The following is a 122307-nucleotide window of genomic DNA, read 5'->3' on the forward strand; positions in this document are numbered from 1 at the left end:
CAAATATAGCCTAATTAGGACTCACATTATTCAAATTGACCAAAATCATATTTTGAAAAAATTACAATTTTGCCCTTAAACTTTGTCAAAATTACATTTTTCCCCTAGGCTCGTAAATTAAACTTATTCCTATTTTCTTATGTTTTATGACATGCTGATCATTTTTTCCTTCTATCGAAACATCAAATTCTCACTCTAACATGTACTTATGAATATTAGGTATTTTTACTGATTATATCGTTTTACTCGTTTTCACGTAAAATCGCTTAGTAAAAGTTGTTTAACACAATTTCAAGCTTCATATTCTACCATAAAACATCAAAATAAACATATTTCACCTATGGGTATTTTTCCAAATATAAACCCTGGGTTAAATTATTGCTAGAATAAGTTTAACCAAGTTACCGAGATTTCAAAAATACATAGAACATTAAAAACGGAGCTCAAAATCACTTACTATTAAGCTTGGAAGCTTGACCAAACCCTAACCATGGCTGCTCTTGGTACATTCTACTGTAGCAAGAAGAAAGGGACACATTTGGAGTTTAAAATTTGTCTTTTAATTCATTTTACCCTTAAATGACCAAAATGCCCTTTTTACTATTCTTTTAAAATTAACCCAATCAAGGCCATTTTTGTCCAAAAAGTTATACAATGGTTTAATTATCATTTAAGGACCTCCCATTTAAAAGTTCATAACAATTTGATACCTCTAACATGTAGAACTCAACTTTTGCACTTTTTACAATTTAGTCTTTTTTACTAAATTGAGTGCCCAAACGTCGAAATTTTCGAACGAAATATTCACAAAATCATTTCGTGAAATCGTAGACCATAAAAATATAATAAAAATAAAATTTTCCTCATCAGATTTGTGGTCCGAACCACTGTTCCGACTAAGCCCAAAATCAGGATGTTACAGTATATTACTCACACTCACATTACAAATTTACTTCATTACGATACCAAAATATATTCCTAAGTTGATTATGTAAAAAAAACACCATTAATAACATCTATACAAGCCCACTTTGATATAATCTACATCAAACCCTATACATGCCATATAAACCATAATGTACATTGCAAAAATTACTATAACAAGTTGGATAGTGTGGCTTGATGTGTTGATCTGATCTTCCGACCTCACATTAATTTACAAGAACATTAAACAACACAAGTAAACTTAATGAAGCTTAGTAAGTTCGATAAATGCATTCAATGTAAATTCCCTGCCAACCACAACTTCAATAGACGAATATGCTTATTTCAGACCAACACTAATAATAACAATAAGTCTCCCAATTTCAATTTCATAAGTCACTTTCTAAGGAAAAGGAAATAATCAGCCAATTTAGGGTTCCCTGCCTCCACCATGATATCACAAACTGTTTTTTTGAATTCTCGAGCAATAGATGAATTTGGATAAACCAAATCCATTGAAAAGACAGCTTTGGACAACAAATTAACGGTAGCATCAAAAGCAGCTTGGCCTATGTTGATGGCTTCACCTTTAAGGAAACTTTCGCCAACATTAGCAATGTAATACCCCCTACCCATATTCATTGCCAGAATAGGGTACGAGGTATTACCGGAGTTTACGATTTTTTATTATTATTCAATATAGCCCCTTTATAAATATCTAACCTTCCCTACAATATTAAATCGAGACCAATCCACATCAGCCAAACCAATTCAACATATTTTCAAGATAAATTCATGTATATTTATAAGATAACGTCATCACATACCCAAAACCAGGTTTTTTTAACCATACTAATGGCTAACTTTACATTCATTTCACGTTAACATTTACTTTATTAGCTTATACATGCCATTGATTTCCAAAATAAAGTTTCTTTATATACCGAAATCCTGAGGTTGATAGTGTGATGTGTCTCCCACCAAATCCGACCTCCGAGCTCTTAACACTACAAAAGCAGGGAAAAAAAAGCAGGTAAGCACTTTGTGCTTAGTAAGCTCATGTAACAAGAATTATACTTACCTAATATTTTCAATACAATACAATAAACATTCATATATCCATTCAATGCATTATTACCCTAACATGCACAAACTCAACATTCAAGTTAGTACAATAATTTCCATGTACCAATAATATATACTTTAATTGATGAGCTCATCAATACCATGATTTCCATTTCCTTATTTTTTTTTTTTCATATTTATCCCGTTGAATTTCTTTGAATTTTCGATGGATTTTCAGAGGTACACTTTTAGTGTACATTTCCGGGTCCGTCAATTCATATTCATGTGCGTACATTTCCATTTCAGAGAGCACACTCCATGAACCTCATCCTTACAATGGATTACCATCGAGCTAAATCCTCAAATATAAACTCATAAAGTATTATCGGGATTACCAACCCAGGCTAAATCCCCTGCAACGACAATTACTTTAATGAGCTTGGATCTGGATTACCAGTCCAGGCTAAATTCAGACTCTAATTTGGATTACCCATCCGGGCTAAATCCATTTTCCACATATTCTTCGGGAGGGCTATATCAGGATAGGATCACCCGTCCGGGCTAGATCCTTTTTACCGTTAATTCCTTTTCAGAGATCCATCGAAATTTCCTTTCATTCAACCAGGATTTCTTCCCACTTTTTATCAAATATATCAATGTTTCATCAATTTTCATACAATGAACATTCAAATCATATTCACATAAATAACATACATTTCAAGCATTTAAGAATATAATTCAAGTTACATGAACTTACCTTGATACTTGTTCGTGTACAAAAATCTACTAATCCTGAACTTTTTCCTTTCCTCGATCTAGCTTCGTATTTGAATCTTCTGGATTTGGTGCAAAAATTATGGACCAACTTAGAGAACCCTCCTATGACGTTTTTAGCTGCTGGAATTGAAGAGAAATCTAGATATTTCCTATTTAGTCCTAGCTTTATTTAGTTAATTTTGCAATATTCCAATTTTGCCCATTTTCCTGCTGATTTCATGCCCTTGCCGTCCAGCCCAAATAAATTTTGGGTCTAATTGCCTTTTAAATCCTCTCTCATTAGACACTTAAGCTATTTAATCATCCCATCCACTTTTTTTTACAATTCAGTCCTTTTCATTTAATTAACTATCCAAACATTAAAATTTCCTAACAAAATTTTAATACCACATTACTAACATTTCATAAATATTTATAAAATTATTTTCGACTCGGTCTTATGAGATAGAGGTCCCGACACCTTATTTTACCCAATTTCTTCAATAATTTCTTTTTCTAACTAACCACTAAATCGGTAAAAAAATTTTATCAATATTTTCATACGATTTTCCTATCATATCAATTTTAATGCAAAAATATTGAAATAAATTTCTCTTTAAATCAGATTTGTGGTTACGAAACTACTATTTCGATAACCTTGAATTTAGGCCATTACAAGCAATCAGTTCCTAAATCTTGCGCTGACGTAGGTATTGAGTGGCATCGAGTCTCATACTAGCGTTAATATGGGTATTACAAACTTTGCGAAGAGTTATCCAAAGTAGGGACATAGGTATCCATGTCAGCCCAACATCATTATGCTGGCTGGCTCTAACAGCGTCCACAATGAAAACTAAATAAAAGTGGTCGAGTGAAATTAATCGAATCTGCCTATTATGTCTAAATTGTCCCCCTTTTTTCTCACATGAAAACTCAATCTCATTAAAGTCTCCAAAAATGAACTAGGACAGAGGTTTATATTGGCCTAAATGCCAAAGCAAATCCCACGATGCAAACCTGGCACTTTTCTCGGGGGCACTATAGAGATTACTGAGGCGCCAATTGTACCCTATCACTTCATCCAGAATGTCCACATTAATATGAAAAATAGAATAACTGCGAAGACGAATAGAATAATCTTGTTTCCATCCTAAAGACAACCCTCCACAAGAGCCCATAGCAAACACATCAAACTCGAACACTGAGCCACACCTTTGACGAATTCGCTCTATTCACCGATCATTAATCTTTGTTTCAATAAGAAAAAAACTTTGGGATTATGAGTTTCAATATATGTTGAAGTCCATAAACAGCCCGTGAATTTCTCAATTTATAGACGTTCCAGCTTAAAAGAGTCATAACTATCGATAAAGTCACTGCATCATTATTTAGAGTCTGTACCAAATATTAGTCAGTAGAAATAATAGATTGACATGCCTTTTTATTCCTATCAACCAATTCAAGAGATCGCTCCTCATGCATCAAACCCATTTGGTCCATAGCATCCCGGGGATCCCCACATCCACAATATCCTTCTCATTCAAATTTTGTAGTTAGATTTTTGTGTTTAATTTTTGTAAGTTTAAAATATGAGAAAATATTGTGAATTTATTAAATTTATATAGATCTTTATGGAAGCATAGGTCATTTTTTTCTCAACTAATAATTGCGTGAAAATAGAGTCTGTGACTGCTCAAAGTCCAAGAGTGTGATCTTTGTGTATATTATTTCATTGCACGTTTTATTTAAATAAAAATTTCAGACAGTGGAAGTTACTAAGATGAAAGAAAATGAAAATTTGTTAAAATGGGGATAAAGGTGACGTGAATAGATAATGATGGAAGTGTATTCTCCATCTTTATGACAAATATCTATTTAATTTATATTTAAAATATTAAAAATATTTAATTAAAAAATCTAAATATCAAGTTATATATATTGTGGCTCACAATTATTTTTAATCTCATCCGCAATTCATAACATTCTTAGTTAAATTATATTTCTAGTCCTTCATTTTTTCTCATTAATTTAATTTAATTTTTATACTTTTAATTATCATTCTTTTGCCCCAACACTTTTTGCACTATCGCAATTTAGCTAATATCTTAAATTAATTTCTCTCAATTCAAAAATCTTTTTAATTCCCTACATATCCAACTATCTTCTTTACTAAAATTCATGATTCTTATTTTGTTTATTTTAAAAATTCTAGCACGTGCAAGTTCCGAAATAAAACTATTGTCATCTCAGGAAGTGTTAGGGATGTTACAAAAATAAAATCAAACTTATAATCGTGGATGAATAACAAGAAATAATCCAAAATAAATCCCACACATTGTACTAGCACTACACCAAAACAGGTTTTTAGCGGCGTTTTTAGCGACGTTTGAATGAAAAACGCCACTAAAGAACAAGCATTAGCGACGCTTTTTTAAAAAGAGCCACTAAAGAACGAGCATTAGCGGCGCTTTTTTATAGGTTCACCTTTAGCGGCACTTTTAGAAAAAGGCCACTAATGCTCGATCTTTAGCGGCGTTTTTTAAAAAGTGCCGCAAAAAATTTAACACAACGCCGTAGTTTTGTATTGAGCCTTTAGTGGCTTTAGCGGCGCTTTTTAAAAACGCCTCTAAAGATCGAGTATTAGCGGCACTTTTTAAAAAACGCCGTTATATGTACACCTTTTGTAACAGTCTGGTTTTGACCCTAGTCGGAATAGTGATTTTAGTACCACAAATCCGAGTCTAAAAAATATTTTAATATTTTTTCTGTGTCTATGATATGAGAATTTGCATCTGTGAAATTTCTGTGATTTAATTTATCTATTTCTGTGCTTAATTATGAAAAAAAATTAAATCGCGTAAAGTGTAAAAGTTGAGTGCTAGATGTTAAAGCACCTATTTGACTTGGCTTTTAAAATATGGGTCCTTGCATGTCAAATTTACCACTTATGTTAATGGTGGACAATTATGGACATGTTAGGTAAGTTTTAATGATTTATTACTAAAAGGCATTATGGTCATTAGCCAATTAAACATATGTTAAATAATTATAACATAAAATGGTATTCATTTTTAGCATTATCTTGGCCGAATGAAGCAAGAAAAAGAGTCAAATTGGGGTTTTGATGTTCGGCTAGCTTAATCCTTGATTAAGGTATGAATTTTCGTCTGTTTTTGATAATTTCTACGTTTCTGTGATCGTTGCTTCGTGTTCTTCAAAGCCCATGTCTGAATTTCTGTTTCTGTTAAAGATTTCATGAAATGCCATTGTTGATATCATGAGTTTTTTGATGTTTTTGGATGAATTATGAAGGCTTGTTAGATGAGTTATATGTTTTGTTCTTGAATTTTTGATGAAATGAGCTATTTGAGCTAATTTGTGAAAATGAGGTTTTGAAGGGCCAAAATGCAAAGTGTTCTAAATATATGTTCATGGATTATTTTTGAATGAAATAGATGATTGAATGGTTGAATTTGGATTTAATTAGATCAAGAACAAAGAAAATAGGATTTAGATCGAGGGAAGTCCAAAGTAGTCGAATAGTCGACTCATTTTCGTCCGAAATCCGAACGAGGTAAGTCAAACTACACTTATATGTTAAGTTGATTAAATTCTGTGTTTATAAACTGTTATTTGTATTGGACGGCCTTGAAAGCCTGATAAAAGAACGTTGGTATTGATCTGAATTATCGTGTAAAAACCTGTCTGGGACACAGGCATCGATTTGAAATTTAAGTGTAAGACCATGTCTGGGCATCCTATATGTTTTGGTATAAGACCCTGTCTGGGACAGAGGCATCGATACTGAATTACATGTAAGACCACGTCAGGGACGTCGGCATTGTACTTGTCTGTGAATATTTATTCCGTTTCTGGATTGTCCGATGATAAAGTATGAGATATGAAATGTATAATTCATACAGGTATGTTTGTATCATACTAGATTTCTGAATAGAAAAGACTATGTTTCTGTGAAATAAGTAAATTTTCTATGAGACGGTTGCGAAATCTGGCTATTTACTATTATTTTTATGTTATAATAGTTGGGAATTTGTATTTGACTTACTAAGCTCTTCGTAGCTTACTCTGTGTGATTTCTGTCTGTTTTACAGTTATCGTAGCTACTGAAGGCTCGGGATAGTCGAGGATTGTCTCCACACTATCAAGCTCTTTTGGTACCTTTGAAAGTGTTAATATTGCTAAGTATGGCATGTATAGGCTAAAATGTCTATGTATTAAGTTTTGAATTGTATATATATTATGCCATGTCAATTGGTTAGAAAATGTTAAGTTTTGTGCATAGTTTTGATGCATGTTTGAAATGTGCTATATTCTAATGTGTTTTCGTTATTTTTGAGCATTGAATTGGTTGGAAATGTTGGTATACTTGTTGCATATTAATGTTTGTAAGATTGGAACCATAATGGGTGGCAAATTGGTTTAAACCAAGCCTGCATTGTGCCACACAGCCAGGGAACATGGGCCTGCCTTGTGGCCGTGTGTGAAAGTCAGTAGCTAGCTAAATTTTACACGGTTATGGCACACGACCGTGTCTGTTGGTCATGTTAAAAAGTCAGTATAAGACCTCTTTTTGGCACGATTGGACCACATGGGCGTGTCTTGTGCCCGTGAGAGTCACACAGCCTAGTCACACGGGCGTATGGCTTGGTCAGTTTTGAAAATATTGATTAAGTTCTGAAATTTCTGAATGGGTTCGTTTTAGTTCCGACCTTCCCTAAATGTACGTTTTAGGTCTCGTAAACCTTCTTAATGGATGAATTGTGGATGGATATTTTTGTATTGATATTATATGATATCTGTGAATCTGTGTTACTCTGAAATGCTCTGTCTGTCCGGCCCTTTCCTATTCTGGCAACGGTTACGGAATAGGGGTGTTAAATCTTTAGCGGCGTTTTTTAAGAAAACGTCGCTAATGCTTGATCTTTAAAATACTATTATTTAAAATATTTTAAATATTTTGGTATATGACTTATTTTTTTAATTTATATGTTAAATATTTTCTTATATAATTATAAAAGAGATAGTATTAATTTTAAAATTGAATTAATTATCATTATAGTTTAGGGTGTAATGACCCAAAATTCACGGGCATCGGAAAAGTACATTAACAGGCCTCCGTCTTAGTAAATCGAGTTCGAAATAATTACTAGAAATATTTATGAGTTTAGCGATGTGTTTAATTAGGTTTAAATTTGGTGAATTTAGTTTAATTTAGAGTAATTAGTAAAAATGACTAAATTGAATAAGGAGTAAAAGTTTAATTATAAATTAGTAGGAAATAATAAGGACCAAATAGGGAATTATGCCTATTTGGGAAGATGAGGCGGCAAAAGGAGTAAAAATCTAAGATTTTTACTCAGTTATATAGTATAATTTTGACAAGTGGATGGTAAAAAAATAAAAAATAAATAAATAAATAAATTATTATTATATATTATTAGTAACAAAAGTAAATAAAAGAAACAGAGTAAAGAAAGGAAACAAAAAGAATAGAGAAAAGAAAACAGAAAGCATTCGAGCAGGGGAAAGAAAGAAGAAAATAAAAGAGAGAAAAAGGAAATAGGGTTTTGAAGCTTGGAGTTTAATTGGTAAGTTCAATCATGTCCTTCTCTTAATTTTGATGTTCTAAAAGTATTAAAATAAGGTTTTGATAGAATTAAGTTAGTAGTTTAGAAGTTTTAAGTTTTTAAACAAAGTTCATGATGAACAAAATGATGGAATTAGGGTTTATTTGATAGAAATTTTGATTAGAATTGAATAAAGGATTGAATCGTAAACTAAGTTATAAGTTTTGAGTTTTAGGGATTAAATGGAAATAAATTGAAATCATGAAAATATGCTGGAAATTTAATAGTTAAGTATGAGTTTGGACAAAATTTGAATAGAAATAAAGTATGAATTAAGATAGAAAAGTAAGTGAATTTAGTTAGGATTAAATTGAAATTAAAGTAAATCAACATTTTGTACTAAGACTATTTTGGACAGCAGCAGTAGTCTAAGTTTGAAAAATCATCAAAAATTGTAGAAATTGAATTAGAGGATGAATAAAATATGGAATTAAATCTTATTGAGTTTAGTTTCTTATAGAAGAAACGATATAAGAATTTGAATTGTAAATTATGAGATATAGTGAGTTTTGTGAGACAAGGTCAGAATAAATTCGGATTCCCCTGTTCTGAGTTTGGAAAATCACCAAAAATTAAAGAAAAATAATTATAGGCTTAAAGTTATATGTTTAGAATCCTTAATAAGTCTATCTTCAGGAGAAATCAACGGGAATATTATCTGAGTTCTGTACTGTGATATAATTAATTTTTAGTGAAGAATGGTCGGAACTATTTGACAGCAGAACAGGGGCAACTTTAAAGAATAAACTGTACTTATTGGCTTAACCAAAAATTCTAAAAATTTTATGGTAAGAAGATATGTGAGTCTAGTTTTAGGGAAAATTAGTGGATCTTAATATGGAATTTCCTAGCTCAAGATATAAATGATTTAGTAACAATGACTCAAGTAGACAGCTTTGAATGAACATATAAGTAAATAGTGGAATTATGTGTATAAAATGGTTAAATTTGCATGTTTAGACTCATGGATTAAATTGAATTGTGTTATATTGATGATTATAAATTATTATTATTTTCTTAGTTAACAAAGAAGCCAAGACATCGGCGCACAAAGGAAAGGAGAAAGCTATCGAGGATTAAAACGAGAAATTCACGGTTTGTATTACTATAATTCAAATTACTTGTTATTAAATGCTTTATATCAATTCTATATTTAATAAGTGAATTATAAGGTAAGTATTGATATTTGAGTTGAATGAGAATTGAATTGAATGGTGAATGTGTATGTATAATTGAATTGTAAATTGATTTGAATGTGAAAATTTTAATTGAAAAGTAATCTTGGAATGGAAATGAAAGTGAATTGAGAATTGAAATACCCTATTAACTAGTCGGGCTAAGTCGGATATAATTGGCATGCCATAGGATATGGACGATATCGGATTTGCCGCTTTATCGATCGAGCACTTTATGTGTCGTATTTCGAGCACCTCGTGTGTCGTATCAGCACCTCGTGTGTCGTTTTAGGCACTTTATGTGTCGATATCGATCGGTACTATGTACTGCTTTTAGGCACAATGTGCCGTAATGGTGTGTTGGGTTGGAATCCGTGTATCCGTCAAAGTCCGAATTTGTTAATAGGGTGAACATCTAAAATGAGAAATTTAAAATAAATTGATTGATTATATTATTGAAATATTGAAAGAAACGAAAAAGTTGAATAATGAATTGAAATTGAGATTGAAAATGAAAGGCATGAACTTAATGTTCATGTAGTGATTGAAATTGTTACATGTAATATGTGATGGAAATTGAAGAATAGTTAAAAATTGTATTGTTATTATTAATTAATAAAAGTTTAAGAATGAATTGATATTTGTGAAATTAGATAGTTACATGTTTGGTAATTAAAATTCTTTATTGCTATTATAACTTGAATTATGGTAATACCACGAGTACGGAATACTCAAATGCGGTTGTTTCCGTGCGTGAGTTAATAGAGTTCGATATCCCGTCAACATCTGAACGATCCCGACTCGATAAATTTTGGGTGATGTTTTCTTTCTTAATTGAAAGTGGCATGTACTAGGTGTTGTATAAGTTATAAAGATATACTTGTAAAGTTGGTTATAAGAATGGTATACCATATTTTGTTATTCGTTTGATAAAATGGTAAATATTATATTATATAATTTGGTATAAGTTGGATTGAAAAATGAATGAAGTATTAGTTAATTTGGATTAATATTATGAATGTTTAGTTATTAAATGACTATGTTAATGAATTGGTTATGATTTAGATATATTTAGGTTTAAATTGTTTTTGATTGTGCCATTGGTTTTGGATTAGTTGGTTTTTGGTTTGAATTTGCAGGGGGTTTTATGTAAAAATTATGAAGAAATGCTGTCGAAATTTTTGTAAAAAAAAAAAAATCTCTGAATACTCGAACAAGTCCCGTTCCATTCCACTTTAATACTTGTGTTGGGCTTCGAAAGTCCATTATAGGGACATAATTCTTCAATTATACTATGAATGTTATAATAATTGTAAAATATCCATAAGTTGTTTGATATATCTGGTAATGCCTCGTAGCCCTGTTCCGGCGACGGTTTGGGGTTAGGGGGTGTTACATTTGTTGGTATCAGAGCTATCAGGTTTAGCTGATTCTCGGGCTATATCGAGCTCGAAATTGAGTCTAGAAGTACATGCCACTTTTGAGTCGAAATTGAGTCGTGATTTTTGGATGCTGATCTATTTATTTGTTTTGTTTTATAGATTAAAGATGTCAGATGAAAGAATAAATGATACTGATGAAGAAATGCATACTGGGGAAGAAGAATCTTACGGGTTAGATGAAACTGAATCGGTAACACCTAGTATTAACCCGATGAGAAACCAACCTCCTAGAGCAGAAAGAAGAAATGATAGAGATGATTCTGATACAAATAGAAAAATTGCTGATGCACTACAAAGAATAGTAGAAATTGTTCCTGCTATGACTTCAGTTCCAATTCAAAGACGGGCCCCGATAAAGGAATTGAGAAAGTATGGTGCCAATGAATTTATGGGTCTGAAAGGAGTCGATCCATCTGTAGCTGAAAATTGGATAGAGTCGACTAAAAGAATTTTACGACAATTAGATTGTACCCCCCGAGAGTGTTTGATTTGTGCTGTATCGTTGTTACAAGAAGAAGCTTACTTATGGTGGGAATCAGTGGTTTGACATTTACCAGAGAATCTGATAACTTGGGATCTATTTTAGAAAGAGTTTCAAAAGAAATATATCGGAGAAATGTACATCGAAGACAAGAAACAAGAGTTTTTGACGTTACAACAGGGTGACATGTCAGTAATAGACTATGAGAGGGAATTCTCGAGACTCAGTAAATATACCTCAGAGTTTATTCCAACTGAAGCTGATAGTTGTAAGAGATTTTTACGGGGTCTATGAGATGAGATCAAATTACAGTTGGTATCTCAACGTATTACTGAAATGGTAAACTTGATTGAGCGAGCTAAAATGGTAGAACATGTGTTGGGCTTTAATAAAAAGACTCAAAGTGTTAGACCAGCTGGGAAGCGTACGGGAACTACTAGTTGGAACCCTCAGCCGAAAAGATCAAAAGAATCTCGGGGTGGTTGGAGATTCGGTTTAGATCGAGCGAGAGGTGGAAGAAGCCGGGAAAAAGCAGACGACGGTATCTACTGGTAGTATACGAGGTCCACCTCGAGATGTGGACATTCTAGAATGTGGACATTGTGGAAAGAGACATTTGGGTGAATGTTGGAAAGTGACCGGAGGTTGTTTCCGTTGTGGGTCGACGGAGCATTTTGTTAAAGACTGTCCGAAGAATAAAAATGATACCCCTGTCACATCACAGAAATCAGTATCTACTGCTCAAGGCAAAGGTCTAGGTAGAGGTAGTTCGGTTGCCAGAGGAGGAGCTGGTAGAAGGAGCAGTGATATTATTACTCGTGATCTGAAGCGAATACCACTAGAGCTTATGTGGTCAAAACTCGGGAAGAAGGCGATGCCCATGATGTGGTAACAGGTATATTTTTATTGTATTCTGAGCCTGTTTATGCGTTAATTGATCCTGGATCTTCACATTCTTACATTAATTCGAATTTAGTTGAGTTGAGAAAATTAAAATCCGAAATGTCTAGAGTGTCTATTGAGGTGTCGAGTCCGTTGGGGCAAACAGTGTTAGTGAATCAGGTCTATCTAAGATACCCGTTGATTATACAGAATAAAACTTTTCTGGTTAACTTGTTAATTATGCCATTTGGGGACTTTGATATAATTTTGGGCATGGATTGGTTATCCGAATATGGGGTGATTTTGGATTGTTACAAAAAGAGGTTCAGTATTCAGACAGAGGATGGGGACAGAGTTGAAGTAAGTGGCATCCGTACCAGTGGTCCGACACGCATCATTTTGGTAATAAAAGCTAATAAATTGCTTCAGGAGGATTGTTCAGCATATTTGGCATATGTTATTAATTCTGATTTAGTTGGAAGTCAGTGTAGTCAGATCAGGACCGTATGTGAGTTTTCAGATGTATTTCCTGAAGAATTGCTGGGCTTACCACCTAACAGAGAGGTTAAATTTGCTATTGAAGTGTATCCGGGTACAGCACCAATCTCTATACCTCCATATCGAATGTCGCCCACTAAGTTGAAAGAGTTGAAGGTGCAGTTACAGGATTTACTAGATCGTGGATTTATTAGACCAAGCATTTCACCCTGGGGAGCTCCAGTGTTGTTTGTTAAAAAGAAAGATGGTTTTATGCGGTTATGCATTGATTATCGACAGTTGAATAAAGTGACGATCAAGAATCGGTATCCGTTGCCTCGTATAGATGATTTGTTTGATTAACTTAAGGGAGCTTCAGTATTTTCAAAAATTGATTTGAGATCCGGGTATTATCAACTAAAGGTAAAGGAAAGTGATGTGCCTAAGACTGCCTTTCGTACTCGTTATGGCCATTATGAATTTTTAGTGATGCCGTTTGGGTTGACCAATGCCCCAGCTGCTTTCATGGATTTGATGAACCGCATTTTTCAATAGTTTTAGATCGGTTTGTGGTGATTTTATTGATGATATATTGGTATATTCAAGACGTAAGAACATGATTAGCATCTTCGAATAGTTCTACAGATTTTACGAGAGAAACAGTTGTATGGAAAGCTCAGTAAATGTGAATTCTGGTTATCAGAGGTTGTATTTCTGGGACATGTAGTATCTGCAGACGGAATTCGGGTTGATCCAAAGAAAATTGAAGCGATTGTCCAATGGAAACCACCCAAGAATGTATCAGAGGTACGCAGTTTTCTCAGTTTAGCTGGGTATTACAAGAGGTTTGCAAATGGATTCTCAAATATCGTACTACCAATGACTAAACTACTGCAAAAGAATGTTCCTTTTATCTGGGATGACCAGTGCCAGAAGAGTTTTGAGACTTTGAAGCAAATGTTGACAGAGGCACCGGTATTAACATTACCAGAGTCGGGAAAAGATTTTGTCGTGTATAGTGATGCTTCTCTAAGCGGTCTGGGCTGTGTATTGATGCAAGATGGGAAAGTCGTAGCTTATGCATCTCGACAATTAAAACCACACGAACGTAATTACCCGACGCACGACTTGGAGCTAGCTGCAGTAATTTTTGCTTTAAAGATTTGGAGGCATTACCTATATGGTGAAAAATGCTACATTTACACGGATCACAAAAGTCTTAAATATCTTCTGTCGCAGAAGGAGTTGAATTTAAGACAGAGACGGTGGATCGAACTTCTGAAAGATTATGATTGTATTATAGATTACCACCCGGGAAAGGCAAATGTGGTAGCTGATGCATTAAGTAGAAAAGCAGTGGGGGAATTAAGGGCAATATTTGCTCGACTTAGTATTAATGATGATGGAAGCTTGCTAGCTGAATTAAGGGTTAAGCCGATGATGTTTTATCAGATTAGAGCAGCTCAGATGAAAGATGATAGATTATTGAAGAAAAGAGAAATGGTTCAAAATGGTACAACCAAGAGTTTTAGTATTGACGGGTATGATTGTTTGAGGTTTCAAAATCGAGTTTGTGTTCTAGCTAATTCTGAACTAAAAGAGTTAATTCTTCGAGAAGCACATGATAGTGCTTTTGCTTTGCACCCTGGTGGAACGAAGATGTATTGTGATTTACAAGAATTATATTGGTGGCCTGGAATGAAAAGGGACATAGTTGAATATGTTAGTAAATGTTTGACATGTCAGCGAGTAAAAGCAGAACATCAAGTTCCTACTGGATTACTTCAGCCTATTAGCATTCCTGAGTGGAAATGGGATCGTATTACAATGGATTTTGTTACAGGATTACCATTGTCAGCAAGTAAAAAGAATGCTATCTGGGTAATTGTTGATCGGCTTACAAAATCAGCTCACTTTATAGCTGTTAGAACAGATTGGTCATTGCAGAAGCTTGCAGAAGTGTATATTCGAGAAATTGTTAGATTACACGGTATTCCGGTGTCAATAATCTCAGATCGAGATCCTCGGTTCACATCGAGATTTTGGAGACAGCTACATGAATCATTGGGTACTCGACTTAACTTTAGTACGGCTTTTCATCCGCAAACAGATGGACAGTCCGAACAGGTAATACAGATATTAGAAGATATGCTTCGGGCTTGTATCATTGATTTTGAATCAGGTTGGGAACGTTATTTGCCATTAGCTGAATTTGTCTATAACAATAGGTTCCAATCTAGTATTCAAATGGCTCCGTATGAAGCATTATATGGTCGAAGGTGTCGATCACCGGTATGTTGGACAGAATTGAATGAAAGAAAAATGATTGGGCCAGAATTGATTCAAGAAACAGAAGAAACAGTTAAGAAGATTAAAGATAGATTGAAAGCAGCTTTTGATAGGTAGAAATCATATGCAGACTTGAAACGGTGAGACATTGAATATTCTGTTGGTGATAAAGTATTCCTCAAAGTATCACCTTGGAAGAAAGTTTTGAGATTTGGCCGAAAGGGTAAGTTAAGTCCACGTTTTATTGGGCCGTATGAGGTTGTGGAAAGAATTGGGTCTGTTGCCTACCGACTAGTTTTACCTCCAGAATTACAGAAAATTCATGATGTTTTTCATGTTTCGATGCTCCGGAGATATAGATCGGATCCTTCCCACATTATTCCTACTGAAAATATTGAAATTCGGTCTGATTTGACTTATGAAGAAGAGCTGGTTCAGATATTAGCTCGAGAAGTAAAAGAGCTGAGAAATAAACGGGTCCCTCTAGTAAAAGTGTTATGGAGGAGTCATAATATGGAAGAAGCGACTTGGGAACCGGAAGAAACGATGAGAGCACAATATCCTCATCTATTCTCAGGTAAATTTTGAAGACGAAATTTATTAAGGGGGGGAGAAATGTAATGACCCAAAATTCACGGGCATCGGAAAAGTACATTAACAGGCCTCCGTCTTAGTAAATCGAGTTCGAAATAATTACTAGAAATATTTATGAGTTTAGCGATGTGTTTAATTAGGTTTAAATTAGGTGAATTTAGTTTAATTTAGAGTAATTAGTAAAAATGACTAAATTGAATAAGGAGTAAAAGTTTAATTATAAATTAGTAGGAAATAATAAGGACCAAATAGGAAATTATTCCTATTTGGGAAGATGAGGCGGCTAAAGGAGTAAAAATCTAAGATTTTTACTCGGTTATATAGTATAATTTTGACAAGTGGATGGTAAAAAAAAAAATAATAAATAAATAAATAAATAAATTATTATTATATATTATTAGTAACAAAAGTAAATAAAAGAAACAGAGTAAAGAAAAGAAACAAAAGAATAGAGAAAGAGAACAGAAAGCATTGAAAGAGGAAAGAAAGAAGAAAATAAAAGAGAGAAAAGGGGAAATAGGGTTTTTGAAGCTTGGAGTTTAATTGGTAAGTTCAATCATGTCATTCTCTTAATTTTGATGTTCTAAAAGTATTAAAATAAGGTTTTGATAGAATTAAGTTAGTAGTTTAGAAGTTTTTAAGTTTTTAAACAAAGTTCATGATGAACAAAATGATGGAATTAGGGGTTTATTTGATAGAAATTTTGATTAGAATTGAATAAAGGATTGAATCGTAAACTAAGTTATAAGTTTTGAGTTTTAGGGATTAAATGGAAATAAATTCGAAATCATGAAAATATGCTGAAAATTTAATAGTTAAGTATGAGTTTGGACAAAATTTGGATAGAAATAAAGTATGAATTAAGATAGAAAAGTAAGTGAATTTAGTTAGGATTAAATTGAAATTAAAGTAAATCAACATTTTGTACTAAAACTATTTTGGACAGCAGCAGTAGTCTAAGTTTGAAAAATCATCAAAAATTGTAGAAATTGAATTAGAGGATGAATAAAATATGGAATTAAAGCTTATTGAGTCTAGTTTCTTATAGAAGAAACGATATAAGCATTTGAATTGTAAATTATGAGATATAATGAGTTTTGTGAGACAAGGTCAGAATAAATTCGAATTCCCCTGTTCTGAGTTTGGAAAATCACCAAAAATTGAAGAAAAATAATTATAGGCTTAAAGTTATATGTTTAGAATCCTTAATGAGTCTATCTTCAGGAGAAATCAACAAGAATATTATCCGAGTTCTGTACTGTGATATAATTAATTTTTAGTGAAGAATGGTCGGAACTATTTGACAGCAGAATAGGGGCAACTTTAAAGAATAAACTGTACTTATTGGCTTAACAGAAAATTCTAAAAATTTTATGGTAAGAAGATATGTGAGTCTAGTTTTAGGAAAAATTAGTGGATCTTAATATGGAGTTTCCTAGCTCAAGATATAAATGATTTAGTAACAATGACTCAAGTAGACAGCTTTGAATGAACATATAAGTAAATAGTGGAATTATGTGTATAAAAATGGTTAAATTTGCATGTTTAGACTCATGGATTAAATTGAATTGTGTTATATTGATGATTATAAATTATTATTATTTTCGTAGTTAACAAAGAAGCCAAGACATCGGCGCACAAAGGAAAGGAGAAAGCTATCGAGGATTAAAACGAGAAATTCACGGTTTGTATTACTATAATTCAAATTACTTGTTATTAAATGCTTTATATCAATTCTATATTTAATAAGTGAATTATAAGGTAAGTATTGATATTTGAGTTGAATGAGAATTGAATTGAATGGTGAATGTGTATGTATAATTGAATTGTAAATTGATTTGAATGTGAAAATTTTAATTGAAAAGTAATCTTGGAATGGAAATGAAAGTGAATTGAGAATTGAAATACCCTATTAACTAGTCGGGCTAAGTCGGATATAATTGGCATGCCATAGGATATGGAAGTATACGGGATTTGTCGGCTTTATCGATCAGGCACTTTATGTGTCGTATTTCAGGCACCTCGTGTGTCGTATCAGGCACCTCGTGTGTCGTTTTAGGCACTTTATGTGTCGTACACTGATCAGGCACTATGTACCGTTTTAGGCACAATGTGCCGTAATGGTGTGTTGGGTTGGAATCCGTGTATCCGTCAAAGTCCGGATTTGTTAATAGGGTGAACATCTATAATGAGAAATTTAAAATAAATTGATTGATTATATTATTGAAATATTGAAAGAAACGAAAAAGTTGAATAATGAATTGAAATTGAGATTGAAAATGAAAGGCATGAACTTAATGTTCATGTAGTGATTGAAATTGTTACATGTAATATGTGATGGAAATTGAAGAATAGTTAAAAATTGTATTGTTATTATTAATTAAGAAAAGTTTAAGAATGAATTGATATTTGTGAAATTAGATAGTTACATGTTTGGTAATTAAAATTCTTTATTGCTATTATAACTTGAATTATGGTAATACCACTGAGTACGGAATACTCAGCGTGCGGTTGTTTCCGTGCATAGGTTAATAGGAGTCTGATATCCCGGTCAGCATCTGAACGATCCCCACTCCAGCAAATTTTGGGTGATGTTTTCTTTCTTAATTGAAAGTGGCATGTACTAGGTGTTGTATAAGTTATAAAGATATACTTGTAAAGTTGGTTATAAGAATGGTATACCATATTTTGTTATTCGTTTGATAAAATGGTAAATATTATATTATATAATTTGGTATAAGTTGGAATGAAAAATGAATGAAGTATTAGTTAATTTGGATTAATATTATGAATGTTTAGTTATTAAATGACTATGTTAATGAATTGGTTATGATTTAGATATATTTAGGTTTAAATTGTTTTTGATTGTGCCATTGGTTTTGGATTAGTTGGTTTTTGGTTTGAATTTGCAGGGGGTTTTATGTAAAAATTATGAAGAAATGCTGTCGAAATTTTTGTAAAAAAAAAAAATCTCTGAATACTCGAACAAGTCCCGTTCCATTCCACTTTAATACTTGTGTTGGGCTTCGAAAGTCCATTATAGGGACATAATTCTTCAATTATACTATGAATGTTATAATAATTGTAAAATATCCATAAGTTGTTTGATATATCTGGTAATGCCTCGTAGCCCTGTTCCGGCGACGGTTTGGGGTTAGGGGGTGTTACATAGGGTTTACGGTATATGGTTAAGGGTTTAATGTTTATGAGTTATGGGTTTAGGGATTATGGTTTAAGAGTGGTGTAAGGGTTGTGATTTAAGGTTTAAGTGTTAAGGGTTAAGGGTTAGGGGTTTATGGTTTATATTTTAGAATTTATTGTTTAGGGTTTAGAGATTATGAGTTTAGGGTTTAGATTAATTAGTGTTTTTAATTTATATGATAAATATTTTCTTATATAATTATAAAATAAATAGTATTAATTTTAAAATATTGAATTAATTATCATTATAGTTTAGGGTTTATGATTTAGGGTATATGATTTAGAGTTTCAAGTGTATGAGTTACTATTTTAAGGTTTATGGATTTGGGTTTAAAGATTATGATTTAAGGGTTGAGATTTAAGGCTTAGGGTTAGGGGTTAAGTGTTAGGTTTACTTAAGGATTAGACTTTATATATATTAAATGGTTTACGATTTAGGCTTTATATATATTAAATGGTTTAGGATTTAAAGTTTACTTAAGATTTGTTAAATGATGAAATTTTATACAATTAATTAATACTTTTATATTTAAAAATATTTAATCTAAACCATTTGATATATTTAAATATTAGAATTAAAAAACATTGATAAATAAATAAAAAAAGTAATGATTGATATAGATAGATAACTATCTATTTTGGATAGGACCAAATTATAACAAATAAAACTGAAATACAAAAACTAAAATTATTCCACACGAACATCTAGCAAAATAGTTATATTTTAGTTAGGAAGAAATATCTCTAATGAAATGGAGATTAGATCGGAAAAGAATAACATAAAATCATGATTAGCGTCTCAATCTTTAATAGAAATTTGATATGTGAGAGATTGATTGCTTATATTGGATAATTCTAACTTAATAATTAATTACACCATTCAATTATTTATTTTCTTATTAAAATATACGATATTTATTTTCGAATACTTAATTTTTATTTATAAAACCAATTTATAAAAAATAGTAATAATAAATATTTTATAAAATCACTTAACTAATAATTTTTAATAGACAAAATAAAATTTTTTAGCATAACAAAAGCAGAGTCGTTTTATTTAAAATGAAATGATTTTTTGTCACGTTATATTTATAAAAATGCCACAAAAAATCATTCCACGCGCGGTTTTATCCCTAATTTTTTCCCTTTTGAAACGCCTAAATTTTCCCCCTAAAATTGGTATCCTCAAAACACCCCTCAATCTCACCCTTTCGTTGCTCTTTTCAATCAAGAAATTGAGATGGCAGTTTTGGCATCAAATTACTTCAGTCTTGATTTGGTTTCCAGTTAGACTCTGAGATAGAAGAGATGGCAGTGAACCAGATGGCGGCGTTGAAGGTGGGGTTGTGTCTATTAGGCTTCTGCTATTCGGCTACATAGTGGGTCCACCTTTGTATTGGCATTTCATGGAAGGATTTAGCCTTCAGCCACGCTTCCAACACTTGCCCACCTTGCCTTTGCGATTGCTCTTCTCAGCCTCTTCTCACAATCCCTGAAGGTATTCCCAGATCTGGCTCGATCTCATCTCCTTCTTTCTTGTTTCCATTTCATAATATTGGATTTGATCAGTTTCATAAACCTCAAAATCATGTTGTAGTAGTAAACTATAATCTGAAATGAGTGCTTTATGCGCTTCCTGCCCAATTTATTTACACTTGGAGAATGGCGATCCTATGATTTCCCCTCTTTTTTTGTTCATCGAATTTTCAGTTAGTTACTGCCTAATTTTAATTTACAATAGATGACCTTTGCAATATTATGATAACCCATTACTCATTTGTTAATTCTAGGAAGCATTTATTCTTCGTGCGAATTTTCCCCCAAAGGCATACTATTTTTATTTAGCATTTTTATCAATGTTGTTTCTGTTGTCAATTAATAAAACGCCATATCCTTGGCTATGGGGTTTTGCTTGGTAGTTATGCAGCTCAAAACATTGTGACTTCTGATTGTTAATTAAGATCTGTTGAGCATTGGCCTGTAATGCAACATGTGACCAGAAGTTCACCAAGCTGACTTGCATTAGAGCAGAACCGAGAGCAGCACCAACTTGGTCCATTTTGATTTATTTTGTTCAAATGTAACTTGTCCTAGTTGAATTGTAACTTGTAATCAAAGTTAGTAAGATTTTTGATGTAATGGATGTAATAGCTGATCATATCAGCTTACTTGTGTATGTGGTTCACATTTTGAAATTGTTAAGCATTAGTGGGAGTAGTTAAGTTATTAGGTAATTGTTTATTGACTTTGTAATTCATATAAGCTACTTTTTCAATGAAATGAAAATATATTATTCAGTCATTCTTGAGCTCAAATCCTCCTTGTTTTTGCTTGTTTTCAATTTTTTCAATTCTCTTAAGTTTGTATGAGAGTGTTGTTGCTGCCAATGTTCTAACAAATGGTATTCAGAGCCTAAGTCTTTGAGTGCCTCTGTTTTGTTGGTTTCTTTGTTGAAAAAATATAAGCTTGAGAAGGGAGAAATCGAGGTCATTAAGTTTGCTTTAACAAGATGAGCTTTACAAAGACCTCCACCTCCAAAGATTTATGGTGAGAACTACCACATTTGGGTAGTTAAAATGAAGACTTATCTTCAAGCTCAAGACTTGTGGAGTGTAGTAGAAAACGACATCGAACCACCTCCATTGAGGGCTAATCCCACAATTGCTCGAGATAAGGCAAGATATCTTTGAGGAGAGCACCAAGAAGCACAAAGCTTTAGCTTGTCTGCAGAATGGAGTGTCGATGTAATCTTCACTGGATCATGGCTGCAAAGACACCTAAGGAAGCATGGGAAAGGTGAAGGAGGAGTTCATGGGGTCGGATAAAACTAGGCAAAGAACAAGTCATCAACTTGAGGAGGACTTTGAAAACTGAAGATGAAAGAGTCTCGAGAGTATTAAGCAATACTCGAGACGAATCATGGCCACTGCTATTATGACATAAGGTCGCTTGGTGAGGATTTCAGTGACAGCAGAGTGGTTGAGAAGGTTATCACCACACTTCCTGAGAGATTCGAGTCTAAAATCTCATCACTCGAGGACTCAAGGGACTTGACAACCATCTCTTTGTCTGAGTTGGTGAACTCCCTTTATGCATTGGAGCAGAGAAGGGCCAACAGACAGGAAGACCATCCTGAAGGAGCCTTCCAAGCAAAGGCTAAAGAGAGCTCCAGCTCAAGCCAGAAAGGAAGAAAGCCTTGGTTTGACAAGAGGGATAAGCTAAAAAGAGACTCAGGAAAGAGGAAGTTTCCACCATGTGTCCACTGCAAGAAGGCCACACATTCTGAAAGGTTTTGCTGGTTCAGGCCAGACATCCAATGTAGAAGCTGCAAGCAGCTTGGACATGTTGAGAAAGTTTGTAAAAACAAACCAAAGACACCAGCTCAGCATCAGTCTCAAGCTCAAGCTACTGAAGAGCTTCAAGCTCAGGAGGAGCATGTGTTCACAGCCTCTTGTTTTTCATTTTCAAACAAGGTCAGAAGTAATTGGTTGGTGGATAGTGGCTGCTCACACCACATGGCAAGTGATGAAAGTCTGTTCAAAGATCTAGACAGAAGCCATGTCTCTAAAATCAGAATTGGCAATGGTGAACTTATTGAAGCCAAAGGCAAGGGCAGTGTTTTAGTCAGCACTTGTTCAGGTAACAAAGTCATTTCAGATGTGCTCCTTGTGCCTGATATTGATCAAAATCTGTTGAGTGTTGGTCAGTTGGTTGAAAAAGGGTATTCCCTAGTTTTCAAGAATGATTCATGTGTTATTAAGGACTGTCATGGTCAAGAAATAATTACAGTAGGCATGGTAGATAAATGTTTCATGCTTGATGTTAATCAGCTTAAAAACAAAGCTTATGCAAGCTTGGCTGATAATGCTGGTTTATGGCATAGAAGATTAGGCCATGCTAACTTTAGATCACTTGATTTGTTACAAAAACAGAATTTGGTAGAGGATATGTCGAAAGTAGAAGCAAATGATAGTGTTTGTGATGTTTGTCAGTTTGGTAAACAAGCCAGATTGCCATTCCCAGTTAACCAAGCCTGGAGAGCTCGAGAAAGGCTTGAACTGGTGCATTCTGATATTTGTGGACCAATGAAGTCCCCTTCTTTGAATGATAGCAAGTATTTTGTGCTGTTTATTGATGATTTGACCAGATTTTGCTGGGTTTACTTCATGAAACACAAATCTGAAGTGTTTGAGGCCTTTAGCAAATTCAAGGCACTAGTAGAGAACCAATCAAGTTGCAAAATCAAGGCTTTAAGAACTGACAATGGAACTGAGTACTTGTCTGAGAGGTTTCAGAAGCTTTGTGAGCATGCAGGGATTCATTATCAGCTCACCACTGTTTATACTCCACAGCAAAATGGAGTTTGTGAAAGGAAAAATAGAACAGTGATGAATATGGCCAGATGTCTGTTGTTTCAAAGCAAGCTTCCAAGCAAATTTTGGGCAGAAGCAGTCAACACCTCAGTTTACCTATTGAATAAGCTACCAACAAGAGCTGTGAAGGACAAAACACCCTTTGAGGCATGGTATGGGCTCAAACCATCTGTTTCCCATCTGAAGGTGTTTGGATGCATGTGCTATGCACTCATTCCAGCTGAAAAAAGAACAAAACTGGAGAGAAGGTCTGCCCCTGGGATATTTGTTGGCTACAGCAGTACCAAAAAGGGCTATAGGGTGTATGATCCTTCAACAAAGAAGATTTTGGTAAGCAGGGACATCAGATTTGATGAAGAGAAGTTTTGGAGTTGGGATGATTTAGAAACAAGTCAGTTTGATGAAGATCAACTCGATATCAGCCTAGAGCCAACTGAAAATGAACCAGAAAGTGGTGACATTGATGATCCACCTGTGAGAGGAACCAGAACCATTGCTGACATTTACCATAGATGCAATGTAGCAATAATTGAGCCTTCAAACTATGAAGAAGCTGCAAGGGACAGAAGCTGGAAGAAAGCAATGGAAGTTGAACTTGAGATGATCAGGAAGAATAAAACTTGGGACTTGGTTGATAGACCAGATCAGAAGAAGGTCATAGGTGTCAAGTGGGTTTTTAGAGCCAAATTTAACTCTGATGGCTCTTTAAACAAACACAAGGCAAGGCTGGTAGTAAAGGGCTATAGTCAAGAGTATGGTACTGACTTTATGGAGACATTTGCTCCAGTGGCTAGGCTTGACACAATCAAGCTTCTTTTGCCTTGGTCTGCACGTAAACAAAGGGAAGATTCACCAATTGGATGTCAAGTCAGCTTTTCTGAATGGTTTTCTAAAAGAAGAAATCTACATAGAACAACCAGATGGATTTAAAGTTCCAGGAGAAGAGAACAAGGTTTACAGACTGAAGAAGGCCTTATATGGCCTGAAACAGGCACCTAGAGCCTGGTATGACAGAATTGATGAATATCTGTCAAGGCTTGAGTTCGAGAAAAGCCTGAGTGAACCAACACTTTATGTAAAGAAAGCTGAAGATGAAACTTTGCTAATTGTTTCAGTTTATGTGGATGATCTACTGGTGACTGGAAGCAGAACTGAGCTAATCAATGACTTCAAGATTCAAATGAAGGAAATGTTTGATATGACTGACTTAGGAGCCATGACATACTTCCTTGGTATGGAAGTGAACCAGTCTAATCGAGGAATTTTTATCAGCCAGCAAGCATTTGCCCTAAAGATCCTAGACAAGTTCTGCATGTCTAATTGCAAATCAGTGAACACACCAATGGCTCAAGGAGAGAAGCTGACCAGCTTTGGAAACCAAGTAAGAGTTGATGAGAAGGAGTACAGAAGTTTAGTTGGCTGTTTACTCTATTTGACAGCTACTAGACCTGATCTTATGCATGCTGTTAGCTTGTTGTCTAGGTTCATGCACTGCTGTGACACATCACATTTTAAGGCAGCAAAAAGGGTACTTAGATACCTTAAGGGAACCTTGAAACTTGGAGTCATGTTTAAGAAAGAAAATGAGCTTAAACTTATGGGATATTCAGACGGTGATCAAGGTGCTCGCAGATGACATGAGAAGCACCTCGGGTTATTTTTTCACACTTGGCTCAGGAGTATTTTGTTGGAGTTCAAAGAAGCAACAAACTGTTGCTCAATCCACAGCTGAAGCAGAGTATATTGCAGCAGCAGCAGTTGTGAATCAAGCCATTTGACTCAGGAAGTTATTGTCTAATTTGAATGAAGAACAAAGTGAAGCTACTGAAATCATGGTTGACAACCAATCAGCAGTTGCTATAGCTAAAAATCCAGTCTTCCATGGCAAGACTAAACACTTTAAAATTAAGTTCCATTTTGTTAGAGAGGCTGAGCAGACAGGAGAAATCAGTCTTGTTTATTGCAGTTCACAAGATCAATTAGCTGACATTCTAACCAAGCCACTCGGTACATCCAGATTTGAAGCTTTAAAGGAGATGATCGGTATTTGTTGCATACAGTCCAAGGAGGAGTGTTGAGCATTGGCCTGTAATGCAACATGTGACCAGAAGTTCACCAAGTTGACTTGCATTAGAGCAGAACCGAGAGCAGCACCAACTTGGTCCATTTTGATTTATTTTGTTCAAACGTAACTTGTCCTAGTTGAATTGTAACTTGTAATCAAAGTTAGTAAGATTTTTGATGTAATGGATGTAATAGCTGATCATATCAGCTTACTTGTGTATGTGGTTCACATTTTGAAATTGTTAAGCATTAGTGGGAGTAGTTAAGTTATTAGGTAATTGTTCATTGACTTTGTAATTCATATAAGCTACTTTTTCAATGAAATGAAATGAAAATATATTATTCAGTCATTCTTGAGCTCAAATCCTCCTTGTTTTTGCTTGTTTTCAATTTTTTCAATTCTCTTAAGTTTGTATGAGAGTGTTGTTGCTGCCAATGTTCCAACAAGATCTCAAAATGGAGCACCTCTTACTGGTACTGGTTTGCTTGTGACATCAGAGAACATGAATGGAAATAGGGCTATTTGTGAATTTTGCCAGTCCTCTAAAATCTCTGAGGTAAGGTCCTGTTGAGCATTTACTTGATTCTCCCTTTTATTAAAATTTATCTTTAAGATAATATTTTGAAATTTTTGACTTTCCTCATATAAGGAAGTTACGAGCTCAGATTCTTATAAATTTCCTGTGCCATTTGGAATGATGTTACATTATATCAATGGAAAACCAGTAATAGGAGATTGATCATTTGGCTCAAATGTTATACATGTTCACAACTCGTGTATTGAATGGTATTTTATTGGAAACTTTGAATTGTATAATGTTTAAGTGAAAGGGAAATTATGGGTTTTTGTTGGGGAAGATGGTATTTTCAGTGTAACTTGTTTATATATTATGGTAATGTTTTATTTTGACACAGTTAGCCTTTTCTTTTTGTTGTAGCTTTCTTGCTGCTAGAAATACACTTATATTGTCTTCAAATGCAGGGCACCTCAAATGTATTTTGTTGGTGACAATGTTAAGAACCTTAAACCAAAACTGGCAAAGGGTGCAAAGTCAAGTGCAGCAGATGTGGACTAAAGGGTGCTGCACTTGGCTGTTATGTGAAGTGTTGCCGCAGAAGCTATCATTTCCCTTGTGCAAAAGAGATTCCAAAATGTCGATGGGACTATGTAATTCTTTAGTCAAGTTTCCAAATGAAAAGTCTAGAAAGGCCCATTCTGCAGCCAAGTTCCCAAATAAGAAGCCTGGAAACTGTCTATCTGCTGATGATAAAGTGCCAACTGAAAGGTAATTAATCAATTAAGATATCTTAGACATCTTACGCAGGTGTATAACTCCATTGCATGCTTTTTGAGGGACTTAACTACTTTATTTTTCATTTACTTTCTCTTAAGAAGAAAGAAATGGCAAAAAAGCCAAATTATTTGAAGTTTTCAGTTATGGAATCTTAAACCGGTTATTGAATTGTCCGGAGAGTAAACCGATTGTGGTTACGCATGCAAAGGCGGTGAAATCCAACACTTTTGAGGCCAACCGAGAATAAAAAGATTGGGTTTTCAGAGATCTGCTTTGTCTCCTGAGGAAAATGTTAGATTAGATGAAACCCATTTTTCTGGTGAGTAGTTATCTTTTTTAATAATTATATCTTTGACTTGCGTATGTGTTTTATTGTGTTGAAAGGTAAACTCGTATACTGATGATATTTTTGCAAGTACTGAAATTTCTCGTTAATTGATTCTTTTTGCAAGTACTGAAGCTATCATTTCCCTTGTGCAAAAGAGATTCCAAAATGTCGATGGGACTATGTAATTCTTCAGTCAAGTTTCCAAACGAGAAGTCTAGAAAGGCCCATTCTGCAGCCAAGTTCCCAAATAAGAAGCCTGGAAACTTTGTATCTACTGATGATAAAGTGCCAACTGAAAGGTAATTAATCAATTAAGATATCTTAGACGTCTTACGCAGGTGTATAACTCCATTGCATGCTTTTTGAGGGACTTAACTACTTTATTTTTCATTTACTTTCTCTTAAGAAGAAAGAAATGGCAAAAAAAGCCAAATTATTTGAAGTTTTCAGTTATGGAATCTTAAACTGGTTATTGAATTGTCCGGAGAGTAAACCGATTGTGGTTCGCATGCAAAGGCGGTGAAATCCAACACTTTTGGGGCCACCAGAGAATAAAAAGATTGGGTTTTCTATGGATCTCGCTTTGTCTCCCGAGGAAAAGGTTAGATTAGATGAAACCCATTTTTCTCGTTGAGTAGTTATCTTTTTAATAATTATATCTTTGACTTGCGTAAGTGTTTTATTGTGTTGAAAGGTAAACTCAGATCTCGATGATATTTTTGCAAGTATTGAAATTTCTCGTTAATTGATTCTTTTTGGTGTTAAAAGTTTCATGATTGATTAAATTAGTCTTGACAACCATGGGTGTTGTGATGGTCCTAAACCCGCGGACTCGTGGTATTGGATAATGTGAGTCTTACTCTTTTAAGCTCAAGTGTGCTAGTTTTTCAAGTTGGTAATGTTACTTTTGCAAATAATTAACTTCTTTCTCTTGCAGCACCAAAACTCTTTGATTATTTGGCGAGGGTTAGTGAAGCACGGGATATAGCCACAAAATTAGGTGGACAAGTCATTGGTCACACGGCTTTTAGAATCAATTGCGCATGTAAGTTGCAGCCTTTTGTCAACTAACTAAATAATGATGATTGAATTTTTTTAGCTAAAGAATGACCAATAACTTAATAGACTAGTCCTGTTTTAGAAGGTAAAACTTGCTCTTTCTCTATATATCTGTATTGTAATAGTCATATGAGCTCTTTTGAGTTTGGCAACAACTAATTGAACTTGGATGGGGCATTTTCATCATTACATAAGCAAAGTTATTTTTGACTTGTACAATACCATTATAACAACCATGAACTGGAATTACATGTGATATTAGTAACTTGTACCAGCCCTTAAGGCTTCGACTTTACTTAAAACAGAATTACATGTGATCTTTGGCAATTTTGCCCAAGAGAATTAAGCTAATTTTATGGTTCTATCTTTAATTAATGCAGATCGAGCAATGCTTCCTTTATAGGTCGGGCTTCTGTTTCTTTGTCATGGATGGATGTATTTATTGGAATATGGGACCGAGTAACTTAATACAAAGAAATTTTACATTTGTTTTTCTATGCCTTTTAGATCACCTCTAATTTTAGCATGACAACAGCCCTCTCTGCTGGGTTTTTTCACCATTGTTGCTGCTATCGCTTTCATTTAGGTGTCAACTTTATTTTAACAGATGTTATGCCTTATATCATTTAGGTGTCAACTTTATTTTAACAGATGTTATGCCTTATATGATGCTATATGAGACAAATATATTCCTATCCTTCTGTTTTTGTGCCGTTATACTCTCTAATCACATGATTTCCCTAAGCCAACCCCGTCAATAATGATTGATTGCTGATGTAACAATGTTTGATTGTTAATCACATGATTTTCACTTTTGTTTTCTCTTCAAAGTCTGCAGTTAAGTTTACGGTGAGCTAGTTGACTGCATTTCTTTTTTCATTTTTTACAACTTTTTCTGACCAACAATTTATTTGTTACATATATGTTTTATTTTATTTTAATTGTTAGTTGTATGTCACTAATGCTTAATTGTTATAATTTTTTACATAAATTTTTTTTTACTTGAGGCTAAGAAGTTAGCATCACAATATCAAAAGGAAGCAGACAAATGCAATTCGGGTATGGAGACGTACGAAGAAGTAAGGGAGAAAGCTGAAGAAGCACTGTCGGCTCAAATGAAATTGACAGCAATGTGGGAAATAAGAGCTCGTCAGAAAGGGTGGAGAGAAAAGGTTACCAAATCTAATGCGCAGACACAAGGTAACCTCCAGTTTGTCTAAACCATCCACCATGGTCTGATAAGAAGAAAATTAGTAGAAAACGTATTTCTTTCCTTCTTTCTTTTCCACTGCTCAAGACTTCTACGACATGTTCATGGGCCTGGACCGAAGTGAAATTTTATAGTCATCATGAATTTTAGAGTTAATATTATAGACAGTCTAATTTAACATTGTAGTAAACATTATATTTGATAATTTTGGATACGATATATAAGAAAAACAATTAAAATACAACATGATATGAACATCTCAAACAATAATTTGTATGGCGAAAATGGTAAAATTTCCATATTAAGAAGATATGATGGAATTCATATGGCTAAACGGTAAAATCCATTTATAAACCAATAATTTGTATGGGAAAATGGTTGAAACAGATGGTCCAGCATTTAGTTGGCGTAATATCTTATAAATGTTAACTATTAATAATGGAGGAAAAGATAGAAAGCTCCATGTCTAGTAGTGTAATCTTTTATTTTCTTTGACATGTTGAAAATGTAGGAGGATGGGTTGCTTCACACCGCTTATGGACTCCAAATTATGTTGTTCAAGGTTTTCACTCATGAACTCGTAAAATAATTAGTTGTATTGCTGCAACTCTTTTTTTTTTTTTTTGCCTTTTCATTCTGGTATCTGATATTTTTATTTTCAGGTGCTCAAAGATAAAGGTTATGATGGTACATCATCTAATATTTAGTCTTGCGAAGTTATTCTCTTTGTTCTCATGGTTGGTTATTTGCCTTTTGATGAGCCAAGCCTTATAGGCTTGTATAAGAAAGTAAGTACCCTCCAGATTTGGCCTGTCTTTTTAGATAAGAACTTGATAAATTTCAAATCTGGGAGCCTTCTTTCAGCTGTCCATCATGTTTTTCATCTGGTGCTAGGAATTTGATTAAGCGTATTCTTGATCCAAACCCTCTTACCGTAAGTTTCAAATTCAATTCATCCTATGAAAATTTGTGATTACATGCAATCTTTGATCACAAGATAAGATTTAGCGTGCATTTTGATTGAAATTCTACATGTTCTTTTTGGCGCAGATAACTATTCCCGAAATTCTACAAGATGAATGGTTCAAGAAAGGGTACAAGCCACCAAAATTTGAGCAAGATGAGGATGTAAATCTTGATGATAATATCTTATATTTTACATGGTTATGATTTAAGTCCTTATTTCATTAATATCTTTATATTTAATCTAATTTTTATTATTTATTTTAGTTTTGATTTAAAATTTTATTTTTATTTTAATATTTTTAGTTAAAATTTTAATAGAAAATTTAATTTGATAACTAATTTTAATAGGAAATTTTATATTTATATCATGGATATTATTCTTCTAAATATTTTGATAATGAATTTTAAATTTTTATATTTTTCATGACTTTTATAATATTTTATTTATTTTAAAATTTCATTATCTTTAGTGGCGTTTTTGGGTAAAGCGTCGCTAAAGGTCATGACCTTTAGCTGCGTTTGTGGAAAAAGCGTCGTTAAAGGTCATGACCTTTAGCGGCGTTTGTGGGAAAAGCGCCGCTAAAGGTCATGATCTTTAGCGGCGTTTTTTTAAATAAACACCACAAACTTTAGTGGCGTTATCTATAACGGCGTTTTTTGCAGCGCTTGTAAAAACGCCGCTACAAGTCAATTTTTCGTGTAGTAACTAATTAATAATGAATGTGAAAATCAATAATTTCTTACTTTCCTACTTGTTAAAACCTTATATCTCATACAAACATATAATCTCTTTAATATATGTTTGTATATTAGGTCCAAATTATAATTAACAATGAGGTAGGATAAATATGATTATTTAAAAGATAGATATATACATATAATTCTACAGTACAAGTAGCTCTCACAAATTAATGGAAACTTAAATAAATTAGGCAAAGTTGAAGAAAATATTAATGCAATATGGAATAATAAAAAAATGCTGCCATGCTCCATAACCAATGTTCTTTACAGCAAAGGAGATTACTATAATCAATGTTGTTTACAATATCATAGCCAACAAATAGTAGTAACATGCAATCAGAAGAAAAAAAGCCCAAAATTCACAACATAATCTATATTGACGAGAAAACGCTGAAAAAGTAATGAAAGTTAAACAAACAAAGCAATTCTAACTATTTGATCTTTGGTTTTTAGAAATAGACAAGTTTTCAACTATTTGTCTAATAATTAACAATATTGTCTAAAGATCAGCAAAAACATTATAAACGAAGAACCTTTTCACTTTGATTTTTAAACAGTATTCTTAAACAAGAAGAGGGATTGCACGCAAAGTTGTTGCCATGTGAACTGCAATCCCATACTTCTCTTCCATGTTCATCTCATTCGGGGAATTTTCACCTTCAAGTTTCCAATCAAAACAGTTTATAAGAGATCCTAACATCAAATGCAACATCCGGTTCGCCAAAGGCAATCCTGGACATATCCGTCGTCCAGCTCCGAATGGAATTAGTCCAAAATCCCTACCTTTGACATCAATTTCAGACCCCAAGAATCTATCCGGGATGAAACTATTTGGGTTATCCCAAATGCTTGGATCTCTTCCGATGGCCCATACGTTAATCAACACTTGAGAACCCTTAGGAATTTTGAAACCGCAAAGGTTAGCATCAGAGTCGGCTCGGCGAGGGAGTAACAATGGGACAGCCGGATGCATTCGGAAAGTTTCTTTGATAATTGCTTGCAAATATGGTAAACGGTTAATGTCAGATTCCTCGACTGGATTTCCTTTGCCGATTGCTTCATCTAATTCTTTCTTGGCTTTAAGTAAAGCTTGCGGATTTCGAAGTAGTTCTGGCATTGCCCACTCTAATGTGCTTGATGTTGTATCGGTTCCAGCGACAAAAAAATCCTGTCATTTAACATGGTTAAATAATATAATGCAGCTAAAACATCTTGAAACCCAACTAAGTAAGTCTCTGATCATGTCAAGATGTCTCCTCCACATCCTCAACATATCGATGCATAAGACAAAAGAAACTATAACAGAGGAAGATAAAAAAGATTACCAAAAGATTAGAGGAAGATAAGAATATTACCAAAAGCAAATGTTGGATATGAGTTTTATTAAGCTCCTCGCCTTCAATAATATCGAGAAAAATATCCAAGACATCATTTGATGTAGTTAAATCCCGAGATTTTCTTGATTTCAATCTTTCATCGATCATACTGCCGAAAAGGTTAAGCAACTTGTCGGAATGAACAGTCATCCGACGCTGTACACCTTGTGGATCAAACTTTTGGAGCAAAGGGAAATAATCAGCCAAATTAGGCCTCCTTGCCTCCATCATGATATCACAAACTGTTTCCTTGAATTCTCGAGCAATAGATGAATTTGGGTCAACCAAATCCATTGAGAAAATAGTCTTGGACAACAAATTAATGGTAGCATCAAAGGCAGCTTGGCCTATGTTGACGGCTTCACCTTTAAGGCTACTTTCACCAACATTAACAATCAGTTCCTGAATCTTGTTCCGACGCAGGTATTGACTAGCATCGAGTTTCCTAATAGCGAAAATATGGGTATTACGTACTTTGCGAAGAGTTCTCCAAAGTGGGGACACAGGTATCTAGGCATTCCAAATTCATAGTGTTGGCAGGCTCGAATGGCATCCATAATGGTTCGACTAGAGAATATAAGGTCTTGTTTTGAAAGGATCTCTTTGGCAGTTGTTTCCGATGAAAGGACGACAGTGATTAAGCTGCCAAGTTTGAGACTCATAACGGGCCATGAATCTGGGCAAGCTTAGCCAATGATCTGTGGGGTTTATCCCCAAGATCAAAGAGATTGCCGATGATTGGCTTGGGCCATGGACCAGGTGGGAGCTTGTGTTGGCTTGATTTACATCCATATCTAAATGAATTGAAAGCCTGAATCAGGAGCCAAGTGAAGAGCAGACACAGCAAGGAGCCTGTTAACAAATCCATCTCCTCTCACTCTCCCTCTTCCCACTAGTAGATGGTTTAAAATAGGGAGAACTTTTCATTTTTAGACAAAAAGACAAAATTAGGTGGATTTCGGAGGATTTTGGATGATACTTGGACTAAAGTACTCAAAAAATACCAAAAAAAAAATCACCTCAATGGTCCCATTTTCAGAAAAATTACGTGAATAGGTATTTTTACGAAAATGCGATAGCACTAAAAGTGAAAATATTTTTCTTTTTTATGGTATGCAGCCATTTTTATGGTAAGAGACTATGATCTAACTACTTGATACAACGATCTATTAGATTGTGTCCTTAGGCCTCGTGATGCAATCATATCACATCTCAACTAGGTATGTATATTTCTAGGCCTTCACAGTTTTGGTTTGTATATTCATAATGATACCATGAGCGCTTTAGGGCGTCCACAAGATATGTTTTCAGATACCACTATACAATTACAACCTGTCTTTGCTCAATGGATACAAAACACCCATACTTTAGCACCCGGTGCAACAGCTCCTGGTGCAACAGCGAGCACCAGTTTGACCTGGGGAGGCAGTGCGTACATGTGGAAATAAAATTTATAAAATAAATTTTTATACTTAAAGTTTTATTTCTCTTATTTTCTTAAGTGACGTGGAAAATGAGATATGAGTAAATATAGATTCATAATTCATTTGTAGCTTGTTTAAGACTCAGGACCATGAATCTGAGCAAGCTTAGCCAGTGATCTGTGGGGTTTATCCCCAAGATCGAAGAGATTGCCAATGATTGGCTTCGGCCAAGGACCAGGTGGGAGCTTGCGTTGGCTTGATTTACGTCCATTTCTAAAAGAGTTGAAAGCCTGAAGCAGGAGCCAAGTAAAGAGCAGACATAGCAAGGAGCTTGTCAACAAATCCATCTCTCCCTTATCCGTATCAAAGAACGGTTTCAGTTTTAAAGGGATGTGAATGTTAGTGAACATTAGTCAAAACACATGCGGGACTTCGTACATGAAAACCAATCTATAGTGTTCCACACGTTAACAATGTTGAATTCAAATCCTATATATTATATATATATATATATCTCCAAAGTAGAATATGTCTCGTCCAGCATTGCTTGAGTGCTAAGGGAAGGCATGCATGAATAGCGGAAAGTTGAATTTAGTAACTTTTTCTCTTTTGATCTTTAAATTCTATTTATACACTTTAATTTTGAAACTTAGGATATTTTATCCACATCCAACCCATGAGAAATTAACACTAACATGTATCAGCTAAGTAGAAAAAATCTTTTAATTATTTTGTTTATAATTTTATATTCTTTTTAGGTTTATTTTTTACACTATACAAATTGTCACTTAATTATTTCTACATTTCTGTTTTAGTCATCTAATTTTTTTTAAATTTAGGTACTAAACTTTGTATTCATTTCTATTTTGATCACCGGTCGTTAAATTGATAACGTAAATAATAGCATGAGATTTTTCTAACTGGTATAAGAACACATTTAGTCATCAATACTTACGCATTCTATCAATTTGAAGCTTGTTGTTTGTGATTTTGATGAGAGTGACAAAAATGACCGAACTATATAATGTAGGTGCTTAAATTATAAACTTTTCATTGAGACCCAAATGTTAAATGCAATATACGATTCATTAAAAGTAATTCTGAGCATATTTGACGCACAACTCTAAATAAAATTAACCTAAAGATAATTAGGTGATGTGGGATAAACGTGATTATTTAATATATATTTATATATAATTCTACAACATAGGTAGCTCTCACAAATTAATGGAAACTTAAATAAATTAGGCAAAGTTGAAGAAAATATCAATGCAATTATGGAATAAAAAAATGCAGTCATGATCTATAATCAATTTTCTTTACAGCAAAGAAGATTACTATAATCCATGTTGTTTACAATATCATAGCCAATAAAATGCATGAGAATGGGGTGCAAGCAAACCCAAGTTGAAAAAGGGGAAAGACACTCGTACTTGACACCAATCGATAGTTAAAGGTAACGTGCAATCACTGAAACCCAGCAGAAAGAAAGCCCAAAATTCAACCAAATAACTTATCTTAACATCAACCATAATCTATATTGACGAGAAAACACTGAAAAATTAATGAAAGCTAAACAAACAAAGTAATTCTAACTATTTCATCATTGGTTTTTTGATTAATTATTTATAAAGAAAACGAAAATTTAGTATTTTAACTTTTAGAAACAAACAAGTTTTCGATCATTTGTATAAAAATTAACAATATTGTCCTAAAATCAATACATACATTACAAACGAAGAGTGTTTACACTTTGATTTTTAAACAGTATTCTTAAACAAGAAGAGGGATTGCACGCAAAGGTGTTGCCATGTGAACTGCAATCCCATACTTCTCTTCCATATTCATCTCATTTGGGGAAATTTTAGCTTCAAGCTTCCAATCAAAACAGTTTATAAGTGATCCTAACATCAAATGCAGCATTCGGTTTGCCAGAGGCAATCCAGGGCATATCCGACGTCCAGCTCCGAATGGAATTAGTGTAAAATCCCTACTTTTGACATCAATTTTGGATATGAGGAAGATAAGAATATTACCAAAAGATTAGAGGAAGATAAGAATATTACCAAAAGCAAATGTTGGATATGAGTTTTATTAAGCTCTTCGCCTTCAATAATATCAAGAAGAATATCCAAGACATCATTTGATGTAGTTAAATCCCGAGATTTTCTTGATTGCAATCTTTCATCGATCATACTGCCGAAAAGGTTAAGCAACTTGTCGGAATGAACAATCATCCGACGCCGTACACCTTGTGGATCAAACTTTCGAAGCAAAGGAAATAATCAGCCAAATTAGGCCTCCCTGCCTCCACCATGGCATCACAAACTATTTTCTTGAATTCTTGAGCATTTGATGAATTTGGGTCAACCAAATCCACTGAAAAAATAGTGTTGGACAGCAAATTAATGGTAGTATCAAAAGCATCTTGGCCTATGTTGATGGCTTCACCTTTAAGACAATTTTCGCCAACTTTAGCAATCAGTTCCTGAATCTTGTGCCGACGCAGGTATTCATTGGCATCGAGTTTCATACTAGTGAAAAGATGGATATTACAGACTTTGCGAAGAGTTCTCCAAAGTGGCGACACGGGTATCCATGGCAGTCCATATTCATGATGTTGGCTGGCTCAGACAGCATCCACAATGGTTCGGTTAGAAAATAAGAGATCCTGTTTTTGCGGGATTTCTTTGGCCATTGTTTCCGAAGAAACGACGATGGTGATTAAGCTGCCGAGTTCAAGACTCATAACAGGACCATGAATCTGAGCAAGCGTAGCCAAGGATCTGTGGGGTTTATCCCCAAGATCAAAAAGATTGCCGAAGATTGGCTTCAGCCATGGACCAGGTGGGAGCTTGCTTTTACTTGATTTACGTTCATTTCTAATTGAGTTCAAAGCTTGAAACAGGAACCAAGTCAACAGCAAACATAGGAAGAAAATTGTTATGGAATCCATCACTCACTCTCCCTGACACAGATTAAACTACGGTCTCAGTGTTAAAGCCATGTAATACATTTTTTCTTTTTTTGATTGCGACCATGCTTGTGAATTGTGATACATATGGTATATACAGTACAAAAATAATTAAGGGATTCATGTACCATTAGGCCCCTATCTAATATACAGTTATCCTTTAATGAGAAAGAGAAACTCAACCCCTCACGCCTAACATTGAAAGCAATTTATAGCCAAAGAAGATATCTTGGTATTATTGTGAAAGCTTGATAACTTTAATGGTATTGACAATTGACATTGTACTTTATAGGTAACTTTAATTGTATTAGCCGGGCCGATTTGTTCACATTTTTAAAATTTGTTTAACCCTAGCCATTATTGCTTTCCATCACCAATATTCTTTTACATTACTGCTTGTAAAATAAAAATAAAAAATAAAATTATTTTTAAAATAAATACACAATAAATTTAAATAAATGGTTATTAATGCTCATTTAAATTGGACATTCATTAGTATAGATTCATTCTAGAATTATAAAAAATCATTAAATTTTAAAATAAATGTTAGAAATCAATTAAAAATCATAAAAATTTAGAAAAATAATTTATGAAAAATATTAGAGATTTATGAAATCTTTCATCCAACATATTGCCGAAAAGGTTAAGCAACTTGTCGAAATGAACAGTCATCTGCCGCCGTACACCTTGAGGATCAATCTTTCTAAGCAAAGGGAAATAATCATCCAATTTAGGCTTCCCTGCCTCCACCATGATATCACAAACTGTTTTCTTGAATTCTCGAGCAATAGATGAATTTGGATCAACCAAATCCATTGAAAAGACAGTGTTGGACAACAAATTAATGGTAGTATCAAAAGCAGCTTGGCCTATGTTGATGGCTTCACCTTTAAGGCAACTTTCGCCAACATTAGCAATCAGTTCCTAAATCTTGTGTCGACGTAGGTATTGAGTGGCATCGAGTCTCATACTAGCGAAAATATAGGTATTACAGACTTTGCGAAGAGCTCTCCAGAGTAGGGACACAGGTATCCATGTCAGCCCAACGTCATCATGCTAGCTGGCTCAACAGCGTCCACAATGAAAACTCAATAAAATTATTGAAATTAATTGAATCTGTCTATTACGTCTAAATCGGCCCCCTTTTTTCTCACATGAAAACTCAATCTCATTAAAGTTTCCAACAATGAACCAAGACAGAGGTTGATATTGGCCTAAATGCCGAAGCAAATCCCACGATGCAAACCTGGCACTTTCCTCGGGGGCAGCATAGAAATAGTGAGGCGCCAATTGTACCCTATCACTTCATCCAGAACGTCCACATCAATATGAAAACTAGAATAAGTGCGAAGACGAATAGAACAATCTTGTTTCCATCCTAAAGACAACCCTCCACGAGAGCCCATAGCAAACACATCAAACTCGAACACTAAGCCACACCTTCGACGAATTCGCTCTATTCGCCAATCATTAATCTTTGTTTCAATAAGAAAAACAACTTTGGGATTATGAGTTTCAATATATGTTGAAGTCCACAAACAGCCCATGAATTCCTCAGTTTATGGACGTTCCAGCTTAAAAGAGCCATAACTATTGATAAAGTCGCTTCATCATTATTTAGAATCTGTACCAAATCTAAGTCAGTAGAAATAATAGAATGACTTGCCCTTTTATGCCCATCAACCAATTCAAGGGATCGCTCATGCCATCATGCGTCAAACTCATTTGGTCCATAGCATCCTGGGGATCCTCACATCCGCAATATCCTTCTTATTCAAATTTTGTAGTTCGATTTTTGTGTTTAATTTTTGCAAGTTTAAAATATGAGAAAATATTGTGGATTTATTAAATTTTTATAGATCTTTATGGGTAAGGGCGAAGCTAGAAAATTTTTTTAGTGGAGGCGGATGAAATTTTAATTTTTATAGTTTATATTTTTATAATTTTTAAAGGATTAAATTGAATTTTTATAATTTTAGGGGGGAAAAGTACAATTTTACCTTTACTAATTTAAAATTTTTAAAAAATTTTAAGAGCCTAAAATGAAATTTTCCATTTTAGGGGGGCCGGGGCCCATGCTAGCCCCCTGGCTACGCCCCTGTTTATGAGAGCATAGGTTGTAACAGCCTAATTTTCAGTGGTATCGGGAATAGAGATTTGAGATCACTAAATCCAACGGGTGAGTTGAAAATTTAATAAATTAATGCCTATGAGTCAAATCTAAATATAAAAGCATTTTTGAATTAGTGAATTTGGTGATTTAAAAGAATTAATTAGGTAAATTGGGTCGAGAATGAGGTATCGAGACCTCGACTTCATAAATCGAGCCATAAATATTTTTAGAAATATTTATGGAGTGTTGGTGAGCTAGTAGTAAAATTTAGTCAGAAAATTTTGACGTTTGGTTGGTTAATTAAATAAAAAAAGACTAAATTGAAATGGGTGTAAAAGTTGCTAAAAGGATTAAATAGCTCAATTGTCAAATGAGGAAGGACCTAAAGTGAAAATAAGCCCAAAGGAGATATTTTGGGCGGCAATAGCTGAGACAAATCAGGAAATGGGTGAAATAAGGGCAAAATTGGAAAATTGCCAAAATTGGCTACATAAAAATGGGACTAAATTGGAATATCTAGAATTCTCTTCATTTCTCGTCATATTCATCAGCTGAAAAACAGCGATGGAGGAGGGTTCAAGCTGGTTTTCATACTCTAGCTTCATGTAAGTTTAATTCTTGTTTTCTCCTTGAAATTTTTATGTTTTTGGACTTTTACAATTGGGTCCAACTTACTATTTCATTAGTTTTTGATTCTATGTCTAATTTTTGAAGTTGTTATGGATGAGTGCTGGAAGTATATGATGATTTTGCATGGAATTAGAGTTTTAAATTGTTTATATTCTGATTTTATTGAAAGAATTGAATAGAAAGTGAATGTTTGGGACCTAATTGTAAAAGAGTTTGAAGTTAGAGTTTTATGTGAAAATTATGAATTTCAATAGTTATGAAATAACTTATAATGTCTAGAAAAAGTATTAATTGAGAAAATTATCTTAATTGAGGGGTTAATTGAGTAAGGACTGAATTGTATGAATTGTGAAATTTGGGGTAAAATGGAAATCAACATTTTGCACTAAAACTGTTTTGGGCAGCAGCAGTAGTTTAACTTTGTAAAATCACCAAAAATTTTAGAAATCAAATTAGAGGATGAATAAAATATGAAATTAAAGCTTATTGAGTCTAGTTTCTTATAAAAGAAATTATATAAGTAATGGAATTGTAAATCATGAGATACAATAACTTTTGTGAGACAAGGTCAGAATGATTTCGGGTTCCCCTGTTCTGAATTTAGAAAATCATAAAAAATTGGATAAAAATAATTATAGGCTTAAGTTTATATGTTTAGAATCCTGAATGAGTCTATTTTCAATAGAAACAAACAAGGACATCATTCGAATCTTGTACGAGAAGATAATTAATTTTTAGTGAAGAAGGGTCGGAACTGCCAGACAGCAGAACAGGGGAGAATTCAATGAATAAATTGTATTAATTGGCCCATCCAAAAATTATGAAATTTTTATGGTAATAAGACATATGAGTCTAGTTTCTGGGAAAATTTATGTACCTTAATTTGGAGTTCTGTAGCTCAAGATAAAAATAATTTAGTGACTATGACACAGATGGACATCTTGAATATTCACATAAGTAGATAGTGAAAATTATGGATAATGTTACCTACAAGTGTGTTGTTTATACTAAGGATGTGGATGGAGAGGAGGAGGAGGAAAATATACGAAAATATATGAATGACTCGTGTATAAATTAATCACATGCCCGATTATAATCGATAAGTGTTGGATTAGAAATGATATAATGTTTTATTTGGAATATTTATTATGAAATTATGATTATCGTTATAATACAAAAATTGAACTTGTGAGTTTATATGCCTAAATTTTAGTGATTATTTGTTAATTTTATGAATTTCATGATGTGTTATTTCATATGTATTGATGATAAAATCGTGAATAATGTAAAAGCACGAAAATTGAATAAATGATCAAATTGAGCATTTCAGTTCAGTGACAAGATGAATTGAAGGAAAAGACCATGGTTGGACCATGGCAACAAGTGATAAGAGATAGCTTCGGCTACACTTATCTGATCAAGGACAAATGAAAGTGATAAGTAATAGCTTCGGCTACACTTATCTGATCAAGGACAAATGAAAGTGATAAGTAAATAGCTTCGGCTACACTTATCTGATCAAGGATAAGTGAAAGTGATAAGTGATAGCTTCGGCTACACTTATATGATCAATGACAAATGACAAGTGAAAAGTGGTAGCTTTTGTTACCTGATCAGTGAAAAGTGGTAGCTCCGGCTACCTGATTAGTGAAAAGTGGTAGCTCCGGCTACCTGATTAGTGAAAAATGGGAGCTCTGGCTACCTGATCAGTGAATAGTGGTAGCCTCGGCTACAAGTGACAAGTGACAAGTGACAAGTAATTTCTGTATAAGACCATATCTGGGATATGGCATCGGTGTGATATATGCTACTGTATAAGACCATATTTGGGATATGGCATCAGTGAGATATGTGATTCGTGTAAGACCATAGCTGGGCTATGGCATCGATATATGAATATGTGTAAGACCATAGCTGGGCTATGGCATTATTATGTGAATATGTGTAAGACCATAGCTAGGCTATGGCATCATTATGTGAAGATGTGTAAGACCATAGTTGAACTATGGCATCGAGAAAACGAAGTACTCAATTCCGTAAGGCGTTCACTAATTTGACAAAGTTTGGTAAGTGTTACATGGAATTATGTGATACAAGGAAGTACGAGTTGATCAGATAGAAGTATAGAACTTGGTTGATAAATGAATTCATTTGTGATTATATAAATGTTCATCTTGAATGTACTGCCAATATGTATTAATAATTCAAATGTTTTAATGAATAAAATTTCGATATGGAATAAATTGAACACGAGACAAATAATTATGAAATTGAATTCGGAATTCATGAAAATGATGGTTATTGATATATGGAGACACGAGACATTGATTTATGAATAAGGAAAATGTTTGATAAATGTGTTTATTCATAATTATAGAATTATATACCTCATGTGTACTATTTGCATAAAGATGATATTTCAAATACTTTGGTTATTTAAGCTTAAATATGAAATAGTATGAAATCAAGATAAGTTGTTATGAAAATATATTTAGATTACAGAGATATGGCTGATATATGTTGTACGATTACATAACGTGAAATTGTGTATATATATGAGAAATTTAATGAGAATTAAGCCCATACACGTTTCTTGTTATTTATATGAAGTGTACGACTAACAAGGGTGATGAAGTTATAAACAAAGAGTTACACGGGTTGAAAACACGAGCGTGTGACTCTCCAAAGTGTGAAAATTTTCTAAGTGTTGCAAAAGTTTCATATGTTTACGGTTTGGTCACGAACCACCCTGAATGTATGTTTTGGGCCCCGTAGACCCATATAAGGGACGTTAAACATATGTATGAAAGTTTTTAATTTAGAAGAAATTTTATGGCTGATGTTTTTACATGATTGATCATATTAAATTCGGTAATGCCTCGTACCCTATTCTAGGCTCTAGAGGGTGTTACATAGGTCATTTTTTTCATGGACTAATAATTGCTTGAAAATAAAGTCTGTGATTGCTCAAAGTCCAAGGGTGTGATCTTTGTGTATATTATTTCATTACACGTTTTATTTAAACAAAAATTTCAGACAGTGGAAGTTACTAAGATGAAAGAAAATGAAAATTTGTTAAAATGGAGATAAAGGTGACGTGAATAGATGAAGTGTATTCTACATCTTTATGACAAATATCTATTTAATTTAGTATTTAAAATATTAAAATATTTAATTAAAAATCTAAATATCAAGTTATATATATTGTTGCTCACAATTATTTTTAATCTCATAACATTCTTAATTAAATTATATTTCTAGTCCTTCATTTTTTTCTCATTAATCTAATTTAATTTTTATATTTTTAATTTTCATTCTTTTGCCTCAACCCTTTTTGCACTGTCGCAATTTAGCTAATATCTTAAATTAATTTCTCTCAATTCAAAAATCTTTTAATTCCTATGTATCCAACTATCTTCTTTACTAATATTCATGATTCTTATTTTATTTATTTTAAAAATTTTAACACGTTCAAGTTCAAATAAAACTATTATCATCTCAGGAAATATTAGGGATGTTACAAAAATAAAATCAAACTTATAATCGTGGATGAACAACTGAAAATAATCCAAAATAAATCCCACACATTGTACTAGTAAATAATTAATAATGAATGTGAAAATCAATAATTTCTTACTTTCCTACTTGTTAAAACCTTATATCTCATACAAACATATAATCTCTTTAATATACGTATATTAATTAGGTCCAGAATTGTAATTAACAGTTAGGTAGGATAAATGTGATTATTTAAAAGATAGATATATACATATAATTCTACAGTACAGGTAGCTCTCACAAATTAATGGAAACTTAAATAAATTAGGCAAAGTTGAAGAAAATATTAATGCAATATGGAATAATAAAAAAATGCTGCCATGCTTCATAATCAATGTTCCTTACAGCAAAGGAGATTACTATAATCAGTGTTGTTTACAATATCATAGCCAACAAATAGTAGTAACATGCAATCAGCAGAAAAAAAGCCCAAAATTCACAACATAATCTATATTGACGAGAAAACGCTGAAAAAGTAATGAAAGTTAAACAAACAAAGCAATTCTAACTATTTGATCTTTGGTTTTTAGAAATAGACAAGTTTTCAACTATTTGTCTAATAATTAACAATATTGTCTAAAGATCAGCAAAAACATTATAAACGAAGAACCTTTTCACTTTGATTTTTAAACAGTATTCTTAAACAAGAAGAGGGATTGCACGTAAAGGTGTTGCCATGTGAACTGCAATCCTATACTTCTCTTCCATATTCATCTCATTCGGGGAAATTTCACCTTCAAGTTTCCAATCAAAATAGTTTATAAGAGATCCTAACATCAAATGCAACATTCGGTTTGCCAAAGGTAATCCTGGACATATCCGTCGTCCAGCTCCGAATGGAATTAGTCCAAAATCCCTACCTTTGACATCAATTTCAGACCCCAGGAATCTATCCGGGATGAAACTATTTGGGTTATCCCAAATGCTTGGATCTCTTCCGATGGCCCATACGTTAATCAACACTTGAGAACCCTTAGGAATTTTGAAACCGCAAAGGTTAGCATCAGAGTCAGCTCGGCGAGGGAGTAACAATGGGACTGCCGGATGCATTCGGAAGGTTTCTTTGATAATTGCTTGCAAATATGGTAAACGGTTAACGTCAGATTCCTCGACTGGATTTCCTTTGCCGATTGCTTCATCTAATTCTTTCTTGGCTTTAAGTAAAGCTTGCGGATTTCGAAGTAGTTCTGCCATTGCCCACTCTAATGTGCTTGATGTTGTATCGGTTCCAGCGACAAATAAATCCTGTCATTTAACATGGTTAAATAATATAATGCAGCTAAAACATCTTGAAACCCAACTAAGTTAATAAGTCTCTGATCATGTCAAGATGTCTCCTCCACATCCTCAACATATCGATGTATTAGACAAAAGAAACTATAACAGAAGAAGATAAAAAAGATTGCCAATAGATTAGAGGAAGATAAGAAGATTACCAAAAGCAAGTTTGTGACATGAGTTTTATTAAGCTCCTCGATACCGTCTTCAACAATATTAATAAGGGTATCCATGACATCATTTGATGAAGTAGAATCCTGGGATTTTCTTTATTGCCATCTTTCATCGAACATATGGCCGAAAAGTTTAAGCAACTTGTTGAAATGAAGGGTCATCCGACGCCGTATACCTTGTGGATCCAACTTTGTAAGCAAAGGGAAATAATCAGCCAAATTAGGCTTCCCTATCTCCACCATGATATCACAAACTGTTTCCTTGAATTCTCGAGCAATAGATGAATTTGGGTCAACCAAATCCATTGAGAAAATAGTGTTGGACAACAAATTAATGGTAGTATCAAAGGCAGCTTGGCCTATGTTGACGGCTTCACCTTTAACGCTACTTTCGCCAACATTAGCAATCAGTTCCTGAATCTTGTTCCGACGCAGGTATTGACTAGCATCGAGTTTCCTACTAGCGAAAATATGGGTATTACGTACTTTGCGAAGAGTTCTCCAAAGTGGGGACACAGGTATCCATGGCATTCCAAATTCATAGTGTGGCAGGCTCGAATGCCAACCACAGTGGTTCGACTAGAGAATATAAGGTCTTGTTTTGAAAGGATCTCTTTGGCTGTTGTTTCCGATGAAAGGACGACGGTGATTAAGCTGCCAAGTTTAAGACTCATAACGGGGCCATGAATCTGAGCAAGCTTAGCCAATGATCTGTGGGGTTTATCCCCAAGATCGAAGAGATTGCTGATGATTGGCTTGGGCCATGGACCAGGTGGGAGCTTGTGTTGGCTTGATTTACATCCATATCTAAATGAATTGAAAGCCTGAAGCAGGAGCCAAGTGAAGAGCAGACACAGCAAGGAGCTTGTTAACAAATCCATCTCTCTCACTCTCCCTCTTCCCACTAGTAGATGGTTTAAAATAGGGAGAACTTTTCATTTTTAGACAAAAAGACAAAATTAGGTGGATTTCGGATGATACTTGACTAAAGAACTCAAAAAATACAAAAAAAAAAAAAAATCACCTCAATAGACCCCTTTTTAGAAAAATTACGTGAATAGGTATTTTTACGAAAATGCGATAGCACTAAAAGTGACAATATTTTTTTTTTATGGTCGTACACGTGGAAATAAAATTTATAAAATAAATTTTTATACTTAAAGTTTTATTTCATGTAGAAAATGACATATGAGTATATATAGATCCATAATTCATTTGTAGCTTGTTTCTAGATAATGTGAGATTACTCTCTTATACCAAAATTTTTCTCATATTTGGTGTTGTGAAGGTGTGTGTGAGATATTATTAAATAATAATTCAATTTGATTTAATTGTTTTAATATTATTTAAAATGTCATGCATCAACTCTTAATTAGTTGAAAGAATTTTCTAACAAATATAATAGTATAGGCCATAATAGTTATGAAATTATAGTTTAGATCGTTTTGACCAAAAATAAATTTAAATATCTAACCAAAAATATATAATTTAAAGGTTGTTTATTTCAACTTTTATTTTATACAACAATAGCATAAAAATATAATTCCAAATATAATAATACTAATAATAATAAAATCCAAAAACATGACTATTAGTTAAAATTATGGGAACATATAATGTTATTTCATTAGTATTTACACAAATACTAAAACTTTAAAGTTGGTTATGAATTAAGTAAAATGAACTCAACAAAAATAAATAAAATTTCAATATAAAAACAAAAATACAACACTCGTATCTTTTTATTTTCAATTTAATATATATTCTAGAATTTTCTTTATATTTCTATAGATAAAACAAATTTATGTAGCCTTAAATTTTATATTGTTATTTGTCAAAAAGATAATAAAAAAATTGCAAGTGAAAATAATATTTATAAATATAATTTAATATTTGATTATAAAACGAAAAATAACACAAATACAAGATTTAACTTATAAAATTTTCATGATATAAAAATGAAATGAAATAAAATATATATATATATATATATATATATATATATAAAAACATAGTGGAGCCTAATCTTATATGTTAGTTAAAAGAGTAAGCAATCTCAGATTGTCTAGAAGTAAGCTGCAAATGGATTATGAGTCCATATATCCTCATATCCCACATCACTTAAGAAAACAATCGAAATGAGACTTTGGATCTATATAGAGACTTGTTTTGTAAGTTTTATTTTCACATTAATAGATGGCACCAAAACATAAAAGAAATTATTGATGTTGTCACTTTTAATGCTGATGTAGTAGAAAATGTTTTCTGTTAGAAATGTTTTTCTGTCAATATGTTGAAAACACGTTCAACTTGAAGTGTTTTTCTAGAATTATTTTTCTGCATTTCACTTGAAAACGTTTCTAATTGGAGGTGTTTTCGTATAAACGACCTATTCACATAATTTTTCCAAAAAATGACCTATTCACATTTTTTTTAAAATTTTTTGACATTTTAATTTGAATACTTTAGTTTGATAATTTAGTTACTCATTTAAACTCAACTATTGTAGTTTCCATTTGAGTGAGTTGAGATTGGTTTACTATAAAATTATGATATTAAAATCAGTATTTTATATTTGTTTAGATACAAACACATTGACGGTGAAAAGATATTGATATTGATTTACTATACTAAAAATAATGAAAGTTGAATATTAAAAACACATTATTAATACAACTTAAAATTAACATAAAAGGTACTAAAAAATTAACTTTTGCTCCACAATTTTATTAAGAAATGAAAACCCTTGAACCCCATGTGATGGCTTCATGGTTAAGAGTGTTCATTGTCTCAAGTGTAATCTAATTTCAAGTTACGTTTGTTGTGTTAGTTAATCGAGCTTTGTCTAATATTATAATTAAAAATAAAAATAAAAACACTTGTGCCCTCTTGAAAGGGAACTTTAGAAAAAGGAGGAAAATTCTTTTCCAATTATTTTTTTCAAGAAGAGAGCATAAAATAACTTAAAATGGAAGCAGGTTCAAGAGGTGCTTAATTATAGACAACAAAATAGTTTGTAGATTGATAGAGTATCACTGATAGAGTAGTTGTATATTGGTAGTTGTGGTTTGTTATCCAAGTGGTTAGTCTGTTACTCAGAGCAGTTACTAAGCTCTCTTCTATAAATAATAATCTTGATGTACAGAATAGGTAAGAATGAATTTACAAAAGCAATTCAAGGTTAGTTCATTCATAAAGTGTTTAGTCTAGTTTACCTTCTATCATGGTATCAGTCGCCTAAGATCTTGGTGGTCGTTTCCGCTCCGTGTTCATGGATCCGTTGGTTGATCAGCCTGCTGGTGCTTCGCTTCCTACTTCTACTTCGCACTCTCGCCTAGTCTATAGCTTCCCTCGTCATGAGATTGCTAAGCTGGATGAGTCTAATTTCGTCCAGTGGCAGCATCAAGTCTGACTTATTGTTGATGGCTACGGTCTTCAAGGGTTCTTGGATGGCTCAGTCACCGAACTGCCGAAGGTGGTGACCACAGACGATGGTTGTCTTGCTCCAAATCCAGATGTGGTTTGGTTCACGCAGCAGGATAAGCTGCTTGCCTCGTGGCTTCGGTCCACGGTGAGCTCGTCTCTTCTCTCTTATTTCATTTCGACTAAATCTGCTTATGATATTTGGAGTGCAGTAAGTCACCTCTTCGCCGCAACATCGGTTGAGAAAGTTTCTCAGATTCGTCATGATTTACATGCGGTTCGGAAGGGCGGATCTACCGTCAAAGAATACATGTCCAAAATCAACACTCTTTGTGCCTTGCTTGCGGCGTCGGGATCGGCCGTTTCAGAGGCGGAGAATGTGGAAGTTTTTCTCGAAGGCTTCACCTCTGATTTTGATTCGGTCTTTATGGTGGTTTCGGCCTCGTCGGAGCCCTTGACCTTTTCGAAATTGGTGGACATTCTCATGGCCTTTGAGCGTGCCAGTCCCGGGCAGTGCGTGATATGCCGTTGGTTGTACATATGGCTCAGGTTCCTAGTGCAGTGCCTGATTATGATTCGCATGGTGCTCGTGGTAGTCGGATGCAGACTGGGTCGCGTAGTGGTCGAGCTTTTCATTTGCGGGTGCAGTGTCAAATCTGCAATCGGTTTGGGCATGTTGCCCAGCGGTGCTATTATCGCTTTGATCGCGACTATGGTGGACCATCAGAGGCCAGTGCTACTAGTGGTGGTGAACCCGTCCGTCTGCGTCCTTCTACACAATGACTTGAAGGAGGGCAGTGGGTTTGGCAACAGAACCCGATTGCTGGTGATAATGGTCAGCCCAATTGGGTTTCTTCCTCTATTGGACCGACTAGTGGGTTTTATGCGCCTGGGCCGTCTGTGTATGACCATGTTAGCAGGCCACCCGTAGCAAAAAGGATGCATCCGGATTTGGGCTTGCATCAAGGGCATGATTTTTTTTATGGACATGGGCCGACTGGTGCAGGCCGAATATTTAGGCTAGCTGGGCCCAGTGGTCCGTCTTCAGCTCTTCGGGCTCCCTATATGTCTCAACAGTCCCCTGGGTCTCTGGTTGTGCACTGTGTTGATGTTAATGGCTTCGTTTCGAATGCTCCTTTTGAGGCTCCGTGGCGTACAAAACCTCGTGCTCGAGTTTTTAATGTTGATAATTCTCAGGGTATTGGCTTGCCTCGAATACCGGACTTTCATGCTTTTGATTTTTTCGATCCATCTCGATACGATTCTAGCTATGGCAGTGTTGAACTGTATGGTACTACGCCTACTGGAACTGCTTCGTGGTACCCAGATTCTGGAGTGTCCAATCATGTTTGTCAGAGTACTGCAGACTTGAATGCTTCAACACTGTATTCAGGTACATCTGACCTTTTAATGGGTAATGGGGCTCCTACCAAAATTTTATCTATTGGGGACACGGTTATTTCTGCTAATGACAAATTATTACGGTTGTCTAATGTGTTGTGTGTTCCGAGCATTCGCAAGAATCTTTTATCTGTCTCGCAATTCGCTCGGGATAACAATGTGTTTTTTGAGTTTCACCCTTCCTATTGTGTCGTTAAGAACATCCAGACGGGGGAAACTTTATTGCGGGGCCAAGTTCGTGATGGGCTTTATCAGTTTTCAATTGACTCATCTCTTTCCTCACCACCGGTGTCTGCAGTTCACAATGTTGATTTTCCAACCAGTTTGCCATGTGATGATAAGTTTACTTTGTGGCATAATAGACTTGGTCACCCATCATCCTTAGTTGTTAATGATGTTTTGACTAAATGTGGTATTGTTACCAATAAAAAGTCTCTTTCTGATATGTGTATTGCTTGTAAAAAAGGGAAATCTCATAAACTCCCGTTTTCTCCGTCAACTACTGAATATAAGGAGTTATTTAAGTTAGTTGTTTCTGATCTGTGGGGCTCGGCCTTTGTTGCTTGTGACGGACATTTGTACTAAGTTTCGTTTGTCGACATGTACAGTCGGTTCACCTGGGTTTATTTGATTAAACGTAAATCACAGGCTGTTAAGTGTTTTTCTCAATTTCAAAAAATGGTCGTCACTCAGTTTGGGAAGCCTATTAAGATCTTCCAGAGTGATTAGAGAGGTGAGTTTCGGGAGTTTGCCTCTATCCTTGCTGATCACGGTATTCTTCATCGGCTTTCTTGCCCTCACACTTCTGAACAAAATGGGGTTGCTGAACGTAAGCATCGGCATATCGTGGAAACTGGTCTCACCTTGTTAGCTCAGGCTAATCTACCTATGCAACACTAGGGTTATGATTTTCGCAGTGCTGTTCATCTTATCAACAGGCTTCCTACCCTGGTTCTTCAGGGACAGTCTCCATATTAGAAACTTTATGAGCGTGCCCCGACGTATGATCATCTTCGGGTTTTTGGCTGCTGTTATTTTTCGTATCTTCGCCCTTTTCAGCGTCATAAGCTTGATTTTCACTCTCAACCCTGTACTTTTTTAGGGTATAGCTCTCAACACAAAGGATATTATTGTCTCACTCTAGCAGAATTAGTGATCCTTTCCTGTCATGTGGTGTTTGATGAAAATCGATTCTTGTTCTCCTCTCCTACGGTGCCTGATGCGGCTACTCCATCAACCAGTGTTACATATGTTCCGCTTGTCCGTCCACCCTCCGTTCGTCGTGATTCTTGTTCTATGTCTGAACCCAGTCGCGAGGTTATCACTCAGGAGGTGGTTCGTGCTGAGTCTCTTTCTCCGTCTGATACTGAGTCTACCCCTTGTTGTTTACCACCAGATGTTCCTGCTGCTTTTCTACTGGTAGTAGGTCCTCCTCTGCTCCCAAGTCCTCTGTAGTCTTGTAACGCCCCCTTTACCCGAGACCGTCGCCGGAGTCGAGCACGAGGCATTACTAAACTTATTTGAGCACTTAAACAAATTCAAAGAATTTATATCACACTTTCCAGACAAGCTGTCCAACTGTGTCATAGTTGCTAAATAATTCTTATCTCGAGTTATAAAACTCGAAATCCAAATCCGTAAATTTTATATGAATTTATACTCATATATCTACTTACCAATTTTTTTCTAGAATTTTTGGTCAAGCCAATTAGTACAGTTTATTATTTAAAATCTCCCCTGTTTCAGGGTTTGACTACTCTAACCTTTGTGTATTACAAATCAGATATCTCTCTGTACAGAGCTTCAATGACTATGTCGTTTGTCTCTAATAAAACTAGACTCAATAAGGAATCTGTACATATAAAGTATGACTTCTAATTATCTTTGTAAAATTTATGGTGAATTTCCAAAGTCAGAACAGGGGATCCAGAAATTGCTCTGGCCCTGTTTCACAAAAATTTAAACATCTCATAAAATATAGCTCATATACCTATTTTGCTTCTTCCATATGAGAATATACTCATCGAGATTCGATTCCATAATTTATTCATTATTTAATTCCATTTCTACTATTTTTAGTGATTTTTCAAAGTCAAAATACTGCTACTTACCGAAAACTATTTTAGTACAAATATTGTTAACTAGTTTATAACATCTTTACTTCAATTCATTCAAACTCTATACATGCCATATAAATCTTCAAACATAAAACAAAAGCTACCGAATTGATCTGATAGTGTGCTTTGTTGTGTTGATCCGATCTACCCACTTCACTTCAAGTCAATCTACATAAAAATATTAAACACACACAAGTAAGCTTATTGAAGCTTAGTAAGTTCATAGGTTAAAAGTAATGCTTACCAAACATAATATTTCCAAACAATACCAAAACATTTACTAAAGTTTCCTGCGATTCACAACCATTGTTATAATAATTCACATAGTTGAGCTCAACAAGAATAACTACTCAATCTCTTCCATTTGGATCACTTCTCTTTATTTCTTATAATCAAATTAGGAAACGGCTTACGAAATTGAGTACGTCGTTGCTCAATGCCACGATTCACAACTCAGTATGGTTTTCCTCATTGAAATACCATACCTACATTTTTTAACTCGGTATGGGAAATGCCATACCTACATTTCTTAACTCAAGATGGATTTGATAATACCATACCTACATTTCACATTTCAAGATGGATAATACCATACCTACATTTCACAACTCAAGATGGATGATACCATACCTACGTTTCACACTTTGCCATGGAACAACCATGGTCTTATCCGTCAATTCATCACACGTCACGATACGAACGTACTCAATCCTGCGTTTTTCCTAATTTGCATTTCCACATTTATTCTTTCATTAACAAAATCTACACAATCCCACAACAAATTCGTATATAATAACACATTATATACTTCAATCATTCACAAATAAACATCTAATTTCAACCATATGAACTTACCCGGCTAATTTGTAGAAGATATTGAAATTTTGGGACAATTCGCAACTTTTTCTTTTCCTCGTTCTTCTTTGGATTCTTGATCTATAATATAAAATATTTCTACTCATTAGCATTTATTTGATTTCTATTTCACTTCACAATTTATGCTGTTCAAATTTCGAAATTGCACTTTTACCCCAAAATTTGATTTTCACAATTTAGTCCCTACTCAATTCACCCATCAATTGAACTAATTTTTCTCAATTAACACTTTATTTTATCATTATAAACTATTTCAAAACCTTTTATATTCTGAATTTCAACAGCAACCTTCAATTCACAACTTTTTCACAATTAGGTCCTAAATATCATTTCCTATCAAAATCACTTAATAAAACCACCTTAATATGAAATTAGAACTTAAATTTCATAATAATTCATCATAAAATTCCCTTATCCATCCAGGTTAACTTCCAATTTCACCCATAAAATCAAAAACTAATGAATTCTACAAGTGGACCTAATTGTAAAAGTCATAAAAACATAAAAATTATCAAGAAAAAGAAAGAATTAGACTCACATGATGTAAAAATATGAAAAACAAGCTTTCTCCAGACCTTCTATGGCGTTTTGGCTGAGAAATTATGAAGAAAATGTCTAGATTTTTCAATTACATCATTATTTAACTATTAACTTTTATCTATTTCCAATTTTGCCCTTGTTCACATTGTTTTCTTGCTTATTTCATACCCAAACCGTCCAGCCATTAACCTTTGGGTCTAATTGCTCTTTAAATCCATCTTTTAAATACTTAAGCTATTTACTCACAATTTAACAAATTTTGTGCTATTTTCAATTTAATCCTTTTCAATTAATTAGCCATCCAAACGTTAAAATTTTCTAACTAAACTTTAATACTAACTCAATGACACTCCATAAATATTTATAAAATATTTATAGCTCGATTTTCAACTTTGAGGTCTCGATACCTCATTTTTGACCCGTTGACCTAATAAATTCTTTTAATTCACTAATTTCACCATTTCACAAATTCTTCTAAATACTTACTTGACTCATAAATATTAAATTACTATCTTGTTCAATCTTATTTGTCGAATTTAGTGATCTCAAATCACCATTTCCGACACCACTGAAAATTAGGCCGTTACAAGTCTCGTTACCAGGTCCTTGTGGGAATACGCATGCTATGGTTACCCGGTCCAAGGCTGGCATTTTTAAGCCCAAAGTATTGGCGGTCCAAGGCTGGCAATTGCTCATCCAGAGTGGAAATTAGCTATTCAAGCAGAGTATGATGCGCTCCTGGCTAATTCTATCGGGGAGCTCGTGTCGCTACCTCCTGGACGGAAAGCAATAGGGTGCAAATGGTTGTTCAAGATTAAGAGAAAGCCTGATGGATCTGTTGATCGACGAAAGGCTCGGTTGGTTGCTAAGGGTTGTGCTCAGGTACCGGGGTGCGATTTTAAGGAAACTTTTAGTCCAGTGGTTAAATTGGCCACTATTCGAGTCATCTTGTCCCTTGCAGTATCGAGAGGATGGCCACTTTGTCAAGTTGATGTCAATAATGCGTTCTTAAATGGCAATTTGGATACTGAGGTTTTTATGCACCAACCTCCGGGATTTGTTCGGTTTGGGGCAGATGGAAAACCTCTTGTCTGTCGATTGCAAAAGGCTCTGTATGGTCTTCGACAAGCACCTCGAGCGTGGTTTGACAAATTAAAGCAGTTTTTATTGTCTGTGGGCTTCACTGTGTCTCGGTCTGATGCGTCGTTATTTGTTCGGTTTGCTTCAGGTACTATGCTATATGTTCTAGTTTATGTCGATGATATCATCATTACTGGTAATGCGTCGATAGCTATTACTAGTTTCGTTGACCAGTTATATGCTATGTTCTCACTTAAAGATATGGGGGATCTGCATTACTTTTTTGGGGTTGAGGTTACACGATCTTCCTCCGGTAGTGTTCATTTGTGTCAGAGGAAATATATTCGGGATTTGCTTGCTCGAAGCTCGCTTCTTCATGCAAAGCCCGTCCACACTCCTATGATTAGCTCAACTCAGTTGTCTAAAGATAATGGTGACTGCTTGAGTGATCCTACTGAGTACCGGAGTTTGGCTGGTGCTTTACAATATGTGGTACTTACACGTCCTGACATTTCGTATACTGTGAATCGTATATGTCAGTTCATGCATAGTCTAACAACTACACATCTGGTTGCTTTAAAAAGGATCTTGCGGTATCTATGTGGGACACTTAACTATGGTATTGTTATTCGCTCTTCTTCACGTTTGTCTCTTGTGGGATATGCAAATGCGAATTAGGGGCTCGATTTTGATGATCGTCGCTCTACTTCCGGTTTCTCTGTCTATTTTGGTGATGCTCCAGTCGCTTGGTGTTCCAAGAAACAGCCAGTGGTGTCTCGTTCTATGGCTACTAGTGATGTAACCTGGCTCGTTTCCCTTCTTCGTGAGCTTCAGGTTCCGTCCTCTGATCCACCTACCATCTGGTGTGATAGTTTTAGTGCTGTTGTCATTGCTGCTAACCCTGTTCTTCATTCTAAATTCAAGCATGTAGAGCTTGACTTATTTCTTGTTTGAGAACAGGTCGCCAGGGGTGATCTTCTGGTTGGCGAAGTTCCTGTTTGTGATCATGTAACGTCCCCTAACCTTATACCGTCACCGGAACAGGGTTACGAGACATTACCAGTCAATACAGTCTAATTTCGGTCATTAATTAAAATAAATATTCACACACATCCTAGTTTTAAGATGTCGTCCCTTTAATGGGCCCTGCGGTCCAATATGAACAGTAAATTCAATTCGGGACTAATTTAGAATCACTACGAATTTTTAGTAAATTTCAAAATTCATACTACATACCATTGCCAACCATAATTTACTCATTTCATCAATACTTTGACAACATAAATGACTCTCATTAAACATCCTGGGTACATGCCATTATCAATACTCAACATACTTTACCTTAATGAATTCGGGATCGTCTTGGATGCTGATTCAACGTACTATCTTTACTTAACTCACAAGACGGAAACAAACCGTCACAATGAGTATGATATACTCAGTGGTATTTCTATAATCCGAACAATTAATAATATAACAAATACTTAAGATCATAATAACAATTACAATTATTCAATTATTTATTCATAGATAAACTTTAACTACTTACCATATAAATTTTATACAAATCATATAATAAACACAATACCATAATTGTTCAATTCTTAACTAAATCCATTATTATTTACTCCATTCTTTCACTTACTACTCGGTATAGCTTTCCTTAATTTACTCACAATTCAATATCATTAAACTATATTCAACTATACACTTATCAATCATATTCCATTTTAATTCATTTCAATAACAGTCAATTTCATTTATATCATATCAACTTACTATCCCTGATAGCTTTCAGTATATACATACGATTCATATATCTCAAATCACATTTCAATTCATCAAGTGGCATCATATATCATCAATTCGAACTCCAATCATTTCATGAACCTTTGATTCATATTTTCAATTTCATATCTAAATTTTTAATTCTCAATTCAATTTCTCATTTCATTTCAATAGCTTGATCAATCAAATTTATTCGATTTATCTTTCACTTATTTACCCCTATTAACAAACCCGGACTTTGACGGATACACGGATTCCAACCCAAACACACCAGTACGGCACATTGTGCCTAAAACGGTACATAGTACCTGATCAGTATACGACACATAAAGTGCCTAAAACGACACACGAGGTGCCTGATACGACACACGAGGTGCCTGAAATACGACACATAAAGTGCCTGATGGATAAAGCCATCAAATCCCGTACACTTCCAGATCCTATAGCATGCCAATTATATCCGACTCAGCCCGACTAGTTAATAGGGTATTTCATTCACTTTCTCAATTTAATAATTCTTTCATCAATATACCATTCTGATAATCACATATATTCACCCATTTTCACAATTCATACAATTTCATTCAATTCAACAATATATTTCAATTATTCACATTAATTCATAATTCAATACAATTCAATTCACTTTTCAATATCAAATATTCAAATATCACAATCTCATATATTCATATCAATTTCCTCATATTTCTAATCAATATATTTTTCAATATAATATTCATTCAATATTCAAATTTCTACATAAATCATATATATTATATAATTCAATCAATATAAATTCAATCAAAATAATTTCAATCAATATAAATTCAATAAATTCATCGCATACCAAAATCAATCTATTCCAATTGTAAAACATCATAATTCTAACACTAACAATTGCCACATGTATATAAATATAACAAATAATAACTAAGTTCGGATTATAGAAATACAAACCGTAATTTTCGAGCTAACTCCAGTTGACTTTGTCTTGTCCTTTATTAGCCGAGATTTCCAGTACCATATTGACTACAAAATTAATACAATTCATAATCATTAATACATTACTAATTCATATCTTGAGTTACAGAATTCTAAATTAAGATCCGCTAATTTTTCCTGAAACTAGACTCACAAATATTCTTACAATAAAATTTTCAGAATTTTTAGTTTAGCCATTAAGTACAGTTTATTCTTTAAATTCACCCCTATTTTGCTGTCTAACAGTTTCGTCCCTTCTTCACTAAAAATTAATTATCTCACAGTACAGAACTCGGATAATATTCCCATTGATTTTTCCTGAAAATAGACTCATTAGGGATTCTAAACATATAACTTTAAGCCTATAATTATTTTTCTTCAATTTTTGGTGATTTTCCAAAGTCAGAACAGGGGAACCCGAATTCATTCTGCCTTGTCTCACAAAATTCATTATATCTCATAATTTACAATTCAATTGCTTATATCGTTTCTTCTATAAGAAACTAGAGTCAATAATATTTAATTCTATATTTTATTTATCCTCTAATTCAATTTTTACAATTGTTGATGATTTTTCAAACTTAGACTACTACTGTTGTCCAAAATAGTCTTAGTACAAAATGTTGATTTACTTTAATTTCAATTTAATTCTAACTAAATTCACTTACTTTCTTAATTCATACTTTATTTCTACTCAATTTTTAACCAAACTTAGACATAATTATCTATTTTTCATCATAAAACCATAATTTCGAAATTCTTTCAATTTAGTCCTTAAAGCATAAAACTTATGAATCACTTTACAATTCAATCCTTGTATCATTTTTAACTTGAATTTCTATCAATTTAGCCCTTAATTCATCATTTTATTTACCATGGACAACATCTAGAAATCTAATAACTATCAAAATATCAACTTAATTTCATCAAAACTTTGTTCTAAAACTTCTAAAACATCAAAATTAAGTAAAAGGGCTTGATTGACTTACCTATTAAAGTTTAAAGCTTCAAACCTTCAATTTTCCTTTTCTCCTCTTCTTTCTTTCTTTTCTCCCTGCTCTGCTTCGTTTCATTCTGCTTTCTATTTCCTTTCATTTGCTTCTTTAGTTTATATATATAATATAATATAATATAATTAAAACATAAAGTATCTTTATTATATAATAATATAATAATATAATAATATACTAAACATAAAAAAATCTTAGATTTTCTTCACGATAAACCGCCTCAATTTATACTTTTTGTATAATTGCCCTTTTAGTCCTTTTTATTTTCTTTTAATCTATAATTCAACTTTCACACTTTATTCAATTTACTCTTAATTAAATTAAATTCACTTAATTAAACTCTAATTAACCACTCATTTTACTTCGTAAATATTTTTAATAAATATTTACGAATCCATTTTTCAGAAACAGAAACCCGAAAATACACTTTTTCGGTAACGGTAAAATTCGGGTCATTACAGATCAGGTTGCCGATGTTTTTACCAAGCCTCTCTCTGTTACCTGTTTTACTCGTTTTCGAACTTCTCTTCGGGTCTTGCCGATGGAGAAGATGGATGCATGATAGAGTATCACTGATAGAGTAGTTGTATATTGGTAGTTGTAGTTTGTTATCCAAGTGGTTAGTCTGTTACTTAGAGCAGTTACTAAGCTCTCTTCTATAAATAACAATCTTGATGTACAGAATAGGTAGGAATGAATTTACAAAAGCAATTCAAGGTTAGTTCGTTCATAAAGTGTTTAGTCTAGTTTACCTTCTATCATAGATCAACTAGAGTTCGAAGTAGACAAATTACTTCCTTTGCGAGCCATTGCATCAGCTCCGCCATTGGTTTCTCTAAACATATGCTTTAATGTCCAATTCTGGAAAGAGTGTAGGAGAGTCCCGCAATCATTGATCAAAGTTTGCAACAAATGATAAATAATGCAACAGTTCCTAATAAAACTAACAACAGTAGTTGCATCCACTTCTATCTTAATTTTGAGTAAGTTATTTGATAAAGCAAGACTAAGGGTGGTTTTGGGGCGGCGGTGCAGTGCGTTTAGCTTACTCTTTGTCTCACGCTACAGTATCGTTACAATATCCAATCTTACCGACACTGCTGTTTTTACACTAACCACAGGTAAATGCACCACTCATCCAAACTCACCCTAAGGCCATCTCGTAGAGCTCATAGCTCTGCTTCAATGCTTGAGGCTTTCGGTATGTGCCTGAATGATCTGACCACCCATTCTCCATTGTGATCCCTGATGACCGTTCCTGCCCCAGCACGCCCCGAGTTTTGTAAAGCTGAGCCATCAGTATTAATTTTAACAAAGCCAGCCCTGGTTTGTCCCATCTGACGGGAAATACACAAAGAATCCTCTACTCTCTTGATGTTGACCGCCATTGCAAAGTATTCAGCAGCTTTCTCCAAAGCCATGGGAATAACCTATATTGACGAGAAGACGCTGAACAAATGATAAAAGCTAAACAAACATGGCAATGTAACTTGAAACATCCAAAAAAAAAGAGTGAAATTGAGGAGACAAAAAACCAACCTTATCCATGAAAAATGGGCCAGCCCATTTGAGGAAAACAGCAGCTAACAATCTTAATAATAAAGTTCCCAATTGAGCCAATACTAAATAGATCTTCTTCATATAGAATAACGGGCTGGCTCCCTCTACTTCATATTCATCAAATAATCTCAGCCTCAAGTTTACAGTTTTACCATTAACATCACCATTGTCACTCTCAACTTTCAGTTACAGCTGTGTCACCTGCACTACTCCATCATTATTACCATTACCATCATCGTAAAAAGTCATTGAATTTCAGAAGAACCTTAATTTCCCGAGAAAATTAAGTAAAATATGTAAGAAAAGGGTGGTAGATGAGAATGTGAATGAGACAAGAACATGAATCTAATGCTGGTGAAATTGGCCAAACTATATTACTGTGATATTTTTGGTTGAAGTGCATGCAGCTTGTAAACATGCTGCAGCACATATGCTTGTTGTAACAGCAAGATTTTTGTTTAGTTACATTGTAATTAAACTTAATTTAAAATAAACAAGCTGATGACAGCTTGATATGTTTAGGTGTTGAATTACTAGTTTCAGGTGGCTTATTTATGTGTACAAGCAATGTTTATCAAGTTACTAGGCTACTTAGCAGTAGCCGGTAGTAGGTAGTATTCAGTGATGCATTTGGCTATAAATGTATTATTTTTCTTATTGAAAAAAATAAGCAAAATGAGCTATCAGCCATAAGCTTACTTGCTGCACATTTGTGAGTAAGAAAAAATATTTCTTGTATCTTACTTCCTTGTCTTGTGTCTTGTTTTTCTTCCTTTGCTCCAGCAAAAACTTCAACAATTGGTATAAGAGCTTTTATGATCTTTGAAGGGTTATTTTCTTGGAAAGGCCAGGCTCTACAAACTATATGTTTTTTTTTATTAATTTCTGCTTTATCTGCTTGATAAAAAGAAAGAAGTTGCCAGAGGATGTCATTAAGCACTGCTCATAGAGAAGGCAGCAACAGTTCAACCCTACAAGATTCTCTGTAACAACCTGATAGTCATGGGTAATCGAAAAATATATTTTCGAGTCTCCGCTTTTGTAAAATGAAAATATTTACGAAGTTAGTTGTGTAGTTAATTAGGACAAGGGTTAAGGGTGTTAGATTCCTAAACAAGATTAGGATAAGCTGAAGGAGGAGGAGTTTCAAGGAAAGTATGCAAGCTGTCCAAAGTGTAAGTGGCGAGCTTGAAAGCAAGATGTGTGAGCTCAGCAAGATGTGCGAGCTCAGCAAAAGGTGTGAGCCCTATAAAGTTGCAAGTCTGTTGAAGACAGTAAGCCAAAAGTGCGAGCCAGTCAAAGTGCAAGCCTATCGAAGAGTTCAGCAGAATACGAGCAAGTCTAAATGCAAGCCCGAATGGGTGCAAGCCGAAGTGGCAAACGGTCTAAATGCAAGCCCAAGTGGATGCAAGTCGAAGTGACGGACAGTCTAAATGCAAGCCGAGTGGGTGCAAGCCAAAATGACAAACTGAAGGCAATCAAACTTTACTCACGAACTGTATGTGCAAGAAGAAACATGACTATAATAAATAAGGGAACAAGGCAAGATGTGTTTGAAGGCAAGTTGTCTATCAAGGCTGTAAAGGAGGAGAACACTCCATTTGATGAACAAATCTTTGGCACAAAAGACTGAGATAGTCAAGTATTTGAGTCAGATTTGGTTGAGAATGAGGCCAAGGTTGAACATGAAGTGCTTAAGCAGGGTCAGCTTGAAACAAAGCATTTTATGACTGCCAAGCTTAAAAGTTGTTGCAAGATTGGTATTCGTAGCATGGAGTCTAAGAAGGAGTGTTGAAAATTGGCCAACCATGATGCTGTGATATTTTTGGTTGAAGTGCATGCAGTTTGTAAACATGCTGCAACACGTATGCTTGTTGTAGCAACAATGTTTTTATTTAGTTACATTGTAATTAAACTTAGTTGAAAATGAACAAGTTGATGACAGCTTGATATGTTTAGGTATTAAATGACTAGTTTTAAGTGGTTTGTTTATGTGTACAAGTAATGTTTATCAAGTTATTAGGCTACATAGTGGTAGTAGGAAGTATTTAATGATGCTTTTGGCTATAAATGTATTGTTTTTCTGATTGAAAAAAGAAGCAAAATAAGCTATCATGTAATAGCCTAAATTTTCAGTGGTATCGAAACAGTGATTCGAGATCACTAAATCCGAAAAATGAATAGAAAATATTAATAATTTAGTAAATATAAGTTAAGTGTGAAGTTAGGAAAATTTTTAAAATAGCGAATAGTGTACTAGAAATAAAAATTAAATTAGAATCGAAAACGAGATATCAAGAGTTTAAAAATTTCTAAAACGAGCCATAAATATTTTTATAAATATTTATGGAGTGTTAATAAGTTAGTATTAAAGTTTCATCAAGAAATTTTAAAGTTTCGATAGTTAATTGAATAAAAAGGATTAAATTGTAACAAATGTAAAATTATGGGAAATGATTAAATAGCTTAAATGATAAAAGAAAGAGGGTTTAAAAGGCAAATAGACCCAAGGTCTATTTGGGCTGGACGGCAAGAGGCATGAAATCAGCAGGAAAATTGATGAATTAAGGGCAAAATTGGAATATTGTAAAATTTACTTAATAAACCTAGGACTAAAGTGGAATTATCTAGATTTCTCATTATTTTTCTGCATTCTCATCAGCAAAAACACCATAGAAGGGTTTTCTTAAGCTGGTTTTTCATATTTTTACTGCAAGTAAGTTCAATTCTTGATTATTTCTTGAAATTTTTGTGTTTTTATAACTTTTACAACTAGGTCCACTTGTTGAATTCATTAGTTTTTGATTCTATGAAAGAAATTGGAAGTTTCTATGAATATGTGTTGGAAGTATATGATGATTTAGCATGGAATTAGAGTTTTAAATTGTTTATATGCTGATTTTATTGAAAGAATTGAATAGAAAGTGAATGTTTGGGACATAATGGTGAAAGAGTTTGAAGTTAGGGTTTTATGTGGAAATTATGAATTTAAATAATTGTGAAATAACTTATAATGTCTAGGTAAAGCATTAATTGGGAAAAAATTAGCTTCGTTGAGGGATTAATTGAACAAGAACTGAATTGTATGTACTGTGAAATTTGGGGCAAAAACCGATATCAACATTTGCACTAAAACAGTTTTGGACAGCAGCAGTAGTTTAACTTTGAAAAAACACCATAAACTTTATAAATATAATTAGAAGATGAAAAAAATATGAAATTAAATATTATTTAGTCTAGTTTCTCATAGAAGAAACGATGTAAGCAACGGAATTGTAGATCATGAGATATAATAGATTTTATGAGACAATGTCAGAATGATTTTGGGTTCCCCTGTTCTGACTTTGGAAAATCATCAAAAATTGGATAAACATAATTAGGGGTTTAAATTTATATTTTTAAAATCCTTAATGAGTCTATTTTCAATATTAACAAACATAGACATCATTCAAATTCTGTATGAAGAGATAATTAAATTTTAGAGAAGAAGGGTCGGAATTGTCAGACAGCAGAATAGGGGTGATTTTAAAGAATAAACTGTACTTATTGGCTAAACAAAAAATTCTAAAAATTTTATGATAAGAAGATATATGAGTCTAGTTTTAGGGAAAATTAGAGGATCCTAATTTGGAGTTTTGTAGCTAAAGATAAAAATAATTTAGTGACTATGGCACCGATGGGCAGCATTGGAATATACATAAGTAAACAATTAAATTATAGATAATATTACTTATAAGCGGGTTGAAGAAGAAGTCAATACTGATAAGTGAATGATTTTACAATGATAGATCGAGAACTCGAAGCAAGTCGAGGAAAAGAAAAAGTAGCTGATTAGTCCCTGAACTTTCACAAATTTTACAAATCGACCTAGGTAAGTTCATATGGTTGAAGTTTAATGATTATATGTAAATTTTATGAATTATATAATGTATAATGAAATATATTTATTGATGAATAGAGAATAAAATAACGACCCGAAAATTAAATAAATGATCAAATTGAGCGGAACGTCGGATTTGAATACTTCTGATCAGTGACAAGTGATAAGTGGTAGCCTCAGCTACACTTATCTGATCAGTGATAAGTGACAAGTGATAAGTGGTAGCTTTAGCTACACTTATCTGATCCGTGATAAGTGATAAGTGGTAGCTTTAGCTATACTTATCTGATCAGTGACAAGTGATAAATGTGATCAGTGTAAGACCGTGGCAGGACTATGACTTCAAAAAGTGATAAGTGATCATACGCAAAACCATAGTTATACTATGGCAAAGTGAAAGTGAAGTACTCAATTTTCCGTAACCGTTCCCTAATTTGGTTGAAGAATGATATGTGACAAACGGGCCCAAAAGAATTAAAGGAAATGGATGAGTGGTAGTAAGTTTAGACAAGGGAACTCACCAATGACTGTGGTTGACAGGTGAACTTAATAGTTGTGTATATTGTATAAGTGTATAAATATTTGGTAAGATTTATGTCTTATGCCTATGAACTTACTAAGCTTCTATAAGCTTACTTGAATGTATTCAATGTCTCTTGTAGATTGACGTGGAAAAATACGGAGGATCGGATCAACACAGAGGATCACACTATCCAGATTATCTCCGGTAGCTTTTGTAAATTTCCTTTTTGATTTATATGGCATGTATAAGGTTTGATAATTATATAAATACTAAGACTTGTTTAATGAATATACATTAAAGTAAAGAATGATGAATATGTTAAATAGTATAATTATAATAGTAATATAATTTGGTATCAAATTGATTGAAATGAATTAGTTGGTTGGATTGGTCTCGGTTTTAAAATTTGCAGAGAAGGTTAGATATTTCTAAAGGGATTATATTGAGCAAAAAAAAAACTTTGGGATTTTGCAAAAAATTCCCTATGGTTCGATTTAATTCTGGTTTGGTCTCGAAGTATATTTTGGGCTTTGGAGGCCATCTAAAGGACGCCATGACATGTTTTAGTAAATAAATAGTATTTAACTCGTATTAATGGAAAATTAATTCGATAAACTCCGGTAATGCCTCCTACCCTATTCTGGCGACGAATACGGGTAAGGGGTCTTACATTTAGTGGTATCAGAGCCCGATTTAGTCGGTTCTTGGAATATGTGTTACGTGTAGAGTGTTTAAAAATACATGCCATATAAATCTGTGATAGTGTGATGTATAATACCGACCTAATCTTTGTCATTTTTATAGATACTCTCCGATTATAAAAATGTCAGATAGACCTGAACGCACTGAACAGGAGGAAGCTAACAGTAGAGTGCAGACTTCTGAACAAGGAACTAGTAGTGATATTCCAATTTCTATGATGCGAGAACGAGAACTTAAAAATATGATTTATGGAGTTATGAATCAGTGGTATAAGGAGATGGTACGAGAAAGAAGTCAGGCTCAACCACCTCCTCCCCCTACTGCACCACTTGTGGTACCTCCGGTTGCTCTTCCACCTCCTTCAATAATTGAAACTAGTAAACGTTCTCCGATTGAAAAGCTTAAGAAGTTTGGAGCTGAGGAATTTCGAGAGAGATCAGATGATGACCCTGTAAAAGCTGAGTATTGGCTACAGAGTTTGGTAAGAATTTTTAAACAGATGGCTTGTTCTCTAGAAGATTATCTACGATGTGCTGTCTCATTGTTAAAAGAAGAAGCATATAACTGGTGGGAAACTGTGGAAGCTGTAGTACCTGCAGAGAACTGTGGAAGCTGTAGTACCTGCAGAGAAGCTTACTTGGGAATTTTTCCAGAACGAGTTTAAAAAGAAATATGTGGGGAAAAGATATCTAGACAAGAAAAAGAGAGAATTTCTTGATTTACGGTAGGGAAATAAGTCAGTGGCTGAATACAAAAGAGAATTTTTCTATCTCAGCAAATATGCTCGAGACATTGTACCTACTAAAGAAGAAATGTATATCAGATTTGAAGAAGGGTTAAATGATGAGATTAGAATGATGATTGGGGTTAATAAAATACGAGAGTTCGTTGTTCTGTCAGACCGTGCTCAAAAGCTCTAAGAAGTATATAACAGAAAAATACAGCGAGATTGGAAAAATAAAGAGTCATTTAAAAGAGGTGCTTCTAAGGCATTTTTAGATTTGCCGATGAAGAAATCTAGAGAAGAAATTAGTTGAACTACATCAATGCCGGGAAGATTGGGTAGAGGTGGATCAAGACAATCTGATTTCAGGGTATTTGATAGACCTGCAGCAAGTGTGAGCAGTGTTCAGAATACTCCACGGCCTAAGTGTCAATATTATGGAAGACATCATTTCGGTGAATGCAGTACTAAGATAGGGGCTTGTTATAAATGTAGGGCTATTGATCATCTTATTCGAGATTGTCTCCAGCTGCAAAAAGATAAAGTGGATCAGAAAGAGATATAGAGAACCACTCCCCAAAGAAGTAGACGTTCAGGCCAGAGCAGTGCTACAGGGGCTACCCGTTCGGGTATGAGAGAACCAGTTAGTCAATCAGAGAATAGAGCACCAGCACGTACCTATGCCATTCGAGCAAGGGAAGAGGCTAGGCTCCTGATGTAATTGCTGGTATTTTCTATCTTTATGATGTTACTGTTTATGCATTAATAGACCTTGGGTCTACTCATTCATATATTTGCACTATGCTAGCATCTGAAAAGAAATTATCTGTTGAGTCCACTAATTATGATATACAAGTCACTAATCCATTAGGTCAAAGTGTGATGGTTAATTTAATATGTCGTAATTGTCCACTGAAAGTGAAAGGCTGTAAATTCCCTGCTGATTTGATGTTGTTACCCTTTCAGGAATTTGATATTATTCTGGGATGGATTGATTAACAAAACATGACGCTGTAATGAACTGTCGGGAGAAACGGATTGATTTGAAAAATCAGACAGGAGAAATGATTTCGGTTAAGTTTGGAAATATGAAAGATAATGTCTGAATTATTTCAGCCTTTTCAGCTCAGAAGCTAATACAGAAGGGTAATGAAGCATATTTAGCTTATATTCTTGATACTCGGGATTCTGAATCAAAGTTGAAACAGTTGCCAGTTGTTAATGAATTTGCTGATGTGTTTCTTGAGGAATTGTCGGGTTTACCGCTAGATCGTAAAGTTGAGTTTGTGATTGATGTGATCCCGGGAACAACTCTAATATCCATAACACCATATAGAATGGCACCGACGAAATTAAAAGAGTTGAAGACTCAGTTGCAAGAATTGTTAGATAAATGGTTTATTACACCGAGTACATCTCCTTGGGGTGCACCTATTTTGTTTGTGAAAAAGAAAGATGGTTCGTTGAGATTGTGTATAGATTACAGACAGTTAAATAAGGTTACAATCAAGAACAAATATCCTTTACCCCGTATTGATGATTTGTTCGATCAATTGAAAGGTGCTGTTGTGTTTTCAAAAATAGATCTTCGATCTGGGTATTATCAGCTGAAAGTTAAAGAATGTGACGTGCCAAAAACTGCCTTCAAAACTCGATATAATCATTACGAGTTTCTGGTAATGCCATTTGGTTTAACTAATGCTCCTGCTGCATTTATGGACTTGATGAATCGAATTTTTCAACCTTATTTGGATAGATTCGTGGTTGTATTTATTGATGATATACTGATCTATTCGAAGACCGAGCTTGATCATGCACAACACTTGAGAAGTGTGTTACAGACCTTGAGAGAGAAGTAGTTGTATGCAAAGTTCAGCAAGTGTGAATTTTGGCTACATGAGGTTGGATTTCTGGGTCATATTATTTCAGCTAAAGAAATTCGAGTAGATCCAAGTAAAGTGTCAGCAGTGGTGAATTGGAAAACTCCAAAGAATGTAACAGAAGTGCGGAGTTTCCTAGGATTAGCGGGATACTACCACCGATTTGTTAAAAATTTTTCAATGATTGCCTTGCTGATAACTCGACTACTTCAGAAGAATGTTGAATTTGTATGGTCTGAAGAGTGCCAACAAAGTTTTAACTAGTTGAAGAAGATGTTGACAGAAGCTCCAATGTTAACTCAGCCAGAATCAGGTATACCATATGTTGTGTATAGTGATGCATCTTTAAATGGTTTGGGTTGTGTTTTAATGCAATCAGGGAAAGTAGTGGCATATGCTTCTCGACAATTAAAACCGCACGAAAAAAATTACCCTACCCATGATTTGGAGTTGGCAGCGATTGTGTTTGCTTTAAAAATCTAGAGACATTATTTATATGGGGAAAAATGTTATGTGTATACCGATCACAAAAGTCTAAAATATTTGATGACACAGAAAGAGCTGAACTTGAGACAGAGACGATGGCTCGAACTATTGAAAGATTATGATCTTGTTATTGATTATCACCCGGGGAAAGCTAATGTGGTCGCTGATGCACTTAGCCGAAAATCATCATTGTTTGCACTTCGAGTAATGAATGTTCATTTGTCTGTTAATGAAGATGGTTCAGTATTAGCAGAATTGAAAGCAAAAGCTACATTCCTTCAACGGATCCGTAAATTACAGAGTGATGATCCGAAACTAGTACTGAAACGACAAACGGTTCAGGATAATTTGAGTTCAGAATATAGCGTTGATGATGGTGGTATGTTGCGTTATCGTAATAGAATTTGTGTTCCGAATAATTCAGAATTGAAAAATGATATTCTTGATGAAGCTCATAATAGTAAGTATTCTATTCGTCCGAGTACTACAAAAATGTATTGCGATTTAAAAAGAATGTACTAGTGGCCTGGTATGAAACGAGAGATTTGTGAATTTGTTGCAAAATTTCTAATCTGTCAGCAAGTGAAAGCAGAGCATCAAGTACCAACGAGTTTATTACAACCTATTATGATTCCTGAATGGAAGTGGGAACACATTACGATGGATTTTGTATCAGGATTGCCTGTGACTCCAAAAAAGAAAGATTCAATATGGGTTATCGTTGATAGATTGACAAAGTCGGCACATTTTATTCCAGTCAGATCAAATTTTTCATTAGAGAAGTTAGCGAAATTGTATATTTCTGAGATTGTGAGATTACATGGAGTTCCAGTATCTATTATTTCGGATCGGGATCCGAGATTTACTTCGAGATTTTGGAGTAAATTACAGGAGGCTTTAGGCACTAAATTAAATTTCAACACAGCTTTTCATCCTCACAGACGGGCAGTCAGAGCGAGTGATTCAGATTTTAGAAGATATGTTAAGGTGTTGTGTATTTGAGTTTGGCGGCAGCTGGGAAAGGTATTTACCTTTAGTCGAATTTGCTTATAATAATAGTTATCAAACTAGTATTAAAATGGCACCATTTGAAGCTCTGTATGGAAGAAAGTGTAGAACTCCATTATATTGGTCTGAATTAAGTGAATGGAAACTAATGGGAGTGGACTTGATTCGGGAAACCGAAGAAAAAGTTCGTATTATTCGAGATTGTTTAAAAGCTGCCTCCAATCGGCAAAAATCATATGCAGATTTAAAGAGAAGAGATATAGAGTTTAATGTGGGTGATCGTGTATTCTTGAAAGTGTCACCGTGGAAGAAAGTTTTGAGGTTCGGTAGAAAAGGAAAACTCAGCCCACGATTTATCGGGCCGTATGAAATCATTGAAAGAATCGGTCCTGTAGCTTATAGATTGGCTTTGGCTCCGGAGCTTGAAAGGATTCATAACGTGTTTCATGTGTCTCTGTTGAGACGGTACAGATCAGATCCATCACATGTAATTTCTCATACAGAAATAGAGCTCCAACCCGACATGACTTATTCAGAAGAACCGGTGAAAATTCTAGCTTGGGAAATTAAAGAGTTAAGGAACAAACGGGTATCGTTAGTAGAAGTGTTGTAGCATCGACATGGTGTGGAGGAGGCAACCTAGGAAACAGAGGAATCAATGAAATCACAATATCCGAATCTATTTTCAGGTAACAAATTTCGAGGACGAAATTTCTTAAGAGGGGGAGAATTGTAATAGCCTAAATTTTTAGTGGTGTCGGAACAGTGATTTGAGATCACTAAATCCGAAAAATGAGTAGAAAATATTAATAATTTAGTGAATATAAGTTAAGTGTGAAGTTAGGAAAATTTTTAAAATAGCGAATAGTGTACTAGAAATAAAAATTAAATTAGAATCGGAAACGAGATATCAAGAGTTTGAAAATTTTTAAAACGAGCCATAAATATTTTTATAAATATTTATGGAGTGTTAATAAGTTAGTATTAAAGTTTCATCAAGAAATTTTAAAGTTTCGATAGTTAATTGAATAAAAAGGATTAAATTGTAACAAATGTAAAATTATGGAAAATGATTAAATAGCTTAAATGATAAAAGAAAGAGGGTTTAAAAGGTAAATAGACCCAAGGTCTATTTGGGCTGGACGGCAAGAGGCATGAAATCAGCAGGAAAATTGATGAATTAAGGGCAAAATTGGAATATTGCAAAATTTACTTAATAAACCTAGGACTAAAGTGGAATTATCTAGATTTCTCATTATTTTTCTGCATTCTCATCAGCAAAAACACCATAGAAGGGTTTTCTTAAGCTGGTTTTTCATATTTTTACTGCAAGTAAGTTCAATTCTTGATTATTTCTTGAAATTTTTGTGTTTTTATGACTTTTACAACTAGGTCCACTTGTTGAATTCATTAGTTTTTGATTCTATGAAAGAAATTGGAAGTTGTTATGAATATGTGTTGGGAGTATATGATGATTCAGCATGGAATTAGAGTTTTAAATTGTTTATATACTGATTTTATTGAAAGAATTGAATAGAAAGTGAATGTTTGGGACATAATGGTGAAAGAGTTTGAAGTTAGGGTTTTATGTGAAAATTATGAATTTAAATAATTGTGAAATAACTTATAATGTCTAGGTAAAGCATTAATTGGGAAAAAATTAGCTTCATTGAGGGATTAATTGAACAAGGACTGAATTGTATGAACTGTGAAATTTGAGGCAAAAACCGAAATCAACATTTGCACTAAAACAGTTTTGGACAGCAGCAGTAGTCTAACTTTGAAAAATCACCATAAATTTTAGAAATCGAATTAGAAGATGAACAAAATATGAAATTAAAGCTTATTGAGTCTAGTTTCTCATAGAAGAAACGGTGTAAGCAACGGAATTGTAGATCATGAGATATAATAGATTTTTTGAGACAATGTCAGAATGATTTTGGGTTCCCCTGTTCTGACTTTGGAAAATTATCAAAAATTGGAGAAACATAATTAGGGGCTTAAATTTATATTTTTAAAATCATTAATGAGTCTATTTTCAATAGAAATAAACATGGACATCATCCAAATTCTATATGAAGAGATAATTAATTTTTAGTGAAGAAGGGTCGGAATTTTCAAACAGCAGAAAATGGGTGACTTTAAAGAATAAACTGTACTTATTGGATAAACCAAAAATTCTAAAAATTTTATGATAAGAAGATATATGAGTCTAGTTTCAGGGAAAATAATTTAGTGACTATGACACCGATGGACAGTATTGGAATATACATAAGTAAACAATTAAATTATAGATAATATTACTTATAAGCGGGTTGAAGATGAAGTCAATACTGATAAGTGAATAATTTTACAATGATAGATTGAGAACTCGAAGCAAGTCGAGGAAAAGAAAAAGTAGCTGATTAGTCCCTGAACTTTCACAAATTTTACAAATCGACCCTGGTAAGTTCATATGGTTGAAGTTTAATGATTATATGTAAATTTTATGAATTATATAATGTATGATGAATATATTTATTGATGAATAGAGAATAAAATAACAACCCGAAAATCAAATAAATGATCAAATTGAGGGGAACGTCGGATTTGAGTACTTCTGATCAGTGACAAGTGATAAGTGGTAGCCTCAGCTACACTTATCTGATCAGTGATAAGTGACAAGTGATAAGTGGTAGCTTTAGCTACACTTATCTGATCAGTGACAAGTGATAAGTGATAAGTGGTAGCTTTAGCTACACTTATCTGATCAGTGACAAGTGATAAATATGATTAGTGTAAGACCGTGGCAGGACTATGACTTCAAAAAGTGATAAGTGATCATACGCAAGACCATAGTTATACTATGGCAAAGTGAAAGTGAAGTACTCAATTTTCCGTAACCGTTCCTTAATTTGGTTGAAGAATGATATGTGACAAACGGGCCCAAAAGAATTAAAGGAAATGGATGAGTGGTAGTAAGTTTATACAAGGGAACTCACCAATGACTGTGGTTGACAGGTGAACTTAATAGTTGTGTATATTGTATAAGTGTATAAATATTTGGTAAGATTTATATTTTATGCCTATGAACTTACTAAGCTTCTATAAGCTTACTTGAATGTATTCAATGTCTCTTGTAGATTGACGTGGAAAAATACGGAGGATCGGATCAACACAGAGGATCACACTATCCAGATTATCTCTGGTAGCTTTTGTAAATTTCCTTTTTGATTTAAATGGCATGTATAAGGTTTGATAATTATATAAATACTAAGACTTGTTTAATGAATATACATTAAAGTAAAGAATAATGAATATGTTAAATAGTATAATTATAATAGTAATATAATTTGGTATCAAATTGATTGAAATGAATTGGTTGGTTGGATTGGTCTCGGTTTTAAAATTTGCAGGGAATGTTAGATATTTATAAAGGGGTTATATTGAGCAAAAAAAAAAACTTTGGGATTTTGCAAAAAATTCTCTATGGTTCGATTTAATTCTGGTTTGGTCTCGAAGTATGTTTTGGGCTTTGGAGGCCATCTAAAGGACGCCATGACATGTTTTAGTAAATGAATAGTATTTAACTCGTATTAATGGAAAATTAATTCGATAAACTTCGGTAATGTCTCCTACCCTATTCCGGCGACGAATACGGGTAAGGGGTCTTACATATCAACCATAAGCTCCCTTGCTGCATATTTGTAAGCAAGTAAAAATATTTCTTGCATCTTAATGCCTTGTCCTGTTTTTCTTCCTTTGCTCCAACAAAAACTCCAACAAAAGCAAATAAGAGAATAGAACAATTCTAACTATTTGATCTTTGATTTTTGATTAATTATTTAAAAAAATGTAATTAAGTTTTAAAAATAGACAAGTTTTTTGATCATTTATCTAAATATTAATAATATTGTCTTAAGATCAGCAAATGCAATTACAATCAAGGAATGTCTTCAGTTTGATATTTTAAACAATATTCTCACACAAGAGTAAGGACTGCCGGCAAAGGTTCCACCATTTGAACCGCAATCCCATACTTCTCTTTCATATTCATCTCATTTGGTGGGATTCCACCTTCAAGGTTCCAATCAAAACAGTTTATAAGATACCCTAATATTAAATGCAACATTCGATTTGCTAAAGGCAATCCTGGCCATATCCGTCGTCCAGCTCCAAATGGAATTAACCCAAAATCCCTACCTTTGACATCGATTTCAAACCCCAAGGATCTCTCCGGCATGAAACTGTTTGGGTTATTCCAAATGCTTCGATCTTTTCCAATGGCCCATACGTTAACCAACACTTGTGAACCTCAAGAACTTTGAAACCGCAAAGGTTAGCATTAGAGCCTGCTGGCAAGGGAGTAACTGTGGGACAATTGGGGCCAGGCTTAGTTGAAAGGGAGCAAGGCTTTTCTCAACATGCTGGCATTGATTTTTGCGACACATTTAGCCTAGTGGTTCGAGCAGCAACTATCCGAATTGTGCTTGCTATTGCTGTTATGAAAGGATGGTCTTTGCGACAGGTTGATGTCAATAACGCCTTCCTCAATGGCGATCTAACAGAAGCCAACTATTACTCTAACACTGTCATTGCCCCCTCTAATGTGCTTGATTTTGTATCAGTTCCAGCAACAAATAAAACATGTCCTCTAACATGATATTCTTATCCTAATAATCGATCTCAAGACTTCTCTAACAATGCCAATATGTCGCTTCCGCATAAAACATGGAAATAAATACTATAACATGATTGTTTATAAAGAGAAAAACTAAAAGAAGATGAAAAAAAAATTACCAAAAGCAAGTTTGTGACAATAGTTTTATTACAGCCTTCAATAATGTCGAGAAGAGTATCCAAAACATCATTTGATGCAGTATAATCTTGGGATTGTCTTGATTGCCGCCTTTCATCGAACACATTGCTGAAAAGGCTAAGCAACTTGTCGAAATGAACAGTCATCCGGTGCCGTACACCTTTTGGGCCAATCTTCTTAAGCAAAGGGAAATAATCAGCCAAATTAGGCTTCCCTGCCTCTACCATGATATCACAAACTATTTTTCTGAATTCTTGAGCACTTGATGAATTTAGGTCAACCAAATCCACTCAAAAAATAGTGTTGGACAGCAAATTGATGGTAGTATCAAAAGCGGCTTGCCCTATGTTGATAGCTTCACCTTTAGGGCAACTTTCGCCAACATTAGCAATCAGTTCCTGAATCTTGTTCCGACGCAGGTATAGAGTGGTATCGACTTTCATACTAGCGAAAATACGGGTATTACAGACTTTGCGAAGAGTTCTCCAAAGCGGCGAGACGGGTATCCACGTCAACCAAACTTCATGGTGTTGACAGGCTCGGATAGCATCGATCATGGTTAGGTTAGAGAAAACAATATCCTGTTTCTGCAGGATTTCTTTGGCCATTGTTTCCGATGAAACGACGACGGTGATTAAGCTGCCAAGTTTGAGACTCATAACGGGGCCATGAATCTGAGCAAGCTTAGTGAAGGATCTGTGGGGTTTATCCCCAAGATCGATGAGATTGCCGATTATTGGCATCCGCTGCGGACCAGGTGGAAGCTTTTGTTGACTTGATTTACGTCCATTTATAATCGAGTTGAAAGCTTGAAGCAGGAGCCAAATCAACAGTGGACATAGCAAGGAACTTGTTAACAAATCTATCTCTCCCTAACACAGATTAAACTACGGTCTCAGTTGCATTAGCCGCCATGGATTAGAGTTGACGTCATTATTTTCTTGATTAATGCAGAAAAAACAACAAAATATTTCCGATTAGGTTTAAAGTTTTTCTTTTTTATATATTTAATCATAAACTGATGGAGGTAAATTATAAAAAAAATGTGCATTTTTACACCTTTTGAACTTCCTCTGAATATTTCATAATTTTCAACAAGCAAGTAAATAATGAAAGATAAACAAGGCAATATAATTTGCAAGTATCAAAGAAACATCCAACAAGAGGCATGAAATTGGAGGGGAAAAAGAACCGACCTTATCAATGAAAAGAGGGCCAACCCATTTGAGGAAAACAGCAGCTAATAACCCCAAATGGTAAATAATAAGGTTCTCAATTTGATCCAATACCAAATATACCTTTTCTACATAGAAGAACAAGCTGGCTCCTTTAACAACAAATCCCTCTCTTCTGATTCACATTCTTCAAATAATGTCAGCCTCAAATTTACAGTGTTGCCATTAACATCATCATCACCATTATCACCCTGGACTCCTTGCTTTAGTTCTCACACCACCTCACTCCCTCATCATTATTATCATTATCATCATCATAAAAGGTTATTGAGTTTCAGAAGAACCCTAATTTTCCTGTTTGTTTCCTGAGAAAATTAGAGAAGAAGAACGTGTGAGAGATGAGGTTAAAAATGAAAAGAGAAAGTGAAGGAAAGAACGAGTGATGAATCTAAAGCAAAGAAGAGCATCAAGCAACTCTAGATATTGGATATTTGGTTTTTCAATTAATTACTTCAAAAGGAAAAGAAAATTTATTGTTTTAAGTGCACGTGGCACACCATTATTGCTCAGAATTTGGGAATTTTTGCAGCCGCAAAAGGGAATAGCTGCTACCATAATTGCAGGCAATGGTGCCGTATTACTATTGTTTTAAGTGCACGTGGCACACATTATTGCTCAGAATTGCAGGTGTCTCTATTTGAAAACTACACATCATTCATGGTTGAGTTCAATTGAAAGAGAATATATTATTTTTGTATGGATTCTTTTCACCGCATGATTTTTTTTTTTTTTGTTGTTTTTGTTGTTGTTGTTTGCCATGTTTTTCTTTTTGAGACATCTGATATAAAAAAAGTTAACTGAAGGCTTTGCTTTTGTTCTTATCGGTCTTGTTGCTTGAATGACAAGTGTGTTCTTTGTGTAAGAAACCTGAGTTGCTGAAGAATCTAAAAGCTGGTTTGTAAGACAAATTATTGTGAGATTCGGGTTGTTTGGTTGTGGGAATCTAACGGTGGATAGTTAAGAGTGGCTAACATGGACGGCTAAGGATGTTTCTAACTTTCAATGGAATGATATTTTTCTTGTTCTCATTTGTTTGGTGGAACCAATCACTCTGGTAGGGAAAATACCATGAAAGGGACTCTTTCAACAGAATCATATGAAAGGGAAAAAAGATGAAGCGATTATTAATATTACACGGATGGATCCATGGGTTCACCCGTATCTGGTCGTCCGTCTCTCGAGTATATGATGAGAAACTAAGAATTTGTCGTTTGACGGACTCTGTGTTTTTCCACCACTATGGTGAAGCCCTCTGCTTCTTATGGTGTTTAATGTCGGCACCTCTCCAGGGTCTCACTAGATATGTACCTCGACAGCCTCTCTCCCTCTCCTTCCTAAGCGTAGCAGTGCAGTGAGGTTGCTAAGGTTTTGGGGACTGATTTTCGTTGGGCTTAGCCTATATGCTTTATTTAGTTGTATTTTTTGGGCTTTGACTAGGCCTTTTTATTATCATTAGAATAAAAAATATATATTAGCTGCGCTAATTAATATGGGTAATGTATATTGGTTTCACTTTTGGTTTGTCCTTACTGTCATAAGGTTAAGGAAATGTACTCCATCGTTTTGTGGTTGTTTGGTTCGATAAATTTGAAACCAGTTGAATCTTATCAAATGGGTTTCTGCTAGATGACTCAATAAGTGAAACTATCATTGCCATCTTATGGGCTATTTGGTTTTTTTATATTCACGAATACATTGAAACTACAACAGAAGTAGTGTTGAGTTTTGTGCAATCGTACCTCCAAAAGATCCAAAATGTGTGTGGGCCTTTTCCGCTTATGCAGTATTATCATGTGCAGTGGTGGTTGAACCCACAAATAGGTTTATCAACTCAATATCCCAGAAAAAACCAACTTAATAAACTTTATTAAATCGGCTTTTTCATGATAAAGTCGGTTAAAAAAAAACAGGCAAATTGACCGTTTAAATCCTTCGCTCTCCCCTAATTTTAGGTGCAATACTATCACATACCAAGTATCCAAATATTCAATAAATTATTAATATATATATTTATCAATTTTTAAATTTATTATTATTTTTAATATATATTTGAAGACCCCAAGTTGTGACCTTGGATGTTTATTTTCGTTTAAAATTCAAATCACAATTATACTTAAAACAAATACTTCATTTTAATAATTATAGAATTGAAAATATTAATGGACTTTTAATTTTCACAAAACAACATTTCACTTTAAAGAATAAATAATTTTCACTCAAAAATCAAATTCTACTAAAATATAATTTTTTAATGAATCAAAATTACATCATCCTAAGTTACATAAACAGTAAAATAAAATATATGGGCTAAGAAAAATACAAAAATATAAACAAAGAATGTGATGTATAAATCATATAGCAAATTTCGACGTCACATCTAACTCTTTATTGACTAACATTAAGATGTTGCATTCAGCACATCCTGCAAGTCGTGTCTTGGATGCTTCAACTTTTATTCAATACATCTTCTAACTTTACCTACAACAATCCATTATCTCATCCATCAAACAATAAAAATATTTTTACATAATAATAAATATAATTTTCACATCTTTTCTAAACTTAATTATTATTATTATTTAACTAAATTTAATCATTAATTTTTTAAAAACAGTCAAATAATTTTTAAATGAAAATGTTAATTTCTTAATTTTTTAATAATATCAGTATGGTATGGTTGTCCACATATATTTTATATTAACATAAAATATTTATCTTATGTGTCATAAAAATTTTTAAAATTTATGAAAATATTTAAAAACATAATTAAAAATTTACTTAAATTCAACTCTTTTTAAAAGATTAATTGTTAAATTTAATTAAAAATAAAATATCAAATTAAAAATTATAAGTATTAAGAGTTAAATTTATTATTATATTTATAAATTTTTGAAGGAATAATTTTCTTATTAAGAAAGAATGAATAAAGGTTCTCCTAAAATACAAATTCAATCAAAATCTTATTAATAATGTAAAGACCAAGGTACCCTTTCCCGGTTGGTATGGGCTATAAAGTTTCAAGAACGTGTAGGTAGAGGCTATATTCGTCAATATAAAATTAAAATCAAATCAGAAAATTAATAAAAAAATCTATATATTTTGATTGCGAAGCTTGCTAATTCAACTTTGACTGTTTCAGATTTTCCGTGAAAATCAAGAAGGAAAAAAAACCCTTAAAATCAAAACCCTAATCCGATTTTTTTTTCCTTTTTGATTGTAGAAAACAAAGCAAGCCCTCAACTGGACAACATGGGGTCTGAACAGAATCAAGGAACCAGCTTTCCCCCGTCGGAGCCGAAGCTTTGCGCTAACGGTTGCGGGTTTTTCGGAACGGCGGCGAACATGAACCTCTGCTCCAAGTGTTACCGGGACCTCCGTGCTGGGGAGGAGCAAGCGGCGAAGGCGAAAGCTGCCATGGAGAAATCCCTTAGCGTCAAACCGAAAGAAGATGTTGTTGTGGAGACGTTTAAGCCCGTTGAGAAGCTGCCTCATGCGGGTTCATCATCAGCGGCGGTTGAGCAACCGGCGGTGGCTCTCTCCGGCGATGAACAGCCCGAGCCAAAATTGTCGAGCAGGTGCTTTATCTGCAGAAAGAAGATTGGATTGACTGGGTTTAAGTGCCGATGCGGGAGTACGTTCTGTGGGGAGCACCGGTACCCAGAAAAACACGAGTGCTCCTTCGATTTCAAGGGTACTGGACGCGATGCGATTGCCAGTGCAAATCCCGTCATCAAAGCTGACAAATTGGAGAGGTTTTGAAAGGTGGGGAGCTTGGAGTCAGTTTGCCTGAATCGTGTTCTTCAATGGGTTTGCCTTCTTTTTTGCCCTCTCAACTTTTTGAGAGTTATATTAGGTTTTAAGGTCAGTGGGTCAATGGAAAATTGGGTGTTTCTAAATGTTGTGGCTAGTGTTTTATGGTAATTGAAGATGATTGGGACAGTATTGGGGTGTGGCTTAGGTTGATTCATAATAAAAATGGATCAATGAATGTTTCTGGTTTGATCTTCATTATATCCATATTTGTTAAGTATATATATTTATTTAAGATTAAAGCTATCTACCTTATATGCTTGTTGGATTAAAATCTTATCAAATTTCCTATTACTTGATTAATATAAGGTTGTAATTCTCATGAAACAGCTGTCCTGATTGCTCCCTATTTATGTATATCTGTTGTCTACAACTCTACATGCATAGAAGTTATACATAATGGAAAAACTTGGGGAAATCCTTGTTAAGACGGCTTTCTTGCATGGTGAGTTGGAAGAGGAGATCTATATAACTTTACCTACGTCCTCGGGCACTAACAATCCTTGCATTAATGAACCTTGATTCATTTCCTTTGAGATCTTTGATTTCTCTATGCTCATGTTTATGTATTGGACCTGCATTTTGATGTGCTGTGCCTCTTTCTAATCTCTTGATTCATGAAAGCTTCTGATATTTCTACTCTGTATAACTTTACTGGAATGGAGTTGGAGACCCCAACATTGTTTACAAGAATTACCTGTTGTTGCAATGAGACTGTTGTTTTAAGAAGCTCGAGTCTGAAGCTCAAGCTCAATGCGGTATTCGATATTCGAAGATCAACTTGAATCTTTTTGAGTTTGAATTTTAAAACTCGAGATAAAATTGAACTATTCTCATGCCTGATTTTAATATGAAATTGTTTTTTGAGTTAAGCGTTTTCCATATCCGTTTTACAATGATTCCATCTAAAAAGATGGGAGTATATAGTTGGAAGATTAAAATAAAAATGGTTGGAAGTTGGAAGACCAATAGTGTAGTTTGCAGTGCATGCGAGACACAACCCTACTCCCAGCCCCTTTCTAGGCCTGAATCAGAAATAGATTTTAACCCAACTGGACCGCTCGGAACATGCGCCTGCAACTCACGTCACACCATGTGCACCCTGCACACAAATCATAAAAGTTGCTCAATTTGATTGCACTCAGAAATTTTAAGGTCAGATATGGAGGTAGCATTGTTATTCAGATATTGCATGTATAGTGGAGTATAAATACCTTAAAAAGAAATGAGTCCGAGCATGATAGCTGAGATAGGTGATTCCAGTGTTTCCTTTTGAATATATACGAGGAATGAAATGTATGATGGGCATTTTCTAAATTAGTGTAACTTTGTTGGGACAAGGGCGGTGGGTTTTGTTTTTAAATGGGTATTTCTTTTCATGATAGTATTCGTATCATTTGCTGGTAATCTTGTCTGTGACTTTTCTGCTACTAAACACTGCAACATATCATGTGGCAGGTATAACTGAATTTAAATTATAATCTTATAAATTATGAAATTATGATTTAAGTGTTATAAAATAAAATAATCTAATGAGGCAAGCTTTGACAGTGTTGAATAAGGTTGAAGTCTTCAAACTTTGAGTGTCACAATGCATATTTACTTATGTATGAGTTATTAGTTCATATTTTATTTTGGATTTAAGTATTGTTCAAATATATTTCAAGTATCAGTCTATCTATTTTTACCTTGTAATAGTTTAATTTTAATTACAATTATGCAAATTTGTTAATAATTATAAAAAGAAATTTATTAAAGCATTATTATATATATACAAATTTGGACATCATTATTTTTACCATCCCAGCCTCATCTTAATGAGAAAGAGGGTGGAGACATTATACTGACCATCAAATGGAAAGCCGTAATTTTACCTTACGAAAGAAAAAGAGACGACGGATTTGTTTTCTTGGGTTGAAGAGGTAACCAAAGGTAATACCATGGCTAAGCTGTGGGACAACCTTGTGTTAGGTTAGGTTTCCGTTTGGACATCGATGGGAGAAGCTCATGCCAATTTTCGGTGGAGATTTCAGTATCATCCTTGTTCATGGTTGTTCTCGAATCCACCGATGCTAGCTTCTCGTTTTCACGAATGGTTGTCGAAGCATGGGATAGGCGACTTCTTTCTTCACCATTGACAATTCCATCGTAATGGAGGCCCAGAAAAAAGAAAAATCAGTTGGAAAAATTAGGTAAATTATTTGTCACTAACTTTAAAATTAAATCCTTCTTATTTCGATGATTTAAGTTTTTTATTAATTTAATCATTATTATTAATTAAATTGACCAAATTAATTAAATCTCCTCTTCCCCATTAAATTTAATTTTTTATTTTCTCCTTATTTTTCTCTATCCTCTACTTTTCTTCATTATTTCCATCGACAATTATATTCAACGATCCACTACCTAGCCACCATCATCACCCCCAACTTCAAGTCACCATTTTGCTACCTAGCTTTGATGGAGGAAGTTAGAAATTCCTTTTAAGAGAACCGAAATTAAATTGCTGGAATATTATTTCAGTCACCTTATCTTGCCATATATTTATATGATAATCTATTTAGTAACCTTTTATTTTTGTTAAATCATTATTTATCATTTATTTTAATATTTTTCATATTTTTATATTTTATAACTACTTAATCTTTTAATACAGTTTATACTTTTCAGTAATTATTTTCTTAATCTTTATATATTTAAAATTTTAAAAATATTAATAATTCTTTAAAAAGATTTGAATTTTTCTGAGTAAAATTGTTACGTCAGTATAATAACAATTCAGTCTACTGCCGTTAATTACCACATTGATGTAAATTTCTAGTCTAAAGACTACATTGATGCAACTTTGTAAAGAGATGATTAAGCCTAATTTCTTTTTGCAGGTACTGAAACTTGATGGACATGTCATTTGGGTGTTTGCATCAAATAATAATTCATCAGCTTAGATGTTCATGTTGAATGCAGAGCATCTAATTTCGTGTTTTACCCCCTTTTTGAGGGCATTTCAGGACCACCATTTGTGAGCTTTTCATTGAAGAGTCTAAATCAGGGCAAAGGTGATTGAAGGCCTGCCGTGGGTGATGGTGGTGGATCAGGCCACCACCGTAAGGCCTGAAGTGGTGGAGCAGACCAGAACCCTTTGCCCCATTGTCTCTTTCTTTCAGTGAAATTAACCTACACTTGGTAGGTTCCATGAGTTATAAATGGCATTCAATAGCCTATCAACGCGGAGGGATTCCTTGCTTTTACTGCTATTTTAGCTTTGAGATAAACATCATTTCACTTTTCGTAATTTCGTTGGAATTATGAAAGATTATTCCACTGACACAATTTGTGTTCTTAGAGGGCCCTGCCTACTTCCTTGGACCAATTTTTGATAAGAAAACCCAACTTTCCTCCACTGTTATGCATCTTCATCATTAATTGCTATGAATTTTATGTATACTTACGCAAAATAAAATTCCAAACCCCATTCTTATAATTGAGATAACATCTAATGAAATCCCAACAAACATACTTAACCAATCATTCTCCATTGGATTGGAAAGGTGATTTTGGGTTGAAATCTTGATGATCAGCCACAAGTTCAAGACTGTACAATTGAGGCTCCTTCACCCACAATCTGAAAACAACTTTAGATATAAATTGGCATATATATAGAGATGGTAAGGATCAAACTAAGAGTTTAGGAATCATGAATTGGAAGCATTATTCAAGGAAAAGTTAAAAACAAATTAAGGGGAAAAAAACCTTAGCCATTGGACTGAATAAAAAGGAATAAAATAATTGAAAGCAGCCTACTTTTATATCTTTTGGTGGGTTAGGGTTTACGGAAGACTAAAGGCAACTAGACTTCCTTTCCTATCCCTTTTCCCCCACCACCACCATTTGAAAGTCAAATAGACTTCACCATCACCATCTCCCTCAAACACTCGTTCACATGAAAGGCTAAGGGTGGGTTTGGGACGGCGGTACGGTACGTTTAGCTTATTTTTTGTCTCACACTACAGTATCGTTATAGTATCTAATTTTACCGTCACCGTTATTTTTACACTAACTACACGTAAACGTACTGCCTATCCAAACTCACACTAATAATCAATTAAATCTAATCTACCAAATGAAAGCCTTCAAAATTTTCTAATATACTGTCTTGTAGAATATAATCTCTACATTTAAATGATTTTTTATCGAGAATAAAATTTTTTATTTATCTCATATTAATTTAATTAATTAAAAATAATTTAATATTTTATTAAATATCACTTAATTAATTTAAATTAGCTAGAGTAAATAATAATAATGCTATAATAAATTATAGTATTATAAATAACTTGAAAGGAGGGTGCTTTTTTTGCGTTCTTTTGGCACTTTGAAATTTAAATGTAAGATCTGAAACGGTCCATCATCTTCAAACTTTTGCTTTCTTTTAAATACAAAAGCTTCCATTGTCTCCATCTCTTTTTTCGCACATAATTTTACCAAGCAGCCTTTCTTTTCGAATTATGGTCTTTCTCTTTTTTCTTTTTGTTTTTTTTTTTAAATTTAATTTTGGTTCAAACTTCAACTAAAATCGAATTAGTTAGTCGAACCGATCTAATTCAATTAATTAATTGGTGGTTAAACTTAGTTCTGTCAGAGGTCAGTTAATAATTTTTTTTAAATTTTAATTATTGATTAATTCGATTCGAGATCAGATAATTAATCGAATTAATTGAACTTAATAATTAATATTATGTATTAATTTCAAGACTTATGTAGTGCTTCAAGACATACAATTTCGGTTAATTCGGTTAACTTTCAAGACAAAAAATATATATTTCGTTAATTCTAATGTATCTTTTATATGATTTATACTTGTTTTAATCAAAAGACAAAATATATAAATTTCAGTTAATCGATTGAATTAACCGAAATATTTCAGTTCAGTTAATTTTTTTTAGAAAAATTTAATTCGATTAATAATTAAAAAATTATATAATTCAATTAATACTAATTTGATTTCGTTAATAACCCAACCGAGTATGTGAAAGAACTTTAGTAACATGAACTCCTTGCTGCCCTTTGTAATGCATCTTTAAGGCTCCAATCCAGGACAGCCAGCTTTTGGCACTACTGGTTTAATGTCGTGCTTGACATTTTATTAATGCAACAACTTGTCTCGTTTCATTAAAGATTTGTTATCCTTATGTCAAAACATATTGGCTTAATTCCACCAAACGTATTTAAAATATCATCTAGATTTTAATTTGGTCCAAAACTTAAAAAAATTAAACTTTCAATATTGTATCAATCAAGTTCTTTCATTAATCCAACCACTAGCTCAAATATAACTTTGAGCATATTTAAAGTACGTGAGTCAAATAATTTGATAAACGTATTTTACATAACATTTAATGTTTAAAATCAAAATTTGATTTTACGAGATACATTTATTATAGATGCTAAAAATAGTATATTATCAATTTATCTATATTCTTTTTTACACACAATAATTAGAATTACTCATAATTCCTCCCCAACCTATAAATAGGAGGATAATGTGCTTCAGCACAAGTAAACCGACGTCCTCTTACATTGGCAACAATACAAATACCAATCAAGTTAAGGCTCAATTATCTTTCCTATTTGATATCTGAACATTTATTTTTATTAAAAGTGACATCTAAATTATATTTTTCTTGTTCAAATCATCTCAAATCTTTTTAATCCGTTAAAAAAATTTCAACCAAACTACCATGCAACACAAAACTCTATTTGAGTTTGCATTTTACTCTATATTAATATTTAAAGTTATAGTTGAATTGATGCCATTCTCAATCGAGTCCTAACACAGTTGTAATTTATTAAAATCTCTTTATTTTTACAAAAAAATAACTATTTAAATGATAAAACTCGAATCTAAAACATTAAATATTCCACACTAATATTTTTAAAATCTTAACTAAATACATATTTAATATTTATATAATTTCTTTATCAATTTATTATATAATTATTTTTCCCATACATCATCTAATCGAATTCAAATATTTTTGCACCTTAGATTGAATAATAAATTAATAAGAACTTAACTTGGATCTGAGGGGTAAAATAGTAATTTAAGGTTTCCCGCACTATTATATGGCACACCTCGATTCATTGCCGCATTTAAACACCGTCACGAGGGGCATGTAGAAAGCAAAGGTGAGAAATAAATAAATAAACGAAATAATGTTACAAAAGGGTATTTTAGTAAAACCAATACCAACCTCTTCTCCCCACACCGTTTCATTTAAAAAAAAAAAGTCACGTCCACTTTGGTCCACTCCCTCTCTGTTTCTCTCTCTCAAACACGAACTCAAATTAAAGAAAAAAAAAACATCTCATTCATTGCTTACACTCTTTTCTGGTAACTTACAGTTTCAACTTTCAACGCTCAATAAAAACATTTTTTTCCCCTTCCACGACATTTTCTCGGCAAGAAAACACAGGATAAGCAAAGAAACAAGAGTTCTAGGGGGGAATGGAGAATTGGGCATTTTAAAGATTGAATCTTTTTTGAGGCTTTGGTATTGGGTTTTTTTCTCTTTTCCTTTAAGAAATGGCTAGTGGTGGTGCAAATTATAGGAATGGGACTCAGAGGAACTCTCTCAAAGGAACAACAACAGCAACAGACAGGCAACTATCTATGAACTCGAACCCTTCAAAGGCTGCACTAAAAAACAAGTCTTTGTCTTCGGTTGGTGCATCTTCTGGGCTAAGGAAGAGTAGCCCTGGGTCACTTGGAGGTGGAACTGCCAAAGATGATGCTGGGGGTCAGTTGTTTTTTGTTTCTTTTTTTTTGGGGGGTGGGATTTTGTTTGAGATCATCGATGATGCATTTTTCTTGGTTTTGTTGTTTCATGTTTGTTTGTATCTCTCATAAAGTTTGATTCTTGTTGAGTGTTTCCGTTTTTGGAGTGTCAGTTGTCTGGACTTTCAATTAAGGTTGTCGGGTAGCTTCTTTTGATTGTCGATGATTATAACATGCATTGTAACCTGTAAGTCATTTTATGTATGTTTTTTGAAGGTTAAATGCATGATCGATAATATTACCTTTGAGACTGGATAGATCATAGAAGATTGTTTCTTAGATTGTTTCCAATTGAAGCAATTTGATAATTTATGCAATCTAAATCTTGTTCAATAGTGATCACACTTATTCCAGGATTGAACCGTGCTGATTATGGTGGCTCTCTAATCAGATATTAATTGTTCATAAACATTAAAATGCGGGATCAGATTGTATATCGCCTCGTTTCGGTTAAAAATGAAAACCTCCTAAACATATTTTTCTTGGAAATGGTAGCCTGTATATTTCCTTAATATGGTAATATAATACTGCAATGCTATGCCTATAATGAGAGTTCTCCACGTCAGACCGCTTAAGTAGATACTTTGGTGGTGAAACTGAGTGCTGGTTGGTGCAAGTTTTTTTCCTCTCTGGTTGGTAGTCTGTTAAAAATGTTGAAGGTTTATACAACATAGTATTTGTTGATCTTTCATGTCTGTATTTAGTACTGCTGAAAGTTAGATTCTTAGGAATTCCAGTCCCTGCAAAGAAATAGAGATTAGACTGATGATTGTAACTTGTATGGTATTGAGCTCTTCTTCTTCTTTTTTTTGGTGTAAGTATTGAGCTCTTCTTGATGAGTATGATCTATATTTATTACTTTCCCTGTTCTGTATTTTTATTTGTTAATTTGATGTGCTTATGTTCCTCTTCAGTTCCTGGAAGAGTTCGAGTGGCTGTGAGATTACGTCCACGTAATGCAGAAGAGTCGGTGGCAGATGCTGATTTTGCTGATTGTGTAGAACTTCAACCAGAGGTATTTTGATTCCATTTGACGGTTCAATGAAATGTTAAGAGGGATATCTTCCTTATATTTTGCTGGATATGACATCTTATAGGGTACGTTAGTCTTAAAATGTGTTTAATTCAAATAAAAAGGGGAAAAAGGAGTAAAGTTTGAATAATAATTGCTTCGTTTCAATTAGTCAAAAAGGAAATAAGTGGGCTGTGGACCTTTATTGTGCATGCTTTAGCTGATCTAATTAATTTCCAAGTTACTTGAATTTATCTCCCATACGGTTTCTGCTTTTTTCCCTTTTGTTAAAAAGGCACTGATGCTTCCTTCATCTATTTCAGTTTAAGAGGTTAAAGCTTCGGAAAAACAATTGGGACACAGATACCTACGAGTTCGATGAAGTGCTTACGGAGTTTGCATCACAAAAGCGTGTGTATGAAGTTGTTGCAAAGCCTGTTGTGGAGGTTTGTGTACATGACGTAACTACTTCTACAGCAATTTGTTAGAAATTCATCTGCATGTAGTTTTTTTCCTTGCAACAAAATTGGCACTGCATTTAAATATTTCATCCAACAAATATTTGGTTTCTATTGTGCTGGGTGAAAATTATTTTAAGATGTATCCCTTTCCTGCTTCAGGCCAAAAGAAATACTTTCAGCCTGTCATTGTGTTTCAGTGGTGGTCTCTTCCCAAGTTATCAATTGTTTCTTCTGTCTGTTACATTTTTCCCCTTTTCATAACTTGTTTTTGGGTGCATGATTCTAATTTTATTGACAAGATGTTTTGTGCAATTTGTCTTTATAGAGCGTTTTGGATGGTTATAATGGAACGGTCATGGCTTATGGTCAGACCGGTACTGGGAAAACATATACGCTTGGACGACTTGGGGAGGAAGATACGGCTGATCGCGGCATTATAGTCCGTGCTATGGAGGATATATTGGCAGATGTTTCGTTGGAAAGTGACTCTGTTTCAGTCTCCTATTTGCAGGTATCATCATAACTTCCATGAAATTACTTCTAGAAATTTCTTATCATTTCTTTTGAAATTAATAAACATTTTAATGTGCCTAATAGTTCTGCTCATAAAAAATTTGTACAGCTCTACATGGAGAGCTTACAGGATCTTCTTGATCCTACAAACGACAACATTTCCATTGTGGAAGACCCAAAGTCTGGAGATGTTTCACTACCTGGGGCTACCCTAGTCGAAATAAGAGATCAGCAGAGTTTCTTGGAATTACTCCAATTAGGGGAAGCTCATCGCTATGCTGCAAACACAAGACTGAATACTGAATCTTCTCGAAGTCATGCTCTTTTGATGGTAAATCCATTGAATTAAATTATTCCTGTACTAAGTTATCTTATCATGCAATCAATTCAATTGAGCTTTTTCTGCTATAGGTACATGTCAAAAGATCTGTCAAGGGAAGAGAACTTGCTCATTCAAGTCAAAATGGTAACAGTACCAACATGGCTAAATCTCTTAGGCCTACACTTGTTCGAAAGGGCAAGTTAGTTGTTGTAGATCTTGCTGGTTCAGAGAGGATTGATAAGTCAGGTAAAGAAATTGGAAGGACAAAGCTTCCTCCCCACAGTTTTGACAGTTTTTCATTCAAGCTGAACTTTGTTTCTTTGCAGGGAGCGAAGGCCATACACTTGAGGAAGCCAAATCTATCAATCTTTCTTTGAGTGCATTAGGGAAGTGCATTAATGCGCTGGCAGAGAATAGTGCTCATGTTCCAGTTCGTGATTCGAAGCTTACAAGGTTACTTCGAGATTCATTTGGAGGTAAATTAGATGTATTAACATTTTCTTTTCTGCTATTTGTCATTCAATTCAACATTTTCAACGCATTGAATTCTTTTTGTAACATTTAATTTAAAATTTGTTTCTTTAACAGGCACAGCAAGAACATCATTGGTTATAACTATAGGTCCATCCCCACGTCATCGTGGAGAAACGACTAGCACTATAATGTTTGGACAGAGGGTGGGTTACGAAACAACTTTTTTATTTTAATTATATCATTTTATTTGATGGTTTTAAGAGGCATCTATGGACTAGCTGATATATTTGGAATCAAATCTTGACCTAGAGCTTAAGTGGATTATTTATACTGCCATTTAATTGCTCAAGATATGGACTTCTTTTTTTTCTTTCTTTTTTTTTTTTTTTTTTTTTTTTTTATAGGCTATGAAAGTGGAGAATATGTTGAAGCTTAAGGAAGAATTTGATTACAAAAGTTTGGCTAGAAAGCTAGACATACAGTTAGACAAACTGATTATGGAACATGAGAGGAAACAGAAAGCTTTTGAAGAAGAGATTGAAAGAATAACCACAGATACTCAAAACCAAATCTCTGAGGCTGAAAGAAATTATGCAGATGCAATGGAGGTGAGTTTTTTTTTTCTTTTCTTTTTGCCCCTCAAGCTTCTCTTTTAGTTTATGCATATTCTAATTTAGCTGGACAGTAGCGGATGCTGCACTAATATGCATATTCTGTCAAGCTTATCGCTGTTGTAATCTGAAGGCCATATTATCAAAGGATTTTCTGCATGGTTCCTGATAACATGAATGTATCAATCATGGAACACTTGATCTTGTAAATGATTTGGAAAAGAGTGCTTTAATCAATTGTCATAAACTTCTTAATTTCAGTTGTTATGGTCCCGAGTCTGGGATTGAGTCACCGGACGAACAATAGAGAAATCAGATTTGAACTTGTTAATTCATTAAGTTTTACTTTGAACTAATAAGGAAATTCTAGGAAATAAAAATCAGAACCAAGTCTCAAGAAAATCATAATTAAAGCAGAATTTGAATAAAATCTCCTAACATCAGTGTAGGGTTGGAGCTAAGCAGACAATTACCAGTTGACCCTTTTAACTTTTTGATGATAGAGAAAGACCTTGCTTTCATCAACTGCCTTGAGTTAATCCATTTTCTACTTGAATGCATACTGATTCATATCTTCTGCTGCTTCTCATTGCAGAAGGAAAGATTGAAGTATCAGAAGGACTATATGGAATCAATAAAGAAGCTTGAGGAGAAATGGATGATGAATCAACATAAGCTAGGTGAAAGAAAGGTGGAATATAATCTTTGCATAGAACTATATCCCTCGTATCACATGATATTGATTTCTTATACAAAGGAAAATTAGTATCTTTTTCTTCATTCTCATTATTACTATTTCTTTTAGTTTCTGTAACTTGCAGCTAATTTGAAACCACTTATCATGTCTGTGCCATATTTGTCCCTCACAGGACCAGATGGCATCCACCGCTGAAGAAGTTGCTGAGCTACAAAAGCTACTTAGCAAAGAAACGTCACTAAGGAAAGCAGCTGAAGAGGAAGTCAATAACCTTAAAAGTCAACTTGCTCAATTGAAAATGTCTGAGGTATATGTTGACTACCTCTATTTTTTTCCATTACTTCGGTGACATAGATTGCTGTCTCACGCTACCGTACTTCCAATGTATAGGCATCAGCAAATTCTGAGATCTTGAAACTGCGAAAGATGCTGGAAGATGAGGCATATCGAAAGGAAAAACTTGAAGGGGAAATATCAATGCTACAAACGCAGTTATTGCAGCTAAGTTTTGAAGCTGACGAGGTATTTTATCCAATATAAACTGAATCTAAGAGTTCCTTTGTTACAACTTAATCCATAAATTTATTGTTACTGATTCACTGCTGAGTATCCTTCACATTAAGAAATATTATACATGGACTATATGATAAATATTAAAATTGTCAAACTTTGTCAATGTCATTGTAATTAAACTGCATATTAAATATTTATCTGAAACTGGTGAGATTACATGGCCTTCTAGGAACCTGATTTAAAGAAATTTTAAGCAGACGTGCATCTTTTTTATAGACTAGAAGAAGGCTTGACAGAGGTGGGCCTGGCAAAGTCCTGGGTGGTCTAGATTCTCTCATCTCTCAAGTTAGACCACAGGTAAATGATTCAGTAAATGAAGAAAAAGCCTCAATAGCAAACCTCTTTGAACAAGGTAGTAGTAATTCCTGAACTGGTATTTATTGGAAAAAAAACTATAATGAAAAATAATATGCGATAACCTATTTGTAGTTAACCTTTTTGCCTTTATCTTACAGTGGGATTGCAAAAGATCTTGTCATTGCTTGAAGCAGAAGATGCTGATGTGCGGATTCATGCTGTGAAAGTGGTAGCAAATTTAGCAGCTGAGGGTATTGTTTCTGCCTGTGTTCTTTGTTCAGTTTTCTTTTTTTGGTAGAACCGACATACTAGCTGAGGGTATTGTTTCTGCCTGTGTTCTTTGTTCAGTTTTCTTTTTTTGGTAGAACTGACATACTTTGCTCTAAATTTGATTTGATTAAAATAGAGCATTTTGTAAGTACTGTGGATCTTGTGGGAAGCATTTTCGGACTGAAATTATTAATTTTAGATAATTGATGATTTCTGCATGGATGTGTTTTCTGTTTCCCCATTTCTTCTATTCATATAATAATTACTTTGATTGTGCTGTTTCTTATTACTTCAGTTGGTGACAATGTCTACACCTCCATTGTGCAGAATCAAATCAGCAGAAGATTGTAGAAGCTGGAGGTCTAACGTCCTTGCTGTTGCTGCTTGGAAGCTCCGAGGATGAGATGATTCATAGAGTTGCAGCTGGTGCAATTGCCAATCTTGCGATGAATGGTTAAATTTAGCTTGCTTTATTCACCAATGAAGTTTTATTCTTTTTTTTTTTTTTTTTTGTTGCTTTTGATCTCTCTTCCTTTTACATTTTACTCGTTTTACTTTGTCAGAAACCAACCAGGAACTCATACTGTCTGAGGGGGGCATTAGATTGTTATCAATAACAGCAGCTAATGCTGAGGATCCACAAACACTTAGAATGGTTGCTGGTGCCATCGCCAATCTCTGTGGCAATGGTAAATTGCTTGACCTCTTTGGTTTTCATCTGCAGCAATCTTCGTATCTGATTTCATTGTTAAGTTTATGAGGAGTTTCTGCCTGTTGATCAACTTGAACTTCTAATGGTGAAAAGTTGAAATATTAAGCTTTTCTGGTCTTGTTCCATAGAGCACTTTCGTATGTTTTTGCTTTTTCAAAGAATCCAAATGCTACATTCATGATAAAAAGCTTGACCTGGTGTAGGGCTTAAATGAATGCTGTTCTATTGATAATGGTCTTAAAAAATTTCGTCCAAGTTTTTCAGTTGGTTTAATTCTTCAATTGAGCACTTCTCCATTACCTTCTTCAGATAAGCTGCAGAATAAGCTAAGAGATGAAGGTGGTATCAAGGCATTGCTCGGAATGGTCAAATGCGGACATCCAGATGTTCTTGCTCAAGTTGCACGTGGAATAGCAAACTTCGCTAAATGCGAGTCAAGAGCATCAGCTCAAGGTACATTTCTTCAATGATGAGTGCTTCAAGCCTTTTCAGCTTGTCATGCAGCATTTTCTAACAAGTCGATTCCTTATTACTGAAGTTTACCTATCTATGATTTTTTTATCTTTTGGGAGTAATTCAGTTCTCAAATGGTACAGGAAGTAAAACTGGCAGGTCTCTTCTGATCGAGGATGGAGCACTTCCTTGGATTGTACAGAATGCTAACAATGATGCCTCTCCAATCCGACGGCATATTGAACTCGCAGTCTGCCACTTAGCACAACATGGTAAGCTTGTTTTATCTTCAGAGATTTTCAAAAGTTTCTTCGAAAACCTTTATAACTCCAAATTCACCACATTGCAGAAGTGAATGCTAAAGACATGATAACCGGAGGTGCCTTATGGGAACTTGTTCGCATCTCCCAAGACTGTTCCAGGGAAGACATAAGAACTCTTGCGCACCGGACGCTTACTTCCAGCCCCACCTTCTTAGCCGAACTGAGGCGGCTACGAATAGACTATTGATAACATTTCAGAAGGTTTGATTGAAGTGTGCACAAGCTGCGTCAGCACGAACCAATTCAGACTATAGAGAACTGAAACTCCCAACCGGTAAAATCACAGGAGTGTCCGGTCAGGTGTGCTCTTGTCAAAGTTTTACTGCCAAATAGATCGTGCTCAGAGGTACATCGGATCATTGCAGCTCGAGATATATTCATCAAAATGTTGTTTTTTAACCTCGTATTTGTATTCATCTGAGACGTATTCTTGTGTAGTTTGCTAATTATATAGTGAACAGATAGTTTGTATATGAAATGGATAGGAGGGTTTACTAACATCCAGTTGTTGTTCTTTTGTATATATAACTTCACATTTTGTTTATTCTCTAAGGATTGATAATGTGTGACGCAAAACCAGAAACCCTGAAACTGTTTTGGCTCATTCTGAAAATTTGGCTCATGCCTCTGATAATATGTTTGTAATGTTTTGAGTAGCGTGTATGTAAAAAATACAATATGGTACATACGAATGCAATTTCAGTCTGATTGTGCTCAAACATGGTGTATAACTATGTACGTAGTACGTTGAGAACCCGTCCTTTTCTTCATTTTTTGTTCCTCGTAAAATGTGAATTTTGTGAAAGAAATATTTATATTATATTTAAGTTGGTGTTACGGAACAACTTTGATTATAAAATGATTTAAAAATATATTTTTTTGTACAATAAAAATATTGTAAAAAATCAGTTTAAACCCGTAAATAGTTATCGACACGTTTGATTTTTTGTTGTATAAGGCTTCAGTTAATGTTATATATGAATGCATAATTTTTATTTGATTTTATTTTTCATAAATCATTCATATAATTACTGATATAGTACCATTTAATGTATTTATCAAATATAAAAATAATTTAATGTATTTATTGTATACAGTTGTATTAAAATTAAATTTAGATGTATATATTTAAAATACAATTAAGATTTTATGTATACAATTATATCAAATCAAAGGTTATGTATTGAATTGCTCATAAAATTAAAATTTATTTATAGTTTTAATAATTATTCACTAGATAACAAACTTAATTATAGTTCAAATGAAATTAATAAGTTACCTACTTTTTAATAATTAAACATAGTAAATCATCCAAGAAAAGTAATGCAGTGTAGTGGATTATTTCATGTTGAACTTTTACAAACAAATTTCTTCACCCGCTGGATATATTTTGGACAATTTACCAAATTCGAAACACCATGAACCTAGCTGCTTATTGCCTTAAAATTTTATGGTAGTAGTATTTTGAGATAAAACTGCCTCGAAAAGAGCAGCATGCACGTGTGAATCAGAATCCCCCAACACTTGCTTGTCTCCCCATTCTTCGTAAACCAAAACCCTAACTATGACTACTCTCTTAAGATCAAACATTTTTCAACACTACATAAATGCCCTTCAATATCTATATTTGTTAGCCAACCCCAGTACTGATCCTTTTTCACCTTGTCTTATTTTTTACATATATAACTAACAACAACTAATGTATACTAACTCTCTTCCTATACGTGGGTTTGATTATAAAGAAGAAATATTCTGTACTATATGATTTTGTGTGTATATATATGAATCAAAATTAAGGTGAGATTCGATATTCTGGTATTTGTCAGAATATTTAAAATTATTCTAACTCTAGTTACATTAAAGCACACTGGAAATACTTGTTCTCATAAAATCAAATGCACCAAGAATCCATGAATTTACACCCATTCAATCGACATGCAGGCATATACCATCTACTCATCAAATTCAATTCAGAATGAAGAAAGAAGAAACTAACAGTAATAAAAGAAACAAAACCTGGAAAATGTTGCTCAACAAACCCAGATTTCCTAGCTATAAATCAAGTTCTTCTTTTTTTTTTTTCTTTTTATCATCCTCTTGGCTATAGTTGAGGCCTGAAGATGAAGCTGAACTGAATTCACCAAAGATTGTTAGCTAGAATGGAGAGCGACCACCATTGGCCCAAAATGCCTCACTTGGTAATTGAATAGAATTGAGAAGATTTGGTGGTAGTCCATGAAAAAGAGGCGGATTTGACTCGGCCATTGCTTGTTGTTGTTGCCGCTGCTGCTGCCCTCCTACTGCATCCGGCGACGATTCAATTGCACCGCCCGGTATCGGAAGCTGCGGTGGCTCTTCTTCTTCCAATGGAAGCCTCTCATACGCGGCGTTACTAAACGAAGCTGCCATAATCACAACAGGGCCTGAACACGTTAGTGTCCCGACAACACTGCCACCCACGACCTGCCCTTGCCCGCCGGCCAAGTATATGGTTAGACCCGTGGCTGCAGGCGGTGCCGGTGGAGGCAAGAACGAACCCGACAATGATAATATCTCGAAACGCCCATGTAAGCTCACGATTGCACCAGCCGAGGCTGGTTGCCGAAGTGTAACATTGGTGACGTTCCCAGTTCCGCTCATGATGCAAACGCCTCTTTGGCGTCGTCGAGCAAAGGTGGATACACTCTCGACGATGTCGCAACCGTCGCCTATTTCCACTACATGAGTGCGTAAAGCGTTGGCACTGTCGCGAGTGATGATGATGGGTGGCTTAGGCTTGTTCTTGGATCCAGCAGGCCTGCCTCGTGGCCTTCTATTCGCCTCCCCTTCACCATGGATACTAAGCTCTTTGCCATCGGCGGTGCCGCTGCCGTCGTCGCGTTCCAGTTTCTTTACGCCGCTGCTGCTGCCGCTTTGTTCATCTTCGGAGTTTTGATGATGGAATTGATGATCCTGCTGCTGCAGTTGCTGGTGATGATGGTGGTGGTGAAGATTGAAATCTCTGATGTTAAATGGAGGCGGAAGAGAAAGACCATGCGATGTAACTGGATCCATTAATATGCGATGAAACGTTTTAAAGCAGTGATTGAAAATTGAAAACACCCCCCAAAGCAATAATGAAAGCACTAATTAAAGCTCTGCTTGTTAAATAAACAAAAGGGAAGATAGTGGGAAGTAAAGAGGGATATAATGAAAAATATATAATTATAAGTTAGAAGAAAAAGTGTTGCTTAGCTCATAACACCAAAATCAGTCTTTTCCTATGCTCTTGCTTGTTTCTTTCATTCTAAGCAACAAACGCCCATAACCCTAAACCAGAACCCAGAAAACTGAGGGTCGAGAAGAAGATGTTTGGGCTGAATTCAGCATCCTTTTCTTCTGTAAGTATTACTCAGAGAGAGAGGATATGGGGTTTGGTGAAGAGCTAAAAGTGAAAGAGGAAGAAGGAGAATAGGGTAGAGATATACTATATAAATGATCAGAAATGAAAATAGGTAAAAAGAGGGAGCATTTGGGTCAATTTGGTTTTCTTTTGCTTATTATGGGCTATGGGCGGTGGAGTGGAGTGGAGTGGAGTGGAGTTAGTAAGGTCCCCACTTCTCTTTCTCTATCTCTCTCTTAACTCCTCTAGTTGGTGCTATAGTAATTAAGCATCCTGCTTCAAATTTCATTACATCTTAATTATGCAACAACTAATATCACTCAAACTTCAGTAACATTTTTTTGTTAATATACTCTCAATTAATTTTAATTTAATATTTTAGAAAAAAATATAACATCATTTAAATTAATTACTTTAGAACTAAATATTAATTTCTTCAAATAAATGATTAAATATATTGAAAATCCACTCACTCAAGTATTATTTCTTAAGCATTTTAATTATGATTTAGAATAAAAAAGTTAGTTCTTACATATAATTATAACATATTTAACACAAGATACCTACTTGCACCCTAAAGTTCAAATTCAAATCCTTAGTAATTTATGCAATATATATATATCATAATTTTCTTTAAATTATATGTGAATTATGATATTGGTATGTGCTCTCACAAGGAGGGGGAAAACATAAACTCTAAACAACATGAAAGTTACCTAAACAACAAAAAAATTTATTTAGAAATCCTATCATTGCGGGCTAAAGTCTAAACCCATGTTCAATCTTTGTCGCATTGCTTATGTATATCGGAGAAACAAAGAGCTCGCAGCTATGGAGGTGTTAAAAAAAAAGGAAATCCCCATAAAATATACATAAAAACTGGAGATTGAAATGTTGGTGATCAGTGGTGTACTCACCCCAAGGCGTTCATTGATAAATTCTATAAACAAGATTTATAATATTATATATGTGTAATTATGGAGGAAAGAGGGGTTGTAAAGTACAGGTTTGACCGCATAATCCAGAGTGTTGTGGGCGAGAAAAGACGCGTGGGAACCGCTGACAGAGGAACAGTTCACGACAGCCCTATCGGCAAAAGGCCTTGCAATTTGCAGCACCAGCAGCAGGCAACTTTTTTCTTTTTTTTTTTTTCCTGGAAAGGGAAGGATATTGTTCAACTAAAATGTTGAAATGACACAATCGGAAATTCCAAGAATATCGCTTAAAACTAAGTTTATAGCATCCATAGGAGGCCGGTCAAACAAATGAAGTCCAGGAGCCAAAGATGTAGCAAAGTTAGTCATAAAATTAGCCTCTCTATAAACATGAGAAAACTTGACAGTCCAATGTCGTCTATCCCTCAGCTTAACAATGCTTCGCACCAGCCCAACATGCACCACATGCATGGTATCACTTTCTACAAGTATCTTCTTGAAACTCCTTTCCCAGGCCAAATTAAGACCATATACCAATGTTTCTGCAGTAACCTTTTATCCAATTTCCATGCTTATCAAGAATAACTCCATTAGCAAAGGCCCTTTGTTCAACTCCCTTGACAGCACCGTCCGAGTTAATCTTAACCCAATCATCCTCTGGCGGCACCCATCGAATTCCCATCATGGCTCTTCTTGGTCTATTGCTATTAGGAGAACTACTCTTCATTGTTGTCACCCAAATCCTATTATCTGCATTACAATTCTCATTTGCAAAGACAAGGTAACATGTTACGTTGTTTCCAAATGAACCAACAGAGGATGGACTCCAAAAACAGTAGGCCATTCAAAATCATCAAAAGCAAATTAAGAGAGTTTTCTATATTATCATTAATCCAACTTGATAAAGGTACCTCAAAGAATCTCTTTAAGATGTCAATTGGAATAAGTCTTGTGCAAATAACTCGAGCAAAGCGACAGTCTCTATAATATGGATGATAGTATCATTGTAGTGTCCACAAAGTAAGCAAGTAAGATTGAAGTCCAAACCACCTCTCACTATTAGTGAGAAGTCTTATCTTTCAAAACCAGCCACAACAAGTGTTTGATACTTTGTGGGCATTTAAGCTTCCAAATGTTCTGCCATAAATCATCGATCAGATGGTGACCAACTATCTTTCATAATTGCTTTATAAGCTTCAGTCACAGAGAATTGTCCATTCTTCGCCCAACGCCAAATATAAATACCCCTCCCTGCAACCTTATTCTAACTATGAGTTATGACCCTTTAGTATTCTATAGCTAATCTCTAACCATTTCAAAGTGAAGTTGGATTAGACCCTATCCTTACCAATTGTACTTTTCTTGACATACCAAAAATAAATATAATTGGCTTATCCAATTTAAAGAATAAATTTTATGGTGGTTGTTTTTTGTATTTAAATTTGTTGATTTTTAGTATAATTAGTTCAAAATTTAATACTACTAGCTATGATAAATATAAAATATTTATTCAATCTTAATCTTATTTAAGAAGGTTTTAAGGTAACAAGAGTAGTACTATCCACTATACAAGTAGTAGTTTGATTTTTTTTTATTATTACAAGTAGTAAACATAGGACTAACAAAAGCTGTTATTTTATTCTAATTATATCATATGATTATGTTATATGGTTGTATTATTACTTGTTTCCTATTTAGATGACTCCACGAGTTGATTGTTTTTTTTTTTTTCGTTTTATTCTTTCATGTTTTACTAATTTAAATTTGTTTAATTGTTGTTCTTTGATTGTCAAAGCTGCTGCTCCTTTATGACCATTTTTAAACCCAAAATTGAGCCGGTACAAATTTCTCATTTTTAAGATGCATTATTAGGTTGTAATCAATCATATCATCCAAAAGCATAATTAAAAGTACATCCCTCTCAAGACGTGTCTGTTAGCTTCGGAAAGCCAGGAATTTTTTGTTGGGTTGCTGAGATAAATTTTTAAAAGTGAAAATTTTTTTTTTGAGAGGGACTAAAAATACAATTTTTTTTCATTGAATAAAGTGATTAAAAGAAGTTAAAATTGAGTATATTTAAGATTAAGAAGGGCTAAAAGTAGAATTGAACCATTTAACCAAAGGGTCATAAGTACTTTATAATTAAAGAAAATCATTTCCCAAGATCAATGAGGGATGAATAACATGATCCATGGACAGGCCACACCCATATGTATTGATATTCTCATTTCCTGGCTTCATGCTAAAGTTTGATTGTCTTGATGTATATATCAAGTAGTTATTATTTAATTAAAAGATAAATCAAATTTGACTTGAATTAATTGGATAATTAAGGATAATAAGGCCATGATGAACCATCTTTTATGGACATTATGATGCATGTGAGGCATACACATATTATATTAAGAGAGAGATTATATATATATATATATATATATATATATATATATCAACTCAATTATATGTTTGTTGGAAAGGAGAAATAGCAGCCGTGGTTGAGTTGAAATTGGGTGCAAGTTGAAAGAGTAATAACCAATAAACAATATGTATAATTATCTCAAACCTAGTTTTATTTTATTTTTATTTTTTAAGATTAAGTTGACATTAGGCCAAAGACATTAAATATAATTTTTTTAAAAATTAATTCCATTCTAGTGACAGTTTTTCCCTAATAAAAAATAAAATTATATTTTCATCCTTTCTAAAATTTATAATTTAATTTTTTTAAAATGATAAAATGTTACGTGAATATTCTGCTTTAAATAGTAAAATCAACAGGAGAAGTTAAGCAAAAAGGCTTGGATGGATAATGATTTTTAAGAAAAATAAGATAATAATGGATTAATGACGTCTTCTATAATTAATTTCCCATAATTTCTGTTTTATTTTGTAATTAGAAATGGCCGGCTTCGTTTGGATTTAATATTTTTATATAAAGGAAGAAAAAAGACAAGAAAACACAGCCATGTTTAGGGTAATCAGTCAACTCAGCTCCCATCAGTAGGCCACTGTGTTTTTTTAGATTCAATTGTCTCATTTATATATTAAAATGTATTTTTTATCATCATCATATCTTAAAATGTATTGATGCTAGATTCGTTTCAGATGATCCCGATATTTTTGTTCATAAACTGATTTCTTTATATTGGATTTACTTATTCATATTACTAAGTTGAGCTTACTGTTTAATTGTAAAAACAAAAAATTATTTTACAAAAATGAATTTTTTATTTCTCACAATTTTGTCTTTTAACTTTGATGAATTAATTCAATTAAGTAATATTGTGAAAACTAACATTTTAACATTTTCTCCAACCAAACTGACTTTTAATTTTATTATTGCCTTTTTCGTAATCTGATTCCGTATTAGTTCCACCCATTACTATTTAATTAATAAATTAATGTAATCAATTTATTTTCAGTAGTAATTAAAATTTTGATTCCTACTAAGTAAGACACGAATAATATTAGAATTTCTAACTTCAATTTTACCATAACATTTATGCACCAATTCTAATAAGAAATGGTGTGTATCAGTGCGATATTCACTACTTGTTGAGAATGCACACTAGTGTAGTTTGTTGCAAATATTTTATGAGATTTTGGGTTAAATTTGGAAAATTATTATTTTATTTTTATTTTTAAATTTGTTAAGATTATTTTCATAATCTTTGAAATTATATTTTAATTTTTTTAATTTTTTTAAATTTAAACTATTTATCAATGTAACATATAAGATAAAAAGTGCCGTATGAATAATAAAAAGTTGAGAGTAAGGGACAGAGGGAGGGGACCATTAACTTTGCCCGATATGAAAAATTTTGTATTTTAATCCCTTTAGTTTTTAGGAAATCACAAATTAATATAATAAAATTATACTTTTTCCTTATTTTTATCCATTTATGTTCTCCTAAAACAATTTTCTAACTTTATCCCTAATTAGGAGCCAATTTACTCCAAATAAAAGATTCCAATAATTATATCATCTAAAATAAATATACATTGCTCTTAAGTGGAATATTCAATTAGCCCGTAACTCTATCTATTTTAAAATTTTTAATGTATTATACTTGATATGACGTCAACCTTTTACAGATTTACTATTGTAAATCTTATTTGTTTTTCCTTGATGCTTAATTGATGAGATGTAAATCTCAAATCAATTTTACAAATAATGAAATAATTTAACTCTAAATAGAAACTGTAGCTTTAAATGTTAGTGCTGTAGAGAAGATTTGCTTTTATCTTAATCAAGTGCCTAACTATTTCATTAAACAAATCAACCAATCACCATCTTATGATTAAAAGTAAAAATAAAAGAAATAGATTAAAATAACCCCAAGTCGATGGAGGGTGAGAAAGTTAGATGAAATACCATGTGAATGGCACCCACTGCCTTACATTTGTTTCTCTTACCCTAAAAATACTTTGAAAAATAACTAAAACAAAATATAAGACTTTCACATGTTGGGGTTTAATTAATTGGAAGTCAATAGAGTCATGGACTTTAGATTAATTAGGAATGAAGGCGTCCACGTGATTGGCAATCCATGTGGAATCTTTTTTTGTCCATCATCAAAATATTTTAATCTTATATCTTCTTCGAATTAAACTAATTTCTTTGATAGCTTGAATTCATTGTACGTCATCTCTAAATCTTTAGGAAATAATAAAAATGTTAAATAAAAGAGAAAAGTTGCATATGTTGAACATAGCTTAACAGGTGACTGATAATAAATCTGAAGTTACTAAGTGTTTGGGCCCAAAACTGAAAAATGGATTTGAGGCGAGCCTTAAACATTGGCCTGGATCTCAAACCTACCAACCCATTTATTTTTGTGGGTTATCCTTCACGAAATGAGGCTTTTATTTTAACCCAACATTTAAAAAAGTTTTGACATTGGTATCTCATCCTTCACCTATCATGAATTGCAATCTCCTTTTATATTGAAAAATAACAACAAAAAGTAAAAAAGGGAAATGACAAAACCTAAGATTAAGGATTCATAAATGAAGATCCCAAAATTTTGGTGATGAAGCAGCAGGTGGGGAAGGGCTGTGATCAAAGAAAAAGACATGGGGCATCACTAAACCTTAGTTAGTGCCTCAATTTTGTGTGGCAAAATCAATCCTTTGGTCATGATTTTGTCAATCTGCTCAACCCAACCCTAACACATGATGTTAAACGGGGAAAACAAAACTCACTTTATAAAAGGTAAGTGTGGGATTTTAGGCTCGGACTGGGGCCTGCCTCAACCGCAATCAAGACTAGTGGGTTCCCACTTGGATTTTCAAACCTGTTTACACGGGGTTAAACCCAAGCTGGCATAGGGTACCCCGTACCCTTTCATTTACACTTCAAGTCGGGATTGTAACACGTCGTGGATGTTTTCAAAATCCATGCAAACCCACCCTATTCCCTTGTAATAGCCTTCCAACCATTTCTTCTAAGGCAAGCAGGGTATTGAAGAGAGATGATATTCAGTGTGTTCTTTTTCAAAGCATGAGTGGGGCAAGGTTTTGCAATTTTCAGATCGATAAAGTGAATATACTTGGATTCAGTTTCGTTAAGGTTTAAGCACTTCATGTTTGTATGTGGTCAGAGCCTTGGAGAGTACGGCAGCAACTATATAAAATTGCACTGCCATAACTTGATGTTTTAAGGTTCATGCTTTACCCATCCCATACCAATATTATAGCCAACAACCATTACTGCACAACCTGGAAATTTTGAAACTTTTTAATCACATTAATCCTAATATTATAGTAAATATTAATAAATACAAACAAAAATCAAAATAATATTGTAATTACGAACGTATTTTCAATCGAATTCTTGTAACAATTATGATTGGTATCAAAATATACGAACATTTATTCAAATGGAAAAACCAAAAACAAAAAGCAGGTCAGCATATGCAATTTTTCTTTTTCATTTTGTCCAACTTAACTCCCGCCTCAATTCGAGTTTGGCGCCAAAAGTTCAGAGTAACGGTCAAAAAAGACGAGGCGGTCCGCCACCACGCAAAAGAACGAGAAGGGTTAACCTTAAAAATTCAAAATTATTATTATTATAAAGTAAGGTAAGAAAGGAAGGGACCCAGATACCGACGTGCTGAGATGTCATATGCGTGGCTCTTCATTGTCGCCTCGTAGTTGGCTCTCCGTTGCTGCAAAAGACAACCCAATGACCCATCCCTAATTCTTCTACTTTCCACATCGGACAAGTGGGCCCCACGTTTTCTTCTTCTTTCTTTTGGTTTATGGGTTGCTCTTTCTCTTTAAATTGCTATTTTTTTATTTATTTTATCGATGTGGATATTTCGGCGATGCCGTGGTCCCCATTATCGCCTTTGCTTTGGCGGGAATATCACCGGTTTTTGCCATACCCAAATCATCCAAAAGCTTTTGGGTAAAAAATCTTAGATTCAAAGTTTTAACCGCCAACCAATAACTGTCAGACGCCTTCTGTCTTTTTTAAAAGACACGAACAGCTGTCGGATTTGGGTTAGTGTAATGCACGTTCGAAAGGGAGAGTGTCTGGAAGTTTTCAAATACTCTATCATGCGGAACCATCGTCACCCAATTGCAGTTCAAACTTCAAACATCGTTGCGGCGATTCACCTCAACGGAGAGTTAGATTTTAAAAAAAAAAAAAAAGTCGCTCATTTTTTAAAAAATTTGAATTGAGGTTAGTTGAAATTTATTATTTCATATTATTAATTTTTTGGTAAGATATAAGTTATATTATTGACTCAACTAAACATGACAAGCTGCCTTTTTCTTTATTTGTTTTAAACGGTTTAGACATTAGAAAAGGCCACGTAGGAAGCGGTGAAAGACACGGTGTAGATAAACCGGAGAACGTGTTTCTGTCAAGCCTGCACGTGATGTGCATACCTTGGGTCCGTCCCATACCACTGTATTGGGGTAGGGGTGTTTATTATGACAGCATGTCCACTTGTGTGATCAACACGTTCAAGACTATTAACATAGACCAAAAGTTTTATTATAAGAGACGACATAATAAATCCCAACGCGTGACTCAACAACTACAGGCGTGCAGTGTTTAATTTATGGATACCCTACCAATTAAATGCCTACACGTGAGATTTGCCTCTCATAAATATCGACCGTTCTATAAGGAATATGAATTTGCTTCCTGGAAAATACATTCAAATACTGAAATATATTTCGAAGTTTAAGTTAGCTGTTTCCATTTTTTTCGTGAATGCTATATCGACGGGGATAGGGTTTATACTCGTATTTTTAATTATTTGATAAAAGTTTTAATCATGGTTTCGAATATCTTTTGATTATAGTTTAGTTTAAGAAAAAGTTTCTAAAATTTTGACTTTTTACGTTGAATTATTTGGTCTTAAAGGTCGATTCGAATGAGCAGTAAATTTTATTTTAATAAGATTAAAAATAATGACAATGATGATAAAATTAATTATCATATAGTGGTGATATTAAAAATAGTGACGGAATGGTTATATGTTTAGTTACAAATGTAACGGTGACAATGAAAATAAAAAATAATTGTCAAACACATTACATTAAGATATATATATATATTTATTCTAATTTAGGGTTAAGAGTTTAAGAATAATTTATTCGTGTAAGGTGCAGATACATAAAATCAATTAGTGTTGGAAGTATGGTAGAGAAAGTAGGGAGAAACTTTTTTCTTGTCCAAGAAAATGAGTGTTCTTGGGTGTTGGAAGTATGGTGGGGAAAAGAGGTGATCAAATCTTTTGGGAAGCAATGGATACTTAAAAGAGGCTTGTTTGTCGGGAAAGGTTTCATGTTCATGAAGGCCAAGTGTGCTTGAAAAGGCAATATGTATTTTGGTGTAAGCTTAAAATTTAAGAAATTGTACTTGAAAATGTGTTAAGTTTAAAATTTAAAATTTAGAAAGTTGTTCAAATCGAAAAGAGTTATATCTAAAATGATGTAATTTTAAATTTTGAGAAATTATATTCGAAAATGTATGAATTTAATATTTAAGAAGTTGGGGGATGTAGGAGCCTCGGCCCTCTAAAATAGAAAATTATTCATTTATATATTTTATAATTTATAACATTTTAAATTAATAATAGTAAAATTACACTCTAACCCTAAAATGATAAAAGTTTAATTTGATCATTTAAAAATATAAATATATAAATTATTAAAATAATAAGTTATATTTTTACCGGGCATAAAGATATATGATTTAATTTTTACCTTTAAAAAGATTTCTGATTGTACTTGTTGCTCTAAGGTTGGTGAGCTACTTAAATACATTCCATTGAGAGCGGTAGGGTTCACGAATAAATATATATACACAACTTTAACTAGGTGTATACATATATAGTTTGGGCGAGGAAATATATATAGGCACGTAATTTATACATGTAGTTTAGTGTACTTTCTACCTGGATTTTTACTTCCATTTGACGTCATATTAACTTTATTGTCGTAATAGTCCTAAAAAATATATCTTAAAAAATATGTTTCTTGCATATTTAAAATTATAAATAATAGTAAATTTGAATCCGTTAAATTACATTTATAATAAAAATCAAATTTTAATCTTTTGTCCCTACTAGAAATGAAGACCGAAAGTCCGAAGCCATCGAGCATATCAAAGTGACAGAAAAAAAGCCGATCCGACCGGTTAGTTATCACGTGTGAACCGTCGGCAAAAACTAAAACATACTTATCACTTATCAGTGGCTTTGTACAGGTGGCATCCGAGCTAGGATCAATAGAGACGTGGCAGTATTAAAGTTGACCCGTGGGATTTTTGTAGAATCATGATGTAATAAAAACAGGTCATGCGGGCAGCCGTTACTCACGCCATGTAAGATGTGACCACCTCTCGTTTTTTTAAAGGCGTGGTTTCGACTTTCGATATTAATAATCTTATTTTTTTTTAAAAAGAAGAAAAAGATTAAATGAATTAATTAATGTAAATATATATATTCATGGTGGAGCAGAGCTGAAGGGCGAACAAGTGGTGGTTTCGCGCTTTGAAAGTCTTCCTTGTTTTAGAGACAAAGAACAAGTGGAGAACATAGGAGAGAAAAGAAGAGTGTGGCGAGGAGTTGTTAATGGTGATTTAGTTGAAGGTATTATACAGTGGAGCTTTAAGAGGATCTCTCACTTGGCAACAACATTGTTGGTTTCCTAGGTGTCTCCAGGCATTAAAAAAGGTTTTTTTTTTTTTTCCTTTAAAGTTTGGAGGAGAAGATGGAGTGGCATGCTTGTCTTGATGAATACGAGAAGCTTGTTATAAGGATGACAACTCCTAGGTTTGTTTTTCTTACGTTTCTTCTCTTCAAATCACAAAAACAAGTTTTATAATGTGTTTGATTTTGCTTTCAATGCTCTTCTCAGTTCTGGGGGCTTTATTCTAGTTTTAAAGGTTCCTCATTCCTCTGCGTTTTCTTGTTATTAAAGGGTGGTAATTGACAATGCCGTTTGCCCCACTGCTACTCTTGTCAAGGTTGATAGTGCCAGAAGAGATGGAATTTTGTTAGACGCTGTTCAAGTTTTAACAGATCTAAATCTTTCAATTAAGAAGGCTTACATTTCATCTGATGGCCAGTGGTTCATGGATGGTGAGCTGAAAGCTTGCTTTATTTGGCATGTTACTATTTCTGGGTCTTAATTGAAAATTCTTGACACTATCATTTTCCTTTGATTTTTGTAGTTTTCCATGTGACTGACTTAAATGGAAATAAGTTAACCGATGAGAGCGTTATAAGCTACATTGAACAAGTAATTATTTCTTAATTACACTTCAATCCCCTTAATCCTAGCTTAATTACCCCCTAAAACTTTTTTTTTTGTCTGGTTTATACAGTCCCTTGAGACCTCATTCCCCGATAGAAGCCATGGATTTGATGGCTCAACAGCTTTGGAATTAACTGGAACAGATAGAGTTGGTCTTTTATCTGAAGTATTTGCAGTTCTAGCTGACCTGCAATGCGATGTGGTTGATGCTAAAGTATGGACTCATAACGGCCGGATCGCGTCTTTAATTTCCGTTAAAGACTGCAATTCGGGGTCTCCGATTAACGACTCGCAGCAAATCGACAGAATCAAATCACGTTTAAGGAACATTTTGAGAGGAGACAACGATATCCGTAGCGCGAAAACTTCGGTTTCTTTGGCCATAACCCACACCGAGAGGAGGTTACATCAAATGATGTTTGCAGATAGTGACTACGGAAGAAAGCCTGTTTTGCAATGTAGGGAAGATTCGCCCGTGGTCACCGTGCAAAATTGGGCGGAAAAAGGTTATTCGGTCGTGAACGTTCAGTGCAAGGATCGAGCCAAGCTTTTGTTCGATGTTGTTTGTACATTGACGGATATGCAATATGTTGTGTTCCATGCCACCATCAACACAGTTGAGGATAAAGCATATATGGAATTCTATGTTAGGCACACAGACGGAACCCCCATTAGTTCTGAAGCTGAAAGACAACGAGTTGTCCAATGCTTACGAGCTGCTGTTGAAAGGAGAGCATCCGATGTATGTATATGGAATCGTTTACGTTTTTAATGTTTATCCTGTATTTGCAAACACTGAAGCATTAATTGTATGATTGCAGGGTGTAAGGCTCGAGTTATGCACATCAGATAGGCAAGGTCTATTAGCAAATGTGACCCGAACTTTCCGAGAAAACGGTCTTAACGTGACAAGAGCCGAAATATCAACCACGAATGACATTGCTCGAAACGTTTTTTATGTGACGGATGCAATCGGGAATGTAGCAGATCCCAAAATCATAGAAACAGTGAGAGAAAAGATTGGTTTAGGGGAGTTAAAGGTAAAGGAATTGCCTTTGATATATCATGAAAGGGAAGAAGCAGCAGTAGGGGTTGGTGGGGCAGTGTTATCACTTGGGAGCCTAGTAAGAAAGAATTTATACAATTTGGGGCTTCTTATTAAATCATATTCTTGACGTGGAAACTCCAACTCTCGTGGCAGCAATTTGGTGGCAAAGAGCTTTGAGCTGTGGCCTTGGTGTACATATGAAGGTGGAATGTGGTAATAGATGTTATAGTTGGATTTTGTAGGTACAAAAGATACCAACCGAAGAGATTACAAATGTTTAAGATTCATTTATCGGACTTACTGTCAGCTAAAGGGGATAGTTGAGATTCGATTGTCTTTTTTAGCCTATTGGAAACCACCTTTAAAGGGTAGTGAATTTGTTGGTTTTGGCTTCAACTTTGATTGGTCCACCATGGTTTTTTTTTTTCTTTTTTTTTTTTAGGAAGTGAAGAATTTTAAATGACAAAGAGTGGGGGATGTTGGTGGGGTCTGTGAATTTGTGGGTATAGATTTGGTTGGTAGGAAAGAAGATTGGGTAGAAGAAAATTATGGTTTCTCCTTGTTTACTACATTTGTACATAATTTATAATTGACTTTATTTCTTATTTTGTCTACTATTTTCTTCTTGGGCTTATTTGCTTTGCATCGACATGATATATAAACAATTTCTTTTTTAATCTCTTTAAAAATTTAATAATTTGATTTAAGTATTTCTAACACAAGAATCTTACCCTTTGATGATAATTTAGTTTAATGCAAGTAGGATATTAATATTCACTCAACAAATGCAAGTTGTAAAACTTGCTTGAGTAGCTTTGATTAAATGTTGTTTATCTATAAAATTCATTTGGGTTGGAACTTTTGAGGGACAATAGTAGATTTTATATGAGCAGTTTCTCTTTAATTGTATTTTTTTGTAATTATGTGAATATTAATTCTCTAATTGTATACTATTAAAGAAAATAAATTATTTTAAAATAAAAAAAAAGAAAAATGACCTCAAAATCACGACTCATAATTTCAAAACAAAATCAAATCCTTCTCTTATTGACAATTAATATATAGTGTTTGAATAACTCATTTATTATCACATGAAATTAGAATTAAGATTCGATTGATATATCAATTTAAAAATTAAATTAAATTAATTAATTAATTAATTAATATAAATAAATTGAATCAAATTAAAAATTAATTGAATGGTATTTTTTATTTTTAAACTTTTAAAATTTTGTATTTAATCAAAATAGACCAACAGGATTATAAAAACATTGGCGTAGAATTGAGAAAAGCTTGTGGTTCCCATTGGGAAGAAATAAATGGAAAGTATGGTGGTAAACAACTTTTGACCCCAAAAAGCATTGTCGACTTAGGGGTTTGAGCTTCGATGAATACGACACTTTGACTCAGTTGCCTGTAACTGCGCCTGTTAACACGGGTAGGTTAGCTGGCTCCTTATACTCTCTCGGAACAGCCAAAAGTGACACAGACATGACACAAAAATCAAAATCTTTTTATGTATGAGACAAGATTCAATTAATTTCAACATATTTTGTACATTGTTCTGTACCATTACGAATCCATCTAAGAGGTAAAAGTAAAAGTATGACTCATATTGAGTTAGATTATTTTTTATATTAAATAAAAATTAATTCTGTTAATTTTTTTCTAATTTAATTACTAAAATTATTTTTTATGTCGGGATGACGTATACATGACATGTTACATGTCATTATGTGATTATTTTGTAATTATCTCAATTTTTATCGATATAAATAAATAAAGATAAGATAATGAAATAATTAATTTACTTTTTAATCTAATGTACAGGGATATTAGCTTGTCGATTTTTAATAAAAGAAGCAAAATGCAATTCGATCTATAATACAATAGTCTCCAGATTTTATATCTCCGTTTAATTAACTAGAAAAAAAAAAGGAAAATTTCAAAATAACAGCATTTTGTGTACTAATAGCACCAAAATCAACCTATTTTTCAATGCTTTTGTTGGGAACTTTAGATCCATATATTAGCCCATTTGGTTTTTTTTGATAGAAAATTCTCTATAATTTTCTGCTCCAAGCTAATTTTTCTATGGCATTTTCCTCGCATCTTGTTCACTAAGCCTTAAATTTCTTGTTCATCATTCTTAGCCTCACCTTATCAACTCAACAAATCAATAAAATAATTGTATATATTGTTCTCCCCCTTTCTTGCTAATTCTTGTTTATGTCACCAATTTCGGACGGCTAGCTTATGGCCTAAAAAACAACAAATACCAGATGCTTGAAAAAAATATATTGAACTAAAACCAACTGATATTTTCTCAATACAACCTTCCATTTATGTTAAATCAGTTACAAAAGATTCGAGCTGAAACAAGGCAGGAAAAAAAATGTTAATGGACGATTAATGGCAGTAGTTGAGATAGGTGACGGCTCTGGTTAATCATCATCGTCTTCAATCGCGGACCAGATCATCCTGACAATACATCCAAGACTTCTCATGTCAGCAGCTACTAAAATTAAAAGAAACATATTTGGAGACAGAAATCTTTGCATTTATTGGATAACAAAAGGTACCAGAATATATCGAAAAAGAGGAGAACGACGAGGTAGGCGAGTTTAAAAAGGCGTCGCTTCTTCTCTCTATGAAGCAAATTAAATATCTCGGTGACATCTACCAGGTGCTGTCTCTGTGTGTAACTGATAAGAAAAGAAAAAATCCGCGCATTGGCCAGAAGCATATAAAACTCCCGCGGTGCTAAACAAAAGATTATGTTCCATTAGGGAAATATAATATTATGGATAGAATGTGAGATTATCAATTAATTTAGTTGAAATGTAAGATTCAGGTGTTTGATTGACAGAACGTAACATTTTATCTAATTGTTATTGTAATGGAATTTGTTATTTTCAACAAATTTTAATTCATTTAATATTTTTAATCTAAATTTCAATAAAATTAAGATAAATTATTACAATTCTTACTTTTTATTACAATTTATATATTAATAAGTAAATATATTGGGTTGAAATAAATTTATAAATTATAATTATAATAATGCATGAAAAGTGATTGCAACACCAACTGTAATTATATCAAGAATTAATATATAAATAAAAATATTAAATAAAATATAATAATTATAATTGTAATGTATGATATCCACTGGTTCACTATTAAGAAAAAGTCCAAATTCATTACAATAATAAAATAAATGACAAATTGGCCCAAAATTTAAAATTAAGCCAATAATTTTTGTAATGAAATTACACTTATATTACGAGATGACCAGAATGTTAAAATCTAAACATTTTAGTCTCATTTCGGAATATAACATTATGGACCATAATGTTATGTTCGACAAACCAAATACCCTCTAAGTATCATATGCACTGATCTACAAATAACTAAAATTATGCAAGGAGGCCAAGGCTGTTCATGCAGATATTGCAATTCTCCATTCAATCCTCTCCGGATACATAAATGTTTGCCAATAGATCCTCTCCGCACCTCCCCTCACGTCTATTGTTTTCACTCTAATGAAGATCGATAAAGCATTTCATTGAGTCCATCTATGGATACAACATAACCCGGCGCCATATTACACTCACAAGCTAATTGAAAATTTGTTTTTACGCTTGATGCTTCATAGCATCAGTCTCTAACCTAACAGAGGGCAGCAAATCAATGCCAAAGTAAACAATAAGCTATCTATCAAACACACGAACTAAGATTTTTCCAAAGTTTGAATGCTACCTTAACTAACATGCACATTATCGATAAGCTCGTCGGACTAAAACAGAACAGATCAACGAGACAGGGCTTAAATCCGACCATGAACCGAAGGTAGAGAAAACTATCCTTGAAACGGACTACACTACTGATAAGAAGTCTAAGAAGATGGGAGAAAAACTTACAGTCTAACATCGTAGTATAAATACGGAGCAGATATCAGCGCCATGATCCAATGCCCCGTTAACAGATAGAATAAACATAAAATTCCTTGTACTACAAATTCCGGTAAGACTACGCTGTTTATCCGCGATGAAGAATCGTAGGGATTGATGTAATCGAATTCTAAATCAGCCAAGCACATAAGCTGAAGCAAAATTATGAAGCTGTTACAATCCATTCCCATTCTCAGATGAGCAAAACAAACAAAAACGATACCATCAGTAAAATCATCAAGCTGTCATAATACATTCCCTCCCATTCTCATAATATCACTAATGAGCTATGCACAATGTAACCATGTTACTGGAATTTCGATCCTATAACAATGTTCAACACGTAAATGCAGTCCAAAAATAATAGTTGTCCTCATTCTTTTAGCATTTATTAGGTAATTTACTTGCAAATAAAATGAAGAATCAACTAAATAATCATTACCCACCATGCCATTGCAACAAACACAGAAAAAGGAAAAATGAAAGAAAAACAAAGATTGTAGGTTTAACAAGGAATTGACCTGATACACAAGGAGAACAATAAGGGCAATGAGGATGAAGAAAGAAAGAATCCATATAAAGAGATCTCCCATTCCTTCTCTTTTCTCTATTTATTTGATTTCCCTTTTGATTTTTTTTTTTTTTTTGCTTCGTTGATAAGAGAACGGAACAAGAAGACACAGTTTTGGCTACGCCGGAGGTTGGCGTTGGGTCCCAACCCGGAAACCGTTGAAAGATCCGACCAAAAGTGGCCAAAGGGGGAACCGCTGTTTGAGCTTTTTTAATGTTTAAAAGACTTGGAAGACTTCTTCTTGTTGTTTTAACCCTTTCGGGAATTTAAATCGAAATTATTATATGGAACAGGAATTGAAATTTATGCAAATCCCAAATTCAATCAGCCTGCAGAAATCAAATCGGACAAATTTATGGTGGCGTCAGAGCATCGGACTTTTTTAACAGTTGTTGGAGGCCAAAGCCCAAAGTGGAACCCTTTAAGAAGTTGTTTGATAATTGCGGGCTTGTTCGGCAGTTTTAAGTACATTACAGATTGGGCTTCTTAACCAATTTCCTTGTTAGGCGTGTAATGGTGAGGAGGGTCGGAAAAAACGTGCAGAAGAACAGTAGCAGTAATGGGGATTGATATCGCATGCTCATGGGAAACAAGAAAGAGAGTCCAAGCACCAAATGATTACCACACATCACATCACCATCGATCATATCGGCATTCGCCACCGATATTTTGGGGCGCTAATCATCAGTCACCCATCACAGGAGCTTTTGCTTTGGTCCACTCTGTATGATTGGATTTCGATACGCATTTTACCCCTTCTTTTCCGGCTTAAAAGATAAAATCCAACACTGTTTTGACTTTTATTTCTCACTTCAAAAAAAGTAACAATAAAAAAGTAACTCTTATCTTATCACTTTATTGTTGCCCAGCTTTTTATCATTTGATGACTGCCACTGGCATGATATCACTGAAATTATCATGCATACATTGCACTCTCACTAGTGCCCACAGTCCTCTGCTTATTACCTTCTTTCTCAACTCACATTTCCCTGTTTTGTTTCTGGAGATTTGTATCCAATTCTATCGTCTACAGATTTATATTTTCAGTAATCATGCAAAATATGAAGTATGCATATCATATAATTTTTTTCAATCGTTCAAACATTTCCATTCTCTTTATTTTCTTCCTAATTTAACACGCTCCATTTATAAGAAAATGAAATCTTTGAAGGGTCAAACAAAGACCAAAATCAAATAATGATTGGGTTGTTAGGGTTAGTGACTCAAGGTAAAAAAAAAAAAAAAAGGAAGTAGCGTGAAAGGACTAATGATGAGACAAAAATAAGACATTTAATATATCCATCAATCTTATTATTTTTGGATTTTGTCTTTACATATTTTTTAAAATAATATTTCTAGTTATTTTATTTAAAAATTTTATATTAGATTTTTACTTTCTTAAAATATATAATTATAAGTGTAAAATAATTTTACATCAATAATAAAATTTATATATATCTGCTTTGATTTTTTTCCTTTGCACAAGTTGTAATAATTAGAGCATTCTTATTCCCACGACTTATCATAGCCTGGCATAGTGAAAGCTAAAATAAATATTAAACCCCTACCCTACTCATCATTTAGAATTACTTCATTTGTTTTTAATGCTTTGTAAATAATTGCTACTTTTGCATAATCATAAATACTTCACATCGTTTTCCATCAGATTTCAGGTTAAATCTATTTTTTAGGGTTCAACTTTAAAATCAGATTTAACTATAATGTATGTATAGTATTGGCTGAATTAGAAAAATTTTCGAAATCGAATTAAATTTTATATTTTTACAATAATAAAAATATAATAATAATAATTTATATATTTATAATTTTATAAATTATAAATAATCTAAATAAAGAATTTTTCTATTTTAGCTACTAATCCGCCCCTGATGTATAGTATTGTTATAAGTGTTGTTATAATCTATAGATTTTAATAACTCTGATCTTCACCGTGAATAATCCATTTTTAACTTGATTTCCCATCATTTTCTTTTTGAAATACTTTTATTGTTGTTACTGAATCGAAATTAATAGTTTTCTATATGATTATTTATAAAATTAAAAAAAATGAAAATTCGAGTTCCCAAATAAAAAGTATCGCTTTTGTACATGAAGAAAAAAATAGATATTAAACAATTACAACATAGAATAAATTAATATAATTAATAACACAATAAATAAAACTTATTTAAGATAAACTTATCCAAAACTATTGTAGAACTAGACCTAATCATGGGTCGGGTTCAGTTCGATTGATACAAAATTTTAAATTCATATTTCTAAATTTGGACCTAGTTTGATCTGAAAAATGGGTTTAAAATTTTGTCCAAATCCGACTAAGATTAAAAATGCTAAACTCGAGCCCAACTAGACCCGCCCATATTAAAATAAATATTTTCCAATAAATTAAAATGTCTTAAAACTATTTATATTTAAATAATACTAAGATAGTTGTAACTTAATAAGCAAATGCCTTTAAAATAGTAACAAAATTAACAATAAAATAAGAGTTATACAATATTCGAAAAATAACAATAAAATAAGAACAATATAATAACAAAATAGTAATAAAATAGCAACAAAATTACAGCAAAACAGTTGATTCGAGTCGGACTGAACTCGAGCAAAAACTCCTAGGTCCAAAAAAATGAATTTAAACCTAATTTTCAAATTTGTATTTTTGTTCAGCTGCAAACAAGGTGGAAGCCGAAATTATATAGTATAGGGAATTATTTCCTTTTAAAAACAGACAGATCACATGCTAATGTAGAGCCAGAATGGCATCGGATCCTGGTTTCTTACCTTACATATGGTAGGAGTAGTATTACGTTTTCAGCTCCTCAAATGCATATTCTTTTTGTCGAAATAAAGCTAATAGTTGAATTGAAAATAATATAATAATATTATATAAATATATTTTCCAGTATTTCCTCAAAATATATTAAAAATATTTATTTTTATATCAGATCATTGTTGTTTATATTTTAAATATACATTATTATATTAATTTTATATATTTTAATATTATTATTAAATAAATCCTCGTATATATATATTCCCCTCCAATTTCCAAATCTGCATGCAAAGAAAGAAACAAGTAAAATTAGTCTTCAAAAGTGTTTCACAAATTCATGCAAGCTACAGACGATTCCCCTTAAATTGCCGCATCTTTTGACTAAGCAATAAAACCGCCACCACCAATACTGAAAATGTTGCCGTTCGACACAATCGAGGAGGCTGCTACATTCATGGGACGGAACCTAACGGCGGCCGAGACCATGTGGTTCAAGTACTCGGCTAAAAAATCGGATTACTATCTTTACTGCCACAACATCTTGTTTTTGTTCCTCATATTTTCTGTTGTTCCTTTGCCGCTCGTTTTTGTTGAGATGATGAGATCTTTGGGTTTCGATAAATACAAGATTCAACCCAAAGTTAGCCTGTCGTTGCCCGAGATGTTCAAATGTTATAAGGATGTTATGCGGATGTTTGTTCTTGTTGTGGGTCCTTTGCAGTTAGTCTCTTATCCTTCAATTAAGGTAAAAACTCATTCGATTTTTCAGGATTTTTGTGGGTTGGGTTGGTTTAAAACTTTTATGTTCGATTACAAAGTTGGGACCTTTTGGGTGACCTTTTTTTTTGGTGAAAGCTTGAGTTTCGGGAGAATGTGATTTGTCGTAGTAGGAAATTTGTTTATTCATTGGATATGCTTGTGTAAACATGAGGATTCTTAAATTTTATGTTGGACTTAATGAGATTTTCATTTTCATCATGGGAAATTTGTTTAATATTCTCCCACCCCCCCCCAAAAAAAAAAAAAAAAAGTTTCAGTGACAGATCAATTCATATCATTTTCCCCCTCTGTTGTAGGGAGTTGATTCTTCAGTCTCATTAGTGAGATTCTTGGAGATTTGAATATAGATTCCTATGTTCATTTAGACATTTAATAGGACACTTTCTAATAATTTTGAATCTGTAATCTTATTGTTGCAACCTCCATAAATTAGCTTAAATGATAAGGGTTTTCAAATTCCTTTTTAATATTTTTATTTTGTACTAAACTGTACAAGTTTCTGAGGCATAGTATTGGTTTATGTTTAGCTGAGAATGAGGATGTTTCCTTGACAGATTATCGGGATTCGAACAGGGCTGCCATTACCATCGTTGTGGGAGATTGTGGCACAGTTGACTGTATATTTCATGATAGAAGATTATACCAATTACTGGATTCACAGGTTCCTCCATGGTAAATGGGGCTACGAGAAAATTCATCGGGTTCACCACGAATACACTGCTCCAATCGGCTTTGCCGCACCATATGCACATTGGTTGGAAGTTTTGATCCTCGGGATTCCTTCTTTTCTTGGTCCAGCAATTGTTCCGGGGCATATGATCACGTTTTGGTTATGGATAGCTTTACGGCAAATCGAAGCAATAGAGACACACAGTGGGTATGCATACTAGAGCTTAACCTTTTTGTATATTTTTTTTACTTTTCCATTTTGCTCAATAGCCTTTGTTTCTTTAATCTTGTGACTGAATGATGCCAACTTTAGAATAATTTTCATTACTTTTCAGAGCCTCCTTTCTATAACAAAGTGCTTGTGTTTTGATGGATCTTTCAACAGTTGCCAACTTTTTCTTGATATGTTCTTTTTCATAAGTTGAACTTTGTTTCGCAGGGAATTACTACTAATTACCCCTTAAAATGTGGTGGAATGCAATAATCTATATTATATCTTGTTCAATATTTTTCTTTTGCCTGCTATTATTGCATTCTGTCAATGGTTACATCCATTTCTAATACTTTGTTCTGTTTTCATCATTTGAAAATTTATTAACTGATTGCTGTGAGTTAATTAAAAGTAATGAACTATGTTACTTGGACTCGAGTGTGACTGTTGGATACTAGTATGTGAACAAAATTTTCCAAGTTTTTCCATGTATTTGGAGGATCCCTGGAGCTTATACCCCTAAACCCATGTGTCATACACTTGTGTCAAATACAGAGTACTTGATGGATAATGACTATCAAGTCGGGAACTTGCTATTAGAGTGATTGGGATTAAGATCTAGAGTGATTGGGATAATAGGTTAGCCATAAGCCATAAACATGTCTGACTGTTGGCATCATAAAGGCCAGGTTTAAAGGAGTAGCACATTGAAACAGCTAATATATTTATCTGCATGTGGTTTATGGTTATCATGTGTAAAATTGACCTATGAACAACCATGGAGATGAAAATAAACTTTTACCTTTCCTGCGTAAAAGTGGTAGCTTGTTATTAAGGTTTAATGCAATTTGTATAACAATGTTCAGTTTATGAACCTAGTAAGTGCTTTCTGATGCTAAAGTAGGCAGTTCACAGTGTAAGTTGTTTTATGCAGGTATGACTTCCCTTGGACTCCCACAAGATTTATCCCATTTTATGGCGGTGCAGATTACCATGATTATCATCACTATGTTGGAGGACAAAGCCAGAGCAACTTTGCTTCAGTTTTTACTTATTGTGATTATATCTATGGCACTGACAAGGTAATGAACCAGTGCATGATTTCTCATGTAATCAGATGATAATTTTTCTTGTGTGATAAATTTGTTTCTTGTGTGATTAGGGCTATCGATATCATAAGAAGGTCCTAAGGAAGGTAAGTTGCTCATTTCCGTTGTTGCGTATCCCTTATTACTTGCATTGGCATCTTTTACACTTCTATAAATATGCTTAAAACCGTTGTTTCCAAATATTTTTTCTTGCTTATAATATGTTTCATGAGTCTTGATGGGTTTACATGCATGGCCTCACATACCAAGTCTTCCGGCTTGATAGTTTCATTTCTTCCATTCCACTAATTTATTCATTGCTGGTGTAATTCAGTTGAAAGAGGGGTCTAAAGTTGATGGTGCTCAAAACGGAGGCTCATACTATTATCCTACTCAAGATCTTAAATCCGAATAGCCGCTTGTCAATGGAGCAATTCTCTCGAGCAGCCTCTTCGGTCTTCCTCTCGGATCGCATGTATTAACTTATGGGAATCTGATTTTGAGTTGACAATCATTGTTAGTATGATGAAGTAGATTTCTTAAGTGAATTCAGATGAAGATTAACTTGGGTCTTTTTTCGAAATGTGATTTTGTTGGTAGCTTGAAAGATATATCAGTTCTTGTTATTTAGGTTTTCTATGTCTTTGCCCTGTTTAAATCTTTTTTGTTTAAACTAAGAAACTATAAATCAGACATGGTGTGCATTTTCATTTGTCTCAGAATTAGTTACTAGTGAAGTATAGAATGTGTTGATCTCGGTTTTGTTCACACTTTTTTATTTTTCTTGAAGTATTTGTATTCGAATTTCATATTAATATATTTGAGCATAAACATGCCTATCATTATAAAGATTTGATCTTTTTGGTGAATTAAGTAAGTGGGTGAGTATTTCGTCACCAAATACAAAATTTATGCTTTTCATCTTCAAAAAAAATTATTTTATTTCTAACTTTGTAGCACCAAATTATTGACTTCGCCCGTAGAATAATAATCGATTACTGAAAATGAAGTGAGACATTTTAAGAAACTAGCATAAGGGTCGCTTAGGCTTAAGGCCCAGTAAGAAACTGAGACCAAGCCCCATCAATTTTCTCAGAAAATTCTTTCTGGGCTTCCCGAGAAAACCGTGTTGAATGAAATCATTACGTCCAGTACATAAAATTTGATTATATATTTTATTTTCATGTTACTATATAAGGAAAATTTCAAGGTTCTAATCCAAATCTAAGCATCGAAAATACCAATTGCATCATCAAATTCATTATTTGACCCAAATTCCGGGGAACGGAATTCCTTTTTCTCCATCGGAGTTCCAAATTCCCCCCTCCTGAAATCTCTTTTTTCCGCTCCCCTCAAAATCTCCTCTTTGTTCTATACAGAATAAATAAAATTTTAATTTTATGGCATGGAACGTGTTCAAATTCTGTACGGCACTACGTGCTTTGGGTTCGATTATGATCGTTTTCGTTCTTGCGGTTATCGGCCTCACTTACTATGCTGTGGTCATTGCTCATTATGGTCCTAGTCTCTTTCTTGGAGGCTTTGAAACCTTTTTTGCCATCGTAGTTCTCATCGTGTTTCATTCTCTGGTATACCCTTTTCTTCATTTCCTCTCGTGTTTCATGATTTGTTTATGTCAGTAATTGTCCTTTGAACAACAAAGATTTTAGCTTTAGCTTTTTATTTGATTTGATTTGTGATGGAATATAGGATTGTTTTTTCAAGGAGGAGAGTGAATTTAAGTGATTTTAATTGGTGAGTATATATACACAAGTGACTTTATTGTAAAGAGAATTCATTTTTAGCTCAAGTTTTCGTTATTTGGTGATAAAAGATGACATGAGAACTTAATTATTGTGAATTTTTATTGAGTGACTTCATGACTTCTGAGGTTTAGCTTAGTGGGGGTTTTGCAATGAAAATAACAGAGTGAATAAATGATATGAAACCTTAAATTAGTTGTGACAATATTTACGGTTTGATTTCCTTTTATGTGTTGTGATTGGTTTTGTTAGATGGCACTGCTGCATTTTGAAGTAAGCTTACCTTGTTTTTCAGCTGGTAATGGTAATGTGGTGCTATTCTTCTGTTGTTGTAACTGACCCCGGGGGTGTCCCACCAAATTGGAGGCCCCTCACGGATGAGGAGAAAGGTGATGCCGATCCTTTGGTAGGTTCTAGTTATGGAAGTGCACAATTAGATCCTAAGCAATCAGCTATGGTAGCTGCGAGCCAGGAGATACGTTTCTGTCACAAGTGCAAACAATTTAAACCTCCTCGTGCTCACCACTGCTCTGTTTGTGAGTCGTCTAGCTACATGAATTCTTCGGGTTGTAGCTTTTGTTGTTATGCCATCTTTTAGTGAAAGATTCCTTGGTTTATTAATTGATTTCAGGTAGGAGGTGTATACTAAAAATGGACCATCACTGTGTTTGGGTTGTCAACTGCGTTGGGGCATTGAACTACAAGTATTTCCTTCTATTTTTGGTATGTTATTTTAATGCATCTATCACAAGTCTTGTAACCGCACATTATCATTGATGAGGTACTTTGTTAGGCTGATTCGTTTCTTTCGGCATTGTTCTCTTGCCACAACATATTTTCTGCTCGCAATCGGTATATCAAGTCTTACACGTATTGAATAGATTCATATGCCAACCAGACTTTACACTTATTGAATAGATTCTTATGCCAACCAGACATCAATGTTTTTTTTCTTAAATTTGATGCAGTTTTACACATTTCTTGAGACCACACTTGTCAGTTTATTGTTGTTGCGAGTTTTTATGGAGTTTTTTATGGAAGGCGAGGTAGATGAAACACCAGGATCACTTGCAGCTACTTTTATCACATTTGGTAAGTTTCTAAAGGGTTTAAGTATCTTCCATCTCATTGGTTGTCAATATATTGTAACCGATTGTAATTCAAAATTTTTTCAGTTTTAAACATAGCATTTATGCTGAGTATTCTTGGCTTTCTGATTATGCACATAACACTGGTTGGAGCCAATACCTCCACTATTGAGGTAATAATCTATGTTTCCCTTTGTTGCCAAAGTAATCAGTTAAGGTCTCGTTTTTACATGTTTTATTTTACAGGCATATGAGAAGAAAACCTCTCCAAAATGGCGTTATGACCTTGGTTGGAAGAAGAATTTCGAACAGGTTAATTCCCTTTTCTACCTTCCCGAACCCCTCGCTTTCGACTTCTATACTTTTTCCTATTTTTGTATGTTTCATCCAATCTCTGGGCGTCTCTTCAAGTACTTGTCTATTACATAAGATGTTAAGCATTGAATAAATATTGGAAAGAAAATGGTAAGGGAGAGCACGAAAGGATCAGATATTCAGCATTTGTGTTTCGGAGATTATTTCTCAAGTTGCTCTGTTACCTGTTTGACAATTGAACTTATCAAAGATCGGAAATATAGTTGATCCTTCATCTTCGGTCCTTCTATGCTTCGCTTGACCATATTGTGTTTGCTTATGTAGATAGACTTCCCTTCACTTGATAGCTTCATCAATACACCACACAACATCAGTCCGAAAATGACACATTTCCAAGCTGCATAAATGCATATCTTACCATTGCTGTCATGGAAACTATAAATAGTTTTACAATAAGTTCATCTTTAGTTGTCCTTAAGTTGAGGATTACAGATTTGAAGTGAAAACTTTACCCCAATCGAATTCTGAAACTTAAAATCATGATAGACAAAAATTACTCTTTTCCGAATTCAGGTGTTTGGACTAGATAAGAAGTACTGGTTCATCCCAGCCTATTCTGAAGACGATTTAAGACGAATGCCAGCCCTTCATGGATTTGAATACCCAACACAGCCCGACTTGGAGCCGCTCCAGCAACATTAACAAAGGAACAAAACAAGCTTTCAAGTTTCAATCACTCATAAAAAAAACTAGGTTGCAGCTCATGTACATATCTGTATCCTTGTGATTTGTAAGTGATTTCATCAGTTATTTATTTTAGTCAGTGGTGTCACCGATTAAAGCTCAACATTTTCGTTGATTTTCCTTCTTGCCAATCACCATATGTGATCTTTCCTTTTGAGTTTTGTAATCTTTATTTGCAATGATTGAAACTTTCAGAAAACAGTTCTTTCCCGTACCAGACATTAGACAACCTGGATAGTTGCCTGTAATTTGTGTTTATACGATGAATGTGAAAGAAAACGAAAAAAAAGAGTGCGGAGAGATGTTCATGGGCTGGACATGTGGTTGATATTGGGTTGGATTTATGTATAGCATCATTTACATTAATCTAAATTCGGTTTGATTTGAAACTCAAATTTTGTTTAAATTTATTCATATTTGTAAATGATTCTGATCAGGGACGAACTCAGAAATTTTTTTTAGAATGGGTCGAAATGAAATTTTAATTTTTAATAGTCTATATTTTTATAATTTTAAAGCATTAAATTAAATTTTTATAATTTTAGTGGGGTCAAATTGTAATTTTACCTTTATTAATTTAAAATTTTAAAATTTTTTAAAGGGTTAAAACAATAATTTTTCATTTTAAGAGAGTTAGGGCCCTTATCAGCCCTTGGATTCGCCTCTAGGTCTGATCTTTTATTTTTTAAAAATATTTTTGAAAAAAATGTTTTTATTTTTATTTTAGTTGTTATATTTATATATCTTATATGATGTTTAAAATTATTTATAATTTCTCTTCAATACTTAAGTAAGAGGATGAACGCTTCAACACGTTGGAATTCACATTTTTTACATCGGCAACAATGTCAATGCTATTCGAGCAAAGATTTTTACTTTAAATTTTTAAATATATAAATTTTAATATAAAAAGAATTAATGTTTTGTTGTCTTTTTCTTGTTAGTATTTTTCATGTCAGTTTTACGATATATGTTCGAGGGTAGTGTTTATCCCTTCCAACAATGTTGTTATTAAGGTACAAACTTGGGTCTCCCTTGTGAATATAATATATCTTACTACTGTACTCATCATTTGTTGATAATATCTTTTAATTAGTAAAACAAATTATCGAGATAAATAGGATGATTTTATTGTTTAATGTATGAGATAATTTTTTTATCTTAGATTTATTGAATAGTGAATTGTATTTGTAAAATTCACTTTTCTTATTAAAATATTTGAAAATTTTATTGAAAATTATTTTATATTTTAAATTTATTTAATTTTTATATTTATAAATATTTTATATGCTAATATTTTTAAAAATATTAA

The 122307-nt window shown here is 33.7% G+C and overlaps 11 protein-coding genes, 2 long non-coding RNA genes and 2 pseudogenes across 14 annotated transcripts; 7 read left to right on the plus strand and 8 right to left on the minus strand.

Annotated features, from left to right (window-relative positions):
• Nucleotides 1-12493: 12493 nt before the first annotated feature.
• On the plus strand, nucleotides 12494-15706 carry LOC108455454 (uncharacterized; the record flags this gene model as incomplete). Its single annotated transcript, XM_053018645.1, is given in 3 exon segments — nucleotides 12494-13118; nucleotides 13620-13825; nucleotides 14606-15706. Coding segments are annotated over 3 exon segments (1932 nt in total), but the record flags the coding sequence as incomplete, so codon positions are not given.
• Nucleotides 15707-31230: 15524 nt separating this feature from the next.
• On the minus strand, nucleotides 31231-33222 carry LOC108455452 (geraniol 8-hydroxylase-like). Its single transcript, XM_053019485.1, has 2 exons — nucleotides 32326-33222; nucleotides 31231-32138 (listed from the first exon to the last, which is right to left on the minus strand). Exons 1-2 carry the CDS (start codon nucleotides 32638-32640, stop codon nucleotides 31533-31535), a joined length of 921 nt encoding a protein of 306 aa, XP_052875445.1. The 5' UTR covers nucleotides 32641-33222; the 3' UTR covers nucleotides 31231-31532.
• Nucleotides 32742-33241, minus strand: LOC128280869 (geraniol 8-hydroxylase-like; annotated as a pseudogene).
• Nucleotides 33242-35455: 2214 nt separating this feature from the next.
• LOC128280855 (uncharacterized) lies at nucleotides 35456-36841 on the minus strand. Its single transcript, XR_008271042.1, has 2 exons — nucleotides 35837-36841; nucleotides 35456-35760 (listed from the first exon to the last, which is right to left on the minus strand). It is a non-coding gene; the product is annotated as an uncharacterized LOC128280855 (long non-coding RNA).
• Nucleotides 36842-43480: 6639 nt separating this feature from the next.
• Nucleotides 43481-45403, minus strand: LOC108455451 (geraniol 8-hydroxylase-like; annotated as a pseudogene).
• Nucleotides 45404-72436: 27033 nt separating this feature from the next.
• Nucleotides 72437-73500, minus strand: LOC128280484 (uncharacterized). Its single transcript, XM_053018646.1, has 3 exons — nucleotides 73287-73500; nucleotides 72678-72824; nucleotides 72437-72531 (listed from the first exon to the last, which is right to left on the minus strand). Exons 1-3 carry the CDS (start codon nucleotides 73498-73500, stop codon nucleotides 72437-72439), a joined length of 456 nt encoding a protein of 151 aa, XP_052874606.1.
• On the minus strand, nucleotides 73148-74931 carry LOC108455450 (geraniol 8-hydroxylase-like). Its single transcript, XM_053019476.1, has one exon. The coding sequence runs from the start codon at nucleotides 74014-74016 to the stop codon at nucleotides 73564-73566; it is 453 nt and encodes a 150-aa protein (XP_052875436.1). The 5' UTR covers nucleotides 74017-74931; the 3' UTR covers nucleotides 73148-73563.
• A 2673-nt stretch (nucleotides 74932-77604) lies between these two features.
• Nucleotides 77605-78645, plus strand: LOC108454325 (zinc finger A20 and AN1 domain-containing stress-associated protein 1). Its single transcript, XM_017752740.2, has one exon. It carries the CDS (start codon nucleotides 77758-77760, stop codon nucleotides 78265-78267), a length of 510 nt encoding a protein of 169 aa, XP_017608229.1. The 5' UTR covers nucleotides 77605-77757; the 3' UTR covers nucleotides 78268-78645.
• Nucleotides 78646-79842: 1197 nt separating this feature from the next.
• On the plus strand, nucleotides 79843-81634 carry LOC108456451 (uncharacterized). The gene is made up of 2 exons (XR_008271110.1): nucleotides 79843-80510; nucleotides 81327-81634. It is a non-coding gene; the product is annotated as an uncharacterized LOC108456451 (long non-coding RNA).
• A 2938-nt stretch (nucleotides 81635-84572) lies between these two features.
• LOC108454085 (kinesin-like protein KIN-UA) lies at nucleotides 84573-92590 on the plus strand. Its single transcript, XM_017752401.2, has 19 exons — nucleotides 84573-85115; nucleotides 86068-86168; nucleotides 86489-86611; nucleotides 86952-87137; nucleotides 87249-87470; nucleotides 87551-87707; nucleotides 87788-87937; nucleotides 88050-88138; nucleotides 88340-88543; nucleotides 89142-89237; nucleotides 89416-89550; nucleotides 89634-89765; nucleotides 90033-90168; nucleotides 90272-90364; nucleotides 90711-90836; nucleotides 90947-91072; nucleotides 91405-91548; nucleotides 91692-91820; nucleotides 91898-92590. Exons 1-19 carry the CDS (start codon nucleotides 84902-84904, stop codon nucleotides 92056-92058), a joined length of 2724 nt encoding a protein of 907 aa, XP_017607890.1. The 5' UTR covers nucleotides 84573-84901; the 3' UTR covers nucleotides 92059-92590.
• A 1157-nt stretch (nucleotides 92591-93747) lies between these two features.
• LOC108455890 (AT-hook motif nuclear-localized protein 24-like) lies at nucleotides 93748-95481 on the minus strand. The gene has a single exon (XM_017754462.2). The coding sequence runs from the start codon at nucleotides 94923-94925 to the stop codon at nucleotides 94026-94028; it is 900 nt and encodes a 299-aa protein (XP_017609951.1). The 5' UTR covers nucleotides 94926-95481; the 3' UTR covers nucleotides 93748-94025.
• A 9528-nt stretch (nucleotides 95482-105009) lies between these two features.
• On the plus strand, nucleotides 105010-107633 carry LOC108454613 (ACT domain-containing protein ACR8-like). The gene is made up of 5 exons (XM_017753132.2): nucleotides 105010-105487; nucleotides 105636-105796; nucleotides 105889-105956; nucleotides 106042-106713; nucleotides 106793-107633. The coding sequence occupies exons 1-5, from the start codon at nucleotides 105426-105428 to the stop codon at nucleotides 107144-107146; spliced, it is 1317 nt and encodes a 438-aa protein (XP_017608621.1). The 5' UTR covers nucleotides 105010-105425; the 3' UTR covers nucleotides 107147-107633.
• A 1707-nt stretch (nucleotides 107634-109340) lies between these two features.
• Nucleotides 109341-112069, minus strand: LOC108456017 (protein cornichon homolog 4-like). Of its 2 annotated transcripts, XM_017754609.2 has the most exons (4): nucleotides 111494-112057; nucleotides 110943-111124; nucleotides 109602-109724; nucleotides 109341-109500 (listed from the first exon to the last, which is right to left on the minus strand). In XM_017754609.2, exons 1-4 carry the CDS (start codon nucleotides 111563-111565, stop codon nucleotides 109464-109466), a joined length of 414 nt encoding a protein of 137 aa, XP_017610098.1. In that variant the 5' UTR covers nucleotides 111566-112057; the 3' UTR covers nucleotides 109341-109463. The 2 variants fall into 2 exon arrangements, with proteins under 2 accessions (XP_017610098.1, XP_017610099.1); XM_017754610.2 differs by lacking the exons at nucleotides 109341-109500; nucleotides 109602-109724 and adding an exon at nucleotides 110166-110561 and having other exon boundaries at nucleotides 111494-112069.
• A 2524-nt stretch (nucleotides 112070-114593) lies between these two features.
• LOC108457103 (methylsterol monooxygenase 1-1-like) lies at nucleotides 114594-117934 on the plus strand. Its single transcript, XM_017755958.2, has 5 exons — nucleotides 114594-115082; nucleotides 115672-115994; nucleotides 116932-117079; nucleotides 117160-117192; nucleotides 117420-117934. Exons 1-5 carry the CDS (start codon nucleotides 114753-114755, stop codon nucleotides 117498-117500), a joined length of 915 nt encoding a protein of 304 aa, XP_017611447.1. The 5' UTR covers nucleotides 114594-114752; the 3' UTR covers nucleotides 117501-117934.
• Nucleotides 117935-118274: 340 nt separating this feature from the next.
• Nucleotides 118275-121390, plus strand: LOC108457102 (probable protein S-acyltransferase 14). The gene is made up of 7 exons (XM_017755957.2): nucleotides 118275-118674; nucleotides 119144-119384; nucleotides 119480-119571; nucleotides 119817-119940; nucleotides 120024-120109; nucleotides 120183-120248; nucleotides 120825-121390. The coding sequence occupies exons 1-7, from the start codon at nucleotides 118486-118488 to the stop codon at nucleotides 120951-120953; spliced, it is 927 nt and encodes a 308-aa protein (XP_017611446.1). The 5' UTR covers nucleotides 118275-118485; the 3' UTR covers nucleotides 120954-121390.
• The last annotated feature ends 917 nt before the right edge of the window (nucleotides 121391-122307 follow it).

The sequence above is a fragment of the Gossypium arboreum genome, chromosome 9, assembly GCF_025698485.1.
Source record: "Gossypium arboreum isolate Shixiya-1 chromosome 9, ASM2569848v2, whole genome shotgun sequence".
Lineage (NCBI taxonomy): Eukaryota > Viridiplantae > Streptophyta > Magnoliopsida > Malvales > Malvaceae > Gossypium > Gossypium arboreum.

Bases quoted from the DNA above. Each gene is read 5' to 3' on its own strand.
- LOC108455452 (XM_053019485.1), bottom strand. From the start codon at position 32,640: ATGGATTTGGTTGACCCAAATTCATCTATTGCTCGAGAATTCAAGGAA. The intron at 32,139-32,325 runs GTAATATTCTTA...GTTAAATGACAG, and splicing joins ATATCCAACATTTGCTTTTG to GATTTTTTTGTCGCTGGAAC.
- LOC128280484 (XM_053018646.1), bottom strand. From the start codon at position 73,500: ATGGTAGAGGCAGGGAAGCCTAATTTGGCTGATTATTTCCCTTTGCTT. The intron at 72,825-73,286 runs GTAATAAAACTA...ATTGTCCCACAG, and splicing joins TCTCGACATTATTGAAGGCT to TTACTCCCTTGCCAGCAGGC. The intron at 72,532-72,677 runs GTTTGAAATCGA...GGAACCTTGAAG, and splicing joins ATGCCGGAGAGATCCTTGGG to GTGGAATCCCACCAAATGAG.
- LOC108455450 (XM_053019476.1), bottom strand. From the start codon at position 74,016: ATGCCAATAATCGGCAATCTCATCGATCTTGGGGATAAACCCCACAGA.
- LOC108454325 (XM_017752740.2), top strand. From the start codon at position 77,758: ATGGGGTCTGAACAGAATCAAGGAACCAGCTTTCCCCCGTCGGAGCCG.
- LOC108454085 (XM_017752401.2), top strand. From the start codon at position 84,902: ATGGCTAGTGGTGGTGCAAATTATAGGAATGGGACTCAGAGGAACTCT. The intron at 89,551-89,633 runs GTATATGTTGAC...TCCAATGTATAG, and splicing joins CTCAATTGAAAATGTCTGAG to GCATCAGCAAATTCTGAGAT. The intron at 90,169-90,271 runs GTAGTAGTAATT...TTTATCTTACAG, and splicing joins AGCAAACCTCTTTGAACAAG to TGGGATTGCAAAAGATCTTG.
- LOC108455890 (XM_017754462.2), bottom strand. From the start codon at position 94,925: ATGGATCCAGTTACATCGCATGGTCTTTCTCTTCCGCCTCCATTTAAC.
- LOC108454613 (XM_017753132.2), top strand. From the start codon at position 105,426: ATGGAGTGGCATGCTTGTCTTGATGAATACGAGAAGCTTGTTATAAGG. The intron at 105,797-105,888 runs GTGAGCTGAAAG...TGATTTTTGTAG, and splicing joins TGGCCAGTGGTTCATGGATG to TTTTCCATGTGACTGACTTA. The intron at 105,957-106,041 runs GTAATTATTTCT...TGGTTTATACAG, and splicing joins TTATAAGCTACATTGAACAA to TCCCTTGAGACCTCATTCCC.
- LOC108456017 (XM_017754609.2), bottom strand. From the start codon at position 111,565: ATGGGAGATCTCTTTATATGGATTCTTTCTTTCTTCATCCTCATTGCC. The intron at 111,125-111,493 runs GTCAATTCCTTG...ATTTTGCTTCAG, and splicing joins TTGTTCTCCTTGTGTATCAG to CTTATGTGCTTGGCTGATTT. The intron at 109,501-109,601 runs GTACCTTTTGTT...ATGTATTGTCAG, and splicing joins CTCTTTTTCGATATATTCTG to GATGATCTGGTCCGCGATTG.
- LOC108457103 (XM_017755958.2), top strand. From the start codon at position 114,753: ATGTTGCCGTTCGACACAATCGAGGAGGCTGCTACATTCATGGGACGG. The intron at 115,083-115,671 runs GTAAAAACTCAT...TTTCCTTGACAG, and splicing joins TCTCTTATCCTTCAATTAAG to ATTATCGGGATTCGAACAGG. The intron at 115,995-116,931 runs GTATGCATACTA...TGTTTTATGCAG, and splicing joins GCAATAGAGACACACAGTGG to GTATGACTTCCCTTGGACTC.
- LOC108457102 (XM_017755957.2), top strand. From the start codon at position 118,486: ATGGCATGGAACGTGTTCAAATTCTGTACGGCACTACGTGCTTTGGGT. The intron at 120,110-120,182 runs GTAATAATCTAT...TTTATTTTACAG, and splicing joins CCAATACCTCCACTATTGAG to GCATATGAGAAGAAAACCTC. The intron at 120,249-120,824 runs GTTAATTCCCTT...TTCCGAATTCAG, and splicing joins GGAAGAAGAATTTCGAACAG to GTGTTTGGACTAGATAAGAA.